The following is a 143097-nucleotide window of genomic DNA, read 5'->3' on the forward strand; positions in this document are numbered from 1 at the left end:
TAAGGATTGCATTTGAAATACAATCCCTAATTTAATATTCCAACGGATTGGTGGTCTAGAATTCTTATTGAAATGCAACTTTGATGTGGGTAAGATCCCAATTAAGCTTGCTAACTTTCATAACTTCTAACTTGGAACCTCATGTAAAAACATAATTTCCGCCCACATAGATATACAATCTGGAATAATAAAGACATAAAATACAAAACAAGTCTTTGTTTTTCCAGAACTGGTTTTACAACAGCATTATGTGGGTTAAACACTTGTTGAATAATGATGGACAAATGTATGGTTATCTTGAATACATGAAAACACACAATGTTACATTCACTCCTGAGGATTTTCAAATAGTTGTTATAGCTGCCCCTAAAGGTGCCATTCTTCTTTCAGGAAAATATAACAGTAATCCAAGTTCAACTGTTGAGGATTTTGTAGCCTCAATACAGCTAGAAGGAATCGACATTTTAAACTATTAATGTAGTAACATGTATATAAGAAAACTATGTCAAGATGTTACTATCCCCTCTGCTAAAGTATACTGAAATGCAGCCCTAGGACAAGTGAACTGGAACAAAGTCTCACTGTTGTCTGGCAAATATTGTATATCTAATAAGGTGAAAAAAGTATTATACAAACTCATTCATATAATCTACCCTGTAAAGACCTTTATTATACACAGATTCAAAACAGCTATTGATAACAAATGTGTATTTTGTGGTTGTGACCCAGAAACTCTTTTGGGACTGTTCTTATGTCAGAATATTTTGTAGTGCGTTAAAATATTTTTATTTTAAAAGAAACTACTATTGCTATTAATTTGCAAGACTCTGATATTATGTTTTATTTTTATCCAAATTATATGGACCCTGATTTAACTTTCATTGTTAATTTTATTTTTCATACCAGATTCTTTATCCATAAAATGAAGTGGGCGGAGAACAAACCTATCTTCACATTGTTTGAGATAGAATTGAAATATTATTTAGAAATGATCAGTAAGTGTAAAAACTAAAAAGCAATATGTACACTTTTTGACAAATTGAAAATGTATCTCGATATGTAATACCCCTGTCTGTTTATGTACTCTTGTTTGTATATTTCTGCTTTTGTATTTGTTTTGTTCATAATAATAATAATTTATAAAAAATGACAAAATGACCAGCCGGCTTGGGCAACAACCATAGATTTGTGTTGGGACTCTATCTTGTGGAATAATTAAATGGTATGAATAAATAAAATAAAATAAATTAATCATAGTTATAGCAATTGTAACGTTACCACCGTGGAAGTGAGCAGTCAGGGGTGTATTCATTACGTCTCGCAACGGAAACCGTTTACCGTTTAAGAACCAAACGGAAGCAAACAGAGAAACGGAACAAAACGGGGAGGGACCTACCAGAATTTGTCCAATAGAAACTCTCGTTTTTGTTGGTAAACGTTTTCCCTTTGGACTAAACTATTTCAGTTGTAAAACGTAATGCAACAGACGCGACATTTTGCAACAGAATCTGCGTAATGAATACAACACAGGCGTAGTTGCTTGATAAATCTCCAGCTGTAGATTGTTTACTTATCTTCATAACGCAACATATTTGGTGGCCAGGCATAATGTCCTATTACAGAGTAAGTATACGAAACTTTTCTTCAATTAACTTCATACAATTGGTTTGAAGATATCGCTTTCATATCCTGCGTTTTCACTTGTTACTTTGTAGCGTAGTTTTAGCTACCTCGCTAAATGCATTAATTTATTACTTTAACTTTCACTCAGCGGCTACACATAATCAGCAGCATGGCTGTATTGGCTAGCTTGTTTAGTAGTTCGTTTTCAAACTTCATGGTCAACCAGACATTTGTATTCTGCTTGCTTACTGCCCGGAAACAGTCAAGTAACTGAAGTAGTAAGCTAGTTGCTGCAAATGGACAACGTTTGTTTTGTTACAGCCTTCTTTATGTATTTTCTTTGTTTCTTTCAGGGTTCTGAATCTAAGAGGGAACAATTTCGAAGGTATCTCGAAAAAGCGGGTGTTCTTGACACTCTCACCAATGGTAGGTCTTTCAGAAATGCAAGGACATTACTGCCACAATACATAAACTATGTATGCATATAGCCATTGTATGTGTGAGAAACTTTGTTTCATATTTCTTTTAACCGTAACCACTTGCATAGGCTACAGTGTAAACGTACTATCTTTGAGGTCTATACACATCACCACCAATGTCCATAACCACAGTCCTGCTGTTTGCAGTGTTGGTGGCCCTATACGAAGAGACAGAGAAACCTAATAATGCTTTGGAGTATCCTTTTGTCTTGGTTTGGTAATACTCCAAATTGATATGATAAAAGAAGCGTCTTAAACTAACTGATCTTATTGATGGTTCCTGTCATTTTTTTATTGAATTTGTGATGAGATATGTATGTAGAACAAACATGCATCTCTGACAGGCTCTATTTGTGGTATTTCTATCTGCACTGGTCAAGAATGTTTTCGTACTGAACATGGCCCATGTAGGCCTAGTCAGTCATTGGGCAGGGAAATTAACGTGCCCAAAATCTGGTGACTACAGTCCCACGGCAACTCGGTCAAGGGTAGAGTTTGTCTACATCACAAAATCTGCATCTACAATTGTGGTTGTGCATGTGATGTCTTTAAAATCTCCATCCCTAACTATAACATTTTCTGACAAGATAGAACTGCCAAAGGGGGCGTAGTTAGCCTGCAGAGTTCTGTCATAATATCCAGGTCTGTTCCCAAAAATGGCCATGCTTTCCACCTAGCTACCCCTACCCCGGCCAACACCTCAGCACCCCCTGCAGCAACTTGCCCAAGCCACCCCTGCTTCTCCTTCACCAAATTCCAGACAGCTGATGTTCTGAAAGAGTGGAAAAATCTGGATCCCTACAAATCAGCTGGGCTAGACAATCTGGACCCTCTCTTTCTAAAATGATCCACTGAAATTGTTGCAACCCCTATTATTAGCCTATTCAACCTCTTTCGTATCGTCTGAGATCCCCAAAGATTGGAAAGCTGCCGCGGTCATCCCCCTCTTCAAAGGGGGAGACACTCTAAACCCAAACTGTTATAGACCTTTATCCATCCTGCCCTGCCTTTCTAAAATCTTTTCCATTTCAAATCCCACCGTACCTTCTCCACTATGCAATTTGGTTTCCAAGCTAGTCATGGGTGCACCTCAGCCACTCTCAAGGTCCTAAACGATATCGTAACCGCCATCGATAAAAGACGACAGTACGGTGCAGCCGTCTTCATCGACCTGGCCAAGGCTTTCGACTCTGTCAATCACCGCATTGTTATCAGCAGACTCCATAGCCTTGGCTTCTCAAATGACTGCCTTGCCAATTTCACCAACTACTTCTCAGACAGAGTTCAGTGTGTCAAATTGGAGGGCCTGTTGTCTGGACCTCTGGCAGTCTATGGGGGTGCCACAGGGTTCAATTCTCGGGCCGACTCTTTTCTCTGTATATATCAATGATGTCGCTCTTGCTGCTGGTGATTCTCTGATCCATTTCTATGCAGACGACACCATTCTGTATACATCTGACCCTTCTATGAACACTGTGCTAACAAACCTCCAAACGAGCTTCAACGCCATACAACACTCCTTCCGTGGCCTCCAATTGCTTTTAAATGCTAGACTGTAAACTCTCCTTCCAGACTCACATTAAACATCTCCAATCCAAAATTAAATCTAGAATCGGCTTCCTATTTCGCAACAAAGCCTTCTTCACTCATGCTGCATAACACCCTCGTTAAACTGACTATCTTACCGATGGCATTTACAAAATAGCCTCCAACACTCTACTCAGCAAATTGGATGCAGTCTATCACAGTGCCATCCGTTTTGTCACCAAAGCCCCATATACTACCCACCACTGCAACCTGTATACTGTCGTTGGCTGGCCCTCACTACATATTCATCGCCAAACCCACTGGCTCCAGGTCATCTATAATTATTTGCTAGGTAAAGCCCCGCCTTCTCAGCTCACTGGTCACCATAACACCCACCCGTAGCACGCGCTCCAGCAGGTATATTTCACTGTTCATCCCCAAAGCCAACACCCCTTTGGCCGCCTTTCTTTCCAGTTCTCTGCTGCCAATGAATGGAACAAATTGCAAAAATCACTGAAGCTGGAGTCATATATCTCCCTCTAACTTTAAGCATCAGCTGTCAGATCAGCTTACCGATCACTGTACCTGTACACAGCCATGTACACAGCCAATCTGTAAATAGCACACCAAATTATCTCATCCCCATATTATTACTTACCCTCTTGTTCTTTTGCACCCCAGTATCTCTACTTGCACATCATCTGCACAGCTATCACTCCAGTGTTTAATTGCTCAATTGTAATTATTTTGCCTCTATGGCCTTTTTATAGCCTACCTCCCTACTCTTCTACATTTGCACACACTGTACATACATTTTTCTATTGTGTTATTGACTACGTTTAACTGTTGTTTTTGTCGCTTTGCTTTATCTTGGCCAGGTCACAGTTGTAAACGAGAACTTGTTCTCAACTGGCCTACCTGGTTAAAAGGTGAAGAGTTTAGGATGTGGCTGGTCTACTGGTAGTGCTGCTGCCCCTAGACCACACATTGCCTCTGGAAGAGAACTCACATTCCATTCTATGCACCATCAGCTCTATCTCATCTCAATAACTTATTCACTGTATCTAACAACAAGAAAGAGTTAGAATAGCCTTCACCTAAACACAGCTTTCTAAAGCATCACCTAGGTGTGGCTGGTGTGGAGACAGCAGATGCCGAGGCCCTCCGTTTGGGGCTGTCTGAGCTACAGCAGAAGTGTGATCTGCTCATGGAGGAAAACAAAGAACTCAGAAAGAGGGTCAGCAGCATGGCTGGATAATGAAATATTTTTCCTAAATTGCAAGGGGTGGTTTCCAGGACACTGATTTAGCCTAGGCTTGGACTAGAAAGCACTTTCAATCGAGTTTAAAACATTTTTTTATTTATTGTCCCTGCTTTTAAGTCCAGTCCTACGCTTATTTTTGTCAGGGAAGCCATCCCAAATGCCTGAAAATGTCAAATCTCGGTACCTTGCAAATAGCTGAATTTGCTCTACCTTGTTTTACAGCTTCTGCAGTATGAACCAACACCTGAGGATGGAGCAGCGGAGTAATGTAGTTGGTTGAATTGTTCTATTTTTTTCACTGTTTGGAAGGGGCGCTTAATGTGAAGCCATAATTTCTTTATATATATATATATATATTATGGCAATGTAATTTTGTTTAAGTAGTAAATGTGGCTTTTGTGTACAGGCACTTCCTTTGTTACCATTACCTCCAATAAGTCAATAAATACTCTTGCAGGAAATATTTCTCATGGAATTTCTTTTCGTTGATTTACATTTTACAGTATCTATACAGAACAAAAATATAAATGTAATGATTTTACTTAGTTACAGTTCATATAAGGAAATCAGTCAATTGAAATTCATTAGGCCCTAATCTATGGATTTCACTTGACTCGGAAGGGGCGCAGCCATGTGTGGGCCTGTGCCCACACATGGCTGCGCTCCAATCAGAATGAGTTTTTCCCCACAAAAGGGCTTTATTACAGACAGACATACTCATCACCACCCCTCTCAGACGATCCCGCAGGTGACTAAGCCAGATGCAGAGGTCCTGGGCTGGCGTAGTTGCATGTGGTCTGCGGTTGTGAGGCCAGTTGGGTGTACTGCCAAATTCTCTAAAATGACGGAGCTGCTTGTGGTAGACATAAGCTGCTTATGGTAGAGAAATGAACATTAAATTCACTGGCAACAGCTCTGGTGGACATTCCTGCAGTCAGCATGCCAATTGCACTTGAGACATCTGTGGCATTTTTGTCCCCAGCACAAGGTGAACTGGTGTAATGATCATGCTTACTAACAGGGATGTAAACCAACTTATGTTCAACATTTGAGCGAAATAAGCTTTTTGTGCGTTTTGGAAAATTTCTGGGATTTAAAAAAAAAAATTCGGCTCATGAAACATGGGACCAACACTACATGTTGCGTTTTATATTTTTGTTCAGTTTAGATGGCATTCCCAACAACTGATACTTGCACCTTATTTAAATGCTAAAAAAACAGGGCCATTGTAGACAATACTGCTTCTAACCTGTGGTGGGGTTTAAAAATGTGTTACTTAGTCAATGTTTCTTGCCTGTTTCTGTTTGGATTGATATTTTAACCCATATCTTAGGGAAATTATTAAATTCATTTAATAAATTCAAGAATATTTGTACTTTATTTTATAAAGAAAGTTATACAATTGTGAAAACAAATCAATGTTCAGTAAAAATACAGTTCATATAATCCCCTACCACAGCACCATAAATATGTATAATTTACATTGTCAATTGATCAGTGGGCTTTGGGCCACTATATCAAGGCTATTTGAGGACGGAGGACATCTGCAGTAATCCGACCTGGGAGGAAAAAAACTAGTTGAGTATTATGCAACTGGTTTATTACTCCTTAGCCAAAGTCCTTGTAGTAGTGGGTTTTCAATTCCAGTTGAACTCTAACTGTATTTTGTTATTATAGTGGATAGTATTGAATACATTTGACCAGTACATCATGAGCAAAGAAACGATTAATTGGACTGATACTAAAATGGATCGTAATGTCACTGACAAAATATCCTCTGATTTAGTTTGGTAGCTAGTGAACTCCAGCCACCAATTTCAACTGGGGAAAGTCAAATTCTGAACTGAATTTAAAGTGCAATACCACAGACTGAAATGAGGAAATCTTGCTTAAACAGGTCTCTTATTTTCCATGTTAACAAATACTGGCTTTATCCAATGAATATCATTGATTCAGTTTTGGATTACGTAATTGCAATTACTGCCTAAAGGATATAGATTATCTGATTCTCTCTGCCCCTACTCGGATGGTATTGCGCCGTCCCAACCTTCGCTCTCTCTCTCCCGCTACTCTCTCCTCTTCCATCCTATCATCTCTTCCCTCTGCTCAAACCTTCTCCAACCTATCTCCTGATTCTGCCTCCTCAACCCTCCTCTCCTCCCTTTCTGCATCCTTTGATTTTCTCTGTCCCCTATCCTCCAGGCCGGCTCGGTCCTCCCCTCCTGCTCCGTGGCTCGACGACTCACTACGAGCTCACAGAACAGGCCTCCGGGCAGCCGAGCGGAAATGGAGGAAAACTCGCCTCCCTGCGGACCTGGCATCCTTTCACTCCCTCCTCTCTACATTCTCCTCTTCTGTCTCTGCTGCTAAAGCCACTTTCTACCACTCTAAATTCCAAGCATCTGCCTCTAACCCTAGGAAGCTCTTTGCTACCTTCTCCTCCCTCCTGAATCCTCCTCCCCGTCCCCCCTCCTCCTCCCTCTCTGCGGATGACTTCGTCAACCATTTTACATTTACATTTTTAAATTTTAGTCATTTAGCAGACGCTCTTATCCAGAGCGACTTACAGTAGTGAATGCATACATTTCATACATTTTTTTTTTTTTTTTGTCTTTTTGAAAAGAAGGTATTGTGTCCTACCTGACAGGTCGCTCCTACCAGGTGGCGTGGCGAGAATCTGTCTCCGCACCATGCGCTCTCACCACTGGTGTCCCCCAGGGCTCTGTTCTAGGCCCTCTCCTATTCTCGCTATACACCAAGTCACTTGGCTCTGTCATATCCTCACATGGTCTCTCCTATCATTGCTATGCAGACGACACACAATTAATCTTCTCCTTTCCCCCTTCTGATAACCAGGCGGCGAATCGCATCTCTGCATGTCTGTCAGACATATCAGTGTGGATGACGGATCACCACCTCAAGCTGAACCTCGGCAAGACGGAGCTGCTCTTCCTCCCGGGGAAGGACTGCCCGTTCCATGATCTCGCCATCACGGTTGACAACTCCCTTGTGTCCTCCTCCCAGAGTGCTAAGAACCTTGGCGTGATCCTGGACAACACCCTGTCGTTCTCCACTAACATCAAGGCGGTGACCCGATCCTGTAGGTTCATGCTCTACAACATTCGCAGAGTACGACCCTGCCTCACACAGGAAGCGGCGCAGGTCCTAATCCAGGCACTTGTCATCTCCCGTCTGGATTACTGCAACTCGCTGTTGGCTGGGCTCCCTGCCTGTGCCATTAAACCCCTACAACTCATCCAGAACGCCGCAGCCCGTCTGGTGTTCAACCTTCCCAAATTCTCTCACGTCACCCCGCTCCTCCGCTCTCTCCACTGGCTTCCAGTTGAAGCTCGCATCCGCTACAAGACCATGGTGATTGCCTACAGAGCTGTGAAGGGAACGGCACCTCCATACCTTCAGGCTCTGATCAGGCCCTACACCCAAACAAGGGCACTGCGTTCATCCACCTCTGGACTGCTGGCCCCCCTACCTCTGCGGAAGCACAGTTCCCGCTCAGCCCAGTCAAAACTGTTCGCTGCTCTGGCACCCCAATGGTGGAACAAGCTCCCTCACGACGCCAGGACGGCGGAGTCAATCACCACCTTCCGGAGACACCTGAAACCCCACCTCTTTAAGGAATACCTAGGATAGGATAAAGTAATCCTTCTAACCCCCCCCCTTAAAAGATTTAGATGCACTATTGTAAAGTGGTTGTTCCACTGGATATCATAAGGTGAATGCACCAATTTGTAAGTCGCTCTGGATAAGAGCGTCTGCTAAATGACTTAAATGTAAATGTAAATGTAAATGATTCTGCTTTCCATTGCTCTTTGTTCATTACTACAAAATGCACCCTTTTGTTATGGTACAGTATATAAGACAAAAAAACAATGCTGTAAACATGACACTGGCGTTGCTATACTTTTTCTCTCAAACATAGTTTTACCCTTTTGTCCTGCTTCAAGGAGTAGTTCACTATTTTACAACTTGATGTTAGGTAGTTCTTCACCCTGAAAGTAGTCTATGGGTCAAGAGAAACTGTAATTCTTTAAACAGCCATTACAAACCTCAAATAATTTTAGGCACCAAAAGCTAACAATCAATGGGAGTGATGGGGGAATGTGAGCATAGCCTAACACTGTAACAGTTTCTTGTGACATGAGTTTAATAGCCTAACTCTTAGATCTGCAGGTCGCCTGGAGCTCGTCTGCTTGTGGCGTTACTTGCTAATGACATTCGGAGTTTGGGAGAGCAGACAGGAGGACTGTTGCCATCGTGGCTGTGCCGGGACGCAGACCTCAGCTCTCCTATTGAGTCCGAGCTATGAGGTCTGCTCATTCTCTTGAGGTCCGGCTTAGAGAAGGCCCTGGCTCGGCTGGCTGCAAAGCTGCAGCGTGGCTTCATTCTTATTGTCTCAGGGTAGGAGTCCCCACTATTTGAGCCATTCCCTTCCACCACTGTGGAACAGTTCCATGGGGCACTGACCCGTCGTGGTTTCCTCACAATGACCGAAAGGGTCGGACATGAGGAGGCATCTACCCCGGGGTACTCAGAGCCCCGTGAATCGAAGCTCACATGGTGGGGGAGATGGGCGAGAGGATCTAGGTGGCAGGGTAGAGGATCCATGTGGTAGGGTAGAGGGTGCACGACAAGGTCCTCTGGCTCATCCACAGAGGGAGACCGTGTCGTCTCACTGCTGGTGTTTGAGTTGCTGTTGTGCTCAGTAGGACTTGGCAACACTCCCTCCTTACTGTCTGTAGCTGTCAGTACCTGGCTTGAGTCCAGGGTCCCCCTGAATGGGAACAAAGGCAGAGGAGGCATTGATGAGGGGATACGTGGGTCCATTACCCTGCTTCTCCAGCAGGAATGTGTACCCACTCGGTGCTGTGGGGATAGTAGGCTTGCGGCCCACAGAGGTGCCCCCCATGTTAACCTGTTGCACAACAGAGTTTCTTTTGGACTTGCTAACATAGTAGTCATCCAGGTCATCCTTGAGATGTGGTTGGTAGGCCAGGATGCCCTTCTTGAGCTTCTTGTAGCTCAGGTGCATGATCTCCAAGAGGCTGAGGAAGAGGGACACGGCGGCGATGCCTTGCATGAATATCATGAAGATGTTTTTTTCCGTGGGCCTGGAGACAAAGCAGTCCACCACATTTGGGCAGGGCTCCCTCTTGCACTTAAATAAAGGGTCCAGATGGTGGCCATAATGGAGGTACTGGCACAGCATGAAGCCCACCTCCACCACAGACCGAGTGATGATGTGGGCCACGTAGGTCTGTAGCAGGGACCCCCTCAGCGGGGCCTTGTTGAGCTTCCCCAGATCCAGTTGTCTCATCTCCCTTTCGATACGTCTCCGCACCTCGATCAGCTCCACGTCCACTGCCTCCAGCTCCTGACGCAGAGCCGCCTTTTTAGTGTGACGCATCTTCTCCAGAGCTCGCAGCTGGTAGATGGCGTGGCCCATGTAAACCAGAGAGGGCGAGGAGACGAAGATGACCTGGAGAACCCAGTAGCGGATGAGAGAGATGGGGAAGGCTCGGTCGTAGTATACATTGCGGCTCCCTGGCTGTTCTGTGTTGCAGATGAAGTCGGCCTGCTCGTCGTTCCACACGCCTTCTGCAGCAACGCCAAGTGCTAGCATCCGGAAGATGAAGAGGATGGTCAGCCAGGTCTTTCCCACCATGGTAGAGTGGATATGCACTTCTTCCAAGATCCCACCCAGGAAGTTCCAATCTCCCATCTTCATACGGGTTTTGCTTATTGACGGGAAAAGGTCTTTGTTACTTAAAAAGCAGAGACAATATGGAAATAGAATGTCAAAGTTAAGTGTATGGGGAGGTCAATAATAATACATGGCACAATGTGTAAACAATGCTCAAAGAATTCCAGGCTTCATTTGATTATGAATTAGTATTGATGATGATGACGATCATTTCAATGATTGGTAATTGGAGAAAAAATATACAATATTAATAATTAGTCTACCATTGATCCAGGTTTATTGGACCCCAAAAAAATTGGGACATGTGTAATGGATATAGGAGACGATAGCAGCGGGAAGTAGTTTGGGGGTGGGGGTGCCTGCGCTGAAGACATTACTTTTGTGATGATTTTTTTTTTACAACTAAATGCATTTGAGTGTTTACCAGCATTTGTAACTTGAGTCTGATAATTATCTGTACAAAACAATGTATCTGATAATACTTGTGGAATATAAAATTACTTGATTAAGATGTTTTACAGTTTATTGAATTACTTTGCAAATTATTTCTATGTGGAAACTGAAATGGTCTATTCATCCCTTTTCCATTTTAGTAACTGCTCTTATCCAGAGCAACTTACAGTAGTTAGTGCATACATGTTCATGCTGGTCACCAATGGGAATTGAACCCACAACCCTAGCATTGCAAGTACTCTGCTCTACCAACTGAGCCACATCACATCAAAAACAACTTGTTTTTCTTCATGCTCAGGGAAAGTCTACAGGTACAAACCTAGATGAACAGCCTATTTATATTAATTGGTTTGTAAGGATGGTAAATTAATACTGCTCAAAAAGTGGTTGTTTTCCATGTTATTTGATCAAGAAAAATATTTAATTTGATGTGAATGTTTTGTGTCTGCCCATAATTTTGCACCTTTTGATGTAAATGTTTGAGGACCGGGTTTTGTTGTTTCTGGATTCCATTAGAATGACAATCGCAGAGAAAGGGACAGGGCAAAATTTATTAGAATATGGCAAATATAAGTACATTTTTGCATTCTATCCATGCTTTCCCGTGCTAGCTGAGACATGAAACAGATAGGCTGTCGACAATTTATTAATGCTCAATTTGCCTAAATGGCTGATGGAAACACTTCTATGGAAACACTATGACGTCATTACGTCCATCTGTTTTCGTCGACACAATAGTTAAATGGCAACACACCCTAGCAGGCAATTGCCGCATCGATTATCTATGCGAACTTTCTAAATGTCGACAAAAGAAATCACTGGACAAGTTAATGGAAACATGATGATCATTTGTCCTAATTATAATGATAATATAATAATTAGTTAACACAATATCTAATAAAATGATCATCAATAACATTAAGCTGTTACATCGTTCATATTAAGTAGCCTATTTGCAGTCCAGTTAATTGCATCATTTACAGAGAAAAACAATTCTTCCGAAAAAAATATATGCAAATGACAATCACCAAAATGTAGTTCTCTTTGAGAGTTTAAAAAAATATAGTATTCATTAATGTGTTAAAAATCAATCTAAAATAACATAAATAAACGTACCTTTCATTTGGGAAATAAAATGTACATAAACAGAAACGTTTTACCAAAATATTCGTACGTTCGATACAGTCCCGTGCTCATTGTCAATCTCTTTATATTTATCAGAAAAAATGCATATGCCCTCATTAACGATGGGCTACAATGCCGGACCCTGATGAAATGAAAACAAAATAAAACCAGCCTGTGGCTTTAGTTGGTGAGAACTATATGAGCTGCCAAGATAAATCAATTGTACTATTTGTTGTCGTTTACCTTGCAGCAGTATGCACGGACTGTGGGTGGTGGGGAGCCCTCTGCGTCATCGGGCGACGGGGGGGACGGTCAAAAATATTCAATCGTTTTTCTATTTGAGGCTGCTCCTAGAGGACCTCGAACCCATGGTGACCCTCGGTGGCGCTCTGCCCGGTGATGCCTGTGGAATATGATGTGGTGTGTATGGTACACCGACACTGAGCCAGAGCACTGCCCCCAGTAGCTCTGAGTGCATGGCAGATGGGTTCCTGTAGTTACATAAAACATCTACAAAGTCAAATATACTGTGTCTGAATTGGATTAATTAGCCTGCCGGTGGTTACTAAAAGTGATGCCTACTTTGGGAACAAGTAGAAAACAATTAGAAACAACCCCATCCTCAATTCAAAGTATTTTGAATATCTCCTCCCCGAATGTGCACTCTTCTTAATTAATGTATTTCAAATCTAGTAGTTGATTAGTCAGGATTTTGTTGCAGAATTACTCAATTTGGAGAATGATAGTTCGGTCAAACTCAAATCTCAACAAACTACTGTGTTGGTAACAGAATTGCAGAATGTGTAAAAAAGACAGACTGAACAGGAAAGCTCATTTTCTTTCATTCATCCATGAGGTAGCTGTATTGCACAATACCTGTCAACCATTTTCTCAGTTTGTTGCCACAGGCAATGATAACCACACACCATCAATCAATGAGCTTCGAAATGAACCGCTGAAACTTACAACCATACAGTAAAGTATACCATTTTTTTTTGTACATTTCCCAAACACAATTTAACACAATACTGGCAATTAATCATGGAGATATCAATGCTACAGGTTTCAAACCTGCCATAAAGACGGGCTGTAATTGATTGTATTTTGTTTAACAAAACTGTCCAAATATAATTTATCTTACCTTGTTCCTTGTTCTGCAAGGTGAAATATTGCTAAATATGTTTACAAGCAGCTGGCTATCTATCTTCCACCTCCAATTAAAGTGATATTTCTAGTCATAGTTGATCCTCAAAATGGTATTCTATCCCAGTCATTTATTCCACTGGCTTTTAAGGAATATAAGCTACACCTGTACTGACCCCATTAGTATTTTTTATTTTTATTTCTTGTGTTTTTATTCTACATTATGTTATTTTTAGTATTAGATTGTTATTGATTACTGCATTGTTGGGTTTAGAGCTGGCAAGAAAGGCATTTCACTGTAGTGCAGGTGACATCAAAACTTGAAACTAAAACTTGAATCCCACACCAATATTGTGTTTTTTTTTTTTTAAAGTGCTTGGATATTGGATGAAATGTGGGGAATTATAAAGGAAACATGCATATGTGATGTACACAACTTTATTAGTGTATACATATATTATAAATAGCATTTCATCACAAATGTACTATAAAAGACTGATTCTAATATGTACAGTATAAAAACTAAGATAATTCTGGCTTGTCACAACCTCTTGCTGCAACCTCACTGTCACCCTTTGTTCACTTCACAATTCAAGGGATTCAGGTCCGGGGCCTATATTTTGTCTCTTAGTTGCTCTTCACATATACAAGTCCAAGTGAATGCGTGTCATACTATATGACAGTGTTTCCTCAATGGCACACTACACTTTTGGATCAATGCATTTTCTCCATCCTGAGGATCAATATGTTATGTCCGATTTCATACATGGATGACTCTGTGAATCAAATTAAGATGGTCACCCCAGCTATTGCATGTTTTTTATTCTATTTATAGGAAATTAATGGGTATGGCTTGTTGGCAGGTTTGATTTTGTTGACTGCCCGGTGGCCTACTAATACTATGTGAACCAGCCAATCCAGGCCCTTTTTGAGTTTTAATGAGGTAAGAACACCCTGTTATGTAATTTATGTGTGTGAAAAAAGGCTGCCTCAATTTGCTACTGAAATATGGTAAAGCCATATGAACATTTGAAGTTACTGTACATGAAGTCTGCCTGGATGTTGCCGTCTCTGTTTTAGCTTACTCTACTATTGTCATTCTCTTATAGAGCTCGCAGCTTGTAGTCCTAAAAAACAGAAATGAGTTAGCATTTTCTACCCATTTCATTGGCCATTCCTGTTGGGTAAATGAATGGGGTTTTGGGATAAAAGCTGAAAATAAGGTCTCCTAAGCTTGTGTTTACAACATACCTTTTCAGTGTCAATCCAAAAACCATACAGAAACATATATCCCCATAGGGTTTGGCCAATGAGTCATGGCAGAGTTAGCGCCTACAAAAAGACACCATTACTATTGCGGCTTTGGAGTGGTCTAAAACAGAAATTGATAAGCGCATAGCTCAAATGTCATTGTGATTGGTAGACTGGAGTTTCCTGTTGCTGTTGTGTAAATTGTAAAGAAAACTAGCCTGAAAAAACTAGGAATTTTCTCTCCCTCATACCAAGTTTTTAGCAATCAGAACTGTGTACTTGGACAGTATATTGAATGTATTCCACACTTTTGATATAATCCATCTTTCAAGTATTTATGGTTGTGTTTCATGGTCTGATATTCTCCATAACTATGAACAAGGTGCTTTATACCACTCAGAATGTTCAGTATGGCCCCCTGGTGCTCCATTTGCTACAATGTAACACCTATGTGACATGACCCCTAAGGCTTACTTCATTTACTCTCACAAGAATTACATTAAAAATGATTCCTTTCAAATCAAGTATTTATTCAATGTTATAATTGTGTTCAACAAAACTGACCTTAAAACACAGTAGTTAGGACAAATATTTTTGTAAAGGTTCAGGGTATTTTTTTGGTAAAAAGGTGATATCAAGAGCTTCTTCTACAGCAGAGAGCAACTCAATCCACAACACAACTGGAGAATTTAAAAAAAAATCTAATGGCATGTCTTAATGATAGGCGTGCCATTGTATGTATGCAGGTTATGCAGACACACATTAGTTCACATTTGAATGGTGAAAATCTGTTCTTTTGACTTCAACCCATCCATTAAGGCGTACATTCCCTGTATTCAGTGGTGTGATGTGTAACACTACGTAATCCCTCCTCACCAAATCACAGAACACACCACCTGTACTACAGGGTCACCTAACTAAACTCTCCAAAAAAATGGTAATTTAATAAAATTATCAGACAGTACACTCAGTTGATATAAATCACATGTAATCATTCAATAAATCAAATATACAAAAAGAGTACATAGGGCCAGCTACAGAATAAAAACATTGAGCATGCCTCTTCAATGAGTGGAGTTCCATTACAAACATCAAGGGCCCAGGTATATTGTAGCCAATTCAGGGGGAGGGGTAGCCATTACACCAAGAGAGCCAAACCTTTTGACGAGGTTGCTAAGTGTTGGGTTAAGGTCGCTACAATGTCAATAACAGAATCAAGTCTATACAGATGTTTTATTCCAAACCAAGAGGTGACTGTGCAGTTTCACACATTTCAGCCTCCATTTTTTGCTGGCCCATAACAAAAACCCTCATCCAGTCTATCCCTGTAAGAAGGATCATAACCAGTAAACAATTGAGCCCTTCCATCCATGTTTGGTTTTCTTGGGAGTAATAGCATGCATATTTTACAAAGAGCTTAGTATACCGACACACACGCTGTGTTGGCATCTCCTCAATTGCAGCATAATCTGGTAGAATGTCTAACAAGAACCCTAAAATATGTAAAACAAGGGAATCACACAAAACAACTCTGTACAAAAGATGTATAAAGAAAAGCAAAACTGCAATTGACTGTAGTACACCAAAGTTCCACTGTATAATATCAAATACCATTTACGTAAAGCGCAAATAACTTTCATTTCTAAAATAAAATTAAAAAAACACCTTTTCAAGTATGTTTTGTGAAAAAAAAAAAAAAAAAAGGCATGTAGGGTCAAATGCTGCAGCAGTGAGTTTTGGCAGGTTAAATTGAACAGTCACGTCAGCCCAGCTTTCCACAAACCTTGAAAAGGCAAGTCCACTATCCATCTCCCAAAGAGCACATCCACACAAGTACAGTACAACTCAGACTCAGAATATTGAGCGTTTTAAAAGGAAAAGAAAATCATGTCACTGAAGTAGTGAAGAAAAACTTGGGAGATTGAAAGCAGCAGTCTTGAGGTGAGCGCAGGTAGCTTACTATTAAGAGTTCATGAGACATCTGAAAAATAGAAACAAAATGTTGATTAAAACAGGCACTGGGGGAACCGAGGATAAAAGTTAGTGTGCGTGTTTCGATTATTGTTGGAACTCACAGCTGGAGGGTCTAGCGCTATATTGTCGCATGATCTGGTCATGTGTGAACTTCACAAACGATTCATATTGTTCTGGGAAGGAACCAAAAAGATAAAATGATCTATGAGTCGTCATACCATGAAATGGCCCGTATTCATAAAGTGTCTCAGAGTAGGAGTGCCGATCTAGGATCAGGTCACCCATGCCCATGTAATATTATTCATTATGATCTAATAGGCAAAACAGATCCTAGATCCGTGGCGCTCCTACTCTGAGATGCTTTATGAATACGGGCCCATATCTGTAATAAGGAAGTCAGAGTCAGCATACCTGCCAGCTTAGTGTTCAGGATCTGTTCATACTCTTCACAGATGGTCTCCTCGTGGTCCTTGAGGATTCGTTCACACAGGGAGCCTACCTGGCGCAATGTGAAGCAGGGCTGGTCCCTCTTCATAGACACTCCTGGGGAAACCATAACATGACAAGGAATGAGCTTTAGTCTGACAACTGCATACACAATCTGGTTAAAAAGAGAAGCCCTATTAGGTTTGGTTTACTTCTGCAAGTGTTGAGACATTGAGAATAAACAACAAATGCAAAGGTGAGTGTGAGTCATCTTTTCTAAAGAATTTTATTTTGTGGCTCTTCTTCACAACACCACAAACAAGAGACAGCACAGTGAGTTGACTGTTATTCACCCTTATAGTAAGTGTATTTGTAATCAGATGCTGACAGCATCTTCAGCTTGGTGAGGGCTAACTGCTTGAAAACAGACCTGATGGGGAGCTTGGTGCCATGAAACCAGAGCTTTGTCCTGGGCCATCACTTGGAGTCTGGGACTCACTCTGGTTGAAGGCCTCCTCAAGTTGGCACCGTCGCTGGTAACGGCTATATTCTTGCCTAAGATTCTGGACGATCTGCTCTGTGGATGGAAAAACAACTAAAGTCAGCTTAACATGGTTGGCTTACCCTGGAAAGGGTGTTTCCTCAGGTAACAGCCCAGGCCTCACATCTATATTGGGTGCGACGAAGCATGAAACATGGTCACATAGGTTGATTGGGTGCATGGCTATCAAACACATGTTCAACTTGGTACCTGGATGGATGCATGAATGATTTCCTAGCCAGGTATTATCATCAACTTGAAGCTACACTGTTATACAGGATAACCATGTTAGTTACAATCAGGACCGGGTTCATTCTGGCCAACTAGAAAGTGAGTAACGTTAGTTAGCTATATGCCTAACTAGAACATGTTAGTCTTGCTTCAATGTTTGGCCTACTAACTAAAACCTGTAAATCGGGTTCATTATTAGATAGATAACGTTAGCTAGATAGCCTGCTGAATGATAATGTATGATCCCATATTTTACTATTCGCTACTTTCAGCCACTGAACTGGCGCTAGCTAGCTACAATGGCCACCATCTAACGTTCGCTAATTGTTTTTACATTCTTTAGGCAAACAAGTAACCTGGGGTAAGTCTATGTTCTCCTCCACAAGTTGATTGGGGAGACATCGAACTGTCACCGGTAGCAGAAAGCAGGTTACACCGCTTTGGTGAGGGGGTGATTGGGGTCCCTGGCAGAGGGTTGCACCTTCGCCGTTTTGGAGATTGAGGGCTGTGAAGGGCCTCAAACTCAATTGAACGCTTCAAAGTAGCTCCGCACGCCATGCTAGCTAACTTAGTCCAGAAAACAATGTTTTTTGGTCGGCAAAAATTCTGGATCGCTGCTAATAACGAGTAAATGAAGGTTATCAGTTTGTCCGTCTTGTGCTTTCTTATATCTTGCCGGTGTCTGGGAAATCACTTATTCGCTAATACAGGCTTCGGCTAAATAAAAACGTTCAAGTGGCGTCTTCTTCCCTCGAGTTTAATGTACGATGTCACACCTTTACTTGCCTTTACCGCCACCTACTGAACTGGGTTGAGAAGAGTCTTTTTTAACCTTTATTTAGTCAGTTATTTATTTATTTATTTATTATTTAGTCAGTTAAGAACACTTTTTTTTTTCAAAGACGGCCTAGGAACAGTGGGTTAACTGCCTTGTTCAGGGGCAGAACGATAGATTTTTACCTTGTCAGCTCGGGGATTCAATCTTGCAACCTTTCGGTTACTAGTCCAATGCTCTAACCACTAGGTTACCTGCTCTTTATTTAACCGTAAGACGGTTAAATAAAGAGCAAAATTATTGATTATTATTATATTATTATCCTATAAGAGCTCTTTGTCACTTCCCACGAGCCGGGTTGTGACAAAAACTCACACTCATTGTTATGTTTAATAAATGTATTGCATAGTGTGTGTGTGGCAGGCTTACAATGATGGCAAAAAAACAACCTTTGAGAGTGCCTACCCTGGTGCTACGCAGCTGGAGGTTGAATGTTTGAAGGGGTACAGGGCTATAAAAAGTTTGGGAACCACTTTCTAGAGAAATAAAGGCACTTTATTTTCTAGAGAATTAAAGGCACGACAAACTGTTGTAGGTAGCTACAATGCAATGCCATGTGTCATAACCGGGGGTCACTCAGCTGGTTGAGTATATTTAGGCCAGTATCTTCAAAATATGCCTCTGAACTAGTTAGTTATTAGTGATGCATTTGTAACAAAGCATGATTTTTATTTGTCATATTTTGAATCTCATACCAGGTGACAAAGTAAAGTCAGCATGGTAGGTGGGGGAAGGAGCAACGTTCTATTACCATGTTCAGAGGACCATGTCAATGGGGTACGGAACCAGTCTGTTATCAAAATGGAAATGCAGCATCAAGGAGCAGTGTGTCAGTTAATGGGGGATCATCCTAACTCTGCTCACAACAAGATGGCACAAGCAGAGACCAAGAACAATATCTATTTTCTCCTGTATGTCCAGAACTGTGATTGTGGTGTTGTTTCTTCTGACTTCAACACACTGCTGGCTTCCCAGAGCCACCAGAACTATGCAAGACCCAAGTTCAGTGAGCCGCCCGATCCTAGTGTTCTACCACAGCCACCCAGTCACTTGGTGTCACACCCTGTGGCCACTGGTGACCACCATGAAACAATTGCATGCCAGCTTAAGAGCCTCCTCAAGGTCCAGCCCTAGTCTGAGATATCAGGGTTGTATTCATTAGTGAACATCGTAGCAAAAAGTTTTGCAACAGAAAATGTAAACAGTTTTTATTGGTGAGTTCAGGTAGTTCCTCCCTGTTTGGTTCCTAGTGAATACAACTCAGCTTAAGGTTCAGTGATGATTAAGCCTACTTATTGAGTCTTGCATTTTTATTCATTCTGGTCTGGAGATGCACTTATTTATAACCAATATTATAACATTCAGTTGATGCACTTATAACATTCCGTTGACCGACTCACAACTGAACACATTGGCAATGGAAGTAAACTGGCAAGATGTCTGAAAGTATATCTCATTTGAATAATCAGGTAAATTGCCAATATGCCTATATTGATGAATGGTTAATTATTTTCTGGTAGGAAGAGGATGGGTGTGGCACATACAGTACAAACCTTTCATAGAATCTATATGCTGTATCATTTTCTAAAGCGCCACATCAGTTATACTGAACAAAAATATAAAAATATATACACTGCTCAAAAAAATAAAGGGAACACTTAAACAACACAATGTAACTCCAAGTCAATCACACTTCTGTGAAATCAAACTGTCCACTTAGGAAGCAACACTGATTGACAATAAATTTCACATGCTTTGTGCAAATGGAATAGACAACAGGTGGAAGTTATAGGCAATTAGCAAGACACCCCCAATAAAGGAGTGGTTCTGCAGTGGTGACCACAGACCACTTCTCAGTTCCTATGCTTCCTGGCTGATGTTTTGGTCACTTTTGAATGCTGGCGGTGCTTTCACTCTAGTGGTAGCATGAGACAGAGTCTACAACCCACACAACTGGCTCAGGTAGTGCAGCTCATCCAGGATGGCACATCAATGCGAGCTGTGGCAAGAAGGTTTGCTGTGTCTGTCAGCGTAGTGTCCAGAGCATGGAGGCGCTACCAGGAGACAGGCCAGTACATCAGGAGACGTGGAGGAGGCCGTAGGAGGGCAACAACCCAGCAGCAGGACCGCTACCTCCGCCTTTGTGCAAGGAGGAGCAGGAGAAGCACTGCCAGAGCCCTGCAAAATGACCTCCAGCAGGCCACAAATGTGCATGTGTCTGCTCAAACGGTCTGAAACAGACTCCATGAGGGTGGTATGAGGGCCCGACGTCCACAGGTGGGGGTTGTGCTTACAGCCCAACACCGTGCAGGACGTTTGGCATTTGCCAGAGAACACCAAGATTGTCAAATTCGCCACTGGCGCCCTGTGCTCTTCACAGATGAAGCAGGTTCACACTGAGCACGTGACAGACGTGACAGAGTCTGGAGATGCCGTGGAGAACGTTCTGCTGCCTGCAACATCCTCCAGCATGACCGGTTTGGCGGTGGGTCAGTCATGGTGTGGGGTGGCATTTCTTTGGGGGGCCGCACAGCCCTCCATGTGCTCGCCAGAAGTAGCCTGACTGCCATTAGGTTCCGAGATGAGATCCTCAGACCCCTTGTGAGACCATATGCTGGTGCGGTTGGCCCTGGGTTCCTCCTAATGCAAGACAATGCTAGACCTCATGTGGCTGGAGTGTGTCAGCAGTTCCTGCAAGAGGAAGGCATTGATGCTATGGACTGGCCCGCCCGTTCCCCAGACCTGAATCCAATTGAGCACATCTGGGACATCATGTCTCGCTCCATCCACCAACACCACGTTGCACCACAGACTGTCCAGGAGTTGGCGGATGCTTTAGTCCAGGTCTGGGAGGAGATCCCTCAGGAGACCATCCGCCACCTCATCAGGAGCATGCCCAGGCGTTGTAGGGAGGTCATACAGGCACGTGGAGGCCACACACACTACTGAGCCTCATTTTGACTTGTTTTAAGGACATTACATCAAAGTTGGATCAGCCTGTAGTGTGGTTTTCCACTTTAATTTTGAGTGTGACTCCAAATCCAGACCTCCATGGGTTGATAAATTGGATTTCCATTGATTATTTTTGTGTGATTTTGTTGTCAGCACATTCAACTATGTAAAGAAAAAAGTATTTAATAAGATTATTTCATTCATTCAGATCTAGGATGTGTTATTTTAGTGTTCCCTTTATTTTTTTGAGCAGTATATTTCAAAGATTTTACAGAGTTACAGTTCATATAAGGCAATCATTCAATTGGAATAAATTCATTAGGCCCTAATGTACAGATTTCACATGACTGGGAATACAGATATGCATCTGTTGGTCACAGATACCTTTTTTTTTAAAGTAGGGGGTGAATCAGAAAACCAGTCAGTATCTGGTGGGATCCCCATTTGCGTCATGCATCGCGACACATCTCATTCGCATAGAGTTGATTATGCTGTTGATTGTGGCCTGTGGAATGTTGACCCACTCCTCTTTAATGGCTGTGCGAAGTTGCTGTATATTGGCGGGAACTGGAACATGCTGTCGTACACATCGATACAGATCATCCCAAATGTGATTTATGAGTGACATGTCTGGTGAGTATGCAGGCCATGGAAGAACTGGGCCATTTTCAGCTTCCAGGAATTGTGTACAGATCCTTGAGCATTATCATGCTGAAACATGAGGTGATGGCGGCAGATGAATGGCACAATGGCCTCAGGATCTCGTCACGGTATCTCTGCATTCAAATTTCCATTGATAAAATGCAATTGTGTTCGTTGTCTGCAGCTTATGCCTGCCCATACCATAACCCCACCGCCACCATGGGGCACTCTGTTCACAATGTTGACATCAGCTAACCACTCGCCCACACGACGCCATACACGTGGTCTGCGGTTCTGAGGCCGGTTGGACGTGCTGCCAAATTCTCTAAAACAACGTTGGAGGCGATTTATGGTAGAGAAATTAACATTTAATTCTCTGGCAACAGCTCTGGTGGACATTTCTGTAGTCAGCATGCCAATTGCACGCTCCCTCAAAACTTGAGACATCTGTGGCATTGTGTTGTGTGACAAAACTGCACATTTTAGAGTGGCCTATTATTGTCCCCAGGACAAGGTGCACCTGTGTAATGATCATGCTGTTTAATCAGATTCTTGCTACACCACACCTGTCAGGTGGATGGATTATCTTGGCAAAGGAGAAATGCTCACTAACAGGGATGTATAGAAATGTGTTCAAAAAATGTGCAAGAATTAAGCTTTTTGTGCGTACGGAACATTTCTTGGATCTTTTATTTCAGCTCATGAGACCAACACTTTACATGTTGCATTTCTATTTTTGTTCAGTGCACTTAGAAGTGGATGGAAAGTGAGTGGAGTGCATCTCAGAGTAGGAGTGCTGATCTAGATCTTTTCCCACATGTTACCTTACAGCCTTATTATTTTTCCTTATCAGTCTACACACAATACCCCCTAATGACAAAGCAATTTTTTGGGGGGGGATTTTTCTGGTAATTTATTAAAAACAAAAAACAGAAATACCTTATTTACATAAATATTCAGACCCTTTGCCATGAGACTTGAAATTGAGCTCAGGTGCATCCTGTTTCCATTGATCATCCTTGAGATGTTTCTACAACTTGATTGGAGTCCACCTGATGTAAATTCAATTGATTGGACATGATTTGAAAAGGCACACACCTGTCTATATAAGATCCCACAGTTGACAGTGCATGTCAGAGCAAAAACGAAGCCATGAGGTGGAAGAAATTGTCTGTAGAGCTCCGAGACAGGATTGTGTCGAGGCACAGATCTAGGGAAGGGTACCAAAACATTTCTGCAGCATTGAAGGTCCCCAAGAACATACTGGCCTCCATCATTCTTAAACGATGGTGGACATTCCTGCAGAACATTTTGGAACCACCATGACTTTCCTATAGCTGGCCTCCTGGCCAAACTGAGCAATTGGGGGAGAAGGGCCTTGGTCAGGGACGTGACCAAGAATCCGATGGTCACTCTGACAGAGCTCCAGAGTTCCTCTGTGGAGATGGGGAAAACTTCTAGAAGGACAACCATCTCTGCAGCACTCCACCAATCAGTCCTTTATGGTAGAGTGGCCAGACGGAAGCCACTCCTCAGTAAAAGGCACATGACAGCCCGCTTGGATTTTGCCAAAAGGCACCAAAGACTCTCAGACCATGAAAAACAAATTCTCTGGTCTGACGAAACCAAGATTGAACTCTTTGGCCTGAATGCCAAGCGTCACGTCTGGAGGAAACCTCCCTACGGTGAAGCATGATGGTGGCAGCATCATGCTGTGGGGATGATTTTCAGTGGCAGGGACTGGGAGATTAGTCAGGATCGAGGGAAAGATGAACAGAGCAAAGTACAGAGAGATCCTTGATGAAAACCTGGTCCAGAGCGCTCAGGATCTCAGACTGGGGCGACGGTTCACCTTCCAACAGGACGACCCTAAGCACACAGCCAAAACAACACAGGAGTGGTTTTGGGACAAGTCTCTTAATGTCTTTGAGTGGCCCAGCCAGAGCTCGGACTTGAACCCAATCGAACATCTCTGGAGACGTGAAAATAGCTGTGCAGCAACGCTCCCCATCCAGCCTGACAGAGCTTGAGAGGATCTGTAGAGAAGATGGGAGAAACTCCCCAAATACAGGTATGCCAGGCTTGTAGCGTCACAACCAAAAAGACTTGAGGCTGTAATCGCTCCCAAAGGTGCTTCAACAAAGTCCTCAGTAAAGGGTCTGAATACTTATGTAAATTAGATATTTCCATTTATTTGTAAAAAAAATATTCGTCATTATGGGGTATTGTGTGTAGACTCATGAGTATTTAAAAAGAAAGTGTAATCCATTTTAGAATAAGGCTGTAATGTAACAATGTGTGTGTGTGTGTGTGTATACAGTGCCTTGCAAAAGTATTCATCCCCCTTTGCATTTTTCCGATTTTGTTGCATTACAACCTGTAATTTAAACTGATTTTTATTTGGATTTCATGTAATGGACATACACAAAATAATCCAAATTGGTGAAGTGAAATTAAAAAAATGACTTGTTTCAAAAAATTCAAAACAATTCCAAACGGAAAAGTGGTGCGTGCATATGTATTCACCCCCTTTACTATGAAGCCCCTAAATAAGATCTGGTGCAACCAATTACCTTCAGTAGTCACATAATCAGTTAAATGAAGTCCACCTGTGTGCAATCTAAGTGTCACATGATCTCAGTATACAGTCACCTGTTCTGAAAGGTCCCAGAGTCTGCAACACCACTAAGTAAGGGGTACTACCAAGCAAGTGGCACCATGAAGACCAAGGAGCTCTCCAAACAGGTCAGGGACAAAGTTGTGGAGAAGTACAGATCAGGGTTGGGTTAAAAAAAAAATATACAAAACTTTGAATATCCTACGGAGCACCATTAAATCCATCATTAAAAAATGATAAGAATATGGCACCACAACAAACCTGCCAAGAGAGGGCCGCCCACCAAAACTCACGGACCAGGCATGGAGGGCATTAATTAGAGAGGCAACAAAGAGACCAAAGATAACCCTGAAGGAGCTGCAAAGCTCCACAGTGGAGATTGGACTATCTGTCCATAGGACCACTTTAAGCCGTACACTCCACAGAGCTGGGCTTTACGGAAGAGTGGCCAGAAAAAAGCCATTGCTTAAAGAAACAAATAAGCAAACACATTGTGGGAGACTCCCCAAACATATGGAACAAGGTACTCTGGTCAGATGAGACTAAAATTGAGCTTTTTGGCCGTCAGGGAAAATGTCTGGCGCAAACCCAACACCACTCATCACCCTGAGAATACCATTCCCACAGTGAAGCATGGTGGTGGCAGCATCATGCTGTGGGGATGTTTTTCATCGGCAGGGACTGGAAAACTGGTCAGAATTGAAGGAATGATGGATGGTACTAAATACTGGGAAATCCTTGAGGGAAACCTGTTTCAGTCTTCCAGAGATTTGAGACTGGGACAGAGGTTCACCTTCCAGCAGGACAATGACCCTAAGCATACTGCTAAAGCAACACTCGAGTGGTTTAAGGGGAAACATTTAAATGTCTTTGAATGGCCTAGTCAAAGCCCAGACCTCAATCCAATTGAGAATCTGTGGAAAGACTTAAAGATTGCTTTACACCAGCAGAACTCATCCAACTTGAAGGAGCTGGAGCAGTTTTGCCTTGAAGAATGGGCAAAAATCCCAGTGGCTAGATGTGCCAAGCTTTTAGAGACATACCCCAAGAGACTTGCAGCTGTAATTGCTGCAAAATGTGGCTCTACAAAGTATCGACCTAGGGGGGGTGAATAGTTATGCACGCTCAAGTTTTTAGTTTTTTTGTCTTATTTCTTGTTTGTTTCTCAATAAAAAATATTTAACATCTTCACAAATGAATCAAATGATACAAACCCCCACAAAAATCAATTTTCATTCCAGGTTGTAAGGCAACAAAATAGGAAAAATGCCAAGGGAGGTGAATACTTTCGCAAGCCACTGTACATCACAGCAGGCTAGGTTATACTTCTGTGTTTTTGGGGAGTCAGAGCAGAACTGGAATGTCGAATGAAGCTGCAGCCTTGTGGCAAAAGTGTGATTTTTTGTTGTTGTTGTGATGCAAGTCTGCAGACCATGCTGCCCTGACCTCTTATATGCTTACTAGCTCGGTCCCAGATCCATTTGTGCTCTTGCCTACTCCACTGGCATTGTTTGGCATGAGTGGACAAGAGAGCTGAAACCGATTGACACCCAGGCTATATTGTTACTGATTGTTGTTCTATGGAATAATGCGCATACCAAGTTTTGGCGCTTAATAGAACATCTGATCTCAAACGTCAGAACTATTTGAGAACGTGAACAAAAAATTGTTAAACGACTTTTAACACCCACACTTGCAGTTGATATGGTGACCTAACCTTATACATTTCATTTTGTGAAATGTTTATTTTTACGAGTATTTAAATGTACAAAAACTGGAATGAAATGGAACATGTAAGCTATTGAGTGGAGAATGTGATGCATGTTGTTTCAGTTTTCCAGTTGTGCCAACTCAGTTCAAAGTTTGCGGTTCACACCAAAAATGTTCTTATTCTTTCTCATTTTACCCATCTAATTTCAGTGTTGATTTTGATTGAATTTGTTTGATTAAAATGGAGAAGCTAAAATAAGCTTTAGTATGACCTCCCTAATCAAGTGTGAATGGTATTAGTATTCTATTGGTATTGTGTATAGTAGCCCCCTTGCAAGACAAGGTGGCCACTATGCTTTTAGAATGCGCCTCAAATTAAATAAAATGTTGATTTGAGGCACAAACTAAAAGCATAGTATAGTGGCCCCCTGTCTTGCAATGTCTTTGATTCATTAAGAATGTCTGTGTATGGTTGCACATTGTATAGAATTTTAAACATTATCCCCACATGCAAACATGCCAGCACTTAGTGAAACAATGTCTGATTGAATGCCCACCACACTAGACACCATTCATTCTAAATAGGTCCTCCAGTGATTTTTTTAAACTTATACTGTTGAAAAATGATATCTGAAGTATAAACAGTAAAGTACACACACTAAAGGGTAAAAAAAAAAAAAAATGACATTGAGCTAAATATTTTTTTTTAGTAACAACTGCAAATGTCAAGGAGGGAACATCAAATAAAATATGATTGGTCACGTACACACATTTTGCAGATGTTATCATGGGTGTAGCTAAATGCTTATGTTCCTAGCGCCAACAGTGCAGCAATAGAGGCGCAACAATGAACAAACTAGTAAATCAGGTGATAAATGAGCTTAAAAGGTGACTGGAATATGACTTCAAGCATTTATTACTCAAGAAAATACAGTTGCATATACAGTAGAGCATAACTGACATATTTGGAAGGAAGACTACACTTGAGTTGTTTTAGGAAAGAACAAGCATATAGAATAATAGAAGCCATCACAAGCCATCATGGGAACCGTTTAGCAAAGTATGGAGTATTAACAAAGTGAAGGATCAAGGTCCTGAAATGTCAAACATACAGAAGGCCATGTACAAACCATCGCCAACTTGATCAAATTTAGAAATCTTCAGAGTTGATATGAGGCTACTGACATGAATTATGAACTACCAGAATTTATCAAATCAAATAGGACAAGCCAATGTAACATGGGCCTGTCTATCGCTGAACAAATCGTAAACAAATGTTGGTAGAAAATGAACTGTGCTACCGTAGTGGCTTGTGGCTCTTTCACAGGCCGGGGCTACGTTTCACTAGGAAACAAACAGAACCAAAGTAAAGTTTTCGTTGCAAAACGTTTTCCGTTTGGAGTAAACTTTTTGGACTAATGATTACACCCCAGGTAACTTACACTTCAAGCATACCAACTGAAAGCTGGGGCCTAATGTACTTGACAAGAAAGTGAAGGTAAGGATTTTAGCGACAACGGCAGGGATTCAATCCGATTACCGCTTTTCAAGGCAATGTTCCCGCATTCACGGTAAACAATGATTGGATTGAATCACGGGACTTGATCTTGGCCTATACAGTACTTCTAGCCCTGTCTTCTGAAAGGCATAACACTTATACACTGACTGCACAAAACATTAGGAATACCAGCTCTTTCCACGAGACTGACCAGGTGAAAGCTATGATCCCTTATTGATGTCACTTGTTAAATCCACTTCAAATCAGTGTAGATGAAGGGGAGGAGACAGGTTAAAGAAGGATTTTTAAGCCTCAAGATAATTGAGACATGGATTGAGTATGTGTGCCATTCAAGGGATGAAGATTTAAGTGCCTTTGAATGGGGTATGGTAGTAGGTGCCAGGCGCACCGGTTTGAATGTATCAAGAACTGCAATGTTGCTGGGTTTTTCACACAACTGTTTCAAGAATGGTCCACCATCCAAAGGACATCCAGACAACTCCAAGCATTGGAGTCAACATGGGCTAGCAACACTTTGTAAAGTCCATGCCCCGATGAATTGAGGCTGTTCTGAGGGTAAAAAGGGGGGTGTAATTCAATATTAGGAAGCAATTCCTAATGTTTCGTACACTCAGGGAATTGGATATAATGACTAGAAATGGAGGGTGTGTAAATATAAAAAAGGTGACATTTCTGGGACTGATTTAAACAGGATATCGTGTTTCTCTTTTGTCATCCATTCAATTTTTTTTTTTTTAAAGCTAAAAACTACAAAGGAAGATCATTTCCCCAAACCAACCAACAACCGTTCCATGAACATTCAATTATCCAGCAAGCCATTTTGGACACAACTACAGTCAAAAGGATCCAACAAATATGTTTTAGTGTCCCCCTGACTTGCGCCCAGTCCAGGACCTGGAGCGAGAACGGGACCGTGAGAGGGAGCGAGAATGCGAGCGGGATGGGGAGCGCATACGAGACGACGCAACGTCCTGCGGCTCATAGCCACCGGGTGCTGGGTGGAAGTCGCTATCTCGTGGGCTCAGGGACTTAGAGCGGGAACGAGACCTTCCTCTGGACTCCCTCTGGGCCCTGGATCTGGAGTGAGAAGGGGAGCGGGATTGGCTGTGAGGGGAATGCCCAGGGGGGGGTCGTCGGTGGGGTCGGTGCCTGTATGAAGAACAAACCATTGGATTATTACACTGAACAAAAATATAAAACTAAGGTTTTACTGAGTTACAGTTCATATAAGGAAATCAGACAATTGAAAGTAATTCATTAGGCCCTAATCTATGAACTTCACATGACTGGGAATACAGATATTATTCTGTTGGTGCAAAGGGTCAAACTTTCCGGTAAATTTACGTACATTTTCCATGGGAAGTTAACTTCTTTGGGATAGGGGGCAGTATTTTCACGGCCGGATAAAAAACGTACCCGATCTAAACTGGTTACTACTCTTGCCCAGAAACAAGAATATGCATATAATTAGTAGATTTGGATAGAAAACACTAAAGTTTCTAAAACTGTTTGAATGGTGTCTGTGAGTATAACAGAACTCATATGGCAGGCCAAAACCTGAGAAGATTCCATACAGGAAGTGCCCTGTCTGACAATTTGTTGTCCTTCTGTTGCATCTCTATCGACATTACAGCATCTGTGCTGTAACATGACACTTTCTAAGGCTTCCATTGGCTCTCTAAAGCCGCCAGAAAGTGGAATGGTGTGTCTGCTGTCTCTGGGCAAAGTACAGCAGCAGAGTTTGTAAGTGGTCAGCCTGGGGACAGTGAGACTGAGATGCGCGGTCACGAGACTTAATTTTTTTCTTTCAGCCTTTGAATGAATACAACATTGCCCGGTTGGAATATTATCGCTATTCTACGAGAAAAATAGCATAAAAATTGATTTTAAAACAGCATTTGACATGCTTCTAAGTACGGTAATGGAATATTTTGAAATTTGTTGTCACGAAATGCGCTCGCGTGTTACCCTTCGGATAGTGACCTGAACGCACAAACAAAGCGGAGGTATTTGGATATAACTATGGATTATTTGGAACCAAAACAAAATTTTTGTTGAAGTAGAAGTCCTGGGAGTGCATTCTGACGAAGAACAGCAAAGGTAATCCAATTTTTCTAATAGTAATTCTGAGTTTAGTGAGCCCCAAACTTGGTGGGTGTCAAATTAGCTAGCCTGTGATGGCCGAGCTATGTACTCAGAATATTGCAAAATGTGCTTTCGCCAAAAAGCTATTTTAAAATCTGACATAGCGTTTGCATAAAGGAGTTCTATATCTATAATTGTTATGTTTTTTTGTGAACGTTTATCATGAGTAATTTAGTAAATTCACCGGAAGTTTTCGGTGGGTATGCTAGTTCTGAACATCACATGCTAATGTAAAAAGCTGTTTTTTGATATAAATATGAACTTGATTGAACAAAACATGCATGTATTGTATAACATAATGTCCTAGGAGTGTCATCTGATGAAGTTCATCAAAGGTTAGTGCTGCATTTAGCTGTGGTTGGGTTTATGTGACATATATGCTTGCTTGGAAAATGGCTGTGTGATTATTTGTGTCTATGTACTCTCCTAACATAATCTAATGTTTTGCTTTCGCTGTAAAGCATTTTTGAAATCGGACAATGTGGTTAGATTAACGAGATTCTTATCTTTAAAATGGTGTAAAATAGTTGATTGTTTGAGAAAATTGAATTGTGGTATTTTAGTTGGTTTTGTATTTCGCGCCGTGCGATGCCATTGGCTGTTGGCTAGGGGTTTCGCAGGCGGAACGGGGTTCCGCTAGCGGAACGTCTGTCCTCAACAGGTTAAGCCAAGGAATTTTGCTTAAATTCATTTAAGAAAAGTTCTACACCCGTTCATACAAGTCAATCCAGAGCATCCCAAACATGCTCAACGGGTGACATATGCAGGCCATGGAAGAACTGGGACATTCAGGAATTGTATACAGATCCTTGCCACATGGGGTTGTGCATTATGAGGCGATGGCAGCGGATGAACGGTACAACAACGGGTCTCAGGATCTAGTCACAGTATCTATGTAAAATTACATTGATAAAATGCAATTGTGTTCATTGTCCTTAGCTTATGCCTGCCCATACCATAACCTCACTCCGTTCACAACATTGACATCAGCAAACCGCACGCCCACACGACGCCATACACGCTGTCTGCCATCTGCCCAGTACAGTTGAAACTGGGGTTCATCAGTGAACAGCACACTTCACCAGTGTGCCAGTGGCTATTGAAGTTGAGAGTTTGCCCACCGAAGTCTGTTACGACGCCGAACTGCAGTCAGGCCAAGACCCTGGTGAGGACGACGAGCGAGCAGATGAGCTTCCCTGAGACGGTTTCTGACAGTTTGTAAAGAAATTCTTGGGTTGTGCAAACCCAGTTTCATCAGCTCTGGGAAGCTGGTCTCAGACGATCCCGCAGGTGAAGAAGCCGGATGCGAAGGTCCTGGACTGGCGTGGTTACACGTGGTCTGCGGTTGTGAGGCCGGTTGGAACCACTGCCAATTCTCTAAAACGACATTGGGGCGGCTTATGGTAGAGAAATTAAGATTCAGCTCCGGTGGACATTCCTGCAGTCAGCATGGTAATTGCACGCTTCCTCAAAACTTGAGACATCTGTTGCATTATGCTGTGTGACAAAACTGCACATTTTAGAGTGGCCTTTTATTGTCCCCAGCACAAGGTGCACCTGTGTAATGATCATGCTGTTTAATCAGTTTCTTGATATGCCACACCTGTCAAGTGGATGGATTATCTTGGCAATTGAGAAATGCTCACTAACAAGGATGTAAACAAATTTGTGCATATGGAAAACTTCTGGGATCTTTTATTTCAGCACATGTAACACGGGACCTAACACTTTACATGTTGCGTTTAGATTTTTGTCCAGTGTATAATCCCTTCCACTGATGGAGGACAGCAAAAGTAACAGAAGATTACAGCCATCCAATGATTAGTAAGTATAGAAAGTGCCCAGAATGTGTTTCATTGTCAGGGGTTCAGCTGTTAATGGGACACTTAAGGATTTTGGCAATGAAGCCCTTTATCTACTTCCTCAGAGTCAGATGAACTTGTGGATACCATTTGTATGTCTCTGCATGCAGTTTGAAGGAAGTTGCTAACTAGCATTAGTGTAATTGACGAAGTCTACAGGAAGAGCTAGCATGCTAACTGTTCCTATAGACTTCCAGTCGTTGCGCTAACACTCGTTAACATTGGCTAGCGAGACTACCTCTTACTTCCTTCATACTGGACGCAGAGATATAAAAATTGTATCTTTGAGTTCATCTGACTCTGGGGAAGTAGATAAATGGCTTCATTGCCATAATCTCAGAGTATCAAGAACCTACCTGTTGTTTTCCGGACTCCTGCTTCTTCCTGTACCGCCGTACATCCTTCCACGAGAGCTGGGTAACAAAACGTCAATCAGAATGTAATCAATAGACTGCAAAGCTTATACAAAATGTAACAATCTTATTTGAAGCATGCTAGCTGGAGAACACTGGAAAGGCCCTTACTCTCTGGGACTCTCAGAGCGTCTGGGCCGGCGATCGTAGGATGGGCTGCGTGACCTGCGTCTTTGGTAGCTACGGCTGCGAGAGCGCCTACGACGGCTGTCCCGATCATAATCCCGATCATCATGCCGCGAAGAGCTGCGCGAAGATCCCCCCTCCTTTCCTTTCATCTGATTGGGTGCTGTGATGGAAAAAAGGGGGTTTGGGAGAAGAGAGAAACCCACCAAGCAAACAAAGTACGTAGTGGTTTAGCTTTCCTTGAAAGGTATTGCAGTTGTACCACGTGAGATATAAAACATGTATTTGAATTTACAGCTGAAAGTAACATCAGTAAATCGCGAACAAGAAATTCTGCTTGATACTGTACAGTGTTACTTCATGAAACACAGGACATTTGTGAAACTGCCTTACTCTTTCGGTCTCCCTGCGCAAACTGGATTTCAATCTGTCGGCCACACACCCACTTCCTGTCCAGGTTGTGAAGAGCATCTTCAGCATCGCGCACATCTTCAAACTTGCTGAGCTGTTAAGGTTCTTACCCGTGGTCTTATGTGGCTACATTCTTTTCAGCAATACTGTTGTAATACAATGTATCCTCTGCCACTTAATCGAAATGGAAGCCATATTGGCTGACAGCATAAAGCAAAGCTTAGGTTCTGGAACACATTTGTTATGAGAATGTTGGGTTCTTCTCAAGATTGAAGATGAGCAAACATGTTTCAATAATATGTCTCTTATTTGATGGCTGGCACTGAGGAATCAATACCGCTTCAGTTTCAAATTATATTATCGAATGCAAAATAAGAGTAACAATTTCTTAGTTCAATTAAGAATCAAATTTTCACATTGGCTATTTATTGATTGATTTTCATGTAATATTTGTTGATTCATTTTTTTGGGGAGGATACAAAATAATTCAGGTTTGTTACCTTAAACATGCTTGACTTTGACTTTCATCTTGATCTTTATGCTCTTTAATCGCCTCCCAGAAGAACTTGGGTTTCCTGCTTGTCTTTGCCCTTTAACCTCTTCCCTTTTCCTCTTTCTTTTGACGACATATCCAAGCCTCGACTCCGTCCCCTCTTTTTCCTCTTCAAGCTTTAAATTCTCTTTCTTTTTCAATCTTTCCCTCTCTCTGTTTCTTGCATCCTGGCGGTCTTTTGCTGCTTGTCTTTAGATCTACTCTACACCGGACATTCTTACTCTTTCTCCAGGCTCCACAACAACTGGATGCCTTTACATTTTCTGGGGCAACAGAGAAATGTAAGTTAGATATTAAAAAGTACTTCAGTGTGTACATACAGAATGCAAAGTCACAGCAATTTCTGAGAGAAAACATGTTATCATTTTACAACATTCAAAATTATGCAAATGATAAGAGAAAAGACAGATTTCATAATTCTCACTTTAGAAGGGAAAGGATATTGAATATATGCAAATCCTCTTGGTCGGCGTGAATAGAAGTCAAGTGGAATGTAGACGTCTACTACTGGCCCATAACGACCAAACTCACGGCGCAAATCCTCAGGCCTGAATACCGTAGAGGATAGAAATGTCACTTCAATGACCAGGAGGAAAAGTAGCACCACCAAAGGAGCCATTGACAGACTGGTGGCTTCTGTTGGGCAATATGATGCCACTTCTTTGCATGAAAACTGACACAATTTAAACTTTGAGTCTATGCATAACTTACACACTCTGAAATGTACCTTACATCCATGAATGGATAACGTTAATAGAACAATCAACGTGTGTAGGCCTATATAGTGTTCTCTTTGCAAACAAAATACCTTACGGATAGGCCAACTAACATCCCCCCCTATACTAGTCATATTTTTTTTGCCATTTATATTATAATTTTCTTAAACTATGTAGTAGGGTAACGTTCACAACTGTTTTTAAACGTAAGTGTGGACCGGGAGCTACAGCTAACGTTAGCTAGCTTATTAGGACGATTGAAACAGAAGTTTGTCCAAATGTTGCTGGTTAGTATTTTTTTCTTGGTTTATGACTTGAGTTTAGCCATCTGTGGGTCTACCTTGCACGACTAAGGTCAAGCCACAATCGTCTTTGATCAGGCAGAAGCGCGTGGCTAGCAGACTAGCGTTTGCCTAATGACGTAATCTTGGGGTGTAGAATTCTGACCTTATTTGACTGCAAGGAACTGGGGCCTGCATATGTTCAAATATGGACTCACCTGGATTCATCGGAAATGTTTCTGATGAAAAGAGATGTATTTGGAGGTCTCAAATATCTGGCCATGCTAAAAATATAAAGCAAGAATGCAGCTTTACATCAAATATTTTCGCTCTCTGTTTTGGGTTTAAGAGAAAAGTATTTCTAGCAATGCAGCTACGTGGAAAACCGAATGCGCAGGCGCATACTTTACTTCGCGGATTCGTGAAAGCACGAAAATAAATGTAGCGCCATCTACTGTTATGGTGCGTTATCACACCATGCAGAGGAAGCATGACGTATAAAGAACGGAACTCTCAGGCAAAACACAAATTGGTGGTTTTGTTACCAATCCGACTATTACATAGGCTACCTATCATTATGATGTAAACTCCATGTAGTTTGGACATAACCTTTGAAAATGATCTGAACATCTAGAAACATGAACTGGTTGCATTTGACCATTGTTATTTTTTTCTCCATTAGTGCATTATTTTGTCATGACATTTAGTCATCAAAGTCTGGCATTCTCTGGATTGATGGTGCTTTCAAGACAACTGGGAACACGGGAAAATAAAACTTGAATCATGACATCAGTGAGCTTCAGGTCGGAGCTCTAGAAAGACGCCCGAGTTCCCGACTTGGAATTCCAAGTTGGATGACTGTTCAAAACCTATTTTCCGAGTTGGAGTTCCCAGTTGTTTTAAACGTGGCAGAAGTCATGCTGGATTGACAGCATGCCCAATGTACTCAACCTTTTCTGGCCCATGGTGTTGTGTGTGAATGCTTATCCTTTTAAGCATGGCCCTTAAACACAGACTTGGACCACACACCCTCGCCACCGAATAACAGGCAGGGGAAGAAAAACAGTGATTGCTTTGCAACGCTTGCAGTTTTTTCTTTCTTTCTTTTTTATTTCACCTTTATTTAACCAGGTAGGCTAGTTAAGAAAAAGTTCAGTTACAACTGCGACCTGGCGAAGATAAAGCAAAGCAGTGCGACACAAACAACAACACAGAGTTACACTTGGAATAAACAAACATACAGTCAATAACACAATAGAGAAAAAAATGTCTATGTACAGTGTGTGCAAATGAGGTAAGTTAAGGGAGGTAAGGCAATACATAGGCCATAGTTGTGAAATAATTACAATTAGCAATTAAACACTGGAGTGATAGATGTGCAGAAGATGAATGTGCAAGTAGAGATACTGGGGTGCAAAGGAGCAAAAAAATAAATAACAGTATGGGGATGAGGTATTTGGATGGGCTATTTACAGATGGGCTATGTACAGGTGCAGTGATCTGTGAGCTGCTCTGACAGCTGGTCACTTAAAGTTAGTGAGGGAGATATGGGTCTCCAGCTTAAGTGATTTTTGCAATTCGTTCCAGTCATTGGCAGCAGAGAACTGGAAGGAAAGGCAGCCAAAGGAGGAATTGGCTTTGGGGGTGACCAGTGAAATATACCTGCTGGAGCGCGTGCTACGGGTGGGTGCTGCTATGGTGAGCAGTGAGCTGAGATAAGGTGGGGCTTTACCTAGCAAAGACTTATAGATGACCTGGAGCCAGTGGGTTTGGCGACGAATATGAAGCGAGGTCCCACCAACGAGAGCATACAGGTCGCAGTGGTGGGTAGTATATGGGGCTTTGGTGACCAAAACCCAATCAGTTGGCCACTGATTTCCAACTTGTTGTGTAATGTTTAAATCCAATGGCCGATGAGCACCGATACGTTTTATCTATAAATTATTTTCATATGACAAGGATTTTCCAGTAGATTGTCAATGTGATTCATGATGATAACGGCTTGTCTAGGTAGATAGCTAAGATTTTGAAAGTATGATGTTGACATGATCTGTCCAAAAAAAGCTATGGTAGATATAACGTGATTTGACGTGATCTTATCTGTGGCGAATGACGTTGACTTCTTGGATGGGCACTTCTAATGTAAATGTATGGCAGCACCCAAGGGGGCTCGAACTTTCTAGCTCGCCCTGTATATTTTGCTGCGGCGTAGTGTCCCCATGAGTGACAGAACACTGAGCCTATCACGGCGCAACTAGAGAAGATTACCAAAGCCTGCACTCTGTATTTTCCGCTGGCTTCCCCTCCACCACAGAAAGCACTGAGCTAGGCAGTTAGTGTGAATTCAGTCACAAATGTTGATTGGTATAATGTAAAATGCCTCTCCTCTAAATTGTTCTTGTCTGTGTTCTTGCTTTACAGGATGAAGATGACGATGTGACCATGAGTTTTTGCTTTCCCCCATTGGGATTCCTTGAAATTGTTGAGGAATTTTATTTTATTTCTTTTTTTAAATTATAAAATCCAGACAAAATATGAAATGAACACAAGAGATTTTGAACTGGTCATTGTTGTCTACATTTGCTAGTTAATGATGAAGTAAAAATATGATCCCACAAGTTTACATTTGTTTCTGAGTACTACAATGATTGCAGATTATTCAATAACCACAAGCTGGCAGGAAAAGCTATCTGTTTTGTATTGGTTTTGTTAGGGAAGTACATTTGCTTTGGGGCTTTTAAAATTCATGTGTCTAAATTAGACATAAAATGAGCAGATGCAATGTTGAGTCTTTTATAATTTTAATGTAATATTTTATAGCTATTATATTACCTGAGATAAAAGGTCATTTAAATTAATTAATTGAAAATGTAATCCTTGTCTCTGTGGCTTTAGAGATCAGACTCTCTTGCTTATCCTGGTGAGGGTTGTAGAGGCCGCAGTGATAGTCTGAAAAAAATGGGAAAGAGGACAGTCACTAACACAGAACAACATGAATGAACAACCACAGATTGAATCAGGCTGGCAATTCATTGTAATTTCTTTTTTGAGGGGCAGTGCTACTGTAATTGGAGACCAACTGTTAGGACATTAGGACAAAGTGCATCCAATTAAGTGTATTTTACTGCATTAAAATATAAAAGTGGAGGGATGCCCTTTACCTCAACCATGTTCTCCCCTTGGATTTCTCGGATGTGGGAGAACTTCTCTGTATCGCAGATGAGCTTCCCATCCTCCAGTCTGGCAGTACACTATGGGTCAGAGAGTAAACACAAAACACTCACACACCCTGCTGCAGCTGCACCTATGTCTACACTACCGTTCAAAAGTTTGGGGTCACTTAGAAATGTCCTTGTTTTCCATGAAAACGTACATGAAATGAGTTGCAAAATGAATAGGAAATATAGTCAAGACGTTGACAAGGTTATAAATAATGATTTTTAATTGAAATAATAATTGTGTACTTCAAACTTTGCTTTCGTCAAAGAATCCTCCATTTGCAGCAATTATAGCCTTGCAGACCTTTGGCATTCTAGTTGTCAATCTGAAGAGATTTCACCCCATGCTTCCTGAAACACCTCCCACAAATTGGATTGGCTTGATGGGCACTTCTTACGTACCATACGGTCAAGCTGCTCCTACAACAGCTCAATAGGGTTGAGATCCGGTGACTGTGCTGGCCACTCCATTATAGACAGAATACCAGTTGACTGCTTCTTCCCTAAATAGTTCTTGCATAGTTTGGAGGTGTGCTTTGGGTCATTGTCCTGTTGTAGGAGGAAATTGGCTCCAATTAAGCACCATCCACAGGGTATAGCACGGCGTTGTAAAATGGAGGGATAGCCTTCCTTCTTCAAGATCCCTTTTACCCTGTACAAATCTCCCACCACCCAAGAACCCCCAGACCATCACATTGCCTCCACCATGCTTGACAGATGGCATCAAGCACTCCTCCTGCATCTTTACATTTTTTCTGTGTCTCACAAATATTCTTCTTTGTGATCCAAACACCTCAAACTTAGATTTATCTGTCAATAACACTTTTTCCCAATCTTCCTCTGTCCAGTGTCTATATTCTTTGGCCCATCGTAATCATTAATTTTTTTGGCCGGTGTGAGACGTGGCTTGTTCTTTGCAACTCTGCCTAGAAGGCCAGCATCCCGGAGTCGCCTCTTCACTGTTGACGTTGAGACTGGTGTTTTGAGGCTACTATTTAATAAAGCTTCCAGTTGAAGACTTGTGTCTGTTTCTCAAACTAGACACTAATGTACTTTTCCTCTTTCTCAGTTGTGCACCGGGGCCTCCCACTCCTCTTTCTATTCTGGTTAGAGCCAGTTTGCGGTGTAGTACGCAGCGAGGGACACAGCAAGTACAAGGGAGTAGTACACAGCGCTGTACGAGATCTTCAGTTTCTTGGCAATTTCTCGCATGGAATAGCCTTCATTTCTCAGAACAAGAATAGACTGACGAGTTTCAGAAGAAAGTTATTTGTTTCTGGCCATTTTGAGCCTGTAATCCAACCCACAAATGCTGATGCTCCAGATACTCAACTAGTCTAAAGAAGGCCAGTTTTGTTTCTAATGATCAATTAGCCTTTTAAAATGATAAACTTGGATTAGCAAACACAACGTGCCATTGGAACACAGGAGTGATGGTTGCTTTTCTTTCAAAATCAAGGACATTTCTACGTGTCCCCAAACTTTTGAACGGTAGTGTATATCAAACTAGAGCAAAGGAGATGGACACATAGCACCATGCAAATAAACAAAGCTTTGTGATGCTCTTCACACTCTCATGGCCATAGTTCCATGCACGTCACATACAATTTCATGATTGATAAATGACCTTAAACTTTCTCCCATCCATGGCAGTGATTTCTGCCTCCTTCCCTATAGTGAATGAGTTGGTGACAGTACGGAGGGGAGTCTCAACTCTGATGGTGAAGTCGTCACCCTTCTGCTCAATTATTGTCGTTGGCTTGACACCCTTGATCATTTTGATCAACATCTCAGGGACAGCTGAAGAACATAATTGCGACATAAAACATAACCATTATTGACAAAGTTCTAGAACACAATACTGCCATTGAACACACTCTGAGATTGTTGTAAGAAATGTATGTGAGTTCTCACCCATTGCTTTAAGAAACTCTTCATGGTTCTCCTGACTGTGGATTTTCCATTTTCCATTAAATGCCATGTCCAGCTCAGTATTGGGATTAGCAGCAGGCAGTTGTTCAAACTAAAGGCAAATTAATGATAAGTCCAAAGGTTGTGACAAGTGTCTTTATTAAGAAAGCACCCCCCCCCTTCCCCCCCCACCACACACACACTGGTCGTTGCCATGTTAGGGATTTTGCCTCCCTGTTATTCAGGTATTTCCTCATGCCACAGTGACCTGTGGGAGGGCCATGCCCTCATTGCCCTGTGTTCATCAGGCAATATTTACTTAATGCAACATCCAAAGTCCTACTAAAAATACACAGCCCCTGTAGTTGAGTGGAAACATTCATGGCTATTTGCAGATATGCAGTGACACCAGGGTTCAATTCCTGAATCTACACATTTTGTCTTCCTTTAATATATCTCCCTGTTTCCCATCTATCAAATAAAGCATATAACATACTATTTAAAAATCAGTAGCCTATCTTAATATTACAGAAATTAATAAATGACTATTGATTATGAAAGTCTCAGATTTGTAATCAACTGAGCCATCAGGGAAGAAATCAAATATTACTTTTTCCAAGTCATTTTAAGTAATGTAGGGTAAGCTAATGTATAGTGCACATGTAGAGAAAGTAAGAGGGAGGTGGTAGTTGTGAGCATGTAATCATTTTCACTAAGCTCTCTGTTCACTTTTTGGACCTTATGAATAATTTCCCTCTTTCTCCTGGGACTACAGCTTTCTATAAATCATTTTCCAAGCCATGGATCGCGTTCAGGATAAAAATTGATCGATGAGGAGTGTTTTGCATCGTGAGTCAGAGAAGTGCTGAAATCCATCAGAAATATTTACATTTATATCTTAGTCCTTAACCAGACACTCTTATCCAAAGCGACTTACAATTAGTGAAATTATCTGATAATAAAAATAACTGGCATGGACAGAAAATCCTACACTGAAAAAACTATATTTTTTTTATCATAGCAGACAGATTTAATGCACAATGGATGTATCACAAATAAATATTGACACTCAGACAGCTGATGTTCAGCTTATTCCCTGTGATATGGGAATTTCCCTCACAGAGGCAAAGAAGTAGATATATATAATCATTGTTGGTTTCTGATGATTCACAGAAACAACAACAGCTTTCAGTGAGACAAAATCAGTTCAACAGTATCCACAGAGATATGTGTCTCACTGACCATCCATCTCCTGCAGTTTAATCAAAGTGACTAGGGCCAGAAAGGGGGCCCCCAATCATTTCTTAGGGCTTTTTTTGGGGCCAGGCCTCAGAGATGGAAACTTAAAGGCAAAATGTTTGGGCTAAACACTGGAGCTAAGCCTGACAATGAACATACACCATATATGGTCCATTTCAAAAAGAGCCCTATAAGCCTGTCAATGAGTCCAATTGGGTCTGTGTCCTCTCTCCTGAGAGCAGTTCCTGGGGATGACAGGTAGAGGGTGTGCTTCTGTGTTAAACACCCAGTCCTTCAGAGGCAGGAGATCGTCGTCAGAGAACAGCAGGTACAGATACCTGTAACACACCAGAGAGAGAGAGGACGGAGAGGAGGAGAGGAAAACACTATTAAAATTAGGTACAAAAGGAAGCAAACACTGACATATATTACAAACTTTACACAATAAATGTACAATAGCGTTATCTTATGGTTATTGCTAGTGTAAAGCGCAGAGAAAATATGAAGATAGAGAAGGGAGGACAGGAAAACACAATTAAGATGAGATATATAGACAGAGACAAAGTCAAAACGGACAGAGATGACAAACTCTGTAAAATAATGTTATGGTTATTGCTAATGAAAAACACAGAGAAATGACAAAGATAACACACACGATGCTTGTATCTTTTCCTTCACTCACTTGAGTGTTTCTGCCAGAAAGAAACTCTGCTGTAGGTTGTCGTGTTGAATTATATGGCCGTAGACATCAATGATACCAGAGTACCCTGTGGCAAGTCGACAGTGTCGCTCCAGAGCCTGTAAAATAAAAGTACAATCCCATCTTTAACTAACCGCAATAATCAGACCAACATTTCCATTTTACATGTAGTTGGTTTTATGGTTAAGTTATTTTAGGGTAATCACACATAGGACTACAGTATCAAAATGGGCTGATAGGTAATGTACCACAGGATCATAGGTCAATTTATTGTAATGTATTTATCATTGATATACAGTGCCTTCGGAAAGTATTCAGACCCTTTGACTTTTCCCATATTTTGTTATGTTACAGCCTTATTCTAAGATGGATAAAAAATACAATTCCCTCAACAATCTACACACAATATCCCATAATGACAAAGCAAAAACAGTTTTTTTGTTTTTTTTTGCAAATGTATTACAAATAAACAACAGAAATACCTTATTTACATAACTATTCAGACCCTTTGCCATGAGACTCGAAATTGAGCTCAGGTGCATCCTGTTTCCATTGATTATCCTTGAGATGCTTCTACAACTTCATTGGAGTCCACCTGTGGGAAATTCAATTGATTGGACATGATTTGGAAAGGCACACACCTGTCTATATAAGGTCCCACAGTTGACAGTGTATGTCAGAGCAAAAACCAAGCCATGACGTCGTAGGAATTCTCTGTAGAGTGCCGAGACAGGATTGTGTCGAGGCACAGATCTGGAGAAGGGTAGCAAAACAAGAAAAAGCCATATCTCTGTCCAGTGTCTGTGTTCTTTTGCCAATCTTAATCTTTTATTTTTATTGGCCAGTCTGAGATATGGCTTGTTCTTTGCAACTCTGCCCAGAAGGCCAGCATCCCAGAGTTGCCTCTACACTGTTGACGTTGAGACTGGTGTTTTGCGGGTACTATTTAATGAAGCTGCCAGTTGAGAACTTGTGAGGCGTCTTTCTCAAACTAGACACTCTAACGTACTTGTTCCACTTGCTCAGTTGTGCACCGGGGCCTCCCACTCCTCTTTCTATTCTGGTTAGAGCCAGTTTGCGCTGTTCTGTGAAGGCAGTAGTACACAGCGTTGTACGAGATATTCCGTTTCTTGGCCATTTCTCGCATGGAATAGCCTTCATTTCTCAGAACAAGAATAAACTGACGAGTTTCAGAAGAAAGTTCTTTGTTTCTGGCCATTCTGAGCCTGTAATCGAACCCACAAATGTTGATGCTACAGATACTCAACTTGTCTAAAGAAGGTCAGTTTTATTGTTTCTTTAATCAGGACAACAGTTTTCAGCTGTGCTAACATAATTGCAAAAGGGTTTTCTAATGATCAATTAGCCTTTTAAAATGGTATACTTGGATTAGCTAACACAACGTGCCGTTGGAACACAAGAGTGATGGATGCTGATAAAGGGCCTCTATACGCCTATGTAGATATTCCATAAAAATTCCGCCTTTTCCAGCTACAATAGTCATGTACAACAGTAACAATGTCTTCACTGTATTTCTGATCAATTTGATGTTCTTTTAAATGGACAATTTTGTTTGCTTTTCTTTCAAAAACAAGGACATTTCTAAGTGACGCCAAACTTTTGAACGGGAGTGTATGTAAAATGTAATATATATATTTTTTTACTTTTAATAAATTAGCAAAATATTCTAAAAAAACTGTTTATTGCATTGTCATTATGGGTTAGTGTGTGTAGATTGATGAGGGGAAAAAACCAATTTCATCAATTTTAGAATAAGGCTGGAATGTAACAAAATGTGGAAAAAGTCAAGGGGTCCGAATACGTTCCGAAGGCACTGTAAATATATGGCCTCACCTCCAGAGCCTCCCAGCCCCACTCTCTGTACTTGGGGTCATGGGTCAGTCTCCACATGTACATGTAGCTCTCCACGACCTCTGGCCTCAGGATGTAATGCCTTTCGTTTACTCTGGGTGCTGAGGCCTCCGCTCCATCATCAAACCGGAACACCTCTGGGCCCAGTTTAGTGGCTGTTGGATTTTAGGTTGGATTAGAAATGACAATGCACTATGCTAAACATATTGTTTGATCTCCAGCACCTGATTAAAAAAACACTGGATATGCACTGGATATTATTGTGCATAATTATGTAATATGCTGGAGAATAGTCATATTAGAGAGAAAGCTGTATGATTACAATTGTTTCTGCCAAGGTGCTACACTCAGGGATTGAGACCGGGGTTCAATCCCTGGGCAGTATGTACCTAGAGAAGGGAGCGTTACAGCTAGATCACACCCTACTCAGGTCCTACAATCTTACAGGTTAACTTTATTCCCTGCAACTACTTTCAGATGCTCTTATAATACTTTATACTTATATAAATATACTTCTACTCTAGATGTCTACAGGCTACCCATATGCTTATCTGTAAACACAGTACCAGTCAAAAGTTTGGACACACCTACTCAAAGGGTTTTTCTTTATTTGGACTATTTTCTACATTGTAGAATAATAGAAGACATCAAAGCTATGAAATAACATATATGGAATCATGTAGTAACCAAAAAGGTGTTAAACAAATCAAAATATATTGTATATTCTTCAAAGTATCCACCCTTTGCCTTGATGTCAGCTTTGCACACCGTTGGCATTCTCTCATCCATCTTCACTTGGAATGCTTTTCCAACAGCCTTGAAGGAGTTCCCACATATGTTGAGCACTTGTTGGCTGCTTTTTCATCCAACTCATCCCAAACCATCACAATTGGGTTGAGTTCAGGTGATTGTGGAGGCCAGGTCATCTGATGCAGCACTCCATCACTCTCCTTGGTCAAATAGCCCTTACACAGCCTGGAGGTGTGTTTTGGGTCATTGTCCCATTGAAAAACAAATGATAGTTGAACTAAGCGCAAACCATATGGGATGGCGTATCGCTGAAGAATGCTGTGGTTGCCATGCTGGCTAAGTGTGCCTTGAATTCTAAATAAATCACTGAGTGTCACCAGCAAAGCACCCCCACACCATCACACCTCCTCATCCATGCTTCACGGTGGAAACCACAAATGCGGAGATCATCCGTTCACCTACTCTGCGTCTCACAAAGATACGGCGGCTGGAACCAAAAATCTCACACTTCGACTCATCAGAACAAAGGACAGATTTTCACCAGTCTAATGTCCATTGCTCGTGTTTCTTGGTCCAAGCAAGTCTCTTCTTCTTATTGGTGTCCTTTAGTTGTGGTTTCTTTGCAGAAATTTGACCATGAAGGCCTGATTCACGCAGTCTCCTCTGAACAGTTGATATTGTGATGGGTCTGTTACTTGAACTCTGTGAAGCATTTATATGGGCTTCAATCTGAGGTGCAGTTAACTCTAATGAACTTATCCTCTGCAGCAGAGGTAACTCTGGGTCTTCTTTTCCTGTGGCGGTTCTCATGCGATCCAGTTTCATCATAGCGCTTGATGGTTTTTGCGACTGCACTTGAAGAAACTTTCAAAGTTCTTGACATTTTCCGGATTGACAAAGTAATGATGGACTGTCATTTCTCTTTGCTTACTTAAACTGTTCTGGCCATAATATGGACTTGGTCTTTTACCAAATAGGGCTATCTTCTGTATACCACCCCTACCTTGTCACAACACAACTGATTGGCTGAAACGCATTAAGAAGGAAAGCAATTCCACAAATTATCTTTTAACAAGGCACACCTGTTAATTGAAATGCATTCCAGGTGACTACCTCATGAAGCTGGTTGAAAGAATGCCAAGAGTGTGCAAAACTGTCATCAAGGCAAAGGGTAGCTACTTTGAAGAATCTCAAATATAAAATATATTTGGATTTAACACTTTTTAATTACTACATGATTCCATATGTGTTATTTTATAGTTTTGATGTCTTCACTATTATTCTACAATGTAGAAAATAGGAAAATAAAGAAAAACCCTGGAATGAGTAGGTGTGTCCAAACTTTTGACTGGTACTGTATACAGTGCATTCGGAAAGTATTTAGACCCCTTGACTTTTCCACATTTTGTTACGGTACATCTATATTCTAAAATGGATTTAAAACATTTCAAATCCCCATCAATCTACACAAAATACCCCATAACGACAAAGTGAAAACAGGGTTTTAGATTTCTTTTTTCAGATAAAAAAAACAAAACAACTTTGCTGTAAGACTTGAAATTGAGCTCAGGTGCATCCTATTTATATTAATCATCCTTGAGATGTTTCTACAACTTGATTGGAGTCCACCTGTGGTAAAATCAATTGATTGGACATGATTTGGAAAGGCACAAACCTGTCTATATAAGGTCCTACAGTTGACATCGCATGTCAGAGCAAAAACGAAGGAATTATCCGTAAAGCTCCGAGACAGGATTGTGTCGAGGCACAGATCTGGGGAAGGGTACCAAAAAAATGTCTGCAGCATTGAAGGTCCCCAAGAACAGAGTGGCCTCCATCATTCTTAAATGGAAGAAGTTGGAAGAAGTTTGGAACCACCAAGCGGCACATGACAGCCTACTTGGAGTTTGCCAAAAGGCACCTAAAGGACACAGACCATGAGAAACAAGATTCTCTGGTCCGATGAAACCAAGATTGAACTCTTGGCCTGAATGCCAAGCGTCACGTCTGGAGGAAATCAGGCACCGCTCATCACCTGGCCAATACCATCCCTACGGTGAAGCATGGTGGTGGCAGCATCAAGCTGTGGGGATGTTTTTCAGCGGCAGGGACTGGGAGACTAGTCAGGACCGAGGGAAAGATGAACAGAGCAAAGTACTGAGAGATCCTTGATGAAAACCTGCTCCAGAGGGCTCAGGACATCAGACTTGGGCAAAGGTTCACCTTCCAACAGGACAACAACCCTAAGCACACAGCCAAGACAACGCTGGAGTGGCTTCGGGACAAGTCTCAATGTCCTTAAGTGGCCCAGCCAGAGCCCGGACTCGAACCTGATCTAACATCTCCGGAGAGACCTGAAAATAGCTGTGCAGTGACACTCCCCATCCAACCTGAAAGAGCTTGAGAGGATTTGCAGAGAAGTATGGGAGAAAATCCCCAAACACTGGTGTGCCAAGCTTTTAGAGTCATACCCAAGAAGACTCGAGGCTGTAATCACTGCCAAAGGTGCTTCAACAAAGTACTGAGTAAAGGGTCTGAATACTTATGTAAATGTGATACTTCAGTTTTTTTTATTTATATAAATTAGCAGAAATTTAGAAAAAACAGTTTTTTCTTTGTCATTATAGGGTATTGTATAGATTTATGAGGGGGAAAAACTATTTAATCCATTTCAGAATAAGGCTGTAACGTAACAAAATGTGGAAAAAGCCAATGGTCTGAATACTTTCCGAAGATGGCGCCGAAGAACATGGCTGACGTTTTACGTTCTCCCAACCAATTGTGCAATTTTGTTATTTTGTTTGCCTTTTGTGTAACTTATTTTTTTTACTTATTGTGTACATAATATTGCTGCTACCGTCTCTTATGACCGAAAATAACTTCTGGACATCAGAAAAGCGATTACTCACCACGGACTGGAAGAAACTTTTTCCTTTAACGAGTCCGACGAGAAGGATATCCTGCTTTCACTCGAACAGGCCCAGATCCACGCCTTTTGCGTGAAGAAAAGACGCCGGAAAAGGGGACGCAGATCGGGGATCTTTCTGAGAAGCCGGAGGCGAGCGAGTAAACTCCCAATGCCTTCCAATCTCCTTGCTAACATGCAATCGTTGGAAAATAAAATTGATGACCTACTATTAAGATTATCCTACCAAGAGGACATTAAAAACTGTAACATCTTATGTTTCACCGAGACGTAATTGAACAAAGAAACAGACAATATAGAGCTGGCGGGATTTTCCATGCACCGGCAGAACAGAGACGCTACCTCTCGTAAGACGAGGGGTGGGGGTGTGCGTCTTTTAGTCAATAACAGCTGGTGCGCGATGTCTAATATTAAAGAAGTCTCGAGGTATTGCTTGCCTGAGGAAGAGTACCTTACCACACTATCTACCAAGAGAGTTCTCATCTGTATTATTCGTAGCTGTCTATTTACCACCACAAAGCGAAGCCGCCACTAAGACAGCTCTCAACCAACTCTATCAGGCCATAAGCAAAGAAGAAAATGCTCACCCAGAAGTGGCGCTCTTAGTGGCCGGGGACTTTAATGCAGGCAAACTTAAAATCAGCTTTACCACATTTTTACCAGCATGTCACATGTGTAACCAGGGGGAAAAAATCCTGGCCCTCCTTTACTCAACACACAGAGATGCATACAAAGCTCTTCCCCTCGCTTCATTTGGCAAATCTAACCACAATTCTATCCTCCTGATTCCTGCTTACAAGCAAAAACTAAAGCAGGAAGTACCATTGACTCACTCAATACGGAAGTGGTCAGATGACGCGGATGCAACACTACATGACTGTTTTGCTAGCACCGACTGGAATATGTTCCGGGATTCATCCAATGGCATTGAGGAATACACCACCTCAGTCATCGGCTTCATCAATAAGTGCATCGATGATGTCGTCCCAACAGTGACTATCCCAACCAGAAGCCATGGATTACAGGCAACATCCGCATCGAGCTAAAGGCTAGAGCTGTCGCTTTCAAGGAAAGGGAGACTAATCTGGACGCTTATAAGAAATCCCGTTATGCCCTCAGACGAATTATCAAACAAGCAAAACGTCAATACATGATTAAGATTGAATCCTACTACACTGGCTCTGACGCTCGTCGGATGTGGCAGGGCTTGAAAACTATTACGGACTACAAAGGGAAGCCCAGACGCGAGCTGCCCAGTGACGCAAGCCTACCAGACGAGCTAAATGCCTTTTATGCTCGCTTCGAGGCAAGCAACACTGAAGCATGCACGAGAGCACTAGCTGTTCTGGATGACTGTGTGATAACGCTCTCGGTAGCCGATGTGAACAAAACCTTTAAACAGGTGAACATTCACAAAGCCGCTGGGCCAGACAGATTACCAGGACGTGTACTCAAAGCATGCGCAGACCAACTATCAAGTGTCTGCACTGACATTTTCAAACTCTCCCTGACCGAGTCTGTAATACCTACATGTTTCAAGCAGACCACCATAGTCCCTGTGCCCAAGGAAGCAAAGGTAAACTGCCTAAATGATTATCGCACCGTGGCACTCACGTCGGTAGCCATGAAGTGCTTTGAAAGGCTGGTCATGGCTCACATCAACAGCATCCTCCCAGACACCCTAGACCCACTCCAACTCGCAAACTGCCCCAACAGATCCATAGGTGACGCAATCTCAATCGCACTCCACACCGCCCTTTCTCACCTTGACAAAAGGAACACCTATGTGAGAATGCTGTTCATTGAGTACAGCTCAGCATTCACACCATAGTGCCCATGAAGCTCATCACTAAGCTAAAGACTCTGGGACTAAACACCTCCCTCTGCAACTGGATCCTGGACTTCCTAACAGGTCGCACCCAGGTGGTAAGAGTAGGCAACACCACATCTGCCACACTGATCCTTAAAACCTGTTAGGGATAGGGGGCAGTATTTTCACGTTCGGATGAAAAGCATGCCCAGAGTAAACTGCCTGCTACTCGGGCCCAGAGTCAAATATTTGCATTTTATTAGTAGATTTGGATAGAAAACACTCAGAAGTTTCTAAAACTGTTTGAATGATGTCTGTGAGTATAACAGAACTCATATGGCAGGCAAAAACCTGAGAAAAATCCAACCAGGAAGTGGGAAATCTGACGATTGTAGTTTTCTTTCTAATCCCTATCGAAACTACAGGGTCTGTGGGGTCACATTGCACTTCCTAAGGCTTCCATTGGCTGTCAACAGCCTTTAGAAACTTGTTTCATCCGTCTACTGTTACTGGGCAGAGAATAGGAACTCAGTCTATCAGTGGACTGCCTGGGACCAGTGAGTTGTGTACTGCGCTGGCACATTTGGCGCGCCGCTCCTTCTTTTTCTTCTGTAATGAATACGCTATTGTCCGGTTGGAATACGTTTTATGTTAAAAAGACCCTAAGGATTGATTGTAAACATCGTTTGACATGTTTCTAAGAATGGTAATGGAACTATTTGACTTTTTGTCTCTTGTTTTACCCTCACGCGTTATGCCTTTGGATAGTGATCTGAATGCGCGAACAAAAGGAGGTATTTGGACATAAATATGGAGTATTTCGAACCAAAATACAATTTCTTGTGGAAGTGGGAGTCCATTCCGACGAAGATCAGCAAAGGTAAGGGAAGCCAGAACTTGGCGGGTAACTGTATAGCTTGCTTTGATGGCTGAGCTCTGTACTCAGAATATTGAAAAATGTGCTTTCGCCGTAAAGCTATTTTAAAATCTGACACAGCGGTTGCATTAAGGAGAAGTGTATCTATAATTCTTTCAATAACTGTTTTAAAGTTTATCAACGTTTATGATAAGTATTTTGGTAAATTGATGTGCTCATTCAATGGAAGTTTTGGGTGGCAATACATTTTCTGAACATCACGCGCCAATGTAAAATGTTTTTTTTTAATATAAATATGAACTTTATCTAACAAAACATACATGTATCGTCTAACATTGAGTCCTGGGAGTGTCATCTGATGAAGATTGTCAAAGGTTAGTGATTAATTTTAGCTGTATTTCTGGTTTTTGTGATGCCTCTCCTTGCTTGGAAAATGGCTGTGTGGTTTTTCTTGTGAAGATGTCCTAACATAATCTAATGTTTTGCTTTTGCCGTAAAGCCTTTTTGAAATCGGACACTGTGGTTAGATTAAGGACACTCTTATCTTTAAAATGGTGTATAATAGTTGTATGTTTGAGAAAATTGAATTATGAGATTTTTGCTGTTTTGTATTTCGCGCCCTGCTATTACATTGGCTGTTGGCTAGGGGTTCCGCTCACGGAACTCCTGTCCATAACAGGCTAATACCGGGGCCCCTTTGGGGTGTGTACTTAGTCCCCTCCTGTATTCCCTGTTCACCCACGACTGCGTGGCCGAACACGACTCCAACACCATCATTAAGTTTGCTGACGACACAACAGTGGTAGGCCTGATCACCGACAATGATGAGAAGACCAATAGGGAAGATGTCAGAAAACTGGCAGTGTGGTGCCAGGACAACAACCTCTCCCTCAATGTGAGCAAGACAAAGGAGCTGATCGTGGACTACAGGAAAAGGTAGGCCGAACAGGCCCCCATTAACATCGACAATGCTGTAGTGGAGCGGGTCGAGTTTCAAGTTCCTTGGTGTCCACATCACCAACGATCTATCATGGTCCAAACATACCAAGACAGTCGTAAAGAGGGCACAACAAAACCTTTTCCCCCTCAAGAGCCTGAAAAGATTTGGCATGGGCCCCCAGATCCTCAAAAGTTTCTACAGCTGCACCATCGAGAGCATCCTGATCAAAGCCTGGAATGGCAACTGCTCGGCATCTGACCATAAGGCGCTACAGAGGGTAGTGCGAATGGCCCAGTACATTACTGGGGCCAAACTTCTTGCCATCCAGGACCTATATAATAGGCGGTGTCAGAGGAAAGCCCATAAAATTGTCAGAGACTCCAGTCACCTCCGGTACCAGAGCGCTTGGACCAAAAGGCTCCTCAACAGCTTCTACCCCCAAGCCATTAGAATGTTGAACAATTCATAAAAATCACCACAGGACAATTTACACTGACCCCCCCCTCAACTAGCCTGTACCCCTGCACACTGACTCTGTATATAGCCTCGTTATTCTTATTGTGTTTCTTTTTATTATTACTATTTATTTTAGTCTACTTGGTAAATATTTTCTTCTTCTTTTGAACTGCGCTGTTGGTTAAGAGCTTGTAAGTTAGCATTTCACGGTAAATTCTACACTTGTTGTATTCGGCGCATGTGGCAAATAAAGTTTGATTTGATTTGAATGCACTGTACATTGATTTTTATGTGGACCTATGAATATATAACTCATTATAGCCTCAATGTCCACCCTGTGAGTTATGCATCTTGATAAACACACTTTAAAAGGAAATCAGATCTGTATCAGAAACTGAAGCTTGGCTTCCATTAGGTATTAAGACACATTCTCAAACTAACACTTTGTTTCAACTGCACTGCCAGTAAGTTGGTAGGTATTGGAGGATCTCCCTTTCACATTCTAACTGATGCCCGTCACTTTGGCAAGAAGCATGTTTGCAGGACTGTTCCTCTTTATAGCCAGTCTGTCGAATGTAGTTGCAGTGATTTGCAATGAGAAGAAAGTTTGTGCCTTAAGAGGGTTCGTCAGTGAACATGAACTACAATTTCCCTGATGCTGACTTTTTGCGGACAGGTGACTTAGTCAGGTTTAACTATGGCAACAATAAGAAATGGAAGGACAAGACCATTCCCGAAGACTTCACAGATGACGAAAGGGTATTACAGACGTTTTGAGTGGCTTCATGACATTTGGGGCTACATCTGGTACAAGAATGGGCAACATTTACCAAACCCTGAACATCAACCTGTACCAAGACCCAGTCCGCAGTGAGGAAGCAGGCAGTTACTCCTGTGCTGTAAAAGGATGTGAGGATCTTCACTCTCCTGCATGTCTCCTTGGTAACTGCTGGGATACCATTAGTCCAAGTCCAAGGTCATGTTTCTACAGGCAGTCAGAAAAGGGCGTTCAGGCAGCTACTTCTCTATTGTAAGAGGCCTTGAGAATCTCCCATTGGAGGTACACTTATTGTGAAATATGGCCCCAAGAACACTTCAGTGTCAGTCAGTGGTGAAATAGAGGAGGGCAGTCCGTGACTCTGAGCTGCAGCAGTGATGCCAACCCACCAGTGACGTCTTAAACGTGGTACATGAGCAATGGGACTGAAGTGAGAGTCGACCACACAGGAGAAGGAAGAGAACAGTACATAAGTGTCAGTCTGGGAGACATGATCCAGTACTACTGTATGGCTGAGAACAAGATAGGAGCTCAGAACTCTACCCTCTTGGACCTTAACATAGGTGTGTCTTCGCAGTGTCTGTTTTGCTTTCTGTACTGGCTTCGGTGGGCGTTGCCCTGGCTGCTAAAGCTTCAGGTCTCATCTACTGTACACTGAAGAGGAGAAGCAGGAAGTGATGTCAGAGAAGGAAGTGATAGAATAGGACGTGATGTCAGAGGAGAAAGTGCTGTCAGATGTGAGTGTGAGGACCAGAGCCTATATTTATGAAACCCTTGACAACATCTTCGCAGACCCTGATGAGTATGATGACATACAGGGTGACAACTACACAGGCCTTCAGAGAAATCAGGGTGACAACTACACAGGCCTTCAGAGAAATCAGGGTGACAACTACACAGGCCTTCAGAGAAATCAGGGTGACAACTACACAGGCCTTCAGAGAGATCAGGGTGACAACTACACAGGCCTTCAGAGAGATCAGGGTGACACCTTTTCACATACAATGGCAATATGAATGTCCCTCAAACATTTTCTCAAATCTCTAACTTTGTACATAAGTTCCCATATTACTTAATTGTGTCATGTAAATATCTAAGGCAATGAAATTGAATAAAATGTGTAATGCTAGTTAATGTTATGTAAGAGATGTGACATTGTTATTGTTTTGTTATTGATCATGCTATTTAGGAAAGCTTGTTAAGTATTAACTAATGGTAATTCATCATTAGTCCATCCTTTTAGTGGATTTTTACTGTTAACACCTTTACAGGTGACTAACTATTAAACCTGTCAAGCAATAACTAATGATGTAATGCCATATCTGGTTGGGGGTGGGGCTTTGTTGGAGCATAGGATTGAGAGTGGTAGAGGATTCGTTGTTTGTTTTCGCCCTTCGCCTGTAAAATACTGAAAAGCCAAATAAAAACACCTTGATTAAAAAAGCATTAACTAATGGCGATTCATTTTGAATCCATCCTCTTTATGGGGCCCTAGAGTAAAAATGGTTCAGACTTTAATTAATGAATTGTGAATATGCCATGACAGCATGTCAATTACACACCCTGTAAGGCATCTGATTGGGCTTTGAGTATCTATCTATCTGTCACGCCCTGACCAGGTGAACTCGGGTATTTTGGGTCAGGGTGTGTCATGTTGGGTATTTTTCCTTGGTTGGTTTTCTATGTTTGCGTTAGAGCCTTGTGTTAGCTCTATGGGGTTTATTTCTATGTTGGGTTCTGTCGATTCCCAATCAGAGACAGCTGTCGCTAGTTGTCTCTGATTGGGATCACATTTAAGTTCCTTTTTTCCCCACGCTGTTTGTGGGGTGATGTCTCTTGGTTTGAGCAGTTAACGTATCGGCATTTTCTTGATTTTGTGTACGTGTTTATTTCAAGTGTAAAGAATAAACATGTGTTCGCTCCCAGCTGCGTTTTGGTCCGCTTCCTCGTCACCCGACGACGATCGTTACACTATCTATCTATCTATCTATCTATACACACACATACTCAAAACCCAGTTCAAAGCCCAATCAGATATATATATATATATATATATGTGTGTGTGTTCCTACGTGTACGTCTGTAGGACTCGTGGCAGGTATGGGTGATGTTAGCAGCCAGGTCCAGTTGGTGCTGCCTGGTCTCTGGACTGCCGTGTTCAGCCCCGATCCCGATCATCCCTCCAGAGAAGCAGGCCAGGTGACTCATCCTGTGGTCCAGGATACCCCCTCTCCACTCAGCCACGTAGATCAGCCCCCCAGGAGACCTCTGGACTAGGTTATTCTCTATGGCCTAAAGCAGGGTACAGTAGATGGGTATCATTAGTAAACAACATGTGAAGAGTTTCATTCCAAAACGCGATATGTCCATTTTCAGAAATGTTGGTAAATTGATATTAATAAAAAAAATATATATATATTTTTCATCAAATGTCTTTGCCTCTTTTCGCAATCTCTCTTTCCCTTTTCGTGCTCTGTTCTATGGTTCTGTTCTTGTTCTCACGCTTCACCTATTGCTATTCTGCTGTTATAGCATAATGTGGTTATAGCATGCAACCATACACTGTATGTGTACCTCCAGTGCAGCATAGTACATTCTTTTAGCAACTTCATCTGTCCTGTCTGACATCAGGTAGGATTTTATTAGATACTCGTAGAAGCTGTCACCAAGGGCCCCAATGGAGACATAATCTGAAAAAGATAAGCAATAACGCATGATCTGCCATGCCATATAACACAAGTGGCTGTTTTCAGACAGGACAATAACATCAAAGAACAATGTAATCCCTCTTAGTTTAATGAAGGACTGCAATTACTCAATAGTCAGATGGTGACTTACGCTGTTCCCAATTCCCACTGACTGGGTTGAGAGCGTTTGGGTAGAGGCCACGTGGCTTGTCCAGTTGGTTCAGGTGTTTCCTAATATTCATAACCTGAGGGTGTAGAGAAGTAAGAGAGCGAGAGAGACAAAAAACAAGTTCATTTATTTAACAGTTGAGCTCAATATGGGTTATTCTTTCTAAGCACGTGTTATTTTCACATTACATCTGATTTTAAAGACTTGAAAACAAAAGCATTATATGTGAAGCTTGTGGAGTTACAGCACTCACCTTCTCGGTATAAATGGGATCATTGGTGAGTTCTGACAGATGAACAAACTCCAGATGCAGGGTTCCAAACTCTGCTAGAACACTGCTCCTCCCTAAATCCCCTCCGGACGACCTCCTGGAATCACTAACACAGGAACAGACATGAGAGAGAAATGCTAGCCTGATGACTCACACTAAATTCTTCCGCTGCTTTGTCGTTTGCTACATACTTTAGTCTGAGACAGCCATCATTGAAGTCATTTGTGGTGACGAGGAGCGATTGGATCGCCTCTAACCAATCAGAATATCAAAACCAATTACGATTATTCAAACCGCCCCCGTGTGTTCTGGCTCTAGCCCAACCCATTCTGTTTCTGGACCAATCAGACCCCGAACTTGTTCACATTCGGTGAAGGGTCGGGGAGGTACTCAGATCCAGAACCATTCCGGAAAAGTCCGTGGGCGCGGCGTAGCGTTTGGCCGGTGCAAGGAGTCTGGGTAGCCAGGCAAGAGAAATGTAACATTTGAAACCTGCCTGCTGTACTGTAGAAGTTGTACCAGCAATAACACATACATTATGCATTGGGCACATTCAGAATTTTATGAACACAATGATCCTCCCAATTTGCAAATTCTACATTTGTTCAAATGTGAGGGTTAAGTTGCTAATACTGTTCGGTTAGCTGAATTACACCATGACATCCCAGGGTCTCTGTATTTTTAAAATTAAATATAGGCCTAATAATAAAGAGGTCATTTAAACGGTAAAAATGAATTTCCTTTTAATGTGGCATGAACACAACCTGTCATGATATTTTAATCTGATTGTCAAACAAATCACTTCAAAAAGGTAGGCATGTTCGTCCACTCCAAAATAATTACAGCATTCAAACTGCATGGCATTTGATGAATGGAAATAGACATCTGTTACAAAACACCAAAAAGTGTGTCTAATGTCATTCAGTGATGGCCATTGATTAGGCCTACATTAATTGATGCGTCTTGCTGACAAATTTATATTTTTTTGTAGTTGGGACACCTGAAATGGGGCTGAAACTGTCCTGGGAAAAACAGGATGGTCACCTTAACACACACTGTCAACTTTTACTAGACTAGGCTACAATGTGTATTACCATGAACCTCAAATATATGTAGGCCTACTGGTAGCCAGTGATGTAGCGGTAAAAAATAAAATTGGTGGGTAAACTCTGATTGCTGGTCGCGGTAAAAAAAAAAAGTAACTCTCCCTAAACTTTCAATGCATTATTATTATTTTTTTTTTAAAGGTGGGTAAACGGCATTTACTCTCCACTAGGAGGCCTACACCAATGCAGATAGCCTACCCTCTCAGCCAAGGCAATTTTAAAGACATCAACACACGCAGAATAGCCTACATTCATAATAATAAGTTACTTGAATCTAAACATGTTTTACACCATAGTTCATGAGTTGTCCATAATTCATGAGTTAATGCTTGGGAGACTTCAAAGATTATGTGACATAAAACACTACCTTTCTTTCCTTACATTAATGACATTTATAACAGTGTTATTTATCATTGTTAAGCATTTAACAATTGAATTAGAACATTGAACCTAAAACCTGTACGAATCATTGATCTTGGAGATCTCTGAAAATGCACTGTAAGTGTAACTACGCCTACGTAACATTTCATGATGTTTCGCTGTGAAAACAGTTCTCATGAGCACACAAATCCAAAATAATGTAAGCCTATGTGATATTGTTGACCATCATCATCATCTAATCGAGGAATGAAAACAAATATTGATAGAATATAATGAAGCTAAATAAAATGGTCTGTTACTTCTGATGCAGAGATCACCAGTACCCTCGCGCATCTGAAAAACAAAACAACGAGAGCTCCAAACAGCTGACCGACAAACGCAAACAATGATAAATCAACGGATAAATCAAATGCATTGGAATAAAGGCTATTTTTAAGAAAGTCGCATGGCAAACAAATGCCGAAAATGAGGAAGTACAAAGGAACATCTACACATAAAGGAGGTCAGCTGAGGCCGAAATTCAGCACTACTGGATGGACAGCACCGCCACATAGAAATACATTTTTTAAACCATGACAGATCGGTGGGGGGTATTCGTTTCATTGGTAAATATGAAAATAAAATATTCCAATGTAAAACATATTTACCACTGCATTCTAAACAAATAGGAAACGTGTTAAATTGACATTATTTCAAGACCCTCCCCAAAGTTGGACTTTTGTTGCATTTAGGGGAGTTAACGTCTCATTCAGGGGAGCTGAGCCCCCGACTCCCCCGTAATTCGCACCATGGTTAGCTGAATAACTTACATTCAACTCAAATTGGCTATGTAATATTTATGTAGTAATGTATCATTTCCTCTGCTCTTCTGCAAAGGTGCTGGCTGTCATGCTCTCTAATGCACATGGCGGAAATATCAGTGTGTTGCCCTAAAATGAGTAATTTCACAGGCTTATTATTTCACAGTGTTATTGGAGATAGCTGTAGTCAGACAGATGGATATGCGGTAAGCTCTAACCAGCTTTGATCACACAGAATAATCATTCCTAACTGTGACAAGCCTTGATTGGCTAGGCGGATAAGTACTTGATGTGACAGAAAAGCATTGATTGGATAAAATTACCATTATAGGCTGAGACAATCTATAGTTGTGTCTTGGATATCCTTCTTTTTGTCCAGTTGTCAGCAGACAGCACGGTTCATGTCTGAAATATTATTTTGTCTTTCTGATAAAAGAACCTGGAGAATAATCCTGATGACAAGAGTCTATTCTGCTATAGATTATGAGCAGATCCTGACCTGTTAGTCTTTCTCTTCTACCCAGACCTGTTCCTCATTCACTTCCATAATATTCTATATTTAGATATGGAGGAGGGGGATGTTGATCTTCCCCCACTCTGAGCCTCTGTCATTCCCAGACACCTGACACATCGATCCCAGATAAGCCATTGATTGACAGCTGGGGAGAGGGAAGCTGACAGGCTGCCAGGAGCACCAGCTTAGTTTACCCTCCCTCTAATGGCCATGGCAGATTGCTTCACACTTCTCATTCACTTCACACTTACTTTCCCTAGGGACTAGGAAGGAGAGCTGGGCCATCAGGCAAAACTGAATATAATGACTCTCACTTCTGCAGTGAAAATGCATTTTGAGTAAAAATGAACAGGATGGATTCCCTCTCTCTCTCCAAATGTCTTTTCCACTGTGGTTTTAATAGTATTACCGGGATTAGATAAATCCAGAGTTCATCAAGTGTAACGCATGATGACACGCTGCAACTAATTAGATCACGATATATAGTCCTGCAATCTATTTACAGTCCAAGAATTACGCTACCTACAACAGCATAGCTACAATGTGTCAGTTTACGTACATTGTTTCAGTGAAGACTACCCTGCTCCAGCAGAAGAGGTATTAAACACCCAACTAGGAAATGCTACCCACCCGGCCAGGATGACAACTCCATGTGGTATGCCTGTGGGAGTGTTGAAGGCAGGTAACAGATTTCTCCCCAGCTCCACCACTTTCCTTTTAAACACCTGGAGAGACAAGATAGCTGTTCAGTTCAGTCCAGTTAAATCAGTCCAGTTAAGTCAGTTCAGTTAAGTCAGTTCAGTTAAGTCAGTTCAGTTCGGTGGAGACAGCTCAGTTGAGACAGCTCAGTTGAGACAGCTCAGTTGAGACAGCTCAGTTGAGACAGCTCAGTTGAGACAGCTCAGTTCATCTAAAGTAGTAGATGTGTGACTTTATGGGACAGCTCAGGGCTTCGTGCCCTCTTCTATCCCTCTCCTCAGTGTCTGTCTGGTGGCGGGTGGGGTTTGGCAAGGGACAAGGAAAGGGGAGGAGTGTTGTAGTCTTCGTTGTAGTTCACCTTTTGTAGACTGCATCTAGTTCAAGCACTTCTATGCTGAAATCACATTGTCAGTGTATCACTTTTCAGGGAGTGTTAATAACAGCTGTGGCAAAGTTGGTGTCCCATTTATTGTTTCCTGTCCTGCATGTCCCCAAAGGAAATGTGCCTAATGACTCTCCTTGTATCCAGTAGGGCTGTGACAATACCAGTATTACACTATTTTTTCCATAGCAAAAATAAAAACACAAAGAAGACCAAAGTCTTTGGTCCTTTAAAACCTGCTTTATGTAAAATGTTGTGTTCTATAGCTTAGAAAATAAATACAAGTGACTCTGGATGACAACATAATGATGTTTGTTTTTAACATTAAATCCCTTTTCGTGTTTTGTTTCCATACCACAATACTAACAAATATCTCAATACTGGTATCATCCCAGCCCTAGTATCCAGGTGGACCACATAAGTATTATCTAATGATACACAACCTGTATAAATCCACAGGCACAGCTTGACAAACTTACAAAGTATGACATGCAGCTAAAAGAAAGAATTTCACCAAAGTAAAGCCAAAGTTGGAGTCAAAGAAGAGCTTGGGACACATTGTGCCTGTAGCAGTGTTCTGTCTATCTGAAATGCTGCATTCGTTTAAAACCAATTACTGCCTCTGTTTGTGAACAAAGCAGCCAGCAACCACAAACAAGCAGTCTTGGTTAACCCTCAATATAAAAGTCTGAGAAAACACTCTGCAGGATATAATGAAACTGGTACTGTGATGAGTATGTTATGTTTTCTTTCATTTCTGAAACGACTGTATCAAGATAATAATCCAGCTTTCTCTTTACAATTATTTAAGGCTTGAACAAGTGTCCTTGAAATTGCACAGCCTGTAATCACATCAAGAACTGAGAGCACAACCTTGTGAAGAAATGTGCTCTGGCAGAGGAAGGTAATACTGGTAGTCATGTTGCCATGGTAATCTGAAAATATACTGTAATCTCACCCAGTGTAATTGATCACCATACAAGGAGAAAAACAGGCTGTTGGGAGCTGTCCATGGTGCCGAATGTCCTCCCAACTCTCATACCTGGAGCTGTATGTGTTAAATGTCTCAGAGCAGGAGTGCTGATCTAGGATCTGGTTCCTCCCGTCCATGTTATCGTAATCATTGTGATCTAAAAGGCTAAACTGATCCTAAATCAGCACTCCTACTCTGAGACACTTGATACATACAGCCCCAGATTTTAAGACTGTTTAATTAGAGAAGGCACAACTGAGCCCTAAAACGGTATTCTTAATTACTGTAACAGTTGTCGTCGGATAAAGTGGACCAAAACGCAGCAGGAATATGTGCACTCATCTTCTTTTATTTGGTGAAGAAGGAGAACCAAAATAAACACGTACACAAAGGAAACACAACGACTATATACAGGCTGGTAAGGCGCAAGGCTATACACAGAACAATCTCCCACAAACTACAAAACAAAACACATACCTATATATAGGACTCTCAGAGGCAACTAGAAAACACCTGCCTCCAATTGAGAGTCCAACACCAATAAACAAAACATAGAAATACAAAAGACTAGACAGAACATAGAAATACACTAACATAGAACAGTGCCCAAAAACCCGGAACTAACAAATCAAACCCCCTTTAAATACAACACACACAACCCAAACCACATAAAACAAATACCCTCTGCCACGTCCTGACCAACCTACAAATACAAATAACCCCTATACTGGTCAGGACGTGACAATTACTTCATAGTCTGGTCCTTGATCCTGTTCCCAGCTGTGATAACTGACCATCCCCACAATGGATCAACTGCAATGGAATCATTCTACGACAGAGCCTGCTTAGTTCCGAAAAAGAATGCCTTGATTGTGGATAAATTCCAGAACTCAATCAACCTACATCATTTCAGTGTGTGTGGTATTAATGGAATTCTCTAATCTGTCCGTGATCGATGAATTATAGGATATATAAGTTTTGACAACTGCACACAACAACCAAGGATGTGATGGTGGTTCTCTTTGATTCTAGGTCATTCATTTGAACGGCCGCATTATCAGGCAAGAGGATGTAGAGCTGTTTTCCGGAAGACAGATATCTTTAGGCCTCATATAACGGTGGGAGACATTATACCTGAGTAATACCGCTGTTAAGCAATGTAGAAATGTGAGGAATAAACTATGATGGATCTCACCTCCTCTCCTGTTAGGTAGTAGGCAGACAGCAGGCCACCCACGTAGCGGATATTCACTTCAAACAGAGAGGCCTCTCCACCCTGTGTGGAGAGAGAGAGAGAGAGAGAGAGAGAGAGAGAGAGAGAGAGAGAGAGAGAGAAGAGAGAGAGAGAGAGAGAGAGAGAGAGCGAGATTGCTTTTCATTACAGACGAGGGATACTTTCTATTGTGTCTGACGAGCTGTCGGAGGTTTGGCTCCAGGGTTATTTAAGGATGTTTTTCATTTTTTTTCACAGCGGGCATAATCTCCCTGCCTGAACCATGATTGATATGCAGGTCCACCATTCTCAGAGTGACGTCCCTATCCAACTCTAACCTGTCTGCACGCTGTTCTGGATTAGATTTAAAGTGGCCTATGTATAGCCCCACTGACAGCATGAATTATTTGTAATAAGGGAAAAATGACCCACTTACTACATTGAGGTTCAGATTGTTCTCCACCCACTCCTTGGCCTCCTGGTACTCTTCACCAAGCCCCATAATGTAGAGGGTATCCAGAGAGTCCACGATAGAGGCACCTCTTAACCCACCTGTGACACCAACACACCAACACACAATGGACTGTACTGCAGACTAGAAACATTAACTGCTATGGACTGCACTGCAGAGCCATTAACTGCAGACATTAGTTTATAAACTTCCATGTAGATAGAGTATGTTCAGAAGCAGGGTACTGGTATGCCATATAGTACGTCCAGGGAGCCATTTACTCACCAAATGTCCTGCCATCATTGCCATTCCTGGAGAGTGGTCGCAGCTCATTCTCCCCCCATGCGTAGCGCTTATAGTTGTCCCAAGCAAACTTCATCATCTGAAATAAAAATACATGTGGTAGAATCTCAGTGAAATAAGTATACTAGTTTTAGTGATAGACAAACAGATGAAAACCTTTAATTAGTTTTAATATCAAAATTGAACAGCTCATTGCAGTCGTTTCATAATCTCCATGAAATGATATCATTGCAATAGGATGAGGTCATTCAAGCATCACATTTCTGTGATCCAAGGGCTCCCTCTGGAACCACCAGTAACATTAGTAACAACCAACATCCATTCATCTCCTCAGCCTACTTATTCACATGGCTTAGGCTAATGCATATAATGGCTTACACGTTATATTATCGTAATATGCATCTAATTTTGCCAAATTAACTTCTCTCACCATGGGGTCTGTTTATATCTCAAGAGCTAATAACCTACTCCATTAAACAACTCCTCTGCCTGCAGTCCTTGTCAACAATCTACCAACAGTGAGTCGCAATAAGCAGTAACTGTATATCAGTTTGTTTCTTATTACCTCTTGGCATAGATTAGCAGTTATCTTGAGGTAACTGTCGGTAACTGTGTTAGGGAAAGAAAAAGAGAACAAAAAAAAGAAAAAGGCTGTAGTTCTGTTGCACTGGCTCTGGCTTTTGTGGTGATAGGACAATGTGTGAGACAGGTGGAGAGAACAGGGAGAGATGAACTTTGGAGATTATGTGTTGCTTTATTCATCAAAACAGCAGTACCAGTGAGGAAGACAGGTAGGCCTATTCATGGTCTTTCACCAGGAAAAGCCTTGGGGTTGACCATTGTAATCAAGATGACCTATTCTGGATGGGATCTTTGGCACCTCTGAATCATCTGCCTTCAATAAAGTATCAGATGGCCCTATTTCCCCTCCAGAGGTTTTGAAATGACACGGAGCGTCCATTGATCAGAACTTTAGGAAGAAAGAAAGATCTTGTATAAAAATTGAAGGGGTTTTAGTTTGACATTCAAGCTTGCTTGGCTTTGTTGCAGCCGTGTCAATGTCATTTTATACTTCCGCACAATGAATATCCAAATGAGGCCAAAGATAAGTCACATTCTCCTTGCCAAGAAATGAACAAGAACCCAAGTTAGACCAATCTCTGGCAGTACAATTCTTAACTGATATGATACTGTAATAGCTTTCTGAAGTTTTGAGCCTCTATTTCTATGAAAGAAAGCTTCTGTTTGACTGTAAGTAGCCCAGTTATGAAAAACAGATCAAAAGAATAAAAGCTTCTGTTTCATTCTGGAGAATCGTGGCTGAATAGCAACATAGATCACTCACAGTCTACAGCTGCTCTACAGTCATGGGCTTTGCAAATAGCTTGCCTGGTAAATAATATATCTCTATTCTCTGTTTGAATGAAAGAAGCTACTGTACGTTGTGTGTGGGAATATTCACCCCCCTAGTTGCTGTGTGTGTGTGTGTGTGTGTGTGTGTGTGTGTGTGTGCTTTGGAGACGTTTGTAATAAGTAGTGTCAGGTAAAGGTGAATAGCGGATATGACTGTTGGGAGTCAGGAGAATCATCATGTTCGACAGTCAGGAGCCTGTGCCCCAGAACAATGAGGTGCACTGTGCGTCCTAAATCGCACCCTATCCCCTATATAGTGCACTACTACTCATAGGGCTCTGGTCAAAAGTAGTGAACTATGTAGGGAACAGGTTACCATTTGGGACAGAAACCCAGTGTCTGGACGACTGGAGCAGCCCTGCCAATCAAACAGCATTACCTCAAGAGATCTGTACAGTAGGCTTTATGACCCCTGCACCCCACCTCTGCCAACCCACACACTTACCATGCAGCTCCATTATTGACCTGGAGATATGCAGCCTGCTGATGAATTTGTCTGGCTTTTAAAAAGATGCCAACTGCATTCCCTCATGGGCAACAGTGAGGAGAAACCTTATCTTTCAGTCTGGGGCTGTGCCTGAATCCAGGCTATTTAGTATAAAATTCACAATAAATCCTAATTAATTTAAAAGTGTTAATCATTGAGTAGACCTACAGCCTCAAGCATGTTGTTTCCATTAACAGTTATTTGCTCAAGGACATTGATTGCTCAAGCTATTATTGTCCTCCTGCCTTCTCCACATAAACCTGTCTGTAGCAACGCGTTATCCTATCCTATTATGATACCATATGGCAATGCATAGGCCTATCACCACCACTTACCTCTTTGACTTTCTCCCGACGCTGCAGAGATTCAGGATCACTAGGTTTCCCATAATTTGCCAAATATGGCGGTTTCAGCATACAATTCCTCAACTTCACTCTCACAGGTGAGCGCGCGCGACTTGATACCACCACGCCCCTTGTATGCACCTTGTTGTCTGCAGCGTCACCTTCAGACGTATGTTCCATTGAAACTGTTCCTTGACTACTTTCCTTGTTATTATTTGTCTGTTTTCCATTTGAAGATGAGAGTTGTGATTGTATACGTAGCACTCCAATATCGAACTGAGCGGCTCCAATGGGTGAGCTGGGCTGTGCACTTTGTCCATTCATAGAGTCGGTGATAACCGCCGAGTTGTCCGAATTATGTTGAAAAATACGTTTCAAACGAGATGTTTCAGGCAAAAAGAACAAAGCTCCAAATCCCAGACTTCCGAGAAACAGTAAGAATAGAAATGTCTGCGGTAAACGATGCCCCACGAATGAAGTTTTACCTGCGAGCGTTTTGAAAATCATCTCGTCTCAGTTTGCCAATACAACAGCTACATTGTTGATAAAGTCAATTGTTGTGTCCTTACATTTTCCCTCGTGGCCGTTACAACATAAAGAAAATAATTGAACTTATTTAGTTTGAGTAGAATTCCAACGTTAAATCTTCCCAGAGTATGGCGATATCCACTCGTCTGTCATAGCGATTTTATGAACGCACGAGCATTCTTAATCAGGTCTCGTTCACTCAAGCATGTTCAGAATTCTGATACTGTACAGTACCTGTGTGAAGCTAGCCACAATAAGGATGGGCCACAATACTGGAATTTGCGGTTCGGCTTCAAAATGAAAGTCCCCAATTGAAACTGATGAACGGATACGAATAGTGTAATAATTTTACATTTTAGTTAGCAGACGCTCTTATCCAGAGCGACTTAATAAAGTTAGTGCATTCATCTTAGGATAACTAGGTGGGACAAGCACATATCACAGGCATAGTAAGTAAACTTGTCAATAAAGTAGCTATCAGCAAAGTCTGAGCTAGATGGGGGGGGGGGGATTTAAGATACTCTAAAGAGGTAGGGTTTCACGTGCTTTGAGAAGATGGGCAGGGACTCTCAAGCACCAAGGTCTTGTAGTGGAAGCAATCTTCGACTGGAAGCCAGTGGAGTGTGCAGGGGAGCGGGCTGACATTGGAGAACTTGGGAAGGTTGAAGACCAGGGTGGCTGCAGCGTTCTGGATAAGTTGCAGGGATTTGATGGCACAAGCAGGGAGCCCAGCTGGGCTCCATATTAGGACTAGAGAATGCTAAATAACAATGGAATGTTGTTATATAACTTTAAAATATACACAATTAATTTGAGAAACAGTATAAAAACAGTTCAAATCCCACTGTGGTTGTATTAGAGTGCATAATTGCATTGGGGGCATACAGTGCGTTCATAAAGTATTCAAACCCCTTGACTTATTCCACATTTTGTTGTTACAGCCTGAATTCAAATATATCGATTTTTCTCACACATCTACACACACTACCCCATAATGACAAAGTGAAAACATGTTTTTGACATTTTTGCAAATGTATTGAAAATGAAATAGAGAAATATGTCATTTACATAAGTATTCACACCCCTAAGTCAATACTTTGTACTAGCACCTTTAGCAGCGATGACAGCTATGAGTCTTTCTCTCCACCCCATGGCAAAACGAGTAGAATTGCATGAAGTTACAGTGAACAACAATATAAACACATGTGAAGAGTTGGTCCCATGTTTCATGAGTTGAAATAAAAGATCCCAGAAATGTTCTGTATGCACAAAAAGCTTATTTCTCTCACATTTTGTGCACAAATTTGTTTACATTTCTTTTAGTGAGCATTTCTCCTTTGCCAAGATGATCCATCCAGCTGACAGGTGTGGCATATCAAGGACCTGATTAAAAAGCATGATCATTACACAGGTGCAGCTTGTGCTGGGGACAATAAAAGGTCACTCTAAAATGTGCAGTTTTGTCATACAACACAATGCCACAGATGTTTCAAGTTTTGAGGAAGCGTGCAATTGGCATGCTGACTGCAGGAATGTCCACCAGAGCTGTTGCCAGAGAATGTAATGTTAATTTCTCTACCATAAGCCGCCTCCAACATAGTTTTGGAGAAATTGGCAGTACGTCCAACTGGCCTCACAACCGCAGACCACATGTATGGCGTCATGTGGGTGAGCAGTTTGCTGACATCAACTTTGTGAACAGAGTGCCCCCATGGTGACAGTGGGGATATGGTAATGGCAGGCATAAGCTATGGACAATGAACACAATTGCATTTTAGAAATGGCAATTTGAATGCACAAAAAAAAAACGTGACGAGATCCTGAGGTCCCATTGTGAGACCCATTTTTTTAAGGTATCTGTGACCAACAGATGCATATCTGTATTCCCAATCATGGGAAGTCAATAGATTAGGGCCTAATGAATTTATTTCAATTGACTGATTTCCTCATATGAATTGTAACTCAGTAAAATCAATTAATTTTGCATGGTGCATTTATATTTTTGTTCAGTATAGTAATACATTTGCAAAATCTTCTTTGCCCCATGGCAAAAAGTGTAGAATTGCAGCAAACTTGCTTTAAAACTGCAACATTTTCTCTAATGCCTATGGGAAAATATGTAGAATTACAGGAAATGAACTCTTAAACTTCTCTCTGCTGTCAAGAGGAGGGCTGCACAAATGTTTTGCTAGCAAGGTGGGAGGGTGGGGCCCTCCAATAAAATGTCACTCAGTCTCTGTCTTTCTCTCACTAACCCACTCTTAATTTCACTTCAATTTAAGGTCTTTATTGGCATGGGAAACATATGTTAACATTGCCAAAGCAAGTGAAGTAGATAATAAACAAAAGTGAAATAAACAATAAACATTACACTCACCAAAGTTCCATAAGAATAAAGACATTTCAAATGTCATATGTGCAAATAGCTAAAGTACAAAAGGGAAAATCAATAAACATAAACATGGGTTGTATTTACAATGGTGTTTGTTCTTCACTGGTTGCCCTTTTCTTCTGGCAACAGGTCACATATCTTGCTGCTGTGATGGCACACTGTGTTATTTCACCCAATAGATATGGGAGTTTATCAAAATTGGGTTTGTTTTCAAATTCTTTGTGGGTATGTGTAGTCTTTTTTTTTTTTTTTATGAGGGAAATATGTGTCTAGTATGGTCATACATTTGGCAGGAGGTTAGGAAGTGCAGCTCAGTTTCCACCTCATTTTGTGGGCAGTGTGCACATAGCCTGTCTTCTCTTGAGAGCCAGGTCTGCCTATGGCAGCCTTTCTCAACAGCAAGGCTATGCTCACTGAATCTGTACATAGGCAAAGCTTTCCTTAATTTTGGGTCAGTCACAGTGGTCAGGTATTCTGCCACTGTGTACTCTCTGTTTAGGGCCAAATAACATTCTAGTTTGCTCTGTTTTTTGGTCAATTCTTTCCAATGTGTCAAGTAATTATCTTTTTGTTTTCTCATGATTTGGTTGGGTCTAATTGTGTTGCTGTCCTGGGGCTCTGTGGGGTGTGTTTGTGTTTGTGAACGGAGCCCCAGGTCCATCTTGCTTAGGGGGCTCTTCTCCAGGTTCATCTCTCTGTAGGTGATGGCTTTGTTGTGGAAGGATTGGGAATCGCTTCCTTTTAGGTGGTTGTAGAATTTAAAGGTTATTTTCTGGATTTTGATAATTAGCGGGTATCAGCCTGCTCTGCATGCATTTATTTGGTGTTTTACGTTGTACACACAGGATATTTTAGTCTCAATTTGGTGTTTGTCCCATTTTGTGAATTCTTGGTTGGTGAGACCCCAGACTGCCGAACCATGAAGGGCAATGAGTTCTATAACTGATCCAAGTATTTTTAGCCAGATCCTAATTGATATGTCAAATTGTATGTTCTTTTTGATGGCACATGTTCACAGCTTTGTGGAAGTTACTTGTGGCGCTGATGTTTAGGCCGAGGTATAGTTTTTTGTGTGCTCTAGGGCAACGGTGTCTAGATGGAATTTGTATTTGTGGTACTGGCAACTGGCCCTTTCTCTCTCACCCGCTCCTCTCTCTCATCAATTTCAGGCTTCGGCTACATACTGACCCCTGATGGCAGTATATCTTAATTATTTTACCACAAATCTCACTATTAAAATGTCCAACAAAATATTTTTATTTTATAAGCACTTTATTGTTAAACTCAGTCATGAAAGTCATCTTAATTTCTGATGCATATTATCTGTAAAGCTTATTTTCCCTCTCAGTACAAACTGCTAACAATTCAACCCATTTCAAATAGGCCTGCGTTGTCATTCTTATAAAAATTATTCAACTTGGCAACTTCCTTTTTTTAAACAATCACTTTCAAGTCTAAATTGATTTTGACAGCTTCAGACCCAAATACAGTGGAGACAAGGCATGAGTGGGATTACTTCGTGGGATATGGAATCTATTTTGCTACTTGCTTCCAATGAAAAGGCTTTTATCCAGTCAAAAGACATACTGGAAATTGCATTTGTATTTATATAGTTACCAGGAGTGTGTTTTCTGGCTGCTAAGGGTAGTTGGCCAGCTACCATGTGATGCAGTCCCTGATAAAACATATTTATTATTCATGCAAACAAAGTGAATGAGAAGCACTATCATGTGAAAACCATTAAGACAGAAGTGCTGACAAAAACCTACATTCCTCTCTAAAAGGAAGCTGTGATTTTACATAACAAAAAACATTTTAAAATCTCTGAAAACCAAACAAATCTTTACACATGATTTCATGATATTGAAAAATGGTTCAAGAAAAATTGGCACGTGAACCTTTGGCAAATTATTCACATTATCTTACATCAAAAATACCAAAGAACAAGGACCCAAACATGAGAAATACAACAATAACGGCACTGAGATAAATTAGAAATGTCCTTCAATACATGAGATACTTTGAGATGTTGCCATAGAAAAATCTCCATCTCATACAAGTAAGTGCCAGAGGAGAATAAGTCGTAAGTCGCTCTGGATAAGAGCGTCTGCTAAATGACTTAAATGTAATGTAAATGAGAATTAAGGAGCTTCTGAAATAGTGGAATCCTATTATTCTCCTCATTTGAAGCGCTATAGTTTAAAAGATGTTCTTTAACAGGACATGAATGGATCGTCCTCCTCCTTGTCTTTATTGGGACCGGGGTCGCTTAGACAGCGTGCTAGTCTCTGGTAGTCCAGCTCGCCCTGGTGGTTGTCTGACGCATTACCCCTGGGTCCTTCCATGTCTGCTTTCAGGCTCGGCCTCTTGGGTACCTCCTCCTCTAGGCTGACAGCGTCAGGTGTGCTGGGAGGGGAAGGCTGCTCAAAGTGGACAGTAGGGACACTGTCAGCACTGAAAACCTGGTTGTCTTGAAGAAAGAAAGTATTATCAACCGGAGCTGGGCAGAAAATAGTTGTATTTAAAATGTTTTAAAACTACTTTTCAAATACTCAAGGTAGTCGAATATAGTCAACTAAAAGGCAACTAGTTTCTTTGATATTCAAATACAGGTTTCAGAAAAACAAATAATATCTGAAAGTATTTTGAATACATCTCAGAAAACCAAATAATAAAAAGGTATTTGAATATATGCACATTATTTAAAAATCTTTATTATTAGGTGGCTTCCAAATATTTGATTAAGAACCAAAAAACTACAACAGTTAGTTGAAATAGTCTAAATATATGATCAATAACACATGGTTTGGATGGCTCTTAAATATGAATCTTAATATTGCCTATAGCCTAGAGTTAAATACGAGGGACATCGAATCATCTCAACATTACAGTAGACCAATTTTTCAGCTTCAAAATGAACAAATATATGTTCATAATGAGTGAGACATAAGGTAGAGTAACACTTGACATCAACTTCTTATACATGTGTAGTAACTTTGATTATTACAATAGCAACATTGTTGATACATAGAACGTTGGAAATTGCTTTATAATTGCACAATAATGGAGTTATTACATAAGTGGAATAAGTAAATCAGTATTCCTTGTGTACAGTAGTTACAAAAACTCAGCTCATTGCCATGCAAATAAAATGCAATTGCCAAAGTATTATGTAACATGGTAATACATGTTGCTACAAAAGTAATTACAGTTTTATTACACAAGAACAGTTTAATGTTAAATGTTACTGAGAATGCTAATGTAACAGTGTAGGTTCCGTCCCTCCCTTCGCCCCAACCTGGGCTCGAACCAGGGACCCTTGCACACATCAACAACTGACACCCACGAAGCATCGTTACCCGTCGCGCCACAAAAGCCGCGGCCCTTGCAACGCAAGGGGAAACCCTACTTCAGGTCTCAGAGCGAGTGACGTCACTGATTGAAACGCTGTTAGCGCGCACCACCGCTAACTAACCAGCCATTTCACATCGGTTACACTAACAGTAACAAAATATGGCTATTCAGTGTCAAAGGAAACAAATATCCCAAAATTGCCATCTGGTGAGATTGTGTGTGCTCTATAGTTTCAAAAAAGTAGTTGCTTTCTCAGATCTGTATTAAAGTACATTTAGAAAAGTAGTCATTTTTGGGGATCTGTATATTTGAAGTAACTATTTGTTTCCCTCAAAAAAATAGTTACTTTCCACACAGCATAGTTACAACTAGTTATCCCAGGTCTGTTATCAACACTTACGTGACAAATCTGAACTCTTTTTACTGCATATTTATATTCATATTGAATATATACAGGGGCACATTTTTTTGGAATTATAACCGTTTCAGTGATGGACAGAAGCAACAAGGCACAAAACAGAAGAAAATGGTCCGAAACAGGGAGGTACTATCTGAACTCAGTCCAATAAGAAATGCTTGTTTTCATTCTACAATATTGTGCTGCGGTGTGCCCTGATGAATACGACCCAGGTGTGTTAGACTGACAGACCTGATTCAAACCTGACTCGCCTGATTCCAGGCCTAGGTGACTCCCGGTTGGCTGGAACAGTGAGGTAGTGGCTCATCTGCAGAAACAGTATTGTTACAACGTCACAAATATGCTTCAGTATTGCAATGAGGCAAAATCTCTGCAAGGTTGGAGACATAGCCGTGGTCAAGAAAGAACACTGGACTGGGGTCTATTCCGAACACTGACCCTCCCTCTCCATCACACTGACCCCTCCCTCTCCATCACACTGACCCCTCCCTCTCCATCACACTTACCCCTCCCTCTCCATCACACTTACCCCTCCCTCTCCATCACACTTACCCCTCCCTCTACATCACACTTACCCTCCTCTCCATCACACTGACCCTCCTCTCCATCTCCATCTTAGTCTTCCGTAGGCGCACCTCGCTCACGTTGTCTTCCTCATCGGCGTCAAACAGAGTGTGTCTGCTGTAGGATCTGCTGCGCATCTGGGGAAACAAGGAACTGGATGTGAAAATGGTGTTGCTTGGTGCCCGGGGATAATATCTCAGAGAAATATCTCAGAGACATCATACTTTACACTAAAAAAATGTAACTCAGTGTAGGAGGCACGGAGGGTATGCCTGTGTGCATATTCTGTTTTTCTGTCTTCCTCAGTTGGCAAACCTAATTTCCCTTCAGACATTCAATTTCAACCAAATTCATTCATTGTAACATACTTTTTGCTTGTTGTTCTGCAGGTTGGACCTCAGGATCCTTCTGATCTCTTCCTCCCGTTTCTTAGAGACCCGTGGAATCACTCTGGGCTGGATGTTCCTTCGGAGACACAGATTAAAGATATGACCAAAATTGCCATCACACCACCGTCAGGAACAGACAGGCCACTTGTTAGTATAGCCTAGTTCCAGGTCGGTTTGTATGGTCTTGCCAACTCCTGGTCATTGTCACACCGCATGACAGATCTGGGACTAGGTTAAGGGTCTAACAGAGTACCACATGTGTACGTGTACACACACAGCAGTGTTCTAGAACATTGGACTGTTGGCTTTAATACTTTTCAAATTCTCAGTGCAGCTCAAGCTATTTCTTCAACTGTCAACACAAATGAATAGAGGATGTGTACCAGAGACACGTTGGTTGGGAATTGTGGGGAGGTGCGCATTCAGGCTGTGCGTCCACCGCAGATGATGGTCTGAAAGCTGCGTAGCTATGTCACAATGGGACGCCGGACTATCGCGTCCTAGCATCTGTGGACTATGATTTAAGCTTAAGCCAACAGTGGCCTCTGGTGGAGATGAGTGGATGTGGACAGTAATAGGCCCTTACTCTTACTGCACGGATGATAAGTACTAAGGACAGGTTGCACTCCAGGGGAAAAAAATAAGTATATCTTAAACAGAAATAGGAGGCAATACTTACTGCATGGAGACGGTGGAGGGCAGAGCTGAGGGCAGCTGGCCACTCTCCACCATCATAATAGCCTGCTTCAGCTCCATCTTGCGGTAGAAGGCGATCAACTCAGGCTCCTTAAAGTTCTCGCCCGCTATAAGCCACCTCTTCACGTAGGTCTTGTTGAAGCGGTTAAGCCTGATATGAGGAGAGTAGAGGAATGGAAAGAGGGAAAAACACAAAGAATGGGAGATGGATGGAGAGAGAGAGGTTAGATTACTCGTTGGTTACTGCATTGTCGGAACTAGAAGCACAAGCATTTCACTACACTCGCATTAACATCTGCTAACCATGTGTATGTGACAAATAAAATTTGATTTGAGAGACAGAAATATGGAGAAAGAGTTCATGATGTGTGAAGAATAAAATGGCTGCTTTATTCCAGCCCCCCAAAACGATATCAATCCTTTTAATATGTTTATTTCACAATTGCATGGGATCCATACTTCTCCTTCCAGTGATAATGCCCATAATGGCCACAGACACCCTCAACGCCTGTGAGGAGATGGTCCAGGAACTAAGAGAGAAAATGAGGAGTGTTTACAAAGTCTGATTAACCATGCAGTAACTTTAGTGTACTATGTAAGGACCCATATTACAGTATAATAATACTGCTTGTCACCCCTGTGTAATATCTAGTGGACAGATGTACAATTGAAGTCGGAAGTTTACATCCACTTAGGTTGGAGTCATTAAAACTCATTTTTCATCCACTCCACAAATTTCTTGTTAACAAACTATAGTTTTGGCAAGTCGGTTAGGACATCTACTTTGTGCATGTCAAGTAATTTTTCCAACAATTGTTTACAGACAGATTATTTCACAGTATCTCAATTCCAGTGGGTCAGAAGTTTACATACACTAAGTTGACTGTGCCTTTAAACAGCTTGGAAAATTCCAGAAAAAGATGTCATGGCTTTAGAAGCTTCTGATAGGCTAATTGACATCATTTGAGTCAATTGGAGGTGTACCTGTGGATATATTTCAAGGCCTACCTTCAAACTCAGAGCCTTTTTGCTTGACGTCGTGGGAAAATCAACAACAACAAAAAAATCAGCCAAGACCTCAGAAAAAATTTGTAGACCTGCACAAATCTGGTTCATCCTTGGGAGCAATTTCCAAACGCCTGACAGTACCACGTTCATCTGTACAAACAATAGTACGCAAATATAAACACCATGGGACCACGCAGCCATCACACCTCACAGGAAGGAGACGCGTTCTGTCTCCTAGAGATGAATGTACTTTGGTGCGAGAAATGCAAATCAATCCCAGAACAACAGCCAAAGACCCCGTGAAGATGCTGGAGGAAACAGGTACAAAAGTATCTATATCCACAGTAAAATGAGTCCTATATCGACATAACCTGAAAGGCTGCTCAGCAAGGAAGAAGCCACTGCACCAAAACCACCATAAAAAAGCCTGAAAGATTAGTGGAATCTGTGTGGGTAGCTGGACAGGTAGGATGACTGACAGTGAGGGTGAACAGGTGGTCACGGGTCAGGTGACAGAGGAATGGATGAGACTGAGGCAGGAATTCCTTTAACCATAAAGTGGTATATTTACTGAGTAGTCTGTGCTGCATAACAAAGGAAACAGAATAACGTGTATCCAATCAAATCCATCATCACAAAGATCTAATCATAACAATCATTCATTGTTAACATCATTTAGGGAATTCAACAATCCAGTTAATTAATAAGTCAATAGGAATCATCGGTGAGTAATTTAGGCTCGTAACTATTTATCATAAATCATGAAAGAATAATACAAACAGTGATCGGTTATTCAATCTATAATCGCCATTAGTTGGATCAGAGTCGATCAGTTCAACAAACAATGACTTTCTTATTTCACCCCTTCAAGTGTCTTCATGTGTACACGGAATTTCATTACATATTAACTATACCAATTGCATAATTGTCCTATTATGATCCGTAGGGCCGGAATCATTGACCATTCACATTAGACAAAATGTTTGAAGCGTGCGCTCCAAGCCACGCGATAATAACTTCAAACAACTGATGGCCCACTCTCCCGATCGCAACAGATAGTTCAGATGAAAGGTAACATGAAAGGTAACAGAGTCGGTGGACTTACGTGGATTCATGGACGCACAGAACTTCTGCATTTGACAGAGTGAAGGATGAGAAAGCAGCGCGATCAGGCGATGGTGATTTCCTCCTTTTATGGAGTGGAGATCTGTCGGACATTTCCACCTGACCTAATTAAAGCGCCCCTGGCCCAGCTGAGTAAGTGGCAATGAATTAAAGGATTATTCCACCAACTCCATGGGCTTTTTCTACAAAGCCAGACTATGGTTTGCAACTGCACATGCGGACAAAGATTGTACTTTTTGGAGAAATATCCTCTGGTCTGATGAAACAAAAATAGAACTGTTTGGCCATAATGAACATCGTTATGTTTGGAGGAAAGTGGGGGAGGCTTGCAAGCCTAAGAACTCCATCCCAACCCTGAAGCATGGGGGTGGCAGCATCATGTTGTGGGGGTGCTTTGCTGCAGGAGGGACTGGTGCACTTCACAAAATAGATGGCATCATGAGGAAAGAAAATGATGTGGATATATTGAAGCAACATCTCAAGACATCAGTCAGGAAGTTAAAGCTTGGTCGCAAATGGGTCTTCCAACTGGACAATGACCCCAAGCATACTTCCAAAGTTGTGGCAAAATGGCTTAAGGACAACAAAGTCAAGGTATTGGAGTGGCTATCACAAAGCCCTGACCTCAGTCCTATAGAAAATATGTGGGCAGAACTGAAATAGTGTGTGCGAGCAAGGAGGCCTACAAACCTGACTCAGTTACACCAGCTCTGTCAGGAGGAATGGACCAAAATTCACCCAACTTATTGTGGGAAGCTTGTGGAAGGCTACCCGAAACATTTGACCCAAGTTAAACAATTTAAAGTCAATGCTACCCAAAACTAATTGAGTGTATGTAAACTTCTGACCCACTGGGAATGTGATGAAAGAAATAAAAGCTGAAAGAAATAATTATCTGTTATTTTGACATTTCACATTCTAAAATAAAGTGGTGATCCTAACTGACCTAAGACAGGGAATTTTTACAATAATTAAATGTTAGGATTTTTTTTAAAACTGAGTTTAAATGTATTTGGCAAAGGTGTATGTAAACTTCCGACTTCAACTGTACGTAACATAAACAGGTGATGCTGTTACGCAAGATTTTGGTTCTGGGTTTCTGAGATTACCTCTGTGTGAATCTCCTCGTTGATGGAAGGCTTGCTCTCCTTCTTCTTCTTCACAGCAAGTAGCTCAACCAAGGGCCTGATTGTCATACCCTGAAAACACCCAGAAAAGCAGTAGTTGTAAAGTGAACCTTGTCTTTACAAGCAGGTCAAAGTGTTCCGTTTCACTTTTTCAGAGATTTACAGTAACATTTTGGAGCAGAGTCAAGGAATGTTTGAACTTTAGAGCAGGGGTGTCAAAACTCATTCCATGGAGGGGCAAACATTGTTGATTTTTGTTATTTCCTTGAATTTCAACACCCAGACAACCAGGTGTGGGAAGTTCCTAACTTATCAGTAACCTTAATTGCTCAATCAAGAACAATGGATGGTCAAAAACCTCCAGATGCTCGACTCCACATGGAATGAGTTTGACACCTATGCTTTAGGGCAGTGTTTCCCAACTCCAGTACCTCCAACAGCAGTGGTGTAAAGTACCTAAGGAAAAGTACTACTAAAGTCATTTTTGGGGGTATCTGTACTTCACAATTTCTATTTTTGAAAACTTTTACTTCATTACATTCCTAAAGAAAATAATGTACTTTTTACTCCATACGTTTTCCCTGACACCCAAAAGTACTCGTTACAATTTGAAATGCTTAGCAGGACAGGAAAATTGCCCAATTCACACACTTATCTGGAGATCATCCCTGGTCATACTTGCTGCCTCTGATCTGGCAGACTCACTAAACACAAATGCTTTGGCGTATGCCCCTGGCTATCCATAAATAAATAAAAATGGGAGAAAATTGTGCCGTCTGGTTTGCTTAATATAAGGAATTGTATATTATTTACACATACTTTTGATACTTAAGTATATTTTAGAAATTACATGTACCTTCCATACATAAGTACATTTAGACCCAAATACTTTTAGACTTTTACTCAAGTAGTATTTTACTGGGTGACTTTCACACAAAAAAGTGTACTGTTGGGGTTACTGGAGGTGTTGGGAAGCACTGCTTTAGAGCATCATTCAGATTGTCTGCCTCACCTGCACAAACACAGTAAAGAAAATGACAGTGATGATTGCTGTCAGGAACAAGTGCCTCATTTGGTGACTATTTGACAGCAGGTATCCCAGGGAGAAAGCTATGGCCCCTCGCAGGCCACCGTAGGCCACAATGAATTGGTCCTTTTTGGTCAACTTGACAATACGGAATTTGTTTATGATGAATGTAAGGCCAATCACACCTGTAATACACAGACAGATAAAATAAATATGTTTTTCCCCAAGTATAAATGAACAGATGAAAAAGGTTATACTTTAATGTTAGTGTATTTACATTTTGGTTTTGAACATTTTATTCCACATTTTTATTGCATCTGTTTTACTGTAACTTTTATGGAAATCTTTAAAGAATTTGCATTTTGCATAATACTGACCCAGTACTCGTGACACCAGACAGAGGATGACGGTGGTGATGACGAAGGTCCAGTTCCAGGCATGCGGCCCTGCCACCGTGGACACGCCCAGGAAGATGAAGATGAGCGTCTCGCTCACGCTGCTCCACATCTTCAGGAAGTACTTGATGGTGGTGTAGGACTTGTGGGATATGTTGGCCTCCACATAGGGCCGCATCACAACCCCACATGCTATCAAACTACGGAAGGTAGTACAAGACGATTTTCATTGTAACTTCATGTTCATTTGTCAGTTCAACTTGTAGCATGATGTACTACAGTAACCATAATGCTCCAGGTAACATACTGAAGCCATCTCCTTATCAATACACATCTGTTCTCTGTCAAATAGCTACTTACGCCATGATACCAGAGAGATGGAACATCTCGGAGGAAAGGTAGGCCATGTAGCTGTATAGGAAGACGAAAAGGGGTTCGATGACGCGGGTGTGAGAGGTGAAACGAGAGGTGAAGGCTGCCAAGAAGCCGTAGATGGCACCCACCAGGACCCCTCCTAGGGACACCACGAAGAAACACACCACGCCTAGGAACACATCCAATACGGTGACCGTCCCCACTTTGGAGAACTCCTCAAACAAGTTGTACAGAACCTGCATGCAGGGACGAAGGAGGGGTCAGTGGAAATTCGCAGAGATCTGTGTGTGAGTCCCAAATGGCACCCTACATTGGGGATAGCGTGCCATTTGGGACACAGTCTATATGTCCAGGAAATTGCAATATTCAATCAACTAGATTTAGCTATAGCTGTCGATTTGATTCTGCTTCACGTTATCCTTGATCAGACTTGATTTCAAGCCAAGGGTCCTCTAACCACTATATCCCAACACCCGTGTTATATGCTGAGACACATTATCCATTTGCTTCACTTGACCTATTGGTTGAATGGTAACATGATTATACATGGTATGTAAACAACATGTGGACTATCTAAATGGTATCCTTCAGACAAGCACAAGATACTAGGGTCGAGTCCCAAATGGTACCCTATTCGTAGTATATAGTGAACTACTTTTGACCAGTAGTGGTTGCACTATGTAGGGAATAGGGTGCCATTTGGCATGCACCCTAGCTGGCATCAGCCCCTCTCAGCTCTTCAGTCTTTTGGAACACTGAGGCCATTATCCCCGCCAGGCAGTAAATACCCTCCCATTGCTTTACTGCTCCATTAAACCAACATCCCCTGTTTGGGTGATAGCTGAATCAGTGGTCCGGGTTGGCATAGTCAGAGCTATTTGGCTGAGTAATATCTACACCTGCCAAAAGCACCTAAACTGCTATTAATAGATGTTTACGCATACAGTGAGCCGGTGAGTGAGCCACAGTCAAATGCCATCTACACTATATGACCAAAAGTATGTGGACACCTGCTTGTCGAACATCTCATTCCAAAATCATTGACATTAATATGGAGTTGGTCCCCCCACTTTGCTGCTATAACAGCCTCCACTCTTCTGGGAAGGCTTTCCACTAGATGTTGGAACATTTCTGCGAGGACTTGCTTCCATTCAGCTACAAGAGCATTAGTGAGGTTGGGCGATTAGGCCTGGCTCGCAGTTGGTGTTCTAATTCATCCCAAAGGTGTTTGATGGGGTTGAGGTCAGGGCTCTGTGCAGGCCAGTTCTTCCACAACAATCTCAACAAACCATTTTCTGTGTGGACCTCGCTTTGTGCATGGGGGCATTGTCATGCTGAAACAGGAAAGGGCCTTCCCCAAACTGTTGCCACAAAGTTGGAAGCACTTTACAGTTAGCACTATGCATTTGGGCAGATAGCGTTCTCCTGGCATCCACCAAACCCAGATTCGTTCGTCGGACTGCCAGATGGTGAAGCATGATTCATCACTCCAGAGAACGTGTTTCCACTGCTCCAGAGTCCAATGGCGTCGAGCTTTACACCCCTCCAGCCGATGCTTGGCATTGCACATGGTGATCTTAGTGTGCAGCTGCTCGGCCATGGAAACCCATTTCATGAAGCTGCCGATGAACAGTTCTTGTGCTGACATTGTTTCCAGAGGCAGTTTGGAACTCGTAGCGAGTGTAGCAACCGAGGACAGATGATTTTTATGCGCTACGCGCTTCAGCACTCGCCGTTCCCATTCTGTGAGCTTGTGTGGTCTACCACTTTGCGGCTGAGCCGTTGTTGCTCCTAGACGTTTTCACTTCACAATAACAGCACTTAAAATTGACCAGGGAAGCTCTAGCAGGGCAGAAATTTGACGAACTGACTTGTTGGAAAGGTAGCATCGTATGATGGTGCCACGTTGAAAGTCACTGAGCTCACCAGTAAGATCATTCTACTGCCAATGTTTTACTATGGAGATTGCATGGCGGTGTGCTCGATATTATATACCTGTCAACAACGGGTGTGGCTGAAATAGCCGAATCCCAAAATTTGAAGGGGTGTCCACATACTTTTGTATATATAGTGTACCTTACAGTTAGCCGCTAGCAGACAGGAAAGTGCTCCGTCATGGTTAATAGAAAATGGATTATGCTCATTCTCCTCAGCTGTGAGAACACTGGCTGCCTGTTAAGTGGGGTGGCTGGTGGCGTAAGCCACGGGTCTGGAAATGAACACTACATTTACACAGCTGGCATTGGAATAAAGTAACAAAACAGCTCCCGTCATGTTAACTTGAGTTGATGGAAACAAGCCAACATTGTACACAGAAAGAGAAATGCAGCAACTGAGTGAACTAACAGTATCACCCCAAATCAAATTTGGCCTCTGGTTTGATTCGTCCCCACTGTGACAAATGACCCTGATGAAGGCGAAGGGCCTAAGCACGCTGGTTTTATCGATCCACTGCCCATAAATAGTTGCCGAATTTCCTCTTGGAAGCACAGTTTGCTACTCAATTCATGCACTTTGGTTGGAAAGCCTTTAACACTCACCACTGTGACAGCATCATTGAGAAGGGACTCTCCAAACACCAGGATGTGAACCAACTCGTTGATATGGATCTCCTCAAACACAGCCAGCACGGCCACGGGGTCCACGGCCGACACGATGGAGCCGAAAAGCAGGCAGGCCAGCAGGTCAACTCTGCTCAGACCGACGCTCTCGATCTGGCACAAGGCGTACAGCAAGCCCCCCATAAAGAAGGTGTTCCACAGGGTACCTAGAAAGAGATAGAAAGAATGGCTGTGTCCTAATACCTGTACTTGTGTTCTAAATAGCAGGCATTTTGGGTATGAAGGAAAAACATACTTTTATAGTATGTGAAATTTTGAACATTTAGTATACTTTAAATGCCAGCTCATTTCGGCTTTTCATCTAGTAGAATTCGCTGCACAATATTGAGGAAGAGAATGGTCTTTCGAGACCCACGTGTGTTTGACAACAGCTGATAATCAGCTGAGGGGACGCGCCGTACCAAAATCAATGAATGGCGGGAATCAACGCAATTGCGCATCAGATGAGGCATTCTCAGTAGGAGGAGCCTAGTATGCTGATATTTATTGCTGACTGCATTCGTTTTTAAACAGTACTTTCTAAACAGTATGTAGTACGATTAGTATACACAGAATGCAGTTTAAGTAAGTAGTAGGCAAGCTAGATTTCGGACACGGACAATGGTTTATTTCAATAAGGCGACATTACATGGTATCAATACCAGCAAAGACTAAATTATTTTATACAAATTACAATTTTCACAAGGGTAGTAGTAGTAGTTCACTAACCATGGCATGACAAGGAGTTTGACATTATAGCACAAACAGATCTGGGACCAGGCTAGGAAATGTGTTTGTGGCAGTTTAACTATATGCTATAAATATGATAATAGCAAATACATCGGTATACAAATTGCACTGGAGGGATAAAGTGCTTAGCAGTCAGTGCTTAGTTACCTATCACCGCAAACACCAAGATGGTGCCCACATTCTCTGTGAAGGGCCGGATCGGCAGGAAGTAGCCAGCATCAAGGATGATGGGAGGGAGGAGGCACAGGAAGAAGAGCTGGGAGTCCAGTACTGGGGGCTCTTCTCCGATCACCTTGATGAGCCCCCCCACTAGCAGCCCCACCACGATCAGCAGGCAGCTCTCTGGGACCACGCCAGACAGACGCGGGATCAGATGGAAACCTAAATGGGGAGATGAGGTAGTTAATGTTATTATAGAGACATATCTGTCTGCCGTACACCAGGGACCGTATTCATAAAGTGTCAGAGTAGGAGTGCTTATCTAGGGTCAGGTCCCCCCTGTTTATGTAATCCTATTCATTATGATCTAAAAGGCAAAGCTGATCCTAGATCTTTTAGCTTTTTCTTTATGAATACAGGTCTAGGTCAGTAGAAGGCAGTGGGTTCATTACTATGACATTGCTATATCCAGGCAAGAATGTGTGCAATTTCCTCCCTATGTTGATATAGCCTCTGTTGCAATTGTCTTCAGATGTGCAATACATTGTATAAAACAAACTGTGCCTGTAGAAGTGGATATAGTTATTTTAGGTTTACAGTATACACATACAGGGGTGCAACTTAACTCCCCCCCACATTCTGAAATTGCACCCTCTAGCGGTTGGGTAGGCTGTTTGTAGTGTTTACCCGACTGGATAAAATATGAGTGTGTGTAATATATATAAATACATTTACGTCCCCCCCACTTCTAAAACCAAAGTTGTGCCCTTGTACACATATAACCACTAAATTATTGGATGAATGAAATGCTCTAATCAGTTAGTTGTGCATCACTGTCTGACATTCTAAGCTCTCATAAAAAATTAAAAAGGCCTTTTTTTAGACCTCTATTTCAGGCAACACACAGGATGCTACTGCACAAGTTGCTAGACATAGGTCAACCATGCTGGTGCTGCAACTGCAGATAACTGAAATCCAGATATACATTTCTTAGGGCAAGTGGATACAAACAGGCAAACCCTAGTACCACTCCAGTACCTCAAGGGTCTCCCCCTAATGTATGTCTGAGTCCTGGAATGTTATAATTTATTACATCTGGGATGGGCCAAGGGCGTGAAGCACAAAAACCCTACATAACTCACAAGAAGTTCTTGCAAGAAAGGCATTTCACTGTACTTGTGCGTGTGACATTAAAACTTGAAACTCATCAACAGTATGTATCCCCCAAGAGACACACCATTCATTATAACAATAACTGAAGGATAAGGCTATTGGGAGACAGTCAGTCTCAATGACTACAGTATAAATATTTCAGGACTAGGACACTGTTTGAAATTGGTATACTGCTGTATGTGCCACTGTATGCATCAGCCCCCATCAGCTCTTTTCCTCTTTCTGTTATCACAGAGTACAGAAGAGCAGGCTGGCCTTGAGGAGAGAGCTGCTGCTGCTGCAGCAGATAAGTCCAAATCAGCTTCACATTCGGCTGGGCCAATGATAGACAGGGAGGGGAAAGCCCCACGGCCAAGCTGACTCCGAAATGACAACATGTACACGGAAGATCCCTTAAAAGGGTGTGTCCCAAATGGCATCCTATTCCTTATATAGAGAATATGGTGCCATTTGGGACACAGAGTTATGTGCATACGAAATACACACTACACAAATATTTCATATTGTATGTCTTTTTCTGAGATGAACAATAGCCTATTTTAAAAGTGAATGGACAGTCACAGGAAAAACTAGCTACACCCCTAGCTACCCCCTACATCCCTCTAACTCTGGCAGGTCATGATAACAACTGCTCTCATCACTCTCAGAATTTCCAACTCAAATGTTTGCCAAGTTGTGCAGTGTTTAATCCTCAAGTCTTCCATTACACTAATCTTATGGAACTTGTACATCTATTTCTAGTGGTGACTGGTGAGAGGGACAATTGCTTATAAAGTCCATGGTAAGATGCAGTGTCTCATGATCAAACGTAGGGCTGGAACAATGGGTATGGCTGCAGCAACTTTTACTTATAATATAGTAATAGTATGGCTTCCAAGCCCAATCCTGTGCCATAAAGAACCAGAGAACGTTGTGCCCATAGTACGTTTATGGTATCATCCCACTTCTGCCACCAATTTAGCGATTAGGAACAGAGCGGGCAGGTCTACTAACTCCTGTGTCCAAACTTCTTGGCAGGAACTGTAGTATGTTTATAACATTACATTCCTGTCTGAATTGACGAGTTGTAGAGTATTGCAATAATGTCCCTGTCTGAACGGGTCTGAAGCTTTCAATCAAGTTATCATACCCCCTGAGCAGACAGCTGCAGTGTCATGATGGATGACGCAATGTGACGTTGAGGGGTTTATACTGTGTCATATTAATCCATATCAATTAATGCAGTAAGGGGCATTCCCAATCGTGACAAAAGCAAAGGCAGATACTCACCAAGTTTCATCAATAAGGCGAGGAGGATCCATAGCGCGATCTCAAAAGGCTTTCGTACGTGTTCGTAATTTACAGCAAGTACAGGAAATGCCTTTTTAGTATTTGTTATATTAGTTAAATGTGAGCCTTCAGTCCCATGCGATTGATATGCAGGGGCAGAGGCTTCAATAGGTAATCCAATGCCCACGAACACAACCAAAACTATTACCAGGAGATCCCTGCGACAGCCCGGAAAGGCACAAGAGAATGCCGGCATTTCAAATATGTTAATGATTTATCCCGCTAGCTACTCCAAATCGTCATCCTCCATCAATGCGTCGGAGATGCAGGCAGAAATGAAGATGTAACGGGAAGTGATGCTGGTGCCATGTTACTGCAGATGGAGCTTGCACTTTTACGCAGTGAATGTACGGACATCATGCATAGAATATCACGGGTAAATGTAAAAAAACACCTGTAAAAAGCTCCCTGATGAATGAGAGTTAACGCCGGCGTTGATGATGATTGTATTCCTCTTTAAATGTTTGCGCAGTGTAGTCAAGCGTTGAAGTGTTCACTAATGTGAAAGGCGCAGCTGTTATGTATCAGGCGGAATATCAACTCCCGTTTGTGCCTCATCCCTCTATTTGGGTTACATTGGCTGTAATCACACCTCAATGTTTCATACAACCAGCCCAATTCGGTTATTTTCTACTTCTGTGGTTGGCAACCAAAAATGTGGTTTACCGCCACCAACTGGAGTGGAGTGTGAGTCCATTACAATTTGTGATACAAAAAGATGGAAGAATTGCTACTCTTCTGCAGTAAAATCTTGTAACCCCAAGTACTTCTCTGGAGCTTCCACCAGAACATCTATTTTCTGTGATTTAAGTTCCATTTGTGTAGTACACTTCATAACCATGGCAATGCAAGTCCGGCGTTATGGGCGGGCCTTAGGGGACCTACCACACCTCCTTGCCCATCCAAATAAAATATTTAAATATTCATAATTTATTTGACAGAGACACGTGTCGACAGAAAGACACATCAATCCCAATTAACCCTTGGCCTACAATGGTCGTGCACCGCAGAAATCTAATTAACATAAGAAAAAAATCCCCATCAAAATCCGTCTGTTTCGGCTAGAGATACAGTTGAAGTCGGAAGTTTACATACACCTTAGCCAAGTACATTTAAACTCAGTTTTTCACAATTCCTGACATTTAATCCTAGTAAAAAGTCCCTGTCGAAGGTCAGTTAGGATCACCACTTTATTTTAAAAATGTGAAATGTCAGAATAATAGTAGAGAATGATTAATTTCAGCTTTTATTTCTTTCATCACATTTCCAGTGGGTCAGAAGTTTACATACACTCAATAAGAATTTGGTAGCATTGCCTTTAAATTAGGTCAAACATTTTCGGGTACCCTTCCACAAGCTTCCCACAATAAGGTGGGTGAATTTTGGCTCATTCCTCCTGACAGAGCTGGTGTAACTGAGTCAGGTTTGTAGGCCTCCTTGCTCGCACACTCTTTTTCAGTTCTGCCCACAAATTTTCTACAGGATTTAGGTCAGGGCTTTGTGATGACCACTCCAATACCTTGACTTTGTTGTCCTTAAGCCATTTTGCCACAACTTTGGAAGTATGCTTGGGGTCATTGTCCATTTGGAAGACCCATTTGCGACCAAGCTTTAACTTCCTGACTGATGTCTTGAGATGTTGCTTCAATATATCCACATCATTTTCTTTCCTCATGATGCCATCTATTTTGTGAAGTGTACCAGTCCCTCCTGCAGCAAAGCACCCCCACAGCATGATGCTGCCACCCCATGCTTCAGGGTTGGGATGGAGTTCTTCGGCTTGCAAGCCTCCCCCTTTGTCCTCCAAACATAACCATGTTCATTATGGCCAAACAGTTCTATTCAGAGGACATTTCTCCAAAAAGTACAATCTTCGTCCCCATGTGCAGTTGCAAACCGTAGTCAGGCTTTTTATGGAAGTTTTGGAGCAGTGGCTTCTTCCTTGCTGAGCAGCCTTTCAAGGTTATGTCGATATAGGACTCGTTTTACTGTGGATATAGATCATTTTGTACCTGTTTCCTCCAGCATCTTCACAAGGTCCTTGGCTGTTGTTCTGGGATTGATTTGCACATTTCACACTAAAATACGTTAATCTTTAGGACACAGAACGCATCTCCTTCTTGAGCATTATGACGGCTGCATGGTTTCATGGTGTTTATATTTGCATACGATTGTTTGTATAGATGAACGTGGTACCTTCAGGCGTTTGGAAATTGCTCCCAAGGATGAACCAGACTTGTGGAGGTCTACACATTATTTTATGAGGTCTTGGCTGATTTATTTTTGATTTTCCCATGATGTCAAGCAAAGAGGCACTGAGTTTGAAGGTAGGCCTTGAAATAAATCCATAGGCACACCTCCAATTGACTCAAATTATGTCAATTAGCCTATCAAAATCTTCTAAAGCCATGACATCATTTTCTGGAATTTCCCAAGCTGTTTAAAGGCACAGTCAACTTAGTGTATGTAAGCTTCTGACCCACTGGAATTGTGATACGGTGAATTATAAGTGAAATAATCTGTCTGTGTAAAATTGTTGGAAAAATTACTTGTGTCATGCACAAAGCTGTAGTTTGTTAACAAGAAATGTGTGGAGTGGTTGAAAAACGAGTTTTAATGACTCCAACCAAAGTGTATGTAAACTTCCGACTTCAATTGTATGTGTTTTTTGCATGGGCTGCATCTCAATCCACCACATCCGTCGATATCACACTGGCAGAGCTAGAGCGGTGTTTGTCAGACCATGAGGAATCCTGAAATTCGGTCTTCTCACGAAAATGTCTGTAGCATCCGAACGGTTTGCGCAAACAAACTATTATACCCACTGTAGGATGTTCCCAAGACTTGTCTGAAGCTGGTACAGCCTCTTCTGCCAACTTCTGTCTGTAGCGTCTGAACAGTTTGTGCTACACATTAATATGACTCCTCTGTGGAAAGCCGAGACTCTCACAAACCCGATGTTCTCCGTTTTGCCCTAGAATGCCCACAAGCCTCACATGACTCATCTGAAGGTCCCGGGTTTCAGTTTAAAAAATGAATGGAAGTATATATGGAAATAGTTTTGTGCCTAAAATAAGGGGATAAATACATGTACAAAAATAAATAATAATAGTTGCCTGATCATTCTTATATCTCTCAGATATAGGACAGACACTTCAGAACCAACTTCCTTTAGATTTTTTTGGGGGGACTATCTGTTGTTCCACGTAGTGAATCTGTTATTCAATGCATTTCTATTGGCTAATAGCAGTTAATGCCAAATGTTATGTATCATCCAATAACTCTTTATATATTTTTTGAAACTTAAGGGGTCTTAAAATTCTAAATCAAATAGCTAAATGTTTCAGGTATGAAGGTAAGACCCAGTTGCAGACCACGTCAAAGAAACAATAGTTTAATATCTAACTCCCGGTGATGGCCCCCTCTCCCGATCTCCCTAGTGCAGGAAGCTAGGTGGATGTAGTGGCGCCCCCAGTGGCCCTGGGTGTGGGTCGGCCCCCCTCCCTGGGTTGGCCTCAGCTCTCTCTGGCCCTCACCCCAGATATCCCTGGGGCAGGGAGATGGCTGGATGTAGTGGTGCCCCCTGGTGGCCGCTGGCGGGGGTCAGGCAACCTTCCTGGTGAAGGGAGCTGGGTGGATATATTGGCGCCCCCTGGTGGCCATGGGTGGGGTTAGGCACCCCTTTTCAGGGGGTCGGGCCCCCCTCCCTGGGTCAGCCTCAGCCCTCTCTGGCCTTCTCTTCCATATCAATGGGGAAGTGAGCTGGCTCGCTGTAGTTGCGCCCCCTAGTGGCCTTGGCGAGCGGTGGGGGGGTCGCCGCCCCTTTAAGGTGTCAGCCCCTGTCCCCAGAGGTCGGCCCTCCCAGTAACTGGAGCGAAACTCTAGACAGAGTCTCTGGGTTAGAGCGTTAACATCACCTATAAATGCACACTGGACAGGTGTAATGAACACGTGTAAAAGTTACCATTACAAGTGTTCTCATCCCCTGTAAATGCACACTGGACAGGCAAAAAAAATCACGTGTACAAAAAATTATGTTTGACACTTGAATAAAGCAAGTGAAAAATGATCATAACAAGTGTTAAAATCACCTGTAATTGCACATAGGTTCAAATCACCTGTAAATGCACACAGGACCAAATACCCCTGACTGCAGTGTGCAATTCGGGGCTGGGCTCAATGTGGGCGGAGTCAAACGTTTGACCCCATCCACTTTTTTGTCCCATACACTGAATACCAACACACGTTTGCGCAAGGCACATGTTGAATACAAACGTATTTCATTTTTGAAGATCATAAGAAATATTATATAAAGTGGTACCAGCAGATGTGTTAACACTTTTTGCTTCATGCTATATTTGAGACAAGCTACTGATATTGTTGCAGTGAACATGTCATGTACTGTTAAAATTGTGTTGATAAATGTTATAACGTTATTATATTATTTCATTGAGCATATATATACAGTTACTACCTATCCTGATTTATAATGCTATTTACTTTCCTGATGATAATAGAGGCAGAATACACCATATAGACATACTGACAAGCTGAATGTCCTTTGTACATTAAGTTATACCAGCTCCAGTAAAGAGATCAGAGACTCGGGTGACTTCTACGTCATCTTCACTAAACAACACAATTAACAACTGAAATAATTAACACAGCAGACAAAAACCAGGTTTGACCACTCCTCAAAAACGGCTTCACTCCTGCTCCTCAAAAGAGGCAAAGACTTTTCTTGTTGTCAACTGCCTCCACATAGAACATCACATAATCTCTCTGTAACTGGAACATGAATGGTTCCTTAAGGAGAATATTTTCCTCTTCATCCAGGCCATCATACTACCGTAGTTCTTTAAGGGTTGTAATGTGGTCTTCCCCGTCCATCCCAATTACACTAGGGAGGGAAACAGTGCCTTTTGCCATTCCTGAGCAAGCTCTGTACTGGTGGTGCACCGATCCCACAGCTGAATCAACTTTAGGAGACGGTCCTGGCGCTTGCTGGACTTTCTTGGGCGCCCTGAAGCCTTCTTCACAACAATTGAACCGCTCTCCTTGAAGTTCTTGATGATCCGATAAATGGTTGATTTAGGTGCAATCTTACTGGCAGCAATATCCTTGCCTGTGAAGCCCTTTTTGTGCAAAGCAATGATGACGGCACGCGTTTCCTTGCAGGTTACCATGGTTGACAGAGGAAGAAGAATGATTCCAAGCACCACCCTCCTTTTGAAGCTCCCAGTCTGTTATTCGAACTCAATCAGCATGACAGAGTGATCTCCAGCCTTGTTCTCGTCAACATTCACACCTGTGTTAACGAGAGAATCACTGACATGATGTCAGCTGGTCCTTTTGTGGCAGGGCTGAAATGCAGTGGAAATGTTTTTTTGGGATTCAATTCATTTGCATGGCAAAGAGGGACTTTGCAATTAATTGCAATTCATCTGATCACTCTTCATAACATTCTGGAGTATATGCAAATTGCCATTATACAAACTGAGGCAGCAGACTTTGTGAAAATTAATATTTGTGTCATTCTCAAAACTTTTGGCCACGACTGTACATTTAAAACCAAATACTTCTAGACTTTTACTCAAGTAGTATTTTACTGGGTGACTTTTACTCGAGTCATTTTCTATTAAGGTGTCTTTACTTTTGATCAAGTACGACAATTGAGTACTTTTTCCACCACTGAAGGTTGCCAACGAACAATGCATTCAAAGTAGCATGATCAATTCACCTAGCTAACTAGCTGCCGAATAGGCATCAACTCAACACATAGCTTATTCTTAATGTTTGTCCATAGGCTACCAGAGTGAGGGCAGACATTTTTCAGAATAAACGTGGTGAGTGAAAAACGTAATTAAATAGCCCACTCCCTATCTTATTCTGCCGCTATACAACTTTGTATGTGTTGTTTGTTGGCAACCTTGTTATTTACAAAGTTTTTGGACCAGATTCCTGTTGGAACGTTCCACAAATTATACCCACCCTGCCATAGTAAAGATGTCCATTTGTAATTTCATGCAAACTGTCAGCCCAGCAACTTGTGATAGAAATGCATGGCATCATCGTTACTGAAACTCACTTTGCTATCTTGTTCATGCCAGCTACAATGTTAGCTAATTAGTGTGCTAACCCAGCTAGCTATTTATTGTTCAATGGCAGGAATGAGACACTGGATGTATGTCAGAGACCCATACAGTAGTAACCCGCAGTAGCATCCCTGTATGCTTGCTTGACATCTACCAAGAGGTCTGGACCTATATGGCACAGAAAGAATAGGATAGGTCTACACAAAGATACTGGTGATATAGCTATTGGCAAGTGTGCTTAAACTAAACTGTTCCAGGGCAAGCAGCCCTGGTCCCACTCCTCTCCCTCAATCACTACAGCAGCATTACACTACAGTACCATTACTTGAACTTCTATCGATGCATAATGGCTCTGGTATACTATAAATATCATCCGCCTCTACCACCAGCAGGTTCGAGCAGTGGTCACCACCATTCCCAGTACATAACACTTTTGTTTTTCATTTCAAATCAAATCAAGTGTTATTTGTCACATGCGCCGAATACAACAGTGAAATGCTTACTTTCAAGCTCTTAACCAACAATGCTGTTTTAAGAAAATACAAAAAGTAAGAGAATAATGAATAGTTAAAGAGCAGCTGTAAATAACAATAGCGGGGCTATATACAGGGGGTACCGGTACAGAGTCAATGTGTCAATGTGCAGGGGCACCGGTGTCGAGGTAATTGAGGTAATTATGTACATGTAGGTAGAGTTATTTAAGTGGCTATGCATAGATAATAACAGAGAATAGAAGCAGTGTAGGGGTGGGGGGCAATGCAAATAGTCTGGATAGACATTTGATTAGCTGTTCAGGAGTTTTATGGCTTGGGGGTAGAAGCTGTTTAGAAGCCTCTTGGACCTAGACTTGGCGCTCCGGTACCGCTTGCCGTGCGGTAACAGAGAGAACAGTCTATGACTAGGGTGGCTGGAGTCTTTGACAATTTTTCGGGCCTTCCTCTGACACCGCCTGGTATAGAGGTCAGGAAGCTTGGCCCCGGTGATGTACTGGGCCGCACCAACTACCCTCTGTAGTGCCTTGCGGTTGGAGGCCGAGCAGTTGCCATACCAGGCACTGATGCAACCCGTCAGGATGCTTTCAATGGTGCAGCTGTAAAACCTTTTGAGGATCTGAGGACCCATGCCAAATCTTTTCAGTCTCCTGAGGGGAATAGGTTTTGCCATGCCCTCTTCACGACCTGTGCTTGGACCATGTTAGTTTGTTGGTGATGTGGACGCCACGGAATCAGTTATGTTACCAGCAAAAATATTGTAATCAGATTACAGATACTTTTGAAAAACTTGATGATTACTTCTTGGATTACTTTTAAATTCAGAAAGGATGTTTTCAGAAAATAATACATATTTTCTCAATGACATTCAATTCAGCATTGGAAGAAAGGCGCAAGTTTAAGTTTGTTCCACCTGAGCGAGTCCAACCACAAGTCAGAGACGTCTAAGATGACAAACCAAATGCGTTTTATGGATCCATTTAGTCTTCTTCTAATGCCTCTTAACAGGAAAGCAATCCAAAAGTAAATGAAAGTAATCAGGTTATGTTACTGAGTTTGGGTAATCCAAAAGTTATGTTACTGATTACAGTTTTGGACAGGCAACTAGTAACTGTAACAGATTACATATAGAAAGCAACCTACCCAACCCTGATAACAACTGGGCGGCCACGGCCATACCAAACAGACAGACTACTATACCAACCACATTGAAGGCTGGATGAACCCAATGAAAGGCAAAGAGGAAGACACCAGGAAACAGAGGCTCTGTGTGGGAGATCCCATCAGCTGCAGCGGGCACCCAATGTGAGCTGCGTAGGAAAGCTTTGGCCTTCCACCCACCCCCAGCCCCCCGACATATACACACACACACACACACACACACACACACACACACACACACACACACACACACACACACACACACACACACACACACACAATGTCTCTCTCTCTCTATTTTATTCATGTTCACATTTGTGATTTTTCATTTAGGTATCTTTCACCTCTTTCCCAGATAGGAGAAGGCAGTGTGAAGCCTAAAGGAATGAAAAAGCATAACACTTTATATGATTCTGCCAAACCAACTGCAACTCCCTTGTCTACCACTGCAGTCTCTGCACTGCTGAGTTCCTCAGAGGAATGTTAAGTAGCAGTTAGTCCAGTGATGCATAATGAGGACAGTGCAGGAAGGTGTAGTGTTGTGTCCCCCAATGCAGTCCTGGCTCCTGTCTGTTTATCCCGGTCACCCCGCGTCATCCTTATCTGTTATCTGTCTGCCCTGCCCCTGCCCCAACGACAGTAAAGACAACAGTTCATACCATTAGGATTACTGTTTAACTAAGCACAGTATTCTTCCTGCGTATTCCTCCAAAGCAGTTAGTCCAGTGATGCATAATGAGGACAGTGCAGGAAGGTGTAGTGTTGTGTCCCCCAATGCAGTCCTGGCTCCTGTCTGTTTATCCCGGTCACCCCGCGTCATCCTTATCTGTTATCTGTCTGCCCTGCCCTGCCCCAACCCAACGACAGTAAAGACAACAGTTCATACCATTAGGATTACTGTTTAACTAAGCACAGTATTCTTCCTGCGTATTCCTCCAAAGCTCCATTGTCCTGAGTCTGCACAACTCTGCCAGGACCTAGGATCAAGGGAGACACTAAAGTGTTAGTACTATATCTCTTGACACAATGATGAAAATAATCATGGCCTCTAAACCTTCAAGCTGCATACTGGACCCTATTCCAACTAAACTACTGAAAGAGCTGCTTCCTGTGCTTGGCCCTCCTATGTTGAACATAATAAACGGCTCTGTATCCACCGGATGTGTACCAAACTCACTAAAAGTGGCACTAATAAAGCCTCTCTTGAAAAAGCCAAATCGTGACCCAGAAAATATAAAAAACTATCGGCCTATATCGAATCTTCCATTCCTCTCAAAAAAAATTGAAAAAGCTGTTGCGCAGCAACTCACTGCCTTCCTAGACAAACAATGTATACGAAACGCTTCAGTCTGGTTTTAGACCCCATCATAGCACTGAGACTGCACTTGTGAAGGTGGTAAATTACCTTTTAATGGCATCAGACCGAGGCTCTGCATCTGACCTCGTGCTCCTAGATCTTAGTGCTGCTTTTGATACCATCGATCACCACATTCTTTTGGAGAGATTGGAAACCTAAATTGGTCTACACGGACAAGTTCTGGCCTGGTTTAGATCTTATCTGTTGGAAAGATATCAGTTTGTCTCTGTGAATGTTTTGTCCTCTGACAAATCAACTGTAAATTTCGGTGTTCCTCAAGGTTCCGTTTTAGGACCACTATTGTTTTCACTATATATTTTACCTCTTGGGGATGTCATTCGAAAATATAATGTTAAATTTCACTGCTGTGACACACAGCTGTACATTTCAATGAAACATGGTGAAGCCCCAAAATTGCCCTCGCTAGAAGCCTGTGTTTCAGACATAAGGAAGTGGATGGCTGCAAACTTTCTACTTTTAAACTCGGACAAAACAGAGATGCTTGTTCTAGGTCCCAAGAAACAAAGAGATCTTCTGTTGAATCTGACAATTAATCTTGATGGTTGTACAGTCGTCTCCAGTGCTAGCCTCCGTACACTGGAATCCTGTGAAGGCAAGGGCTGATTTCAAGGTTTTACTGCTAACCTACAAAGCATTACACGGGCTTGCCCATACCTATCTTTCCGATTTGGTCCTGCCGTACATACCTACACGTACGCTACGGTCACAAGACGCAGGCCTCCTAATTGTCCCTAGAATTTCTAAGCAAACAGCTGGAGGCAGGGCTTTCTCCTATAGAGCTCCATTTTTATGGAATGGTCTGCCTACCCATGTGAGAGACGCAGACTCGGTCTCAACCTTTAAGTCTTTACTGAAGACTCATCTCTTCAGTAGGTCCTATGATTGAGTGTAGTCTGGCCCAGGAGTGTGAAGGTGAACGGAAAGGCTCTGGAGCAACGAACTTCCCTTGCTGTCTCTGCCTGGCCGGTTCCCCTCTCTCCACTGGGATTCTCTGCCTCTAACCCTATTACAGGGGCTGAGTCACTGGCTTACTTGGTGTTCTTCCATGCCGTCCCTAGGAGGGGTGCGTCACTTGAGTGGGTTGAGTCACTGACGTGGTCTTCCTGTGTGGGTTGGCGCCCCCCTTGGGTTGTGCCATGGCGGAGATCTTTGTGGGCTATACTCGGCCTTGTCTCAGGATGGTAAGTTGGTGGTTGAAGATATCCCTCTTGTGGTGTGTGGGCTGTGCTTTGGCAAAGTGGGTGGGGTTATATCCTGCCTGTTTGGCCCTGTCCGGGGGTATCATCGGATGGGGCCACAGTGTCTCCTGACCCCTCCTGTCTCAGCCTCCAGTATTTATGCTGCAGTAGTTTATGTGTCAGGGGCTAGGGTCAGTCTGTTATATCTGGAGTATTTCTCCTGTCTTATCCGGTGTCCTGTGTGAATTTAAGTATGCTCTCTCTAATTCTCTCTCTCTTTCTCTCTTTCTTTCTTTCTCTCTCTTGGAGGACCTGAGCCCTAGGACCATGCCTCAGGACTACCTGGCATGATGACTCCTTGCTGTCCCCAGTCCACCTGGCCGTGCTGCTGCTCCAGTTTCAACTGTTCGGTCTGCGGCTATGGAACCCTGACCTGTTCACCGGACGTGCTACCTGTCCCAGACCTGCTGTTTTCAACTCTCTAGAGACAGCAGGAGCGGTAGAGATACTCTCAATGATCGGCTATGAAAAGCCAACTGACATTTACTCTTGAGGTGCTGACTTTTTGCACCCTCGACAACTACTGTGATTATTATTATTTGACCATGCTGGTAATTTATGAACATTTGAACATCTAGGCCATGTGCTGTTATAATCTCCACCCGGCACAGCCAGAAGAGGACTGGCCACCCCTCATAGCCTGGTTCCTCTCTAGGTTTCTTCCTAGGTTTTTGCCTTTCTAGGGAGTTTTTCCTAGCCACCGTGCTTCTACACCTGCATTACTTGCTGTTTGGGGTTTTAGGCTGGGTTTCTGTACAGCACTTTGAGATATCAGCTGATGTAAGAAGGGCTGTATAAATACATTTGATTTGATTTGATTTGATTCCACAAACATGGTCGGTTCCCACAGAATCACACTGCTATTCCTAGTATGTGTTCTCACAGTAGACTCTGGCTCATTGAATGACTAACTGACTGAGCTTCAGGCAGATGCTAAGCTTCTAAGCAAGCTCCAGATGCTTCTAGCTCCTAAGCAACTTTGAATGATTTCGTTTTTGTTGTGTTATTTCTTACATTATTAGCCCAGAACGTTTTTTTTTTCTGTTATTACATACAGCCGGAAATAACTTTTGGATATCAGAGCGGCGGTAACTCACCAGCATTAGAACCAGAAATACCGAATTGGATCCTTTGTTCGCACCCCCAAGAGCAGTTGAACTCATTCCAGAGGCTGCTCCAAGATGCCGCCGGTGGAGAAGAGGTATTCAGAGTGGACTTCTAGTCCGACTCAGGAGGCAGGCACACCATCCTCCGCTTCTGAGTATATTATTCGCTAATGTTCAGTCTCTGGACAATAAAGTAGATGAGCTCAGGGCGAGAATCTCCTTCCAGAAAGACATCAGGGACTGTAACATACTCTGTTTCACGGAATCATGGCTCTCTCTGTATATACTGTCTACGTCCATACAGCCAGCTGAGTTCTCAGTACGTCCCGCAGACAGGAATAAAGAACTCTCCGGGAAGAAGAGAGGTGGTGTATGTTTCAGGACTAACCACTCATGGTGTGATTGTGATAATGTGCAGAAACTCAAGTCCTTTTGTTCAACCGACCTAGAATACCTCACAATCAAATGCTGACCGTATTACCTCCCAAGAGAATTCTATTTTTTAGACGACACAACCATAGTAGGCCTGATTATCAACAATGATGAGACAGCTTACAGGGAGGAGGTGAGGGTCCTGGCGGAGTGATGCCAGGAAAATAACCTCTCCCTCAATGTCAACAAAAACGAAGGAGCTGATCGTGGACTTCAGGAAAAAGCAGAGGGAGCACGCCCCTATCCACATTCACGGGACCGCAGTGGAGAAGGTGGAAAGCTTCAAGTTCCTCAGCATACACATCACTGATGATCTGAAATGTTCCACCCACACAGCCAGTGTGGTGAAAGCGCAATAGCACCTCTTCAACCTTTAGGAGGCTGATGAAATTTGGCTTGGCCCCTTGGCCCCTTAGACCCTCAGAAACTTTTACAGATGCACAATTGAGAGCGTCCTGTCGGGCTGTATCACCGCCTGGTACGGCAACTGCACCACCTGCAACCACTGGGCTCTCCAGAGGGTGGTGTGGTCTGCCCAACGCATCACCAGGGGCACGCTGCCTGCCCTCCAGGACACCTACAGCACCCGATGACACAGAAAGGCCAAGAATATCATCAAGGACATCAACCACTCAAGCCACGGCCTGTTCACCCCGCTATCATCCAGAAGACGAGGTCAGTACAGGTGCATCAAAGCTGGGACCGAGAGACTGAAAAACAGCTTCTATCTCTAGGCCATCAGACTGTTAAATAGCCATTACTAGCACATGGTTACTCAATCCTGTACCATATAGGCTGCTGCCCTACATACTGTACATAGACATGGAATCACTGGTCACTTTAATAATGGATCACTAGTCACTTTTGTATTTGTATTTGTATTTGTATTTATTAGGGATCCCCATTAGCTGCTACCAAGGCAGCAACTACTCTTCCTGGGGTTGAAACATATTAAAGCACTTACAATACATATAAAACAAAAGATACAACAATATCACAGTGTATGCGTATGTGTGTGTCTGTGCCTTTGCGTGTGTCTCTTCACAGTCCCCATCTGATTCTACTGCTTGCATATGTTACTTGATGTGGAATAGAGTTCCATGTGGTCATGGCTCTATGTAGATCGGTGCGCCTCCTGTAGTCTGTTCTGGACTTGGGGACTGTGAATAGACCTCTGGTGGCATGTGTTGTGGGGTGTACATGGGTGTCCGAGCTGTGTGCAAGTATTTTAAACAGACAGCTTGGTACATTCAGCTTGTCAACACCTCTTACAAAAACAAGTAGTGATGAAGTCAATCTCTGAGCCATGAGAGATTGACATGCATGTCATTAATGTTAGCTCTCTGTGTACCTTTAAGGGCCAGCTGTGCTGCCCTGTTCTGAGCCAATTGCAATTTTCCTAGTCCCTCTTTGTGGCATCTGACCACACTACTGAACAGTAGTCTAGGTGCGACAAAACTAGGGCCTGTAGGACTTGCTTTTTTGACAGTGTTGTTAAGAAGGCAGAGTAGCGCTCTATTATGGACGAACTTCTCCCCATTTAGCTACTGTTGTATCAATATGTTTTGACCTCAACTTGCTCAATTTCCACATTATTCATTACGAGATGTAGTTGAGGTTTAGGGTTTAGTGAATGATTTGTCCCAAATACAATGCTTTAAGTTTTGGAAATATTTAGGACTAACTTAATTCCTTAGTACCCATTCCGAAAATAACTGCAGCCCAGTCAAAACTGTTCGCTGCTCTGGCACCCCAATGGTGGAACAAGCTCCCTCACGACGCCAGGACAGCGGAGTCAATCACCACCTTCCGTAGACACCTGAAACCACACCTCCTTAAGGAATACCTGGGATAGGATAAAGTAATCCTTCTAACCCCCCCCCCCCCCAAAAAAAAAATATAGATGTACTATTGTAAAGTGGTTGTTCCACTGGATATCATAAGGTGAATGCACCAATTTGTAAGTCGCTCTGGATAAGAGCGTCTGCTAAATGACGTAAATGTAAATGTCTTATGTGTTGGAGTAATTTCAGTTGCTGTAGTAGCTGACATGTATAATCTTGAGTCATCTGCATACAGGGTTGGGGAGTAACGGACTACATGTAATATGTTACATGTAAGGGATTACAAAAAACTGTAATTCGTTATGTTACCAGCAAAAATATTGTAATCAGATTACAGATACTTTTGAAAAACTAGATGATTACTTTGAGGATTAATTTTAAATATAGAAATGATGTTGGCCAAAAATAACTTCGAGTGTGACCACAAGACAGAGACCACTATGATGACACAACAAATGTGTTTGATGGATTACGGGAAAAGAGCAGGAATAGGCTTTTGTAGGCTAGAGTCCAAGCTATGTCTTCCAATGGTGTGACTGCTGTTGGCATCCAAAGATGATCCAACTTGAATAAATGCTTGAATAAATGGAGGTAACAGCAAATCAAATGACATTTTCTTTGTCAAATGCGCCGAATACAACAGGTGTAGACCTTACAGTGAAATGCTTAATTACAAGCCCTTAACCAACAATGCAGTTTTAAGAAAATACAAAAGTAATAGTCTGGGTAGCCATTTGATTAGCTGTTCAGGAGTCTTATGGCTTGGGGGTAGAAGCTATTTAGGAGCCTCTTGGACCTAGACTTGGCGCTCCGGTATCGCTTTCCGTGCGGTAGCAGAGAGAACAGTCTATTACTAGGGTGGCTGGAGTCTTTGACAATTTTAGGGCCTTCCTCTGACACCGCCTGGTATAGAGGTCCTGGATGAGGCCGAGCAGTTGCCATAACAGGCAACCCGTCAGGATGCTCTCGATGGTGCAGCGTTAAAATCTTTTGAGGATCTGAGGACCTATGCCAAATCTTTTTAGTCTCCTGAAGGGGAATAGGTTTTGTCGTGCCCTCTTCACAACTGTCTTGTTGTGCTTGGACCATGTTAGTTTGTTGGGGATGTGGACGCCAAGGAACTTAAAGCTCTCAACCTGCTCCACTACAGCCCTGTCGATGAGAATGGGGGCATGCTCGGTCCTCCTTTTCCTGTAGTCCACAATCATCACCTTTGTCTTGATCATGTTGAGGGAAAGGTTGTCCTTGCACCACATGGTCAGGTCTCTGACCTCCTCCCTATAGGCTGTCTCATCGTTGTTGGTGATCAGGCCTACCACTGCTGTGTCATCAGCAAACTTAATGATGCTGTTGGAGTCGTGCCTGGCCGTGCAGTCATGAGTGAACAGGGTGTACAGGAGGGGACTGAGCATGCACCCCTGAGGAGCCCCAGTGTTGAGGATCAGCATGGCGGATGTGTTGTTACCTACCCTTACCACCTGGGGGCGGCCCGTCAGGAAGTCCAGACTCAGACAGGGAGAGGTTGAAAATGTCAGTGAAGACACTTGCCAGTTGGTCAGTGCATGCTCGGAGTACACGTCCTGGTAATCCGTCTGGTCCTGCGGCCATGTGAATGTTGCCCTGTTTAACCTCACTAGGGTAGGGGGCAGCATTCGGAATTTTGGATGAAAAGCGTGCCCAAAGTAAACTGCCTGCTACTCAGGTCCAGAAGCTAGGATATGCATGTAATTGGTACATTTGGATAGAAAACACTCTAAAGTTTCCAAAACTGTTAAAATAATGTCTGTGATTTTCCTCAGGCGAAAACCTGAGGAAAATCCATCCAGGAAATGCTATTATTTTGAAATGCCTGTTTTTCCATTGACAGCCTATCCACCATACAAAGACTTATGACGCAGTTCACGATCCCTATGGCTTCCACTACATGTGGCCAGTCTTTAGGCATTGTTTCAGGCTTTTACTCTGAAAAATGAGGGAGAAACACCACTTTCAATGAGAGGACAGTGGTAATTCCCAGACATGATTCCAGCGCGTTACCGGGAGCGCACTTTTCTTGTTTCTCCTTTTCTATTGACAAAGCTATTGTCCGGTTGAAATATGATTGATTATTTATGACAAAAACAACCTGAGGATTGATTATAAACATCGTTTGACATGTATCTACGAACTTTTATGGTAGTTTTTATTTTTCGTCTGTCTGTTGTGACTGCGCTTTGTTCCAATGGATTACTGAACAAAACGCACCAACAAAACTGAGGTTTTTGAATATAAAGAGGGATATTATCGAACACAACGAACATTTATTGTGTAACATGGAGTCTTGGGAGTGCTATCATATGAATACCTTCAAAGGTAAGTGATACATTTTATCGCTATTTCTGACTTTTGCTACTCCTCTTCTTGGCTGCTAACTGTTTGTAATGATTTGTCTGCTGGGCGCTGTTCTCAGATAATCGTATGGTTTGCTTTCGCCGTAAAGCCTTTTTGAAATCTGACACAGCGGTTGGATTAACAAGAAGTTTATCTTTAAGCTGGTGTATAACATTTGTATCTTTTATGTATGTTTATTATGAGAATTTCTGTTTTGTTGAATTTCACGCTTTGCAATTTCACCGGATGTTGTTTGAGACAGTGGATTACTGAACAAAACGCGCTAACAAAACTGAGGTTTTTGGATATAAAGAGGGACTTGATTGAACAAAACAAACATTTATTGGGTAACGGGAAGTTTTGTGAGTGTAACCATATGAAGATCATCAAAGGTAAGTGATTCATTTTATCGCTATTTCTGACTTTTGTTACTCGTCTACTTGGCTGGTTACTGTTTGTAATGATTTGTCTGCTGGGCGCTGTTCTCAGATAATCATGTGGTGTACTCCTCAATGCCATCGGAAGAATCCCGGAACATATTCCAGTCTGTGCTAGCAAAACAGTCCTGTAGTTTAGCATCTGCTTCGTCTGATCACGTTTTTATAGACCGAGTCACTGGAGCTTCCTGCTTTCATTTTCGCTTGTAAGCAGGAATCAGGAGGATAGAATTATGATCAGATTTGCCAAATGGAGGGCGAGGGAGAGCTTTGTATGTGTCTCTGTGTGTGGAGTAAAGGAGGTCTAGAATTATTTTCCCTCTGGTTGCACATTTAACATGTTGTCATGACGTGGCCCTCTTTCCGTATAGCGACTGCCTTCCCCCTCTCTCTCCCTCTTACACCCAGGCTCTGTTATCTCAGGTCATAAATTCCATGAGGAGACTATCTTCCCCCCCGGCCATGCGGTATAGAGAGAGAGGCTTCACAGTAGAACACAGGAACTTCTACCTCACAGAACTTGAGAACTGAACAATATCCATGTTTTGGAGAATGTGTAAACAGTCAGTGGAGAATCCAGCTGCGACCGGTCCATTTTGTTTAATGTTTGTGACCTCATGAGAGACAATACAGCCACATTACCATAACTCTGTTTATACAAGAGTCTCCGTTATGAGATTTGCATCTAATTATTGTATACAATGAATGAGTAAAGATGAAACTATTTGTGAAATTGTGTAATGTGATTTTAAACTGTTTAATGAAAGAGAATCCAATTCCCTTTAAAGTTTAATTAAGCCCTTGGCCCGCCCCATGAGCACAGACATTGATCTGGCATCATGGGACAGCCTTTTCTGCTGTTCCAAATATAACCCCCACCTGGAGATGTCCACTTCAGACCATGCATACCTCGATTACCGAGAGGCCTAAGGTTTGAGTAGAGACCATGCATTCCTCGGTCATCTGAGGGAGCTAAGGTTGTAACATTTGTTGAATTCCTAACCAAACCACGTGGAGCACTGGCTACACTGATGGAAATGGTTAAAGTCTGAGACTATCGATACCGACAGAATAAGAGCAAATCTTCGAGACTAATTACTAGTCTGCAGCTAGAATTTATGTCGACCTGGAATGAGAAGACCGACAACCGCCGAAACATCTATTCTACAAGAACATTTCTGAATGGGACTCTGAAGTATCCATTCTAACCACAAAAGACTCCAGGGACGCAAAGAGAAGTTCAGAGGAACTTTTCAACAGAAAGACTGACGATTCCAACAGAGATCACGACGACACACTGAGCGTAAATATATATTTTGATTGCAATTATTGAGTGAGCGTTCATGTGCAAAGGATTAGTATTTCTATCAATATAATTATCAACTGTGTAGTGTCTTTTGTCTTTCGCACCCTTCTCAGTCCCTTTGTCTACCAAGCCACCATATCGGTTTAGCCCACTAGGGCACATCCCCTATCATTTCCTTGTAACCATATCTGCTGTTTGTTTGTTATGAATTTCTGTGATTATTTAGTTAGTTAGTAAAGAAATGATTAAGACAATTGATGTATGGATGATTCAATAGTGAAGGCTGGGTTCGTGCAGATAACCAACAATTTACGACGTTTGGAATGAGACTAACGTGAGGTAAAGAATAATTCATTAATTAGAAGACTAATTGATCAGATATTAAAATATCTGAAGAGTTATATTAGGAAAATTATAACTTTGTAATCTGAAGATTTTCCTTGGTGCCCCGACTTCCTAGTTACTTACATTTACATGATTAGTTTAATCACGTAATAATAATTACAGAGAATTGATTTGATAAAATAACAGTCTTTAATGATGCCAAAGACACGACAATGTTGATACAAATTAGGTAAAGCTGATTTAAGTTTCCCTGCATTAAAGTCCCCTGCCACTAGGAGCACCGCCTCTGGATGAGCGTTTTGCTGTTTTCTTATGGCGGTATACAGCTCATTGAGTGCAGTTTCAGTGCCAGCATTGGTCTGTGGTGGTATGTAGACAGCTACGAAAAATTCTGATGAAAACTCTCTAGGTAGATAGTGTGGTCTACAGGTTATCATGAGATACTCTACCTCAGGCGAGCAAAACCTTGAGACTTCCTTAGATATCGTGCACCAGCTGTTGTTTACATAAATACATAGGCCCCCGCCCCGTGTCTTACCAGAGGCTGCTGTTCTGTCCTGCCGATAGAGTGTATAACCCTCCAGCTGTATGTTCTTAATGTCGTCGTTCAACCACGACTCGGTGAAACATAAGATATTACAGTTTTTAATGTCCCGTTTTTCAGTTCGTCCCATTCATTTTCCAGCGATTGAACGTTAGCTAGCAGGACAGAAGGCATGGGCAGATTAGCCACTCGTCGCCTGATCCTCACAAGGCACCCTGATCTCTTTCCACGAAATCTGCGTTTCCTTTTCCAGCGAATAACGGGGATCTGGGCCTGATCGGGTGTCTGTATTATATCCCTCCCGTCCAACTCATTGAAGAAGAACTCTTCGTCCAGTTTGAGGTGAGCAATCGCAGTTCTGATGTCCAGAAGCTCTTTTCGGTCATAAGAGATGGTAGCAGCAACATTATATACAAAACAAGTTATGAACAACGTGAAAAAACAATCAAAATAGCATGGTTGGTTAAGAGCAATGGTGTAGTCTACGGCTATATTTAAAAAAAAAAATTAAACGGAACCAGGCAAGTCAATTAAGAACAAATTCTTATTTACAATGACTTCCTACCAGGGAACAGTGGGTTAACTGCCTTGTTTAAGGGTAGAATGACAGATTTTTACCTTGTTAATTTGGGGATTCAATCCAGCAACCTTTCGGTGACTGGCCAAACGCTCTAACCACTAGGCTACCTGCTGCCCCGATAGGGATATCACTTATTATTTGTATCTACATGGCGCCTTGATGTGACACTGCTGCTCTCTCATTTAGCTATTTGCGGCTTACTGAATGTGGTTGTTGTGGATGGCTGTTCAGAAATCTAAATGTGTATTTGAACCCAATAATGGTTGAATTCAAGAAGTTAAAGCTGCTTATCAATCATTGCTTTTGAAATCAGTGGACAGCCAGTGAAAAATGTGCTCTTGCAACAGCTACATAGTGCGGATCCAAGTCTATGGAATAAAAGTGAAGTTTTTATTGCTCAATGTAATTCATGTTGATAAAAAAACAAAATCGAATGGCCTAATGGACACATGCTCAAACTTGTACACTTTTGATAGACTTAAAGAGGAAATCTGTAGTTGCTACATCCATTTTTGGACTTATAAATAATATATATATATATATATATATATATATATATATATATATATATCCATTGATTCTTGAAGAATATAACTTATAAATGCCTAACTAGCTTAGTTCAACTGTCACACTACAGGAGAACCCAAAATATAAGCTTGTTTTTCTCGAATGTTTGTAAACATTGTAAATGTAAACAAACACTGTATAGCCTCATAACATGGTTAAAACAATGATTTTCATATCATGGATTGTCAGTCCTTGCATCCATAGCTCTGTCTATTAATCTGAGACTGGTTACATTTCTCCAAGCCCATCCCTCAGCTTTTTACCAAAACAGAGGCGGGGCGTCGGTTTTGTTAATGTTTCTTCTGTGGATTTGCCCTTTAAACAGCTGCATATTATCAAGATATCAAAGTGTCACCAACAAAAAGGTCAAAAATAGGCCTGTAGTAAATGCAGCATACGGCATTAATTAATGCTCAGGTAAAACAATTTGGCTAATCTATACTTCCATATTTCCAAGTCCTATTCTTCAAGATCAAGGGGTAGAACATTTATTGGAATGACTGGAATTCTGATAGACTTTGGTTTTAATGTAAAGATATATTTTATTCGTATTATTATATGTAGTAGCGATGGGTTAGATTAGAAGAAGCCTACATAACCAACGCATGAAGTAAAATTTTACATCCATATGGCCAGCTATGTAAACTTTAATGTTGATTTATCATGCAATAGATGTTGTTCAATTGGTAACATACATTTTTGTCTTCTTCTAATGCCTCTTCAGGGGAAAGTAATCTAAAAGTAGCGGAATGTAATCAGATTACATTACTGAGTTTGGGTAATCCAAAAATTATGTTGCCGATTACATTTTTTGACAAGTAACTAGTAACTGTAACGGATTACATTAAGAAAGTAACCTACCCAACCCTGTCTGCATTCATAGACACACTTTACTCAAAGCCAGTGGCATGTCGTTAGTAAAGATAGAAAAAATTAAGGGGCCTAAACAGCTACCCTGGGGAATTCCTGATTCTACCTAGATTATGTTTGAGAGGCTTCCATTAAAGAACACCCTTTGTGTTCTGTTGGACAAGTAACTCTTTATCCACATTATAGCAGAGGGTGTAAAGCCATAACACATACGTTTTTCCAGCAGCAGACTATGATCGATAATAACTTTAATAATGTTCACATACTGCTTTACTCATTTCATATGTATTTGCTGTATTCTAATCAACTGTATTTTAGTCAATGCCACTGTGACATTGCTCGTCCTAATATTGATATATTTCTTAATTCTATTATTTTAATTTTAGATTTGTGTGTATTATTGGGAATTTTTAGATATTACTACACTGTTGGAGTTAAGAACACAAGCATTTCGCTACACCCGCAATAACATATGCTAAATATGTGTATGTGACCAATAACATTTGATTTGATTTGATGCCGGAGAATCACGGGACAATAGACACAGATTTACACAGATTTTTTGCAATAAAGATCATGAGGAACCTGTAACCTTGTATTGGGGCACATTGTAGGATGTGCAGCAAACCCCATCACTGTAATGGGATTAGGGTTGCAAAATTCTGGGAACGTTCAATGAATTCCCTTGTTTTCCTGAAATCGCGGTTGGAGGGCTATAAAATCAGAAGGGAATAAGCAGGAAATTCCGAAACCTCCTAACCAGGATTTTGGGAAAACCAGGGAATGTATTGAACGTTTCTGGAATTTTCCAACCCTGAATGGGATATCTCATTCATGTAGTGTCATAACCACATTTTCCTCCTTTATCTTATTTTCACATGAATCACTCAATACAGTCAGTGCAGCTGTGTGACCATATCACTCCCTAACCTAATGTACTGTACCTTCCACATGGATAACCCCATAGAATTGGAAAGATTTTCACAACAACACTTTGGCGTTGCATAACTGTTTCAAAGAGTTGAATGACAAATACTCAAGTCTTGATAGGTCACATACCACTGACATATACACACATTTATCAACAGAAAAAAGCCCAGAAAGAAATCAGTGACTATGATGATTATATTACATTAAATTATTTTTTGTATATGTACTTTACAGCCAAATAATCGTTGAACCTTCTTTGAGTTAATAGTGAGTTTTATTAGGTATTTAAAAATGTAAACCATTAAAAATACTTGTTAATAAAATATACATATAAATGTCATGAAGAGTCAGTTTGGAAGTGGCATACATTGAGGAGACCACCGATTCTGTCAGAACCACAGAGCTACAGTATTATCATGGCATCCATGTTCAACTGATAAAGCGCTGAAGCAAATACCAAACGCTTACTGGGGTCCCACATTTGTGATGTGCATTCATGCTATGTTCAAAAGACATTCTAGTATGGAGCCTAAGTAAGTATGCTAGGCCTACATGGTGAAATCTTTCAAATAAAGCAGATATGTGTAGATCGCCTCATATCATCCAAAAATGTATTTAGGTAAAAATGTTGTTAGGTCATTTTAATCTATTGGGCATTAGTACTGGTAATTCACATTTCCATTTCCCCACAGTACACTTCCATTTTCCCGTCATCACAATACAAAGATAAACGTATTTCAAACCCAGCAGTTGTTTAATAAAGACTGCATGGTCTCACTCTCAAGACAAAACGCTCCTGATACCCATCCTCTTCCATCAAACACAGACATTCTCTCGAACAACAACATCAAACACTCAGCCCACAGAACCATCTTGGCATGGCAGCTTTGAGTGGGTGCCAACCGCTGCAATGCAAGGTGATGGAGTGCAGCACTGCAGCCTACTCTGGTTCTCTTCATCTCTCTCCCCCATCTCTCTGGTCCAGTTGAGGGGCCACACTGTCCAACTGTTCAGGGAGCATTCTCTTTTAGATGGACCTTCTCCGCCATCCGCCGGGCGCTGTAGAAGGACACACTGATGCCCACCATGGCCATCGTCATGGCGATCTGGTTGATGAATCCTTTCTGCGGCTGTATCTGGACTTCACCTGAGACCTGTCTCTGCCAGGGGGAAGAAACGAGCGCACACATACACACACACAAGGTTTGGTCAATTTATATTGGCATCAGTTCACACAGCCCCCACTGTTTTCGAACTGTGAAACAATCATGTTCTATTATTGCCTACTTTCTCACTATGAATATTTGAACAAGGAAATTAGGGATTTGAGTTAACCTGTTGTGGATAGGGGGCAGTATTTTCACGGCCGGGTGAAAAAAACGTACATGATTTAATCTGGTTACTACTCTTGCCCAGAAACTAGAATATGCATATAATTAGTAGATTTGGATGGAAAACACTCCAAAGTTTCTAAAACTGTTTGAATGGTGTCTGTGAGTATAACAGAACTCATATGGCAGGCAAAAACCTGAGAAGATTCCAAGCAGGAAGTGGCCTGTCTGACAATTTGTAGTCCTTCTGTTGCATCTCTATCGAAATTACAGTATCTGAGCTGTTACGTGACACTTTCTAAAGCTCTCTAAAGCCTTCAGAAACCGGATTGAGGCGTCTCCTGTCTCTGGGCAGATAACAGCAGCACAGTTTGTCAGTGGACTGCCTGGTGACAGAGAGACTGGAGATGCGCGTTCACGAGACCTCGCCATTTTTTCTTTTCCTCTTTAAATGAATACAACATTGTCCGGTTGGAATATTATCGCTATTTTACGAGAAAAATAGCATAAAAATGTATTTTAAACAGCGTTTGACATGCTTCTAAGTACGGTAATGGAACATTTTGAATTTTTTTTGTCACGAAATGGGCTCGCGCGTTACTCTTTGGATAGTGACCTGAACGCATGAACAAAACTGAGGTATTTGGATATAACTATGGATTATTTGGAACAAAAACAACATTTGTTGTTGAAGTAGAAGTCCTGGGAGTACATTCTGACGAAGAACAGCAAAGGTAATACCATTTTTCTAATAGTAATTCTGAGTTTAGTGATCCCCGAAGTTGGCGGGTGTCTGAATAGCTAGCCTGTGATGGCTGAGCTATGTACTCAGAATATTGCAAAATATGCTTTCGCCGAAAAGCTATTTTAAAATCTGACATAGCGATTGCGTAAAGGAGTTCTGTATTTATAATTCTTAAAATAATTGTTATGTATTTTGTCAACGTTTATGATGAGTAATTTAGTAAATTCACCCGAAGTTTTGGGTGGGAATGCTAGTTCTGAACATCACATGCTAATGTAAAAATATGTTTTTTGATATAAATATGAACTTGATTGAACAAAACATGCATGTATTGTATAACAATGTCCTAGGAGTGTCATCTGATGAAGATCATCAAAGGTTAGTGCTGCATTTAGCTGTGGTTTGGGTTTTTGTGACATATATGCTTGCTTTGAAAATGGCTGTGTGATTATTTTTGGCTGGGTACTTTCCTGACATAATCTAATGTTTTGCTTTCGCTGTAAAGCCTTTTTGAAATTGGACAATGTGGTTGGATTAAGGAGAGTCTTATCTTTCAAATGGTGTAAAATAGTCATATGTTTGAGAAATTGAAGTTATAGCATTTTTAAGGTTTCTGTATTTCGCGCCACGCTCTACCATTGGATATTTGGAACGTCTGTCCTCGGGCACACAGTGCTCTTTCCACACACAGCAATGGCACTGATAATAAAGCCAGTAGGCAGGAAACAGTGTCCCATAGTTTGCACATCTCTCATATTTACAGCTCTCATAGGACAGGTCCACACCATGGTAACAGAGTTCTGTTTCCTGATAGGAATAAGTCTTTGGTGTTCTTTTATTCACATCCGTGAGGCAGGCATGCAAGATAATATGCTAACTTCAAAATGATCCTTTATTTAAGAAAGTACAATTCAGCAAAAGCTTCAAACAATATGAGCTGGTTCTTTCAGTGAGAAAAGCAGTCATAAGGGTTGTATTATATAATCACTTAAGGTCTGCATCTGTAGTTCACTATGAAATGTTAATGTCCACTTTTCACTGTGTTGTTATCCATCACAACTAGCCTACAGTACAATGGATCCCTATGCTAATATAGCAACTCATCAACTTTCCAAATCAACTCTAAAAACAAACAGTGTGTGCAGGAAATAAACTACAAACCAAGGTTTAAAATCATCCCTAGATAGACAAGGACACACACCTGGAGGAGACGGAAGTATCCAGGGGTCAGGCGTCCCAGTCTAATGAACATGTCTTCAACTGTGAGTTCTCAGACTAGTCCAGCATCTGCCAGCAGAGAAAACATAAAATATAAATATAATCACCAGAGTCCTCAATAGATACTGAGGCAAAAACATAGACAACACAATGAAAAATGTAGTTTTAAATACAAGACTCAATAAGCAAGCCCTCTTCCCAAAAGCACAAACACAAAGTCACCTGACTCAGCCTTGGAGGTATACAAGCTATTCAAAAATATGTTCCACTGTTAACATACAGACGAATAAGGACCAGAATGATATTCTGAGACATTTATCAAAGGACAGTACTGTCATGACGTTGGCCTCTTTGAGTACAGGGAGGACAGTTGACCCCCTCCCCCCCTTGCACCATCCCCCAACCTACCTCCCCCCACCCAGGCCCTGTGTGAAAGGGTTGTAAAATTCCAGAGGAGAATCTTACAACCACATGGCCCAGTTGAGACACAGAGGGGTCCCATAGAGAGACACAGGAAATTCTTCCAACTCACAGAATTGGGGAACCGAATGACATTTGTGTTCTGGAGAAGGTATGGAAGATTGGTGAAGAATCCAGCTACGAACTGGTCCGCTTGGTACAATTTTGTGATACTCAGAAGAGACAATATAGCCATATTACCATAAAACGGTTTATATAATAGCCTCAGCCTTGAGACTTGCATCCACATGGTTGTATAGAATGTATTAATAAGGATAAAGCTTTTGTAATACATTGAGATGCTATGTACTGATAATGTGATAGAATTGTATTTCTGTACCAAGTCTAACTCAGTCATCGGCACGCCCCCAGGGACACAGACAGGACCAGGCGTCATTTGACAAGCCTGTTCTACGTTCACTATAAAAAAAACCCTGACTTACTAGTCTAAGAGACCCGGCCTCCACTCCATTGCGAATTGGCCAATAGGTTTGACCATCCAAGTACTCTACTGAAAGTGAACTATACCACGTGGTTAACTTTTAGACTATCGATACCGACAGAATAAGAACAAGTCTTTGATATTAATTATTAGTCTGCAGCTAAGTAAATTATATAATTGAACGCGAAGACCAACGAAACACCCATTCTATGACGACATTAATGAAGGTCGCTTTGAAAGATCCATTCTAACCGAGAGAGAGAGAGAGAGAGAGCGAGAGAGAGAGAGAACTCTCCATCAGAACGACGCTCCAACAAGGATCCCGACGACACACTGAGCGTAAATATATATTGATTGCAATTGTTCTCAAATGAGTGAGCGTTCATGTGCAAAGGATTAGCATGTCAATTGTTAATATTAATGAACTGTGTACCTCCTCAGCTGAACATTTTATGACCCATTGTTAACAAGACACCAGCTATGCCTGTTTTAGCCCACTAGGGCACATTACTCTACCAATTCTTTGTGATGATAATTACTGTTTGTATACTTTATGTGAATTACTTAGTTTAGTAAATAAATGATTTTAAGACAATTGATGTATGGATGACTCTTAGTAAAGACTGGGTTCGTGCAGATACAACAATTTACGACGTTTGGAATGAGACTGGACGCGAGGTAAAATACACCATTTAAACCAGAAGATAATCGGCCTATACTATAATAGAATATAATATATAATGTTATAATATAGGAAAGTTATATTAGGAAAATTATAACTTTGTAATCTGAATATTTTCCTTGGTGCCCCGATCTCCTAGTTAATTACAATTAAACGATTAATCAGTTTAATCGCGTGATAATAATTACAGGGAGTTAATTGATAAACATGTCTTCAGTTTAATGGTACCCCAAAGACACGACAGTACATTCATACCTACACTGAACAAAAATATAAATGTATTTCACATGACTGGGCAGCAGCGCCAGCCATGGGTGGGCCTGGAAGGGTATAGGCCCATCCACTTGGGAGCCAGGCCCAGCCAGTCAGACTGAGTTTTTCCCCAGAAAAGAGATTCATCAGCCGTTCAGATGGCAGGTATCAGACCTTCTTGCAGGTGAAGAAGCCAGATGTGGAGGTCCTGGGCTGACGTGGCTACACGTGGTCTGATGTTGTGAGGCCGGTTGGACGTACCATCAAATTCTCTAAAACGACTTTAGAGGTGGCTTATGATAGAGAAATGTACATTAAATTCTCTGGCAACAGCTCTGGTGGACATTCCTGCATGTCAGCATGCCAATTGCACGCTCCTTCAAAACTTGAGACATCTGTGGCATTGTGTTGTGTGACAAAACTGCACATTTTAGAGTGACCTTTTATTGTCCCCAGCACAAGGTGCACCGGTGTAATGATCATGCTGTTTAATCAGCTTCTTGATATGCCTGTCAGGTGGATGGATTATTTTGCCAAAGGAGAAATGCTCACTAACAAGGATGTAAACAAATTTGTGCACAACATTTGAGAGAAATAAGCTTTTTGTATGTATGGAACATTTCTAGGATCTTTTATTTCAGCTCATGAAACACAGAACCAACACTTTACATGTTGTGTAAAACTTTTTGTTTAGTATACTTGCAGGCCAGGAGAAACAAAGAAAACCCTAATTGGGGGCTATTTGTTGTGGATTCTGTGGGATAAGTTGCTCCCATACAATGTTAAAGGTCCAATGCAAGTCTGGTTCATCCCTGGGAGCAATTTCCAAACGCCTGAAGGTACCACGTTCATCTGTACAAACAATAGCACGTAAGTATAAACACCATGGGACAACGCAGCCATCATACCGCTCAGGAAGAAGACGCGTTCTGTCTACTAGAGATGAACGTACTTCGGTGCGAAAAGTGCAAAACAATCCCAGAACAACAGCAAAGGACCTTGTGAAGATGCTGGAGGAAACAGGTACAAAAGTATCTATATCCACAGTACAAGTTCTATATCGACATAACCTGAAAGGCCGCTCAGCAAGGAAGAAGCCACTGCTCCAAAACCACCATAAAAAAGCCAGACTACGGTTTGCAACTGCACATGGGGACAAAGAACGTACATTTTGGAGAAATGTCCTCTGATCTGATGAAACAAAAATAGAACCGTTTGGCCATAATGACCATTGCTATGTTTGGAGGAAAAAGGGGGAGGCTTGCAAGCCGAAGAACACCATCCCAACCGTGAAGCATCATCATTTTGTGGGGGTGCTTTGCTGCAGGAGGGACTGGTGCACTTCACAAAATAGATGGCATCATGAGGATGGAAAATGATGTGGATATATTGAAGCAACATCTCAAGAAATCAGTCAGGAAGTTAAAGCTTGGTCGCAAATGAGTCTTCCAAATGGACAATGACCCCAAGCATACTTCCAAAGTTGTGGCAAAATGGCTTAAGGACAACAAAGTCAAGGTATTGGAGTGGCCATCACAAAGCCCTGACCTCAATCCTATAGAACATTTGTGGGCAGAACTGAAAAAGCGTGTGCGAGCAAGGAGGCCTACATACCTGACTCAATTACACCAGTTCTGTCAGGAGGAATGGGCCAAAATTCAACCAACTTATTGTGGGAAGCTTGTGGAAGGCTACCCGAAACATTTGACCCAAGTTAAACAATTGAAAGGCAATGCTACCAAATACTTATTGAGTGTATGTAAACTTCTGACCCACTTGGAATGTGATGAAAGCTGAAAGCTGAAATAAATCATTCTCTCTACTATTATTCTGACATTTCACATTCTTAAAATAAAGTGGTGATCCTAACTGACCTAAAACAGGTAATCTTTACTAGGATTTAATTGTCAGGAATTGTGAAAAATTGAGTTGAATTGTACTTGGCTAAGGTGTATGTAAACTTCTGACTTCAACTGTAGAGTGTACGACTCTCTTTATTTCTATAGACATGGGATCTTACCACCACATTATGCTAAAAGGGAACTAAAGTCCTTGGCATCAATACACAGCATAACCTTCTGTAGAATCCAGTTTTAGAATCTCATGTCCATGCAATTTGTTCTGCAACAAGGACTGCATGTTGACAATTAATTCAGGAGTTAACCAGCAGATCACAAAAAAATGCAGCCCAAAGTACACAATAGCTGCCAACGTAGCCTCTTTTATCTAATTTTCCACTGAATGGTGCCCTCAATCTTACATCACAGAGAAACCAATGAGTCCTACATTTGAAACTCAAATTCAACATTTGAGAAAGACATGGTCCATTGGAGCTTTTACAGGCCTAGATTCAAGCAAACTTCAAGTCATGATGACAGCAAAATAACAAAACCAGTGATAACCATGACATGAGACCAATACCACAATTGAGAAATAACTTCAGAAATTCCTTGAATTTTAGGAGAAATGTAAAATATAATCTCACAGGATGGAGTTGGAGAGCCTTGGGCAGAGAGAGAGAGAGCGAGAGAGAGAGAAATTATCCAGGACAGGATCCAAAGGAATCCCGGTAAATCCTCACCTTCACCAAGCCCTGCAGCAGCATCAGAATGCCCAGACACCATCCGAAACACTAGAAAAGTGAAAGCCTGTGATACTGAGGAAGCTCCTATGTGCCCATGGTCTTTGTAAACCCCAGTCCCATCCAATGGGCTCAATAGACTCAAGCTTAACACACAGACACAGTCTCGCAGACAGACAGACAGACAGACACACACACACACATGCATAGACACACTCTCTTGCCCTACTGCATAAAAGCCTCAGCCTGTCAGATATGGTTTTGTCATCCAGTCCAAAAATGGGAGGGAGAGGAGAGGGGAGTGTGCTTCTGTGCAGCATGGTCCACGCTTGAATAAACATGTGTGTTAACACGCTGCAGTGGTGTTATGTAACACTTCGGACTCCTCACCAAAACAGGACCCTATCCAAAAGCATCCACTGCAAGAAGCATTCAATGATCCCAGCAGGAAGTCATTATAATGACTTCTAATTATGAGAACATATCTGACATTTCTGGAAGACTTCTTGCATTGTATATGTTCAAATGATTGTCTGAAGGCTTGGTTCTGATGTTACATACTGACCACACCACTCCGTCACGTGTGAGAGCGTTGCAAAATAAATGTACACATACATGTTTATTCAATCATTGCACCCACACTGCTTGCGAGTGTCAACGAGCATGCGTAGCCAGGTGCTAAAATAGAATTTTGTCATATTTGTGATGCTCGATGCGTTGCAAGTCTGCCTTTCCTATCTCCTCATTGGTTTTTAGGAGCATCTGTAACAGCGTAGGTTCCGTCCCTCTCTTCGCCCCAACCCGGGCTCGAACCAGGGACCCTTGCACACATCAACAACTGACACCCACCGAAGCATCGTTACCCATCGCGCCACAAAAGCCGCGGCCCTTGCAACGCAAGGGGAAACCCTACTTCAAGTCTCAGAGCGAGTGACGTCACTGATTGAAACGCTATTAGCACGCACCACCGCTAACTAACTAGCCATTTCACATCGGTTACACATATACCCATGTGGTATCTCATCATTGGTTTTTAGGAGCATATGCCCACGTGAGTGATTGAAAGATGAAATGAGGTCCACACTCCAGTCCAGTTGGTTGTGGTAATGCACCTTAAAGTTGGTTGCCAACCGCCATATAAAGTCCGAAGAAGCCTGAAGGAGGAGAGATTAGAAATGAACTCGGTTTACTGTTTTATCTGTGGATTAATTTTCGGAGTAGAGGACCTTGTGCATTTCAGGTAAAATAACAACCCAATGTTTATATCCCAGGACAAATTAGCTAGCAACAACAAGCTAGCTGGCTAAATTGCCATAAATGTTTAATGCTTTTCGACCTGTCTCCAAATTAATATAATTGGTTCAGAGTTTGTTTTGATATTTCAACCCGCGTGTCCTGATTGTGTCTGGTGTGGGTGGACAAAATCAACTTGCGCGATGGCACACGCGGTTTGGTCAGCATGTAAGACTTTCCGTTTTTATGATGTCACTATAACATTTTTAAATACGCTTTCTCTTTTATAGCATGACCATTCCCATCAGTACAGACGTCAGTTTAGCTTTGATTTACATTTGGTTGATTTGTCAACTAACGTGAATTCAATGTGAAATCAACAAAACATTTTACCATGTCACTGGATTTAGGTAAAATATTGGGTGAAAAAAAGACGAAATTCCCTTATGTTGATGACTTTTTGCAAATCCAATCAGTTTTCCAAGTTGATTCATCATCATCACATAGATTTTTGGGGGGGGATTAAATTATATGGAAACAACATTGATTCAACAATTTTTGTCCCAGTGGGTTGTAATCGTCAGTTACAACCAATGATGTATATAAACCTTGGATCGCTGATGCAATTTAATTGCCATTGAGAGGCTTTGAAGTCACCGGTCGGGGCATACTGGCACTCCCCAGTAGTAGCAGTCCTCCATAGGAATGAATGAAATTCCATAGTATTTAAATTAAATGTTTCAAGGGCAAAATTACATGTATTTAAGTATTAATAAATGCATTTATATAGCTTCCAAAATATTTTTTTTACAACGGTGGGGGAGTGCGATGGCTTCAATACAGCGCCCCGTTTGACCTCTTTCTGTGTTTGCAAACATTGCTGCAAGTTGGTGGCAGAACAAGGGGGAGTTCTTATAGAACTCCAGCAAAAAAAGGCTCTATTTACATGTTGCTTATGAGTGCATTTCCCAATACTTTTGAATTATAATTGGATTTTAAGGCTTGTATATATGTCATGCTCAATATAACGTTTGTGTCATCATCGCAAATCAACTGCATTATATTAAAAAAACACTTCAACCAGTAAAATGGCTCTTTGGCTTTTGCTACAGCCTATATCAATGAGCGTTAGCATTCTAGCTAACAACTCCTACATCCAAAATAGTTATTTTGCAAAGATCACATCCAAATATAATCCTTGAGACTGTTCAAGCAAGAATCAAAACATTATTGTAAGCGTTTGACAATCCAAAAAGGTAATTTTGTTCAGAAGTAATAAAAACATAATTCTAGGCTTTGTTGAATGGGAGTATGACGGCGAAGGCTTTCTCACTGCCGCCAAAAGTCACGCTCATCTGTGCATGACGTCAGTGTGTCGTGTACTGGAAAGGGGTATTATAACCTTTCATTATGTGATTTTTATTTTATTTATCTTCATCCAACACATCCAGAACTAGTGGCCTGACCACAGCACAACCAAAGACATTTCCTTTATGGAAACAATATTTTCAAACCAAAGGAAAGCAGGAAAGCGCCATCTTCCCCATCTTGACACACTAGTTGCCTTGTTTAGTATGGGTCTTTGTCTATAGTCTGCAGAATACAAACATGTGTAGTCATGTTCAGTTTGGCCACAAAAGGCAGTCAATTCAGAGGGGGAGGGGAAGGTAGACTACAGGATGCTGATTGTGGCCTCCTAAATGACTTCATCCGTCAGTCTGCACACTCAGTAAATTGAAACATTATTGCCAAAAGCAGATGCTGGTAACATACTGGTCTCGATGTAAACTGCTAATCGCATCACAAAATAGTTTAGACCATCACGAAACATGTGAGCACCAAGTAGAATCTTCATCATAAAATGTATCTTTGACATCAAAAATGAAACACCTTGTGCACTGAAGGTCAAAATGAGGCAATGTCCTCACAAATGATTGTGAATTCTGTCGATTGCTACATCAATATTTAAATATTGATAAATTCCACACAAAAAAATAAATCAGTCCTAGGCACAATGACAAAATTCAGTTACAGCACAATTTTAATCATTTCAAATCTGTTTAATCCATCCATTAATATCTGTTCCTAGTAGATACTAGTAGTCTATTTTTGATTGTTCATGCTGGATTGATGAATTCCTGTCTGTATGTTCACTCTCAAGCTAACACACCAAATTGTACATGGAGACAGTAAATAGTGAACCAACACTGAGCAAAGCTATAAGAGGAGGTGGGGTATTTATTTGACTGAAACTGTGTTGAAATACTCTGGGTCCTCAGTGGCAGTGGGGAGTTTCCTCAGGGCTCCACCCTGGATGGGCACCCTCTCCAGGGCCAGCTCTGTATTGGCCAGGGGCCCTCCTGTCAGGTTGGCTGGAGTGCTCTCTACAGTCATCACCCGCCCACAGAATTTCTGAAACAACACACACACACACACACACACACACACACACACACACACACACACACACACACACACACACACACACACACACACACACACACACACACACACACACACACACACACACACACACACACACACGTTTTAAGGCAGTGGGGAAATCAGAGCAACAGAACAAGCATGGAAACAGGGGGGCATGGTATATGGCCAATATAGCACGGCTAAGGACTGTTCTTAAGGCAAGATGCAATGCGGAGTGTCATTAGCCGTGGTATATTGGCAATATACCACAAACCCCCGAGGTGCCTTATTGCTATTATAAACCAATGTAATCAGAGCAGTAAAAATAAACGTTTTGTCATACCAGTGGCATACCCTTGATATACCATGGCTTTTAGCCAATCAGCATTCAGGGCTTGAAGCACCCAGTTTATAATTACAGTACAATATCTGCATCACAATGACTTACTGTAATTTGTAAGCCATGAATCTGTGTAGGATGGAATATAGCTTCCTTGTACTTTGGTTTAGGTCTGGATGAGTAAATAGTTCTCTCCTGATGCTCTTTTGTCTCCTGAAATAGAAATTGATAAAGTAATCAATCAAAGTCTTCTCTACAAATAGCACTTTCAAAGAAAGATTAATCGCTAGAGGCAGATATAGGATAACCTTTAAAATCTTGTAATTTGATGTCTTTGCCACAAAATGCTCCCAAGACTGGGCTGTAAGCTCCTGCTGTTTCCAGTTGTAACTTATCTGTGATATTAAGAAATAAACAGAATAACTTAGTCAGACCTTAATTATTTTAGAGCCCTTACACACATTGGGGCCATTTGACCCCAGCTGTTATAATGTCATGGGCGCACACACACACACACACACACACACACACACACACACACACACACACACACACACACACACACACACACACACACACACCTCTGTATACATGCGTTTCTCCTCACTGACGTCCTCCTTGTCCCGTTGCTCCAGCATGCTGCTCTGCTGTGTGGTGACTCTCCTGGCTGTGTCCTCTGTCATCTTAGCAATGGTATCCAGGGCCTCTTCGTCAGGGGTGACTGGTCTCACTCCCTCCAGGCTCAACTCTTTGGAGATCTCATCCCACACCTCGCCAACCTATTGAGATAGCTTACCGTTAAAAAAAAAACCGTTTTTCTTCATGATTTGACATGGTTTTCTTTTCTTCTTCTTGTCTTTGTCAGTTTGACACTGTTCTGACTGATACGGATATCATGTCAAGCGTATTTGTGTGTGACTGACCTGTTATAAATGTACATTCTAGGATAGGCTAAGAGAGGACACAAATGTTCACCTTAAAGTCCAGATATCTGGTGACAATGCTTAGGGTGATATAATCTTCAGTTGACAATCCAGGCAGGGCTTCAAAACCTGGAATCAGAAGCATTATTTTACCCAAGGAAACAACTCACAAACACACATCACTGTAAATCAAACATTTGTGATAATTTCGACATTTCAGGGTGTTGGTATGGCAATTGCTCGGCATCGGACCGTAAGGTGCTACAGAGGGTAGTGCGTACGGACCAGTACATCACTGGTGCCAAGCTTCCTGCCATCCAGGACCTATATACTAGGCGGTGTCAGAGGAAAGCTCAAAACATTGTCAGAGACTCTAGTCACCCAAGTCATAGACTGTTTTCTCTGCTACCGCACGGCAAGTGGTACCGGAGTGCCAAGTCTAAGACCAAAAGGGTCCTTAACAGCTTCTACCCCCAAGCCATAAGACTGCTGAACAATTAATCAAATGTCCACCGGACTATTTACATTGACACCCCCCCCTCTCCATTTGTTTTGTACACTGCTGCTACTCACTGTTTATTATCTATGCACAGTTACTTCACCCCCACCTACATGTACAAATTACCTCGACTAACCTGTGCCCCCGCATACTGACTCGGTACCCCCTGTATACAGCCTCATTATTGTTATTTTATTGTGTTACTTTCTATTATTTTTTACTTTAGTTTATTTGGTAAATATTTTCTTAACTCTTCTTGAACTGCACTGTTGGTTAAGGGATTTTAAGTAAGCATTTCACGGTAAGGTCTACACATGTTGTATTCGGCAACCTGTGACAAATAAAGTTTCATTTGATTTAATCCGTCCCTTCAAAATAGTAGTCAATTGTCCTTTACCAAGTTTACAGAAGACAGAGTAGATCTTGGAGCGAAGGTTCTCAGACACATCCATCACTGCAGCACTAGGCCTGTTAGCAGGCAGTGATACCTGGGAATCCTCCTCCTCTTGGTAATAACACAGAATAGGCTTCTTGGGATCTAGCCATAAAATAGAAAAGAAAAGAAAAACCATTTCTAGCTTTAGTAGTAGGATGTTACTGTAACTCCATTATGAAACAGACAGAAACAGAGGCAACATTTACTGTACTAGTCAAAGAGTATTGACCTCACTGCATAGCATTTCACTGTCATTGTGTGATTGTTAACAGCAGTAATCCCACTTAATTTGAGTGATACCATGGACCCACCTGAGATCCTTCCATAGAGGTCTCTGCTCACCCCCAGCTCTGCCTCTTCCTGCCTCCAGAGCTGTAAGAGTAGCCCCGGGGTAGTCAGGCTCTTCTGCCCTCGCCAGGCCAGGATGTGAGACATCGTCTTGGGGTTATCACACAGCTCCAGCAGGGTTCCAAGGACCACGTTCTGCATGTTCCTAGGGCTCGACTGCAGGTAAGATGGGTTCAGAAATTCAACATGGTGCCACAGAAAAAGTACTGCTTGAGCTACACCTAAGGATGCCACACCAAATAGTGTACTTACATGAAGCAAGTCAAGCAGAAGGAAAATGCCTTCTTTTTCCAAAAATACATCTTCTGTGGTGTAGCATCCAACGATACAGGACCTACAGTAAAACAATAGCCCACAAATGAGAACATACAGTACAAGAGTCGCAGATGGAAGAAGTAAACCGATGTATTGGTAAGTGAACTGACCAGACACAATCCACGGTGGAGAGGATGAGTTTGTTGTGTCCCAGCCCACTGTAGAACTTCTCCGTGCTCATCTTGAGGAAATGCACCGTCATCTCAACTCCCTCCGATCCAAACAATTCCTGAGGCATATAATAGCGTGGAGTTATACCCATGTTAGTCTCCATTTAATTTCAATGAAAGCGAAAACATCATAGCGCATTGAGGCTTTTTAACTGCTGTTATGAGGGTGAGTAACATATCATTCTCCAATATCCTCTTTGAAGATGTTGTATTTGTATATATTAGGAATACCCATTTCCTGCTGCCAAGGCAGCAGCTATTCTTCCTGGGGTCCAAACACACTAAGGCACTTACATTACATTTAAACAAAAGATAAAACAGTATATCATATAACATTATTACACCACAACAGATCTATAATACCACCATACAACAATATTAAAATGTATGTGTGTGTAGAGTACGTGTGCTAGCGCTTGTGCATGTATGCGTGTGTCTGTACCTTTCTGTGTGTCTCTTCACAGTCCCCTCTGTAATCAAGGTTCTTGATCTTAGTTTTACCTTTCTGTGTGGATTGTTCTCGCAGAGTGCTGACAGAATCAGCTGAATGTCAGCCTTGATCTCCAAGGTAATAACATCCTCCTCCTCAGGACTCCCCTCCATCTGCATAATGATCACTGGGAAAGTTGTGCTCAATATTATGGAAAAACACAGATCCTTTGTGAGGCTTGCATTTGAAATCAAAATATCCATAATAGCTGTAATATTCCAAAAGGGGAGGTTCCGCCTGTCATTACCAAGCAGCTGGCTGATGGCTCCTTGATCAAAGAGGTCCTGGTTGATTGCTTCGTTGCCTAGGGACGCCATGGATCTCAGCAGCCTCACACAGTAACGCATCTGAGCCTTCTTACTGCCCCTCCCTCCAGTGCCATGGAAACTATGGCCCTGTCCAAAGTAGGCATCTGTTGGGCATAAACAATGATGTGATACAAACAATAGTTGCAGATCAAACCAAGTGACCAATTTCAAGTTACATTAAATTCATAGCCAAGTCATCATAAGTGGCCAAACAAATGTGTGAGGAACCAGTCTCTGAATTACTCCCACCATACAAGCCCAATATATGAAATTAAGAACATTGCTTTGGAGAAGTCCATCTGCAACTAACATTGTCTACACACCACTACTTCTGTTCAACTCCTGTCCAAGTTTGTGGTAAGTTCCCAGTGTGTCCCCTCTCCTCACCTCGCTCAGTGCACCACTCCAGCAGCAGCAGAAGGCAGGTGTTTCCCTGGCAGGTCATGTAGTCATCCAGCATCAGTGGAGCCACGGTGGCCAGAGTGGCCAGAGCCTGCAGCTGCAGCTCCTCCTGCTGGACAGTGTTCCAGTTGCGTGGCCCTGACTGGCCTTCTGGAGGAGCAGCAGTGGGCTTCACTAGGTGGAGCAGGGCCAGGACAACATGGCCCTCTTTGAACAGCTGGTAGACACAAACATCATGTATGAAGTTACAGTTTATAACGCGTCAGAAAGTATTAATAAATTGTATGTACTCTGGAATGTTTTTCAGACTATCAATGGCACACTAACGTTAAATAATGCAGCTAATCGATCGTTCACAATACGGAAGTAAAATACTCATTTACCTGGAGAGCAGATAAGTCTTTTGACATGACAACAACCAGATTTAGTAGCAACCTTTTCATCTCAAAATCTTCATTGTTATAGGATAGCTTGAGGTTGCGGACCAACGGGTTGTGACTCTTGACTTGGATACAAAGAAAAATAATATCAAAATAGTTCATGACCATTCAACTTCATTTGGAAGATAACATGTAACAGATTTACTTTATAATGCATAAATTATCACTACTTACAAACACATCATCATTTATATTTATATATATATATATATATATATATATATATATATATATATATATATATATAGAGGCAAAAAGAGGCTTACGTTCTGGAAACGTAACAAAAAGAACGAGCTGCTTGGCAAATAAACTCTCCTGTAAATGAGGACAACCACTGATGAGACAAACAAATATCAATAACATGTGATGCTTGAAGTGTGGTATGATTATTGACAATTGATGACATTCCTGTGATTTACTTCCTGCTTTGATTTAGTAATACAATTTGCTTACAATGAGTGGAGATTTGGGGTTTTCAGCTATGAGAGTTGTGATCACCAGTAGATCATTCCTGAGTTGGAGGTCATAATGTCGAAAGCCATTCAGCAGCTGGTGCAAAAATGCCTCTTTCAGAGCCCTATGTTTGATACAATAATAATCATTAGTACTTCATTTCCCTTCACATATTACACAGTTAATTTGTAATGGTTGTAAACACTTCTTCAATGTGAGAACTGTTTATTGCACTCACTCATGCAGAATGTGAATGAACTCTTAAAAAATGTAGGTAAAAGTCCCATACATAATACAGTCCATGTTGCTGAGTTGAGCTGTAACCTCCTCTTTGCAACCTCTCTCCAGCAAGTTCCATAGGATCTCCGAGGAGCGGAATAGGACTTGCCCTGATGGGTCTGGCTCATTCATATGGAAACAGATCTGCTGTGCCCCCTGTGCCTTTAATATTAGGCTACAGTTCACATCTGTGTACAAAACATACATGTGACTGTAGGAGGTGGAATAAATAGAGAATGACTCCTTGACATTGACAGAGGTAAACTGTAAGTTACTGCTATGATTGGTCCTTCTTTAAAGAGCTACATTATCTCAAGAGCTACTTTCTCTGATGAAGGATAAAGGGCTCTGATCCAAAGTAGTGCACAATAAAGGGAATTAGGGTCCCACACTACCAATGTTCTGACTTTCCCTAGGTCTGGGATTTCCGAGACTATGCCATTTGGGAAACATACAGAAACTAATTCATACAGAAACTAATTCACCAGTCCTTTATAGCAATTCATGTTTGAATTGTTATTTACCAGAGGAGCTGGAGAGCATCTGAAGAGTCTGTAGGACATGGAGCTTGACTGCAGGCTGGTTCTCCAGGAGGGCCATGGACAGGACCAGAGTCTCAGCCAGCCCACTCTTCTCCAACAGCTGCACCCTGTAACCTAGGCTTGTAGGGTGGAGTCCTACAGAAAATAGGATATTACAACAGAAGATAATAAGCATATTTCTGTGAAGTGGTACACCATTTCAGACAGGTGAATGTCTTACAACTAACACAACCTCAATATCATTTAAAATGGCTCACTCATTGAATGTTTAGAGAATCTGTGAGAGGGAACAGCTGGCTTTGAGACAGCTGCAGGCTTTGAAAGACTGTCCATACCATCCACACTGTGTTTTGATGTCACAGAGCTGTACACGGATATAATAGAGTGGCAGATTTGGTTCCTCACATCAGCGTTTGGCACCCTCATCAGGAACCCTGCAAACATAAAATAAATTGGTATCACATTTGGATGACCATAGATGCTTGTATGACCACAGCAGTACTGCATGCGTTACGTACCCATCTGAGAGAGTGATTCTTTGACAGTCTGTGCGTAGGTCACTTCATCAGAGGTCTTTTCCTTTAGAAAAGGAAGCCTAAGTAATACAAGTTACAGTCTGTAAGCTTGTATTTGGTTTGAATAAGCAAGAACAACCGATTGAACAAGCAACAACAACTTACCTACAAATCTTCAGTAAGTCACATAGCACTGAAGTATATTCAGGGTGATCTTTGGACTTCTCAGCACAGATATATAAAATCTTAAAAACATCAGCCAGCTCTTTCAAAAGCTTGAAAAATTAATTTTAAGGACAAATAAGCATGTGAAGAAGTAGCTTAACTATGGAAATAATGGTCTCTAAAAATACCCCATGGAGACATGCAATATCTCATAACTATAATTATTTCTGGGCAATAAAAACGCTGAACCCCAAAATAATTAGCTGGTAATTGGGATCGAGGGAATTCAATGTGTCTACATTTGGTACTCGGAGGACATGACACTGCCTAACAACGTAGGCTTATCTATTTCCAAAACATCATTAGGGGATATGAGTTAGAAGAGTTTACACCCTGGCACAATTAGTTCTGAACAAGAAAATAATCAATCAACCCACTGAAGTCAAGAAAAAGTCAGGTAAGAAGGATACAAAGCCTTTTTGACGTCTTTTCACTACTTTCTTCAAAGCAAAAATCTGTCTCTCTTTCAAAGTAGCCTGAAGCAGAGATAGAAATGTTTGATTAGCATTTGGCATTTCCATTGAATGAATAACGTAGTTTATGATTTTGTTACTAACCTAGTAATAGTTTAATGATTTTGTTGACAAATATTTATCACATACTGCTAAAGGATCCTCAAGAAAATGTATCACACGACTGAGTTCAATAGGTTTAGTGAGAATCTGAAAAAAAACACATGAATTCATTTGATAAATTCACATGAATCCAAATTCATAAGACAAAGTTACATTTCAAATAAAAGTTATGACAAAGTAGTTTAAAACTAGTCAAAGTAGAAAAATATAAATAACTTACCTCCTGTTTCTCTTGATCATTGTCTTTTGCTATATGTTTGATAACTGGGATCGCAGGTTTTCTTCGATGCACTTTGGCTTTCGATCCAGTTGAAGTTGTTAAATAACTTTTAGTCATTGCAGCCTCCGATGCAAGCATTGCAAACGCGTTTGTGCAAAAAAAGAGTTCCGCATGTACAACTGAAGGTTTTCAGTTAGTTGACATAACAAACATTACAAATACATGGAAGAAAATAACTATAGTCGATGCCTCTCACAAAAACACCTACTTCTGTGTTGGCCTCAGACCTACCTATGTGCGCCTGTATGCGTTACTATGGTTATCTCCCTACTACCACAAACAGAAAATACCACATCTCGAAACGCCTACTTTTCCCGTTCTGACACACCGGAAGTGGGTTTTTGGTGACAGCATTCGGAATTATTTCCTTGACAGAATAACGACAACAAAGGCAGATTGATAACAATTAATTCTTACAATCGTCTCAAACAAATTAATAAACCCTGAATCGGAAAGAGAGCACAGTCAGCAATGCTGACAGATGCAGGTTAGTGAGTATATATCCAAATTGCACGCATATGTTAGTTGTGGACAGCTGATTAATGATCAATTGGGCAGCAGGTTAGCTTCTTGTTGGCAATCTCTATTACTATAATCAAATATGTTTTATAACTAAACCTCATTGTTCTATCTGTGCTATAATGTTACTGTGTTTTCATATTAAAGCCGATAGTAGCCGCTAGATCTGCACTATCATCTAGGATTGATGTGCCCAGCCGGTAATACCAAAGATTTGTATAACTAAACCAAGATAGACCATAGCCTGTCGTTTCCAATGGGAACAAACTAGTCATAATGGGTAGAGCTAAGCACGAGCTAGCGAGATCCTATTGGCGCGTTTTGGCATCATCTGCATATTGCCATTAGGGAACGCCTCCTTTGTGAAGTGCGCTTGTGCAATAACTATTCGCCTTTGCACTTAAACAACGCGTTTTTTTTTTTATTTTGAAAAGGGTCAAGTCTACAAAACTTAGTCCACTCTGTCCATAACAGATTATATTGAGATCAAATGTTTAATCGATGAGAAAATGTGCAGAATGTCGGCTAAAATCCATCTCGTTCCATTTTCTTCCACTGCCAGGAGATCCTCTGCGCAGCACTGATATTTGAAACCTGAACCTCCTTCACCCTAACAGGGCACTCAAGGAAGTCTGGAGTATGATCCCTACCACAGTTGCAACGTTTTCGAATCACAGATTCTTCAATATTATACTTCTCTCTTCTGCAAACATTTGATACGTGACCGTATCCTTTACAATTTCCACACTGAAATGGTTTGGACACACATTCTCTCACCGCATACCTCACATATCCAAGTTTTATATATTCAGGTAGTCTTCTCAAACAACAATAACATCGACAGGCTTTTCTCCTTCCTTCTATTTACCATACGGATCAGGCGATGTGCATTGACCACTGCTGGGATTTTCTGACTAAGATACTCATCATCTACAGTACCAGTCAAAAGTTAGGACACACCTACTCATTCAAGGGGTTTTATTTATTTTTACTATATACTACATTGTAGAATAATAGTGAAGACATCAAAACTATGAAATAAGACATATGGAATCATGTAGTAACCAAAAAAGTTTCAAAGTAGCCACCCTTTGCCTTGATGACAGCTTTGCACACTCTTGGCATTCTCGCAACCAGCTTCATGAGGTAGTCGCCTGGAATGCATTTCAATTAACAGGTGTGCCTTGTTCAAAGTGAATTTGTGGAATTTCTTTCCTTCTTAATGCGTTTGAGCACAGAAGATAGCCCTATTTGGTAAAAGGCTGAGTCCATATAATGGCAAGAACAGCTCAAATAAGCAAAGCTTAATGACAGTCCATCATTACTGTAACAACCCGGTATTGTGTTCTGTGTTTGTGGGTGTGTTATGGTTCTCATGGCTACTAGCAGGGGTTAAATATGTCAGGACAGAGGGAAAGGTTGGGGGGGTATGATGGGTAATCCCGCGGGATTTGGAAATGATAAATAGGGATTACTGTCTCATCTTCTCTCTCTTTCTGTTCGGGGCCTTGATCTGTTCCTATGGGAGTAAACATTAATTAGACTTGGTATAGTTGTGTACATTCGGCATTTAGCGGCGTGGGCTGTGGCCTGAACAATAGCCCAGTTTAGGAATAAACCTGTGTTCTGACCTGCACACCTAGAGTCCGTCTCTTTTTCCTTTATGACCCAGCCGGGTCATTACATTGGCGTCAGAAGTGCTTTCGAACTACGGGACCAAGACTAGGCGAGTTAGCTGTTTAGCATAGGCTGGGTTAGCTTTAGCGTGACTCGCATCTACGGTCATGATGCTTGGGGCGAGGCGGAAAATTAAGGAAGAGTCGGACAATGTGTCCGTTGTGGGCTCGGGGGTACCCGGTCGGGAGGGTCGGGCGGCGACTGCCGTAGAAGAACTGGAGGGCCACATGGCGGGAGTTAAATTGTCAGTCAGCAAGATGGCAGAACTGGCGGGTTTTCCTTCACGCCGCTCGAGAGCAGACGTCACGGCGACGGGGATATCGACGTCACCAGGTGCGGAAATGGCGGGGCCTGCTTATGTAAACAGAGATGGCAGCGGCCTATTGCCATTAGCCACGGTAGCGGCTAAACTGCCAAAGTTCAATGGACAAGGTAAATGGGAAGTTTTTTTCACTCAATTCGAGTTGTTGGCTAGAGCCGGGAGGTGGTCTGATGAGACGAAAGCGTTACAGCTTGCCCTGAGCCTGACAGAGGAGGCGTCGGAATGCCTGTTAACGCTAGCCCCGGACGAGAGGGGCGACTACGGTGCGCTAGTGGAGGCATTGGGGGGTCGTTTCGGCAGCGACGCGCAGCCCAACATGCTGCGGATTGAACTGAGTAACAAAAAGAGACTTCAGGGGGAATCATTAAAGGCATTGGCAAGTGGTATTCTGAGCCTGACCAGGCAGGCTTATTGAACTATGCCGATTGGGGTGCAAGACGAGCTGGCACGGGACAGTTTTATTAGAGCGCTCTCTTCCACCGAACTGGGTAAGCATGTTCAGATGGCGGACCCACCATCTCTGCGGGCTGCAGTGGAGATAGCTAGGAAGAGGGAGCTGATCTGGGGTGAGGGAGTGAGAGTGGAAGTCGCCAGTCAACCAGAGGTGAGAGCAGTGGTGGCTGGGGTGCCAGGGGTCACGAAACCAGAGTGGGTCGACGAGTTGGGCGGGCTAGTCAAGACTGCTTCGCTTGTCATGGAGAGGGGCTCCAGGCAGCGTCGCAGTGTCAGCTCAACTCCTATTGTCTGCTGGGGTTGTGGCCAGCCTGGCCACATTCAGCGGGAGTGTGGCAGATTCCCCCGTCACCAGGGAAACGATGGCGGGTTCTCGCGCAGGGGGCAGCGCGGACCCACCCCCCCGCCCCCAAACCCACTGTAAGCAAAAGAGGTACCCAGCAGCGCAGACAAGAGGGTGGGGACCTGCTCCCCCAGGGTGTAGCTGCCGCCGTGTTTCCTAGTCCGGTAGTTGTGGTGGGACGTACCACCGTTGGGGACTTCTGCAATGTCATCGTCAAGGTAGAGGGGGTGGAATGTTTGGCCCTGGTCGACACGGGCTCTACAGTAACCCTGGTGAGACCAGACATACTACCTGTTGGGGTGCGGGTGGAGCCGACCCTTGTCCAGCTACGGACTGTCACGGGGGAGCTAGCCCCCATGTTAGGGAAGTGTCAGCTATCTGTGACTGTGGGGGGGAGAACTGTGGGGTGTCTGGCGTGGGTAGCAGCGGTGCAGGACCCCTGTATACTGGGAATGGACTTTTTGAAAAACTGTGGGGCTCAGTTGGACTTAGCGTCGGGCACTTTGAGGCTGTCGGGGGGCCCACAGTGGGAATGTCGCCTTCGGGAGAGCCAGCAGGGGGCAGGGCTGTCCCTCCGTCTTCCTCCAAGCTTGCAGAAACTCCACCGGTCATCCCGGCTGCTCCCTTGGTCGTTGTGCCATTCCAGCAGCTGTCTCCGGCGGCGACGGCCTTCACTCCCCATCATGGTGCAAGCACAGGCAGCTCAGTAGCCCAAAACACACTGGCTCCTTCACCCCATCAGCCCGACGGGGGAAGGAGGAAGCTATCGACGCCGTCGAGGCTGTGTGGCTGAAGAACTGTCAGGGTCTGGATGACAGACAACAGAGACAGTTAAAGCAGCTGCTGTTGGACTTTAAAGATAGCTTCGCTTGGGGGGAAGATGAGGTAGGACAAACGCACCTAGTTCAGCACGAAATAGACACTGGGGACGCCGACCCATTAAAATTCGGCCCCGTCGTATTCCCCTTGCCAGGAGGGAAGCAGCAGACACAGCTATTGTTGACATGTTGCGGGCTGATTTCATTGAGCCATCAGATAGCCCATGGTCCGCGCCGGTCGTCATGGTGCCTAAGAAAGGGGGTAAACTTAGGTTTTGTGTTGACTACAGGGGCCTAAATTCTGTCACCACTAAAGACTCTTATCCCCTACTGAGGATTGATGAGTCGCTAGACCACGTGAGAGGGTCCTCGTGGTTCTCCTCCCTTGATCTGCGCAGTGGCTACTGGCAGGTGCCCCTCTCGCCAGGGGCACGTGAAAAAACGGCCTTCTCCACAGATAGGGGCCATTGGCAGTTCAAGGTGCTGTGCTTCGGGCTCTGTAATGCTCCTGCCACCTTTGAGAGGCTCATGGACAGAGTGCTGGCGGGGGTTCCGAGAGACGAGTGTGTTGTGTACCTAGACGACATATTGGTGCACGGCACATCGTTTGAGGGGGCACTGGGGGCACTTAGGCGAGTGTTAGAGAGGATCTCGGGGGCGGGGCTAAAATTACATCCGGGAAAGTGCCATTTCATGCAAAGGGAGGTGGCGTTCCTGGGGCATCAGCTGGGTGGTGAGGGCATCAGCACGATGCCAGACAAAGTAGAGGCTGTGAGGGGGTGGCCAGTTCCAGGGGGAAAAAAAGAGGTTAAGAGCTTCCTGGGGCTGGCATCCTACTATCGTAGGTTTGTGAAGGGGTTTGCGGGGGTAGCGGCTCCGTTGAACCACCTTCTCAAGGAGGACACTGTTTTTCAGTGGACCAAAGAGCACCAGCGGGCGTTTGAGGCTCTCAAACGTGCCCTGATGGAGGCCCCTGTCCTGGCCTCACCAGACCCGAACCATCCGTTCATCCTGGACACCGACGCAAGCAATGAGGGTTTGGGGGCTGTGCTGGCTCAGCGTGGTCCTGATGGGGAACACGTAGTAGCTTATTACAGCAGGACTTTTGATAAGGCTGAAAAACGCTACTGCGTGACAAGGAGAGAGCTTTTGGCTGTCGTGGCAGCAGTACGCCATTTCAAGTACTACCTGGGGGGCCTGCCGTTTGTGGTCCGGACGGATCACTCCGCCCTGCAGTGGCTTCTCTCCTTCAAGGAGCCAGAGGGTCAGATTGCCCGCTGGCTGGAGGAGCTGCAACCCTACGACTTCCAGGTGGAGCACAGAGCCGGCCTTCGCCACAGCAATGCAGACGCCTTGTCCCGCCGCCCGTGTGCTGAGGATGGCTGTGGGTACTGCGCCAAACGGGTGGAGCGAGAGAGAGAACTGTGCAGGGAGGAGGGAGTCACCGCCACGGTGAGTCAGCTGAGTGTGACAGAGTGCCGGGAGCTTGAGGCTGTGGACGTTGGGGAGTGGAGGTGTCGCCAGGAGGAGGACGCAGAGCTGCGTCCTGTGCTGCGGTGGGTGGAAGAGAGAAGACGACCGCCGTGGGGGGAAGTAGCCCCTCTATCACCAGTCACCAAGGGACTGTGGGCTAAATTCACAGTCCTTAGAGTGGCTGAGGGAGTGCTCCAGAGGGGGTGGAAAAAGCCAGCGACTGGAGAAATTACGTGGCAGGTAGTGGTGCCCAAAAGGCTGCAGGGGAGCGTGTTACAGCAGCTTCATGGGGGAGTTGGCGCAGGGCATTTTGGGGTCTCCAAAACGTTAAAGCGCATGCGTAAAGGCTTCTATTGGGCCAGGCACAGGAGGGATGTTGAGGACTTTTGTAGGCAGTGCGACGAGTGTGCTGCTAAAAAAGGACCTCCAGGTCAGTCACATGCCCTCCTACAACAATTCCCAGTAGGGGAGCCCATGGAGAGACTGGGGGTAGACATAGTGGGGCCGTTTCCAACCACAGACAGAGGTAACAGGTGGATTCTAACCGCTATGGACTACTTCACCAAGTGGCCGGAGGCTTACGCTCTCCCAGACCAGGAGGCAGAGACAGTAGATGATGCGTTGGTGGGGGGAATAATCAGTCGGTTTGGGGTGCCACAGTCTATTCACAGCGACCAGGGGAGAAACTTCGAGTCACGGGTGTTCTCAGAGTTGTGTAGACGGTTAGGCGCGGAGAAGACGCGCACTACTCCGCTTCACCCCCAGAGTGATGGGCTGGTGGAAAGATTTAACAGAACGTTAGCACAGCAGCTGGCCATCGTTACCTCAAAACACCAGAGAGATTGGGACACCCACTTACCGTTTATTCTTATGGCATGTAGGTCGGCTGTTCAAGAATCGACTGCGTGCTCCCCAGCGCTACTAATGTTAGGTCGTGAGTTGCGCACCCCAGCCGAACTGACGTTTGGCCACCTTCCTGATAATGACGACGGGGTTTTGCCTGGCCCGAACTATGTGTGTCGTCTGCAGAACCGGTTAGAAGCGGCTCACACCTTCGCAAGAGAGCAACTCGAGAACGCAGGGGTGCGCCAAAAGCGCCACTACGACTCGCGCTAGGGGGAGGCACTTTGGAGCGGGAGAATGTGTGTGGCTTCACAACCCCACGCACAAGAAGGGGCGGTGCCCAAAGCTGGACAGTGCATGGGTGGGGCCGTGTCTGGTGATAGAGAGAGTGGGGGAGGTGACGTACCGGGTGGAGGTCCCCCCACGGAGCAGGAAGGTGGTGGTCCACCGGGACCGATTGGCACCCTACAGAGGGAGGAAAACGGTAGGAAATGGGAGTGAGGTCTCTGATGTGAGCCCACGGGAACAGTCTAACGAGGAGACTCTAGCGCAACCTGAGCCTGGGATGGGGGCTGCTTCTTCGGAGGGCGCTGGAAATGACATTGGGGCAGATGAGTGTTCTGGGGGTTCACCGGTGAGAGCCACGGGGAGGCCCAAGAGACTGATGCGACCTCCGGGTCGTTTTAAGGATTTTGTTGTGTAACCCTAGGGGCTAGGGTTTAGAAAGGGGGGGGCTATGTAACGACCCGGTATTGTGTTCTGTGTTTGTGGGTGTGTTATGGTTCTCATGGCTACTAGCAGGGGTTAAATATGTCAGGACAGAGGGAAAGGTTGGGGGGGTATGATGGGTAATCCCGCGGGATTTGGAAATGATAAATAGGGATTACTGTCTCATCTTCTCTCTCTTTCTGTTCGGGGCCTTGATCTGTTCCTATGGGAGTAAACATTAATTAGACTTGGTATAGTTGTGTACATTCGGCATTTAGCGGCGTGGGCTGTGGCCTGAACAATAGCCCAGTTTAGGAATAAACCTGTGTTCTGACCTGCACACCTAGAGTCCGTCTCTTTTTCCTTTATGACCCAGCCGGGTCATTACATTACTTTAAGACATGAAGGTCAGTCAATGCGGAATATTTTAAGAACTTTGAAAGTTTCTTCATGTGCAGTCACAAAAACCATCAAGCACTATAATGAAACTGGCTCTCATGAGGACCGCCACATGAAAGAAAGACCTAGAGTTACCTCTGTTGCAGAGGATAAGTTCATTAGAGGTACCAGCCTCAGAAATTGCAGCCCAAAAAATGCTTCAGAGTTCAAGTAACAGACACATCTCAACATAAACTGTTCAGAAGAGACTGCGTGAATCAGGCCTTCGTGGTGAAATTGCTACTAAAGGACGCCAAAAAGAAGAAGAGAATTGCTTGGGCCAAGAAACACAACAAATGGACATTAGACCGGTGGAAATCTGTCCTTTGGTCTGATGAGTCCAAATGTGAGATTTTTGGTTCCAACTGCCATGTCTTTGTGAGACGGAGAGTAGGTGAACGGATGATCTCTGCATGTGTAGTTACCACCGTGAAGCATGGAGGAGGAGGTGTGATGGTGTGGGGGTGCTTTGCTGGTGACACTGTCCGTGATTTATTTAGAATTTAAGGTACACTTAAGGTAAACGCTTCTTCCGTTCTTCATCAACACAATTAACCAAAACAAGGCCGCTTCTAGTCACCTTGATTGAATCCACCTTTCACATTGCTTTCTTCACAGTCCTTGTTATTACAAATGGATTTCCCAAATTAATCTCCTTGTCCAAAAAACGCAGCCCAATAAGAAATGCATTATTGGACCGGTCCTCGTCTTCTACTACAAATTATTTTCCATTAATAATCACACACTTCACTTGCTGCACTTTCGGATTCAAGTCGCCATTTTCCCCACAGGCCACTCCTGGCTTCCCACTCCGCGTTGTGCCTCTTGCTTATTGGTCTGGCACCACAGCCAGTGGGTCACCCAACAGAAGGTCACCCAACAGAACTCTTCAGAGTTCGTTCTGTTGGGTGACCTAAACTGGGACATGCTTAACACCCCGGCCGTCCTACAATCTAAGCTAGAAGCCCTCAACCTCAAACAAATTATCAAGGAACCCACCAGGTACAACCCTAAATCCGTAAACATGGGCACCCTCATAGATATTATCCTGACTTGCCCTCCAAATACACCTCTGCTGTTTTCAATCAGGATCTCAGGATCACTGCCTCATTGCATGCATCCGTTATGGTTCCGCGGTCAAACGACCACCCCTCATCACTGTCAAACATTCCTTAAAACACTTCTGCGAGCAAGCCTTTCTAATCGACCTGGCCCGGCTATCCTGGAAGGATATTGACCTAATCCCGTCAGTAGAGGATTCCTGGTTGTTCTTTAAAAGTAATTTCCTCACCATCTTAAATAAGCATGCCCCATTCAAAAAATGTCGAACTAAGAACAGATATAGCACTTGGTTCACTCCAGACCTGACTGCCCATGACCAGCACAAAAACAACCTGTGGCGTACTGCACTAGCATCGAATAGTCCCCGCGATATGCAACTTTTCAGGGAAGTCAGGAACCAATACACACATTCAGTTAGGAAAGCAAAGGCTAGCTTTTTCAAACAGAAATTTGCATCCTGTAGCTCTAACTCCAAAAGGTTTGGGACACTGTAAAGTCCATGGAGAATAAGAGCACCTCCTCCCAGCTGCCCACTGCTCTGAGGCTAGGAAACACTGTCACCACCGATAAATCCACGATAATTGAGAATTTCAAGAAGCATTTCTCTACGGCTGGCCATGCTTTCCTCCTGGCTACCCCAACCCAGGCCAACAGCTCCGCACCCCCCGCAGCTACTTGCCCAAGCCTCCCCTGCTTCTCCTTCACCCAAATCCAGATAGCAGATATTCTGAAAGAGCTGCAAAACCTAGACCCGTACAAGTCAGCTGGGCTAGACAATCTGGACCCTCTCTTTCTAAAATTGGAAAGCTGCCACAGTCAAAGGGAGTGACACTCTAGACCCAAATATCTATATCCATCCTGCCCTGCCTTTCTAAAGTCTTCGATAGCCAAGTTAACAAACAGATCACTGACCATTTCGAATCCCACCGTACCTTTTCCGCTGTGCACTCCGGTATCCGAGCTGGTCACGGGTGCACCTCAGCCACGCTCAAGGTACTAAACGATATCATAACCGCCATCGATAAAAGACAGTACTGTGCAGCCGTCTTCATCAACCTGGCTAAGGCTTTCGACTCTGTCAATCGTCGTATTTCTTATTGGCAGACTCAACAGCCTTGGCTTCTCTAATGACTGCCTTGCCTGGTTCTCCAACTACTTCTCAGATAAGAGTTCAGTGTGTCAAATCGGAGGGCCTGTTGTCCGGACCTCTGGCAGTCTCTATGGGGGTACCACAGGCTTCAATTCTCGGGCTGACTCTTTTCTCTGTATATATCAATGATGTCGCTCTTGCTGCGGGTGATTCCTTGATCCACCTCTACGCAGACGACACCATTCTGCATACATCTGGCCCTTCTTTGGACACTGTTAACAAGCCTCCAGACGAGCTTCATTGCCATACAACACTCCTTCCGTGGCCTCCAACTGCTTTTAAATGCTGGTAAAACTAAGTGCATGCTCTTCAACCAATTGCTGCCCGCACCCTCCCTCCTGACTAGCATCACTACTCTGGACGGTTCTGACTTAGAATATGTGGACAACTACAAATACCTAGGTCTCTGGTTAGACTGTAAACTCTCCTTCCAGACTCATATTAAGCATCTCCAATACAAAATTAAATCTAGAATCGGCTTCCTACTTCGCAACAAAGCCTTCTTCACTAATGCTGCCAAACATACCTTCGTAAAACTGACTATTCTACCGATCCTCGACTTCGGCGATGTCATTTACAAAATAGTCTCCAACACTCTACTCAGCAAACTGGATGCAGTCTATCACAGTGCCATCTGTTTTGTCACCAAAGCCCCATATACCACCCACCACTGAGACCTGTATGCTCTCGTCGGCTGGCACTCGCTACATATTCGTCGCCAGACCCACTGGGTCCAGGTCATCTATAAGTCTTTGCTAGGTAAAGCTCCACCTTATCTCAGCTCACTGGTCACCATAACAACACCCACCCGTAGCACGTGCTCCAGCAGGTATATCTCACTGGTCATCTCCAAAGCCAACACCTTCTTTGGCCATCTTTCCTTCCAGTTCTCTGCTGCCAATGACTGGAACGAATTGCAAATTTTTTTAAGAAAATCACTGAAGTTGGAGACTTATATCTCCCTCATTAACTTTAAGCATCAGCTATCTGAGCAGCTTACTGATCGCTGCAGCTGAACACAGCCCATCTGTAAATAGCCCATCAAACTACCTACCTCATCCCCATATTGTTTTTATTTACTTTTTGTTGCTCTTTTGCACACCAGTATTTCTACTTGCACATCATCATCTGCACATCTATCACTCCAGTGTTAATTTGCTAAATTGTAATTACTTCGCTACTATGGCCTATTTATTGCCTTACTCCATTCGCAAACATTGTATATAGATTTTTCTATTGTGGTATGGTGTTGATATTATTTTGTAGCCACTCCTTCAGAGGGGGGAAGGGGATCGCACCTTGAGAGTGTTTAGGCAAGAGGCCTGCGGGCATACATCACCCGTCATATTTAATGTGGTTAAATGGTTAAACCATTGGGCTGTTTACATTTCAAATTAAGGAGATGTTTTTTTAGCAACAAAACCGACAATGTTCTCTCAGATTGTTGACAACATATAAAGTATATTTTGTATCCAATGTTTATTGAAAACATTCCTACATTTGCACAATGAGCACTTGTCTCTCAAATACATCGTTACAGTTGTTGGTTTGCTAGCTAGAGAATTTTTGCCATATTAGCATAGACGTCAAAACAAGACATGGTATCAAGAACAAGATAAAACTAGCTGAAACTAGCCACCTACGATTCCCCACATTGCAGCTCCTTGTCACTAGGTGGGTAGCCTAGTGGATAGAGAGTTGGGCCAGTAACCTGAAAGATTGGTGGAACAAATCTCTGAGTTGACTAGGTAAAATATGTCGTTCTGCCCCTGAACAACGCAGTTCCCCGGTAGGCCGTCATTGTAAATAAGAATTTGTTCATAACTGACTTGCCTAGTAAAATAAAAAATGTGAGAATGTTTACATGCACTGTAATAATTCGATATTATACTGATTATGTAAGTAGGGAGATTATGCAATAGTCATGTAAACACCTTACTCTGCTGATCTTAATCGAACTAAACATACACTTATTAAAACACCTGGTTTTCTGAGCAATCTTTCAAATTATTAGAACATGTAAACTGCTTAATCGGCGCTCCAGCAGTGTATTTGATCTTTGCGAGTGAAGTGATTTCGGAACAACTGAATGTATGCGTTCTGGTAGTTTTATATGTCCGAACTCGGAATCAAATATGCTTCCCAAAAATAACATGCTTGCTGTGGTATAACGTTTATTTTGATTGTCGATTGTCTGCATTTATTAAAGTAGACAGATTTCAGATGTGTCCATGTAAACAGGATTATTAGCGACGGCGTTTTTCCTAAAACGTGCAATGCCTGTAAACGTTTTAATCTAACTACCCACAATAATCGCATTATTGTGTGCATGTGTAAGTATTACTTCCGTCCCTCTCCTCGCCCCTGCCTGGGCTCGAACCAGGGACCCTCTGCACACATAGCCACCCTCGAAGCATGGGTACCCATCGCTCCACAAAAGCCGCAGCCCTTGCAGAGCAAGGAGAACAACTACTTCAAGGTCTCAGAGCGAGTGACGTCACCGATTGAAACGTTATTAGCGCGCACCCCACTAACTAGCTAGCCATTTCACATCAGTTACACATGTAACCATACCCATTGTTGCTGGCTATCTGGCCATCCAGAATCACAACAACACACATACATTGAAGTGTGTGCATTGTTTTCATGATATTGTCAGCTAACCCTTCTAATGGAAGTGTTAATGAATGTACCTGCAAAAAAGCAGAGAACCATTCACACAGACCCGATACCTGTATTTTGGTTACATGGTCCGTGAAAATGAAGCACTCATGACTATTGTTAGGGTTGAACTGGCTATTTGTTTGCATAACCTATATAATATACTGGGGAAGCTATGCTACAATATTAAGTATATGAACTACGGCTAAGTCAACTGCTGAAGATAAGAACTACAACAGGCGACAGGAAGTGCGTCACGAGGCTGGGACCAGCCTGCACGCCGACGATAGGAGGAGCAAGTCTAAACCACGCTCCTCCCCCCTCTGACAGGCCAGCATTGAGCGGGAACTATCTCTGTCAGAGTATATAAGAGAGAACAATAGGATGTGACGTTCTCTTCTCTGTCTGCCCTGCGAGGTGTCACAGAGAGACCGTATATATACGAACAACTCATTTACCATACACGTGTTTGCATTAATGAAAGTACAAATAAATCAGAAGTTACTATGTGCTGACTATTTTGTTCTGATACCAGAATCGAATTGACGCAACTTTAACACTATGTATTTTAATTGCCAATGTTTTTTTTTTTTACCTCCTACTCTTACGCTCTCCAAGTAATTGAGGCTTTTTTGGTCGGCTACCACACTTTGTAACACAACATGGGTTTGTTGTTTTGTTTTCTATCATGTTCCTCCATATTCTGTCAGATGTTACCACGTTTGAACATGTAATTCATGAAACGTGTAGCTTAATAAATGAGCCAAACTACCCTAAATTAAGACTGCCTCACTTAATTGAGACTTAAGGTCGACTGCAATGATTTCTCACTATCTGCACTGCGCACACTACAGGGGTGTAATCATTAGTCGAAAGAGTTTCTATTGTACAATGATCGTTTTTATTGGACAAATTCAGGTAGGTCCCTCCCCGTTTCGTTCTGTTTGCTTCCGTTTCAGAAACGTTTTTGCAACAAAATCGGCGTAATGAATACGTTCCACCAAACGCTGGATCATGACGTCATCAAAAAAGGACAGCGGGCTGTCTCACAATCGTAAACAAAAGGAAATTTTAATCTTGCAGTTTTTCTACTCGTGGAAAAGTCTCTCCGCACATAGACCTTTGCGTAAACAGCTAGCGACATTGTCATAATATTACAAGGCGAAAACATGGTGGATATACGCACAGGTGAATATGCCTCTTGAATCTATACAATGACCGATATTGGTTTTATTCTTTGTGTTCACATCTAACATGTTTTTTTTTAGCTGTACCGTCAGAGTCCTTAAATAAAAGCTCCTCCGATGATGAACCGTTGCTTACATTAATAAACAAGAAGCACCAGCCCAATGAGACCCAGGGTAAAAAAAAAGCCTGAATATCACTAGACAAGATTCAGGTGAGAGAACATGTGAAATGAAAACCTTTATAAACACCTATTAAATAAAGTAACCCTTACAAAAAAAGTTTGCAGTTTTCAAACTGCAGTAAAAGTGCATTAATTGCAGTTAACTGGTATTTTGGATGCAATACTTGTAGAATATACTGCAGTTATGCTGCATAATTACTGCAGTAAAAAAAAAAAAAAATATATATATATATATATATATATATATATATATATATATATATATACATATATTGGATGCAGCATACTGCAGTTATACTGCATTCTAACTGCAATCTTTTTTCGTAAGGGAATTTACCTTATTTCGAGTAATATGTTGATATTTGCTGCTTGTGTGATTAGGGTTAGATGACACTTCAGATGATGAACCCTTGAGAAAGTTGGAGAGACTTCCCAAACCTAAAAAAGCCACTGTACAAGCAAAAGGGCAAGGGACTACTTATATCAAAAGAGGAACAGGTAATGGCATCCAGAAGACAAACAACAAGATCGCAGGTGAGAACCTCTCTCAAGCTCCTCTAAATGCATGTCCTGAATACTGTAAAATACACACACACACACACACACACACACACACACACACACACACACACACACACACACACACACACACACACACACACACACACACACACACAACTACTATTCTGAATGGAAGGAGGCATCAATTTGTTGTAATTATAGGTTCAACCCAGGATGAGGACTCCTATGACAGCTCAGACGATGAACCCTTGATAAAGATGGTTAAAAAGCTCCCTAAACAGACATCGTTGCCATTCAAAAAGAGACCCTTCAACACAACCAGAGAGGTGAACGATGTGAAGGGCAGAAATAACGTCCAGAACACTCATAACCTATGCACAGGTGAGACTAGTTCCTCAATTCTTGTATCAAGGCTATATTTCTAAGCTACAGGACAGTTTCGCTAGCACAGACTGGAATATGTTCTGGGATTCATCCGATGGTATTGAGGTATTGGTATTGGTATTGTTTACCACATCAGTCACCGGCTTCATTAATAAGTGCATCGATGACGTTGTCGCCACAGTGACCTTACGTACATATCCCAACCACAAGCCATGGATTACAGGCAACTTCTGTACTGAGCTAAAGGCTAGAGCTGCCGCTTTCAAGGAGACACTAATCTGGACACTTATAAGAAATCCCGCTACGCCCTCCAATGAACAATCAAACAGACAAAGCATCAATACAGGACTAAGCTTGAATCCTACTGCACTGGCTCTGATGCTTGTCGGATGTGGTAGGGCTTGCAAACTGTCATGAATTACAAAAGGCCAAGACCTGCCCAGTGACACAATCCTACCAGACGAGCTGCTGAGGAAGGACGGCTCATAATAATGGCCGGAACGGAGCAAATTGAATGGCATCAAACACATGTTTGATGTACCGTGCCTCTGGAAAGTATTCAGACCCTTTGACTTTTTCCACATTTTGTTACGTTACAGCCTTATTCTACTATTTAATAAATCGTTTTGTCATCAATCTACACACAATTCCCCATAATGACAAATAAAAAATGGAAATATTACATTTACATAAGTATTCAGACCCTTTACTCAGTACTTTGTTGAAGCACCTTTGGCAGCGATTATGGTCACGTGTGGCTCAGTTGGTAGAGCATGGTGTTTGCAATGCCAGGGTTGTGGGTTCGATTCCCACGGGTGACCAGTACGGAGAAAGAAATGTATGCATTCACTATTGTAAGTCGCTCTGGATAAGAGCATCTGCTAAATGACTAAAATGTAAATGTAAAAAATGATTACAGCATGGTGTCTTCTTGGGTATGACGCTACAAGCTTGGCACACCTGTATTTCGGAAGTTTCTCCCATTCTCTGCAGATCCTCTCAAGCTCTGTCAGGTTGGATTGGGAGGGTCGCGACACAGCTATTTTCAAGTCCGGGCACTGGCTGGGCCACTCAAGGACATTCAGCGCCTTGTCCCAAAGCCACTCCAGCATTGTCTTGGCTGTGTGCTTCGAGTCGTTGTCCTGTTAGGTGAACTTTCGCCCCAGTCTGAGGTCCTGAGCACTCTGGAGCAGGTTTTTTATCAAGAATCTCTCTGTACTTTGCTTCGTTCATCTTTGCCTTGATCCTGATTTGTCTCCCTGTCCCTGCCACTGAAAAACATCCCCACAACATGATGCTGCCACCAGCATGCTTCACTATAGGGATGGTGCCAGGTTTCCTCCAGATGTGACACTTGGCATTCAGGCCAAATAGTTAAATCTTGGTTTCATCAGACCAGAGAATCTTGTTTCTCATGGTCTGAGAATCTTTAGGTGCTTTTTGGCAAACTAGAAGCGGGCTGCCATGTGTGTTTTACTGAGGAGTGGCTTCCATCTGGCCACTCTCAACCATAAAAGCATGCTTGGGGAAGTGAGGCAGAGATGGTTGTCCTTCTGGAAGGTTCTCCCATCTCCACAGAGGAACTCTGGAGCTCTGTCAGAGTGACCATTGGGTTCATGGTCACCTCCTTGACCAAAGCCCTTCTCCCCCGATTGCTCAGTTTGGCCGGGCAGGCCAGCTCTAGGAAGAGTCTTGGTGGTTCCAAACTTCTTCCATTTAAGAATGATGGAGGCCACTGTGTTCTTGGACCTTCAATGCTGTAGACGGTTTTTGGTACCCTTCCCCAGATCTGTGCCTCGACACAGTCCTGTCTCTGAGCTCTACGGACAATTCCTTCGACCTCATGGCTTGGTTTTTGATCAGACATGCAGTCAACTGTGGGACCTTATATAGACAGGTGTGGGCCTTTCCAAATCATGTCCAATCAAGTTGCAAAAACATCTCAAGGATGATCAATGGAAACAGGATGCACCTGTGCTCAATGTCGAGTCTCATAGCAAAGGGTCTGAAAAATAAATGGAAATAAGGTGTGTATGTATGTATGTATGTATGTATGTATGTATGTATGTATGTATGTATGTATATTTTAATACAATTGTAAACATTCTAAAACCTGTTCGCTTGGTATTGTGTGTAGATTGTTGAGGATTTTTTATTTAATCCATAACATAACAAAATGTGGAAAAAGTCAATGGGTCTGAATACTTTCCGAACCACTGTATTTGATACCATTCTGCTCCCTTGGTGTCCCTATCACTAAGAACCATGGACAATGCCTCTTCCCCCTGGCTGATCTTAAAAGATTTGTCATGGGCCCTCAAATCCTCAAAACGTTAAACAGCTGCACCATTGAGAGCATTTTGACTGGCCGCATCACCGCTTGGTGTGGCAACTGCTTGGCATCCGACCGCAAGGCGCTACAGATGGTAGTGGGTATGACCCAGTACATCACTGGGACCGAACTCCCTGCCTTCCAGGACTTCTATACCAGGGGGAGTCAGAGGAAGGCTCTAAAAATTGTCAGACTCCAGCCATCCAAGTCATAGACTGTTCTCTCTGCTACCGCATGGAAATGAGTATTGGAGTGCCAAGTCTTGGACCAACAGGCACCTGAACAGCTTCTACCCCATTACATAAGACTGTTAAAAGGTTAATCAAAATGGCCAACCGGAGTATTTACATTGACACCCTTTATTTATTTATCTTTTATTTAGCAAATAATTGTCTTACTTTTTTAAGTCTGCATTGTTGGGAATGGGCTCATAAGCATTTCACTGAAGTCTACACCTGTTGTATGCAACGCATTATACCAATAAAATTGGATTTGACTCATATACAGAAATGTACAAAATGGCTTTAGCGGGGAATAAACTTGCTTTTCCTGTTCATCTTATTGTCTATTTAATCAGACTCATCAGGTGACAGCTCCGATAATGTGCCACTGATCAAGATGGTAGACAAGCTGAAGACACAAACCCGAACAAAGACACTCCCTACAACAGCCAGAAAAACACCCAGTAAAGTTCTTAAAAAACACAACAGGAGTATAGGTGAGAACACACAGCATCTCTTGTCTCTATACTTTCACTATGGCATAATATATCTGACAGTTGTATCATTGATTCTAATCCAAGTCTTGTTTTCTGATTACATGGTCAGAATCCTCCGATGACAGCTCAGATGATGAACCATTGATTCATCTAACCAGGTCTCCATCTAAAGACACTGTGAGGACAATACTGAAGAGCTGTGTCGCTAAAGAATCCAACGGCAACAACTGTAGTCAAAGAAAAGGCAAAACCAGCAGAGGTAATTTATCCTACAGAGCACATTTTTACAAATATTGCTGAGTATGCTGACAGATAATTTTTTTGATGGGTCTGTAATGTTTTTCCTTTATCCTGTTTGAATTGTCAGAGGAAGAGGTGAATTCTGATGACGAGCCCTTAATTAGCCTAGTTAAAAAGCCTCTTAAAGCTGTAAAGAAGACCACGACACCAGCGAAGAAGAGTGTGCCAGGAAAGACAAACAAAGCAGTCAACAGACGGAGCACCAGCATTGTTCAAAGCACGAGTGAAGGTGAGAATACTTTTTCAGCACTTGTCGAAGCATGGATTTCAAAACAATCCCTAATACACCCTAGAATACATTAGGTTAGGTTGAGTCTTGTTATGCAACGGTTGATTTGTATTGCTTTATCAGGGTCTTTGGATGATCGATTAGATGATGAGCTGTTGATTAAGAAGATGGTGAGGAATCCATCAATAAAGACCCTGATGGTTATTCTGGAGAGGTGTGAAACTAAAGAAGCCTTGGAAGATTACTATAGAGCCAACGTGGGAAACGCTGGCGAAAGAAGTGCAGGTAAGAATTCCACTCATTGTATATTTCCCTTCCCATTTGGAATATCTTTGACATAGTCGAGAGCTGCACTGTTTGATTAATCACAGTGAAATCTGTCAGTGTCTACCTATTATGCAGTACTCATAAGTTGTTTGTGTATTTATTTGGAAGAGGGGAACTCTGATGATTAACTCTTGTTAAAGTTGGTCACGAATCCCCCTCATTCTTCACCAGAAGCTATGGCAGAGAAGAGAAATCGGTCACAAGACTGCTCTGACGATGAACCTTTGA

The 143097-nt window shown here is 42.4% G+C and overlaps 8 protein-coding genes, 1 long non-coding RNA gene and 1 pseudogene across 22 annotated transcripts in view; 2 read left to right on the plus strand and 8 right to left on the minus strand.

The window, feature by feature from the left end:
- The first annotated feature begins 1445 nt into the window (after positions 1–1445).
- Positions 1446–5354, plus strand: LOC106570393 (c-Myc-binding protein). Its single transcript, XM_014142656.2, has 5 exons — positions 1446–1623; positions 1977–2049; positions 2250–2298; positions 4737–4866; positions 5116–5354. The coding sequence occupies exons 1-5, from the start codon at positions 1609–1611 to the stop codon at positions 5158–5160; spliced, it is 312 nt and encodes a 103-aa protein (XP_013998131.1). The 5' UTR covers positions 1446–1608; the 3' UTR covers positions 5161–5354.
- A 3659-nt stretch (positions 5355–9013) lies between these two features.
- Positions 9014–10633, minus strand: LOC106570394 (gap junction alpha-9 protein-like; annotated as a pseudogene).
- A 5901-nt stretch (positions 10634–16534) lies between these two features.
- Positions 16535–18322, minus strand: LOC100379107 (akirin 1(2b)). Its single transcript, NM_001172490.1, is given in 5 exon segments — positions 16535–16568; positions 16663–16734; positions 16973–17104; positions 17418–17564; positions 18116–18322. Coding segments are annotated over 5 exon segments (564 nt in total). The 5' UTR covers positions 18318–18322; the 3' UTR covers positions 16535–16557.
- A 9093-nt stretch (positions 18323–27415) lies between these two features.
- Positions 27416–34950, minus strand: LOC106570375 (serine/arginine-rich splicing factor 10). 2 transcript variants are annotated; one of them, XM_014142624.2, is made up of 6 exons: positions 34760–34950; positions 33988–34092; positions 32974–33077; positions 32566–32743; positions 32398–32454; positions 27416–29183 (listed from the first exon to the last, which is right to left on the minus strand). In XM_014142624.2, the coding sequence occupies exons 1-6, from the start codon at positions 34822–34824 to the stop codon at positions 28895–28897; spliced, it is 798 nt and encodes a 265-aa protein (XP_013998099.1). In that variant the 5' UTR covers positions 34825–34950; the 3' UTR covers positions 27416–28894. The 2 variants fall into 2 exon arrangements, with proteins under 2 accessions (XP_013998099.1, XP_013998101.1); XM_014142626.2 differs by lacking the exons at positions 33988–34092; positions 34760–34950 and adding an exon at positions 33471–33690 and having other exon boundaries at positions 32974–33076.
- A 2375-nt stretch (positions 34951–37325) lies between these two features.
- Positions 37326–39829, minus strand: LOC106570395 (fatty acid-binding protein, liver). The gene is made up of 4 exons (XM_014142657.2): positions 39674–39829; positions 39387–39559; positions 37703–37792; positions 37326–37490 (listed from the first exon to the last, which is right to left on the minus strand). The coding sequence occupies exons 1-4, from the start codon at positions 39738–39740 to the stop codon at positions 37440–37442; spliced, it is 381 nt and encodes a 126-aa protein (XP_013998132.1). The 5' UTR covers positions 39741–39829; the 3' UTR covers positions 37326–37439.
- Positions 39830–39853: 24 nt separating this feature from the next.
- On the minus strand, positions 39854–64991 carry LOC106570376 (mannosyl-oligosaccharide 1,2-alpha-mannosidase IA). 3 transcript variants are annotated; one of them, XM_014142629.2, is made up of 12 exons: positions 64203–64991; positions 61950–62046; positions 61650–61765; positions 61196–61276; positions 58577–58671; positions 55128–55242; positions 54857–54950; positions 54593–54708; positions 54091–54310; positions 43464–43636; positions 41592–41707; positions 39854–41247 (listed from the first exon to the last, which is right to left on the minus strand). In XM_014142629.2, exons 1-12 carry the CDS (start codon positions 64716–64718, stop codon positions 41109–41111), a joined length of 1878 nt encoding a protein of 625 aa, XP_013998104.2. In that variant the 5' UTR covers positions 64719–64991; the 3' UTR covers positions 39854–41108. The 3 variants fall into 3 exon arrangements, 2 of the variants coding, with proteins under 2 accessions (XP_013998104.2, XP_013998102.2); XM_014142627.2 differs by having other exon boundaries at positions 55128–55251; XR_001320657.2 differs by lacking the exon at positions 43464–43636 and having other exon boundaries at positions 55128–55251.
- A 3373-nt stretch (positions 64992–68364) lies between these two features.
- Positions 68365–84260, minus strand: slc9a1b (solute carrier family 9 member A1b). Of its 6 annotated transcripts, none has more exons than XM_014142633.2 (13): positions 83561–84260; positions 81107–81340; positions 80150–80376; positions 77595–77845; positions 77217–77434; positions 76825–77024; positions 75795–75884; positions 73012–73082; positions 72536–72703; positions 71836–71932; positions 71500–71604; positions 71155–71210; positions 68365–69593 (listed from the first exon to the last, which is right to left on the minus strand). In XM_014142633.2, the coding sequence occupies exons 1-13, from the start codon at positions 83814–83816 to the stop codon at positions 69515–69517; spliced, it is 2052 nt and encodes a 683-aa protein (XP_013998108.1). In that variant the 5' UTR covers positions 83817–84260; the 3' UTR covers positions 68365–69514. The 6 variants fall into 6 exon arrangements, with proteins under 6 accessions (XP_013998108.1, XP_045550797.1, XP_013998106.2 ...); XM_045694841.1 differs by having other exon boundaries at positions 71135–71210; positions 83561–84259; XM_014142631.2 differs by having other exon boundaries at positions 68365–69601; positions 71135–71210; positions 83561–84259.
- A 20589-nt stretch (positions 84261–104849) lies between these two features.
- LOC106570396 (uncharacterized) lies at positions 104850–113288 on the minus strand. Its single transcript, XR_001320658.2, has 3 exons — positions 113025–113288; positions 108592–108677; positions 104850–106474 (listed from the first exon to the last, which is right to left on the minus strand). It is a non-coding gene; the product is annotated as an uncharacterized lncRNA (long non-coding RNA).
- Positions 113289–116275: 2987 nt separating this feature from the next.
- LOC106570378 (cilia- and flagella-associated protein 69) lies at positions 116276–124544 on the minus strand. 4 transcript variants are annotated; one of them, XM_014142637.2, is made up of 23 exons: positions 124162–124544; positions 123969–124028; positions 123777–123842; positions 123307–123416; positions 123145–123221; positions 122962–123060; positions 122609–122761; positions 122095–122272; positions 121806–121929; positions 121619–121667; positions 121296–121417; positions 120898–121129; positions 120450–120614; positions 120214–120329; positions 119653–119771; positions 119480–119561; positions 119191–119383; positions 118841–118981; positions 117997–118073; positions 117603–117800; positions 117330–117416; positions 117130–117234; positions 116276–116669 (listed from the first exon to the last, which is right to left on the minus strand). In XM_014142637.2, exons 1-23 carry the CDS (start codon positions 124297–124299, stop codon positions 116496–116498), a joined length of 2865 nt encoding a protein of 954 aa, XP_013998112.2. In that variant the 5' UTR covers positions 124300–124544; the 3' UTR covers positions 116276–116495. The 4 variants fall into 4 exon arrangements, with proteins under 4 accessions (XP_013998112.2, XP_013998110.2, XP_045550798.1 ...); XM_014142635.2 differs by having other exon boundaries at positions 122884–123060; XM_045694842.1 differs by having other exon boundaries at positions 122884–123060; positions 123924–124028.
- A 26-nt stretch (positions 124545–124570) lies between these two features.
- Positions 124571–143097, plus strand: part of LOC106570379 (uncharacterized) — a 19144-nt gene continuing 617 nt past the window's right edge. The window contains exons 1-9 of one of the 3 annotated variants that reach the window (XM_014142640.2): positions 124571–124708; positions 137957–138087; positions 138439–138591; positions 138781–138960; positions 141873–142013; positions 142123–142272; positions 142381–142542; positions 142666–142827; positions 143041–143097. The exon at positions 143041–143097 is cut by the window's right edge and continues 617 nt beyond it. In XM_014142640.2, the coding sequence (XP_013998115.2) occupies positions 138837–138960; positions 141873–142013; positions 142123–142272; positions 142381–142542; positions 142666–142827; positions 143041–143097 (796 nt within the window). In that variant the 5' untranslated portion in view covers positions 124571–124708; positions 137957–138087; positions 138439–138591; positions 138781–138836. Of the gene's footprint in view, positions 124709–135187; positions 138088–138438; positions 138592–138780; positions 138961–141872; positions 142014–142122; positions 142273–142380; positions 142543–142665; positions 142828–143040 lie in introns of those variants that run through there. The other 2 variants (XM_014142641.2, XM_045694843.1) reach the window with 2 other exon arrangements.

Source organism: Salmo salar, chromosome ssa14, assembly GCF_905237065.1.
Source record: "Salmo salar chromosome ssa14, Ssal_v3.1, whole genome shotgun sequence".
Taxonomy (NCBI): domain Eukaryota; kingdom Metazoa; phylum Chordata; class Actinopteri; order Salmoniformes; family Salmonidae; genus Salmo; species Salmo salar.

Excerpts from the sequence above, each read along its gene's own strand:
- LOC106570378 (XM_014142635.2), bottom strand. The coding sequence starts at position 124,299 with ATGCTTGCATCGGAGGCTGCAATGACTAAAAGTTATTTAACAACTTCA. Across the intron at positions 123,843-123,968 it reads TTCTTGAGGATCCTTTAGCA|GCTACTTTGAAAGAGAGACA; the intron begins GTATGTGATAAA and ends TCTCTGCTTCAG. Across the intron at positions 120,330-120,449 it reads AGCCATCAGCCAGCTGCTTG|TGATCATTATGCAGATGGAG; the intron begins GTAATGACAGGC and ends CAACTTTCCCAG.
- LOC106570376 (XM_014142627.2), bottom strand. The coding sequence starts at position 64,718 with ATGATTTTCAAAACGCTCGCAGGTAAAACTTCATTCGTGGGGCATCGT. Across the intron at positions 62,047-64,202 it reads GTCGGGAGAAAGTCAAAGAG|ATGATGAAGTTTGCTTGGGA; the intron begins GTAAGTGGTGGT and ends TTTTTATTTCAG. Across the intron at positions 43,637-54,090 it reads CGAGTCCTACAGACGTACAC|CCACTAAACTGGGCCCAGAG; the intron begins GTAGGAACACAC and ends AAAATCCAACAG.
- LOC106570393 (XM_014142656.2), top strand. Across the intron at positions 2,050-2,249 it reads TCTTGACACTCTCACCAATG|TGTTGGTGGCCCTATACGAA; the intron begins GTAGGTCTTTCA and ends TGCTGTTTGCAG. Across the intron at positions 4,867-5,115 it reads ACAAAGAACTCAGAAAGAGG|CTTCTGCAGTATGAACCAAC; the intron begins GTCAGCAGCATG and ends CTTGTTTTACAG.
- LOC106570395 (XM_014142657.2), bottom strand. The coding sequence starts at position 39,740 with ATGGCATTTAATGGAAAATGGAAAATCCACAGTCAGGAGAACCATGAA. Across the intron at positions 39,560-39,673 it reads AGAGTTTCTTAAAGCAATGG|CTGTCCCTGAGATGTTGATC; the intron begins GTGAGAACTCAC and ends TATGTTCTTCAG. Across the intron at positions 37,793-39,386 it reads TGGATGGGAGAAAGTTTAAG|TGTACTGCCAGACTGGAGGA; the intron begins GTCATTTATCAA and ends TCTGACCCATAG.
- slc9a1b (XM_014142630.2), bottom strand. The coding sequence starts at position 83,816 with ATGCCGGCATTCTCTTGTGCCTTTCCGGGCTGTCGCAGGGATCTCCTG. Across the intron at positions 77,846-80,149 it reads TCAATGATGCTGTCACAGTG|GTTCTGTACAACTTGTTTGA; the intron begins GTGAGTGTTAAA and ends CCCTGCATGCAG. Across the intron at positions 71,933-72,535 it reads CCCTCCACCGTCTCCATGCA|GAACATCCAGCCCAGAGTGA; the intron begins GTAAGTATTGCC and ends GTGTCTCCGAAG.
- LOC106570375 (XM_014142624.2), bottom strand. The coding sequence starts at position 34,824 with ATGGCCAGATATTTGAGACCTCCAAATACATCTCTTTTCATCAGAAAC. Across the intron at positions 34,093-34,759 it reads AACATTTCCGATGAATCCAG|GCCTGAGGATTTGCGCCGTG; the intron begins GTGAGTCCATAT and ends TACGGTATTCAG. Across the intron at positions 29,184-32,397 it reads AGGAGTCCGGAAAACAACAG|GCACCGACCCCACCGACGAC; the intron begins GTAGGTTCTTGA and ends TTCTTCATACAG.